Genomic DNA, 144179 nt, shown 5'->3' on the forward strand with positions numbered 1-144179 from the left:
TCACCAATTATCAATTTAATATCGGTAGCTTTAGAACATGAAATGTTCATCTTGTGATTTTGTCTACTTTTGAGATCCTCAGTCACCTATCATCATCTTTGGTTTTGATCCCCAACATAGTTCATTTTCATGACATACATGTTGTACATATGATTGCACCACTTGATTCTTACTATAGATCAATCACCACCACAATAGCCTTATACAGTAAGTCTTTTTGCTGACCAATCATTGAACTTAGTTATTTTCCCTTCTACCTATCTAGTTAACTACTTCTCAATCATCTTCTTGGATTACCAAGAACTCAATTCACTTTCTATGACTAGGTTTCCATCAATGACAACCAAATATTTCACTACAACTAACCACTTCACTATTTGATCATTGCTCATCTTCACAATGCCAACAAGTGGGCTATTTATAGTTAGCACTTCTAATTTTTAACCCCCAAAATGTTATAAGAGAAACATAAACACATTATCTCTCCTCATTTTTGAAACTACAAGCAAGTAATCCATCAAATGTTCAAGTTTAAGTTTTAAAGGAAAGTTTACCCAAGCATTCAAGATCTAGACTTTGTCTCAAGCATTTGAGGTGTTACTTTCCATGGATAAAGATTGTTTCCCTCATTTAAGGCCAATAAAAGTTGTTTCTATGAAGAAGGATATTGAAGAGTTTGAGCAATATAAATCCACAAAAGCCAAAGAACACCTACATGCAAGAAATTTTTACATAGAAGAAGAAAGAAAAAAAAAAGAGGCAAGGGTTTTGCTCTAAAAATATGTAAAATTATATCATCAGACTGAAAAGATGAGAGATACTTACAAAAGATCAATCCTTATAGAAAGAGATAGGAAAATTTAAGAGGGAAGCCCTAAGAGGTAAATGACATTTAATAATTACTATTTAATTATTAAAAGGAAATTCAAGTGCATAAAGGGAAATCTTAAGAAAGGATTAAAGATAATTTAATAAATGAAATTAATTTAACCTTTTACTTTAAAACTCTCCCTTAAAATGAGAAACAATGCAACTACAAACAATGTAGAAAAAAAAAAGGAAACTATAGTAGTCCAATAACTAGCTAGAAGAGTGTGGAGTAGTAGTTGCACATAGTACATGACCCTTTCCTATATCTTTACCTTCTAACTAAAATGACGATGAAGAAGAAGATCTATGAGAAGTAGAAGGAATATCAATGTTTCTCTTCTGAAAGAGAACTATCAATTATGAATTTTTTTTGGCATAGCCATCTTACTTCTTCTCATAGAAATGTGACTCATCATGATTGAGTTTATTAAAATAAGCACACTTCTATCTTTCTAGCTTTGGTTTATCTCCCTTAGGAGCAGGTGGCCTTGATGAACTATGAGGGCTAGAATCAATTTGAGACTTTGTAGGATGTGATTTATGTTTCTTCTCCTTCTTCCCAGAAGATGGTTGAGTTACCAATGCATATGCTTGTGAGCCTATGAGAGAATCCAATTGAGGGAGCTTAGCTTGCTTTCGAGTCAAACAATCATAAAAATCTGCAAAGGATGGCATGATAAATCTAGTATGCAGAGCATCCTTGGTGGAATAAAAAGTAGAAGCAAGAATCTAAAAGTTTTCATGAAGCTTAGAAAGAAGTAGGTAAATGCATTCAATGTTAATCTTGGTTTTCTCACAACCCTACAATAAAGATCTCTGTTGTTTGAACTTCATCGAAAATTCCTCAATGGAAGGAAAAGAATTTGGTACAAGAGAGGTAATCTTTGTCTCAATCTAAAGTTCCTTGAATTCATTCACTATACCAAACAATTCATCAAGCTTGGTCCACATAGCTAGAGGGGTATTACACCCATAAAGATGAAACTGTAGACTCTCGGGTACCTGTAAAGAAATCAACCCCATTGCCTCATCCATCTTGCTCCTTTGTTGCATGACCTCAAAAGGCCTCTGTAAAACTAGTTGCACTACATATAAACAAGACCAACAACCCTTTTGACTTGAGAAGCCGTGTTATAAGGGACTTCCATGTGTGATAGTTATGAGGGGTTAGAAGTTCTAGACAAGAAGAGATCTCGGCCATTATTTTAGAAGGTATTGAATTATTTTTTAAAATGTTTTGGTTTATTGATGTAAATAATAGAAATAATAATACAAAATACCCCAGGATGCAAAAATTGAACCCTAGCTGCTAGAAGGAATGTGCAAACAAGAAGATAGAAAAAAATTATGTTTCATAATCATATGTACCATTGAGAAATACTTATAAAAAATAATTGTAAATTTGGATAGGGCTCGAGAAGAGGTTTCTGCTACTTCTTTTGGATCAAAAAATAGAGGTAAAACTATTGAAACTATAGCCCAGAAATCAATGAAAATAACCAGCAAATAGAAAGAGAAAAATTGAAACAATGAACACCAAAAATATCCTGGGAAAACCCTTCTAGAATGAAGGGGAAAATCCAGCCACACAACAAAATATATCTTTATTGATAATAAAAGTTCAAGTGTACAATGCTTATTGCTTGATGTGAATATATAACAATAGAAGAGACTCTTCATATTCTAACCGAAGATCTCTTGAGTTTCTCATAACTCCTATAATTAAATATGACTCTTCAAATATTCATGCCTCAATGCATGTGAATGACACATGTCATTTACATTTATAATATTACAAATTAAACTTTAAATGTCCTTTTCAACTAAAGATGACAATAACAATAATAACATTCATATTTCCAAAGATAAAGATCTCTATCATAGCTACCAACTTCAACACTCCCTCTTAGCTAGAGAGAGATCTTTACTTGAACAATCACACAAGACTGCAACAAAAAGATAAAATTTCATCTCATATATCCTATGAAAACATGAAACAATCAATCATATGCATGGAATCACTCAACATGAAACTTGTAACAATTAATCACATTCATGGAATCACTCAACATGAAAATATTTGCAAGACTCATAGCTAAGCCTTTGTTCATAGATTCTCTCAATGTGAACTATCATGGAATCTTTCAATATGACATTCAAATCCATCATGGAATCTCTCAACATGATGACATCATAGACTCTCTCAACATGATGTTCAATATCGTGTGGTGAAAGAGTTATCATAGTTGATCTTACAATCTCATTTATTCACACAAGAATATAAATATGCATAAAACAAGACTTAGTTCCATTTAAGTCTCAAATTTTACAAATACCATAAGCATATATGAGAGTAAAGGGGATTTCATAAACACTCCCTCTTAACTAGGGAGCCTCCCTCTGAAGCACAAGCTCCATCTGATCTTTGTATCTGAATGCAATAATATATTTTTAACAATATCTCCATCTCATGATTCTTGTTGCATCTTGCAACCAATAGAGATTAAATCAATCTATCATAAAAAGCATATATAGAGATAAGATTTTGAAATAAACACTATTGAATACTTATCCTTCTCTCAAGCTCAACATCTTGTTAGAATTCTTTAGAATAACTGAGAGGGGGGGTGAATCAGTTATTCAACGTCCAAATGCCCTAATAATACTTTTTCACTACTTTTAATGAATCCATACACTTTTCATCCATCCAAACTTAAATCAACCATATTAGCAAGTTACAGTAAATCAACATGCAGAGATAAAACATGCAAGATCAACACATGACACAATGATTTACGTGGAAACCAAATTTAGGAAAAACCACCAGTAACATGCTACTTGATTCTCACTATTCTAAAGTGATGCCCTGTTAAAAGCATGCCCTCTTAAAGGCTTACAACACACTATTAAATGTGACCTTGTTAGAGGATTTCACCAAACTATTAGGAATGGGCCTAGTTAAAGGACTTTAGAACATTCACTTGGAATGTCACCCTATTAAAGGATTTACCTCATGGCTATTAATCCAACCTAAGTCCATAGGATTTAAACTAACTGTTACAATTTCTAGAGAGTAACGATAATAGCTTTTTGATCTGATATAAATTACAACATACTTTGCAGATTTTAGATCACACTTTCAGTTCAATCCTTTTGCTTGGCTTTAATCACTTCAGCTCTAACTGCTTGTCTTCCTCTCAAGCTTCATTTCCTTGAGTCTTCTTACTCATCATACCAATGCATCCATATCTGGGGTCTTCTTATTGAAATAGAGTAACTATGCTCTCTTTCTCCTTAGCACCTCCTTCAGCACTTTATGCTTTCATGCTTGACTGCCTCTCTCCTTTTTTTCATGAATTTATGACTCCTTAAATAGAAATCTAATTTTCCTTTTTTGCTCAATTCTCCCTCTCCAATTTTAGGGTTTTAAATGGATTAGGTAGGATACAATGTATCTACCGCATATCTTGCTCTTATCTAGAAACTTTGTCAGTTGTATCTTTAAAAACATTCTACATGGTGTTTTGTGCTACCAGCTCATCATTCTTATCTTCCATTTAATTCACAAACTTCTAGATAACAACCTTGTCAGCTTAGATCTGGCGAATCTTCAATTTTCAAAATAATGCACCAACTCGGCATTATTGGTTTACTGATGCTCAACACCTCTGTGTTACTCAGCACTATTGGTTTACTAGTGCTCAACACCTCTATGTTACTCGACACTTGAAGTTCACTCGGCATCTAAAGTTCACTCGGCATCTGAAGTTCACTTGGCATCTGAAGTTGAACTTTCTCGGCTTCAACTAGGAATCTGTTCAGAACCTACTAGCTTGCTTGACTCCCTCTCTCTAATGAAATTTACTTAGGCTTTACAGATGTCATAGCTAAAACCTTACATCTTTGATATGTTTCAGTGTGCCCATTCTCTATGTCTTATAGTATGTTATCAAATACACTTTTTCATCAATGGCTTAGCTGATCCTTGTACTTCATTACAACATCATAACTTCAACCTTTCTCTTGGTGTTCTAGTTACATATCATTGATTGCCTCCTCCTTGTCAATTAACTAATTGATAGTATTTAGATCACTAAAGCAATTGTCATTCCTGCAAGTAGAAAGTTTGACATTAATGACAAAACAATGATTGAGAACATTCTTATACCAGTTCCATATACAATTTCCCTCATGATCTTGTCAATCATTTCCAAAAATCTCTCTCTTTTTCATTGATGGAAAACCAAACTGATCAATTGATCAACTTAGTTACCACCAAAGATTGCATACGTTGTTTACTATTGATCTCATATATCTCCCTCTTTCTTTGTATTGATCAGGTTTTTGCATATTTCTCCCTCTTTGACATAAATGCCAAAGATGTAGCATCTTTATCATGCAAAATATAAGCTTTAGCTTATTGATGTCTTCTCCCTCTGTCATCATGCTTGTGACTGATTTGGAGTTTTTGCTCCTACTCTCATCCTCTGCATCATTCTTCTGATATTTTAATAATTTATTGTTGTTGATGTAGGGAAGCTTCCTTGTTATTTTATACTGCTTGAGTTAGGGGTATTACCCCCAACTTTCCTCTAAGATATTCATAAGCATCCTTGGGCAATGGTTTGATGAAGATATCTACAATTTTTTCCTTTGTGTGAATGTATTCCAACTTCACTTGTTTGTCTTCTACCAATTCTCTGACATAGTGATACTTGATTGTGATGTGCTTGGTTTTTGCATGCATTACTAGAATTTTGGATATGTTTATAGCACTTGTATTATCACAATACAATATCAAAGATTTTGTTACCTCTTCTTTCATTCCTTTCAATAGATGTGTGAGCCACACAATGTTTGTGCAATTGACTACTGCTGCCACATATTCTGATTCTGCAGTGGACTGGGATGTGCATGTTTGCTTCTTGCTAGTCCAGGTAGCTAGCCTTTTGCCTAAAAACAATGCACCTCCACTTGTGCTTTTTCTATCATCAATGTTGCCTCCCCAATCTGCATCTATATATGCATTGAGCTCAATCTTTCCATTCTTTTTGTAGTATAGACCAAAGTTATCAGTTCCTTTAAGATACCTCATTATTCTTTTTACTGCTATGAGATGATTTTTTTTAGGATTAGCAGAGAATCTAGCCACTATTCCAACTGCTAATGCTATGTCTGGTCTACTATGTATAACATATTTTAGTTTTCCAATCATAGATCTATACATTGTTTGATTGACTTCAGCTGATTCATCATTTTTGGATAGCTTATTTCCTATTTCCATTGGTGTGCTAACTGGTTTGGACTCCTCCAAGCCAAAAAATTTAAGAATCTTTTTGGTGTACTTTGAGTTATACCATGTTTGAGTTGATGTACTTGCAATCCAACAAAAAATTTGATCTCACCAAACATAGACATCTCAAATTCATGTTTCATTTTTTCATCAAAGCCTTTGCAAAGCACTTCCTTTCCTCCAAACACTATGTCATCCACAAAGATTTAAAATACAATAATATCCTTACCTTCTTCTACTTTGATGTACATGTTGTTGTTATCATCAGTTCTTTCAAATCCTATTTGCACTAGATACTTGTGAAGTCTCTCATAACATGCTCTAGGTGATTGTTTCAAACCATAGAGTGCTTTTTGTAGCTTAGAAACCATATCCCTATTGTTCTCATCAACAAATCCTTCTAGTTGTTCAATGTAGACTTCTTCTTCTAGTATACCATTTTAAAAAGTAGACTTTGCATCCATCTGATAGACTTTAAAAATTTTATATGCAGCATATGCAAGTAAAGTTCTTACTCCTTCCATTCTAGCAACAGGGGCAAATGTTTCCCCATAGTCTAGTCCTTCTTCTTGAGCATAACCCTTGCATACTAGTCTAGCTTTGTTTCTAGTAATCTCACCATTCTCATCTAGCTTGTTTCTGAATACCCACTTGGTGCCAATCAAATTCTTGTCAACTGGTCGAAGAACCAAACTCCAAGTTTTGTTTTTCTTTATTTGATCAATCTCTTATTCCATAGCTTTGTACCAGTCATCATCTTGTAATGCACCATATACTATCTTAGGTTCAAGTTTACTGATCAGACATGATTCATGTCTCAGTCTATTTCTTGTCATTGGTCTTGCATCTTTCTCACCAATTATCTATTTAGCAGGGTGATGTCTTTTTACATATTTAGATAATCTTGGCTTTGTCCTTATTTCCATGTTTGATCTTTCAAATTCAGGATCACTATGCACTTCATTGTCAGGATGTTCTTCATCTATTTCATGTGTACTGTCTTCAGAATCAGATTGTGCATTTTCTTCATTCTGTAACTCGGCTTCTGAATGTAACTCGGCATTCACTGGTTGTGACTCGGCTGAAGCTGAAATTTGCTGTTGAGTTTCAATTTGATTGACATTATCCTCGTCAACAGTCATTCCATCATAAGAATACACAAAGGTTCTATACTCTTCCATTTTCTTTGGTTCTTCAGCTTGGACTTCTGTGTGCTCATCAAAGTTTACATTTGCACTTTCTGCAATTTTGTTAGTGTTAGTATTCAAACACGTGTATGCCTTACTTCTAGTGGAGTAACCAAGAAATATGCCTTCATCACTTTTTGCATCAAATTTTTCATTTCTAGTATCTTTAAGGATAAAGCATTTGCAACCAAACACTTTGAAATGTTTTACATTGGGTGAGTGACCATACCATAATTCAAAAGGTGTTGTATTTGTACCTTTCTTGATTTGTACTCGGTTTAGTGTATGAATAGCTACACTTACAGCTTCTCTCCAGTATTTTAGAGCAACAATCTTTTCCATCATTAATGTTCTGGCACAATCAATCACAAATCTATTTCTTCTTTTAGCAATTCCATTCTATGGGGGAGTTCTAGGAGCTGACATTTTTCTTTTGATTCCTTTATCATTACAAAATATCTCGAATTCATTTGATGTGAATTCGCCACCTCTATCTGATCTTAGGCATTTCAAGCTCTTTTCTATTTCCTTTTCAACTCTAGCCATATACCACTTAAACATTTGAAAAGCATCAAATTTTTATTTTAAGAACATAACAGTCATCATCTTGGAATAGTCATCAACAAACAACATTATGTATTTGTTACATTATGGTGATTGATCTAGAAAGTACTGTACATACTTCATAAATAGTGGGGTTCAGGGCATCGCCCCGAAAAAAAATTCTTGGCCATGGCCGACATGGTAGCCGACATATTATGGCCAACATACATATGGCTGACATGTTGTAACCCTAAAAAAAATAAAATACTTGTATAAAAGGGTTTAGGTTTAGGTATTTTTCATTATGTTGTGATGCGAAATTGGTTCTTGCGGCAGTATTGAGTTGTAAGGGATTACGGATTGTAATAAGATCAAACTTGTTGTTTGGTGGACGTAGCCCAAGGATTGGGTGAACCCCATTAAATCTTGGTGCCTTGTGTTCATTTCTGTGTGATCTATTATTTTTTATTATCGGTTATATTTACATATAGTTTTATTTCTGTCTGTGGTTTATCCTAACAAGTGGTATCAGAGCGAGGTTGTCTTTCAGTTATCCTCTGTAGGAAAGTCTCATGATTAAGTGGGAGTCTCACGGTTGAGTGGGAGCAATGGAAGATGAGGGTAAGCTAAGGGTTGACAGGTTTAATGGGCAAAACTTCTAGTTATGGAAGATGCAAATGGAAGACTATCTTTATTAGAAGGATTTATGGAAGCCGTTAGATGGCAAAGCCAAGAATCAAGGAACTATGTCAAAGGCTGAATGGGATCTTTTGGACAGAAAAGCACTCAGAAGCATTCGGTTATACTTGGCACCATCGATGGCATTTAATATTACAAAAGCAAAGATGATAGAAGATTTGACAAAAACCCTAGCAACACTGTATGAAAAGCCCTTCGCTTCAAACAAGGTATTTCTCATGAAGCATTTATTTAATATGAAAATGGCAGAAGGTGGATCTATTGCAGATCATTTAAATGAGTTTAATACTATTACTAGTCAGTTATCTTCTGTGGGTATCAATTTTGATGAAGAAATTAGGGCTCTCTTGATTTTGTGTTCTTTTCTTGAAAGCTGGAATGGCTTGCTAATGGCGGTGAGTAATTCTGTTCCTGGATCTAGTACCCTAAAATATGATGATGTGATTAGTGTTGTTTTAAGTGAGGAAACTCATAGGAAATCCTCAGGTCGATCTACATCAAGAAGTGCTTTGAATTCACAAAGTAGGGGCAGAACAACTAAGAGAGGAAGTAACTCTGGAAATCATGAGAAATCAAGACGAAAGTCAAAGGGGAAGAGGTCTCAATTGAGAGGACCAAACAATTGTTGGTACTGTGGGAAACCAAGTCATAAAAAGAAAGATTGTTGGAATCGCAAGAAAAATGAAGGAGATAAATTAGATGGAGATAAAGAGGCAAATGTGGTAAGTAACAAATCCGAAGAGGATGCTTTGCTTCTGTCTTTAGAAAGTGTTGATGATTCATGAGTTTTAGATTTTGGTGCTTCATTTCATGCTACACCTCATAGAGGTTATTTCATTGATTATGTCCAAGGGGATTTTGGGCTTGCTTATTTGGGGGATAATGAACCCTATCAAATTGTTGGAAAAGGAGAAATTAAGATTAAGTTGCAGAACGAGAATCATTGGCTACTACATGAGGTAAGACATGTTCCAAAGGTGAGTAGGAATTTAATTTCAGCAGGGCAACCCGGTGACGAGGGTTGTGTAGCTACTTTTAATGATAAAAATTGGAAGGTTTCAAAAGGTTCCCTTGTAGTAGCAAAAGGTGTGAAAGTAGGCACCTTATATCTTTTTACAGGTCATATTGTTCCTTCTACTTTGATTGTTTCAAAGAAAAATGAATGTTCAAGAACAATTACTGCAGTTGAGCAGGGAGAACAAATAGCTGATGTAGATTATGATACAGCGCTGTGGCACAACAGACTTGGGCACATGAGTGAGAAAGGTATAAAAGTAATTCATTCAAAGAAAGTTTTACCAGGTCTAAAATGTGTGAATATGAATTTTTGTGAAAGTTGTGTGTATGGAAAACAAAAGAGAGTGAGTTTTGTAAAGGCTGGGAAGGGAAAAAAAAAAGGAGAAATTAGAGCTTGTGCATACAAATGTATGGGGACTAGCTCAGGTATCTTCCCTTGGTGGCTCTCATTATTATGCTACATTTATAGATGATGCAACTAGAAAAGTATGGGTTTATTTCCTTAGACAGAAATCTGATGTATTTCAAACTTTTAAGAAATGGAAATGCTTGGTTGAAAATGAGACTGGTAAGAAATTAAAATGTCTCAGATCTGATAATGGTGGTGAGTATTGCAGTCATGAATTTGAAGATTATTGCTCCACTAATGGTATTCGTAGACAAAAAATTTTTCCAAGGACTCCACAGGAAAATGGAGTGGCTGAACGCATGAACATGACTATAATGGAGTGCGCAAGGAGCATGAGGTTGCATGCTGGGTTGCCCTTACACATGTGGGTAGAGGCTATCAATATTGTAGTATATTTGATTAATAGAGGTCCTCTACTCCTTTGGTCTGTGGTATTCCAGAGGAGGCATGAACTGGTAAGAAGGTGAGTTATTCTTTTCTCAAGACCTTCGGTTGTGAAGCTTTTGCTCATATAGATGCTGAAAATAGAACCAAGCTGGAAGTTGAATCAAAGAAATGTGTCTTTGTTGGATATGGCATTAATGAATTTGGTTATAGGCTTTGGGATTTTGAAAATCATAAAATTATAAGAAGTTGGGATGTCATATTCAATGAGAAAGTGTTGTACAAAGATCTGTTGCAACAACATGAGAAGAAAGAAGATGATTATGTAGTGCTGGATGACACTTCAAAAGCTAATGTTCTAGCCATTCTTCATGATGTGCAACAATCGCAAAAACAAATACCACACACACCAGTGAATGTTAGATAGTTAATGAGGCAAATTAGACCTCCACAAAGATTCTCCCCCTCTTTGTATTCTATTTTACTTACTGATGCTGGTGAACCTGAAAGTTATAATGAAGCTGTGCAGGTGGATACTAAGATTCAGTGGGAGTCTGCAATGAACGATGAAATGGACTCTTTGCTGAAGAATAAGACATGGGATTTGTGCAAGTTGCCTGCAAGTAAAAAGGCTTTATAGAATAAGTGGTTTTATAGGTTGAAAGAAGAGGAAGGAGGTAAGAAAAGATTTAAGGCCAGGTTAGTTGTAAAAGGATTTGCACAAAAAAAGGGAATTGATTTTGATGACATATTTTTTCCTGTTGTTAAAATGACTTCTATTCATACTGTTTTAAGTCTTGTGGCTACGAAAGATTTGCATTTAGAGCAATTGGATGTTAAAACAGCCTTTCTTCATGGTGATTTGGATGAAGAAATATATATGGCTCAGCCATAGGGTTTTGAGGTCAAAGGTAAGGAGAACTTAGTGTACAAATTGAAGAAAAATTTATATGGCTTGAAGCAAGCACCTCGGCAATGGTATCTAAAATTTGACAATTTTATGCATGAGCATGGATATAAAAGGCATCATTTACATTATTGTGTTTATTTTAAAAGGTTGGATGATGATAGCTACATTATTTTATGTTTATATATTGATGATATGCTTGTAGCTGGGTCTAACATGGATCATATTAAGGGGCTAAAATGTCAGTTAGCACATGCATTTTCTATGAAGGATTTGGGGGCAGCAAAAAAAATCTTTGGTATGAATATTTACAGAGATGGGAAGAACAAAACCTTGACGCTATTCAGGCTAATTATGTTGAGAAGGTGTTGCAATGGTTCTCTATGGAGAATGCTAAAGCTATCAGCACACCTTTACCTGGTCATTTGAAATTGACTAAGGAGATGTGTCCTAAGACACAAGAAGAGGAGGATAAGATGTCCAAGGTACCCTATGCTTCAGCTGTAGGAAGCTTGATGTATGCTATGGTATACACTAGGCCAGATATTGCCCATGTAGTGGGAGTTGTTAGCAGGTATATGAGTCATCCAGGATTTGAGCATTGGAATGTTGTCAAGTGGATTCTCAGATATTTGAGAGGAACATCCAATAAGTGTTTACACTTTGGGGGCTCTACTACTGATTTACATGGCTATGTTGACTCAGATTTGGTAGGGTATATTGATACCAGGTGGAGTACTACAGGTTATGTCTTTACTATTGGTGGGGCAGCCGTGAGCTGGGTTTCTAGGTTACATAAGCTTAATGATTTATCCACTACAGAGGCAGAGTATTTTACTACTACCAAGGAAGCCAAGGAGATGATATGGATTTAGTTCTTCTTGGAAGAATTGGGACATCCTTAGAAAGATAATTATTTTTTCATAGATAGTCAGAGTGTCATTCATCTTGCAAAGAATTCAGCTCTGCATTCTAAGACCAAACACATACAATTGTGGTACCATTTCATTCAGTCAGTTTTGGAGGATGGACAATTAAAGCTGGAGAAGATACATACAAATGAAAATCCAGCAGATATGTTGACAAAGGTTGCAACAAGGGAGAAGCTGAACTCCTCTTCAGCTTCGGTTGGTCTTTTAGACTGAACATGAATAAAAGAAGAGCAGAGTCTAGGGTGGTTTGATCAAGTGGGAGCCCCATGTGGTAGTGGTATTGCTACAGGATCAGTCTCCAAGTGAGAGATTGTTGTTTAGTGTGAAGCCTGATCAGTCCCCAAGTGGGAGATTGTTAGATTATGGTGACTGATCAGGAAAGTACTGTACATGGTAGCCAACATATTATGGCCAACATACATATGGCCGATATGTTGTAACCCTAAAATAAATAAAATACTTGTATAAAAGGGTTTAGGGTTAGGTATTTTTCATTATGTTGTGATGTGAAATTGGTTCTTGCGGCAGTATTGAGCTATAAGGGATTACGAATTGTAATCAGGTTGTAATCACTGGATTGTAATAAGATCGAACTTGCTATTTGGTGGACGTAGCCCAAGGATTGGGTGAACCACGTTAAATCTTGGTGCCTTGTGTTCATTTCCGTGTGATCTATTATTTTCTATTATCGATTATATTTGCATATAGTTTTATTTATGTCTGTGGTTTATCGTAACTGTATTTATCTCCTCTATAGCTTTGTACTTCCATTGGACCACATTAGTCAGTATGAACTAACTCAAGTACTTTTTTAGATGTATAGTTTTTGCTTTTGAAACTTGACTTTATCATCTTTCCTAGCTGACATTGTTTGCACATGATATTATCAGGCTTCTTCAATTTTGGTAAACCTCTGACTTTCTTCATTTTACTGATATTGACCAAATTTTCAAAGTTGACATGACATAGCCTTCTATGCCATAACCATTCATCATCAAATTTTGCAATAAAACAAGAAACATCATGTATATCAAGGTAAAACAGATTACTTCTTGTTTGATCTCCTTTTCCTATCAATTTACCATCAGTATCATAGATTTTTGTAGTTTTGTTTCCAAATTCTACTTTGCACCCTACATTGCCTAACTGTGAGACACTCAAAAAATTGTAGTTTAATCCTTCAACATAGTATGCGTTATCACATGAAATTTTCTCTGTGAGCTTAATGGAACCTTTTCCTTTGATTTTACATGGAGCATCATTACCAAATCTAACACTATTTCCATCATACTAAGTAAAGTTAACAAACTTACTTTTGCCTCCTGTCATGTGATGTGAGCATCCACTGTCTATGATCCACCTATCATTATTGTTCATACATGTTACCAGTGTTGTAGGCTCTTCTTCATCATATTGGTCCTTCATGGCTACATAAACAACTTCATCATCATTATCATCAAAATTTTCTTCAACAATATAACACTTCTTGCCTTTTTCTTTGTAATCTCTCTTGTCATCATCTCTTCTGAATTTGTTTTTGTTGCCTTCCTTGTAATCCTTTTTCTATGTACACCTGGTAGCAATATGACCTACTTCATTGCAATTGAAGAAAATGATAGGCATCTTACATTTGAATTTTCATTTACCTCTGTGAAATCTTCTAGCAAACAATGCTTCCAATTGTTTCACATCTTCCTCATCAGTGCTACTGTCACTGGATACATATTTTATTTTTCTTCCTTTCTTTGATTTTACCTGTTTAGCATCTTTCAGTGATAGCTTGGCCTTGAAAGCAGATTCAACATTCTCAAGTCTATAGTTGTCAAAGTTAGATAACTCAAATGTAGTGAGTCTACCCACTATACCTTCAAAACTTAGATTGTTTCCTGGTACACATCTTAGCTCTTGTATTGCTGATACTCTAATAGCATAGATAGGGAACAAGGTTCTTAAGAACTTACTATTAACAGTATCTTCATTCAATTGACAATTCAAACATCTTATTGCACTCACCACTTCCTTTATTCTTGTGCGATATTGAGCAGCATTCTCATTTTCCTCCATTTTCATATCATCAAACTTTCCTCTGAGACTTTCTCTTTTTGCTCTTTGTACATTCTGATCTCCTCCATAGATGTCTGATAGGGCTTTCCACATTTTGAATGTAGTGTCACATCCTTTGATATCATCAAATTCAGCATAGTTGAGTGTAGAAGCAATTTCCAGCATTGTCTAATTGTGTTCCTGTTTGTTTTTCATATCTTCAGCAATAAGAGTACCAGTTGGATCAACATGTTCAGTAACAATTGAATTTTGGGGCATAATCTCCTATGGATCCAAGATGTAGCTTCATCAAAATTTTCCATGCAACAAAGTTGTCTTTTTTGAGCTCAAGAACTTCTCTCTTAGGCATTTTGATCTTTTCTGCTTATAGTCCCTTTAAACTGAATCAACAGTTTGGCTTTGATACCAATTGTTAGAATTCTTTAGAATAACTGAGAGGGGGGGGTGAATCAGTTATTCAAGGTCCAAATGCCCTAATAATACTTTTTCACTACTTTTAATGAATCCATACTCTTTTCATCCATCCAAACTTAAATCAACCATATTAGCAAGTTACAGTAAATCAACATGCAGAGATAAAACGTGCAAGATCAACACATGACACAATGATTTATGTGGGAAACCCAATTTGGGAAAAACTACCAGTAACATGCTACTTGATTCTCACTCTTCTAAAGTGATGCCCTATTAAAAGCCTGCCCTGTTAAAGGCTTACAACACACTGTTAAATGTGACCTTGTTAGAGGATTTCACCAAACTATTAGGAATGGGCCTAGTTAAAGGACTTTAGAACATTCACTTGGAATGTCACCTTGTTAAAGGATTTACCTCATGGCTATTAAGCCAACCTAAGTCCATAGGATTTAAACTAACTGTTACAATTGCTAAAAAGTAATGATAATGGCTTTTTGATTTGATATAACTTACAACATACTTTGCAGATTTCATATCACACTTTCAGTTCAATCCTTTTTCTTGGCTTTAATCACTTCAGCTCTAATTGTTTGTCTTCCTCTCAATCTTTGTTTCCTTGAGTCTTCTTACTCATCATACCAATGCATCCATATTTGGGGTCTTCTTATTGAAATAGAGTAACTATGCTCTCTTTCTCCTTAGCACCTCCTTCAGCACTTTATGCTTTCATGCTTGACCGCCTCTCTCCTTTTCTTCATGAACTTATGACTCCTTAAATAGAAATCTGATTTTCCTTTTCTGCTCAATTCTCCCTCTCCAATTTTAGGGTTTCAAATGGATTAGGTAGGATACAATGTATCTACCTCATATCTTGCTCTTATCTAGAAACTTTGTCAATTGTATCTTTAAAATTTTTCTAAATGGTGTTCTATGCCACCAGCTCATCATTCTTATCTTCCATTTAATTCAAAAACTTCTAGATAACAACCTTGTCAGCTTAGATCTAGCGAATCTTTGATTTTCAAAATAATGCAGTAACTTGGCATTATTGGTTTACTAATTCTCAGCACCTCTGGGTTACTCGACACTATTGGTTTACTGGTGTTCGGCACCTCTGTGTTACTTGGCACTATTGGTTTACTGGTGCTTGGCACCTCTGTGTTACTTGGCACTTGAAGTTCACTCGACATCTGAAGTTCACTTAGCACCTAAAGTTCACTCGGCATCTAAGTTCACTCGGCATCTAAAGTTCACTTGGCATCTGAAGTTCACTCAGCATCTAAAGTTCACTGGGCATCTGAAGTTGAACTTGCTCGACTTCAACTAGGAATCTTTTTGGCACCTACTAGCTTGCTCAACTCCCTCTCTCTAATGAACTTTAGTTACGCTTTAAAGATGTCTTAGCTAAAACTTTACATCTTTGATATGTTTCAGTGTGCCCATTCTCTGTGTCTTATAGTATGTCATCAAATACACCTTTTCATCAATGGCTTAGCTGATCCTTGTACTTCATTACAACATCATAACTTCATCCTTTCTCTTGGTGTTCTAGTTACATCTTAGTGATTGCCTCCTCCTTGTCAATCAACTAATTGATAGTATTTGAATCATTAAAGCAATTGTCATTCTTGCAAGTAGCAAGTTTGACATCAATGACAAAACAATGATTGAGAACATTCTTATACCAGTTCCATATACAATTTCCCTCATGATCTTGTCAATCATTTCCAACACATCTCCCTCTGGAGCTATATTTCTTATCTTGTTACATCCTGCAAGTAACCAAGAGAGATAAAAATCAATTTATCATAAAGAAATATATATATATATATATATATACATTATGACAACATAACATGGCAAGATATTATGTCACTACTCAATATTTCAACTTTGCATGCTCATGTATTTATCTCACGTGCAAACTATAAATTCTTCAAATAGCTCTACCCATGAAATATACCTGTATGCCTATGACTTGTTTATCTGCTCCATCCAAGCGCAACAAGCATGAGCACTGATGATATCATAAATCATGTACAGGTATATCATACCAAATAAGATTGAAATAATCAATGGCATCAATCTATTTCTCCATTGCAGCACATAACTTGATTGCTCCAGATTCTCTATGAATCTATTGCATCACTATCCCACAGTCATATTGAGGGTTGAGCATCAAGCATACTGGCCATGTACATTTTTCTTTTCACAAAAACCATGAAGGAGCCTTCAAAAATAAAAATAGGCGTACTCATCTTAAAAATACACGTGACTCAAATTTGATAGACCCAACTGTGTGCCTGAGCATGTCCTATAGACATCACCTTACACGAGAGCAATTAATAACCATTATAAACATGGAGAGATGAAAGACCACATCAAAACCAAAGTTTCCATGCCAGCACAAGGATTATGAAAAAGTTGACAACAATAGAACCAAAAATTCAAATGAATTTTATTTAACCTCTTAAACAATCGTATATGATAGGTACTGAAAATTTTAAAATGGTCAAGTGATACGAATAAACATATCTAGCCCTCCAATATACTAAGATACCCAAAATTTTTCCCTATCTATAAAATTCAATAGTATACAAAGAGAACCTAACCCCAAATTTATCCCTCTTTGTATAGTTTAGCATAAATTATTTTCAAAAAAGTCAATAGGGATTTCAACATTTCCCCACCAGATCAAATGAATTTGAAATAATAAAGACAAACATAAATGTGATAATACATACTGACATAAATGTAAACTTGAGGGTTTCAAGACGGAATTATCCAACCTGTGCCTCATTATTAATTCTACTACGATCACCCCACCCATGACCAAGACATCATCCTTTTCAACCTACAATGATGGTGGAATCCGGATAGAAAGTTCTTTTTGATGATTTTTTCAAGACATCATACATACGATGACCAGAATAGCAGAAATGCTTAAAGCTCCATATCAAAACCTCCTTGCTCTCACAACAACATGCATCTAGTGAATCCAAAGACTATATGAAGAAAGATAATACCACTAGGGACAGATAACCATAAAGAAAACATGATGTCAAATGAAAATGTAGCCATGCATGATATCTACACTAGGGCAAGACATGCTCCAAAAAAAATTCCAAACAATCGAGAGCTAAAAAAAAAATTTCACAAACGACTATGATAAGGCTTTGTAAGAATAAAATTATTATCATAAATCTCAACTGTAGTAATGCAAGTGCCATTACAGACATCGATGAAGATAAAAATGTAATCCATAACTAATAGAATGCTCTAGATCAAATAAATAACTTTTCTGAATCCCTTAGCAATGACAAAACCATGCAAGTTATCTGCATGAAGAGACTAGTATCCTCAACTCTGATACCATGTTGGAACTATAGCCCAAAAATCAATGAAAATAACCAGCAAATAGAAAGAGAAAAACTAAAACAAAGAACACTAGAAATATCCTGGAAAAACCCTTTGAGAATGAAGGGGAAAACCCAACCACACAACAAAATATATCTTTATTGATAATTAAAGGTTCAAGTGTACAATGCTCATCGCTTGATGCGAATATATAACAATAGAAGAGACTCTTCATATTATAACCGAAGATCTCTTGAGTTTCTCATAACTCCTATAATTAAATATGACTCTTCAAATATTCATGTCTCAATGCATGTGAATGACATTTGTCATTTACATTTATAATATTAAAAATTAAACTTTAAGTGTCCTTTTTAGCTGAAGATGACAATAACGATAATAGCATTCATATTTCTATGGATAAAGATCTCTATCGCAGCTACCATCTTCAACAAAAATGTGCAAGTTATACCCCTTAGAAGATAAAAAGGATCATCTGAATTCAAGACAAAAATAGGTACCAAATGCCTCGGGGATCTATGCCAAAATGCAATGATCTTATTTGTAAAATTATCTCAATTTGTGTACCACAAATCTCAATTTTCATGCCAAAAATCTAAATTTTTATACCAAAAAATCTTGATTTGTGTGCCAAAAATCTTGATTTTTGAACCAAAATATTTTGATATGTGTGTCAAAAAATCTCAATTTTTGTGTTAAAAAATCTTGATTTGTATGCCAAAATCTTGATTTTTGAGCCAAAAAATCTCAGTCTACATGCCAAAATATCAATTTTCTTATTGAAAATCTTAATTTGTGTGCTAGAAATCAAAAAATTATCACATTGAGAAATGTGCCCAATTTGGAAGCAATATTTTTTTTGCCTCAAATTTCAACTATGTCCAAATTTGACACAATTCAAGGCCAGAGAATCCCCAAAGGAGATGTCATGCAATGTGCTGGGTTGTAAGGTCTTCTCGATTACGCCCACATACAAAGAAAGTAATAGTTCTACAAGATCCCTCAAGAACCAATCCCAACACAAGCTAGTCCAGATCCACACTCTAGTAGAAATCTCCAACAAAGATCTAAGCTTGTGCTCACAAGCCCACCAAGCACTCAACCACTTCATCTTTCATGCTCTTCTCCAAGTTGGATCCCACACTCTCTATGACTCACTTCACTAAATGAATGTCTAAAAGACTCCACAAGATCCCCTACTTATTCCCAACTATGCCACAAGTCGGCCTAGTCCATTAAAAATTAAAATAAGCCCTTACATTAAATAAACCCTCAAGTCACAAGTTACATTTAATAATGCCACCTATTAAATGCCTTTTTTCCCCTCTTTTCTAGATTTTTTTTATTTTTTATTTTTTTCTTCTAGTTATTGTCACATTCTCTCTCCTCCACATTTTTTTAAATCTTTTTTTCTCTTTTTTTTCTCTTTTAAAATTATGTCCCCCTTATTTTTTGATGCAAAATTCTCCTGCTTCAAACTCCCCAAGTAGATTAAAAAAGTGTGTCCCACACTTTCACACCAAAAGAAATATTTGTCACCATATTTATCTTCACCAAAGGATTCTAATCCATTAAGGACAAGAGAAAAAAATATGTACATCAACCATCTATGCTTAATCCACTCAAACATCATAATCAAATGAATCTTAGCAACCTAATCAGCATGTTCACTCCTAGGAACAAATTGAATGTAGTGCTTCATAGGTAATTCCTCATCCATGTCAACCATCAACCAATCAAGAACATACAAATCTACAGTATCACATAGATTATCATCTACATTAGCAACCAGTGAATTTGCACCAGTAAAATCCAACTCCACATCCACAATAACCTAATTATCCATGACCAAGTGCTTTTTGATTTTCATGTCAGACACAACCAACTGATCATGAAATCAAGTCTCCGTCCTAGCATCAAAAAGGTTAGGAATATCCTTAACAAGAACCTCAAGTTTCTCTTTAGGCATCAGAGTCCTCAAACTCATCAACAAAACCAACCTCCACCTTGACCTTCCTATGTTATCTTCTCTCTCGAACAAATCTTTTAACTAGCCAAACAACTCTCATTCGAATTGGTAGACTCCAACTCCAGTAGCATACTACTTTCTTCTTTGGCTCTTCAACTCTTTTAGAAAAGGAAGCATCTATACTAATATCCACCTGAGAAATTGTCTCATTTATCCTCACCTTTACTATATTATGGATATCTGCAATCATCCCAAGGCCCAATTTTATTGAAAGCATCTTCCAAGATCTTCTCAAACTCTCTGCAAAAAAATTTTCCCATGCACTGTGTGACAAACTCAAATTGTCTACAAGTCAAATCACAACACACCACCTCACATGAATGACCAAGAACAAATCATAAGTCCAAGAACATGGATCTGCAACATCACAAAAAATCTCTACGATCATGCTCCATTAAGATCAACCTTCCATATTTGCATCAATCAATCCATTAGATTAAGATCTTCTCAGGTCACCTTCTCCCAACCCAAGGTCCTAGTGCAAACTGTTTCAACTTTGATAATCTATCTACATGCTCAGGAATAACCTAGCTATGATACCATCTAGCTATTGATCTTAGATTGGTTTTGACAATTAAGTTTCAATAAACTTAAGATATTTACTAAGTCCATGCCAAGCTAGTGATACATGCCGAGTATAATATGTATAGATGCCAAGTTGCAATGAGTGTCGAGTCACTCATGTGCTGAGTCACTCAAGTGTCGAGTACATAGACCATATTGATTGATTCAAGTTTTGAGCATATAGTTGATGGCGAGCAAGTTTAGGTGTCAAACCAAACAAAATTATAGTAAGTGTCGAGCATCAGTATTATCAAGTGTTGAGTAACACAGATTGGACCTAGTTGTTTGTGATGAAACAAACAACTATGTAAACCATTTTTATGCCAACTTATGGAAACATCTTGAAGCTTTAAAGATAAGGATGAATCTATTTAGATTCTCTATAAAATCAACATGCAACCAATCAAAAAATTGGAAAGGTTAAGTGGCAAAATGGATGAATCTCAGTCATAGATTCATACCTAACCCTAAGCCACTAAATTCTTTATAAGGAAGATGAAGCCCCATAATTCAAAAATGTAATGTAACATGTGTGAGTGAAGTGTAAGGGGTGAATTGATCAAAAATAATTCAAGGTGACTTAGAAGTGTGAAAGAATTGTAGAATCAGTTTATAGAATAGAGGATTGAAGATACAACATTTACATATCAGATTAGAAAGGATCAAGTAGGAGAGAAATGAGATATGAAATCAACAAGACAAAGTTGTAAGTTATCAGATCAAACATTCTGTTGTTACTTTTTAACAACTATATTAGCAAAGTGAAATCCTTTAGACTAAGGTTGACTTAACAGTCATTGCAAAATCCTTTAACAGGGTGACATTCCAAGTGAATGTTCTAAAAGTCCTTTAACTAGGCACACTTCTAATAGGATGTTAAAATACTTTAATAGGGTGGGACTTACTAGTCTCTTGTAAGCTTTTAATAGGATAGGCCTTTCGCAGGGTAGATCATGTTTCATGGTCAACACTTTGTAACCTTAATAGGTGACACTTTATTGTTGTAGTAGTGAAGAATTTTGGGTGTCATTCCCACCCCAGTTTTACCTTCTCATTGGAGGGTTTCTAGGTAATCATATCAAGTGTCAAGTGTGTGTGTGTGTGTGTGTGTGCGCGCGCGCGCGCGCACTTATATGTTTGATGCATTTTCTTTACATTTTGTTTCAGTTTATTTCATCCATCTAATGAATGGTGAAAATGTTTTAAGTGTTTAATTTTGAACTTCTAATCCTCCCCCCTCTTAGAAGTATATGTTTCCCATTTTTAATTAAATAATTGGTATAGGAGCCAAGTTCTCATTAGCAGAAGCCTTACAACTGAGAGAAAAGATCTTAAGATGGAGGTCTACAAACTAGGAAAGATTATAGAGAACCAAGGAATTGAGATCTAGGTCATTCTACATTCACTAGATGAAGCTAGAGAGGAGTTAAGGAAGTCCTTAAAGAGAAGGAAAGAGATCTCCATTGCAGAGGATGACACACAATACAAAGAGATTAACACCACCAAATTCTTTTCTAATGGACACTCAAATAAGTTTGATGCATCAATTGCAGATCTGATGGAAAAGAACAAAGCACAAGCAGAAGAGATTAGAAACCTCAAGATAGAGCAAGAATCACAAGCCATGATGCTATGTGAAGTGAATGAACAAAAGAAAAGAGCCATAGAAGACAAGGTCATGATTGAAGAAGACAAGAGAAACCTAGTAAACAGACTAGAAGAGAAATCAACAAAACTTGCCAGAATCTCCAACATGCAATTGGATACCCTAAGCCAAATGATGAATGCTCATCATGAGTTGAATGTCAAAGACATTGAGATCACTAAATTAAAGATGTAGAATGAAAAAATACAAAATGATTTGAGAAGAGAAAGAGAGATTGTTGAAAGCTTCAACAAGCCAAACAAAGCCATCAAGTACTTTGAAAAACTACTAAAATCCCCTAGATCCAGCAATGATACATTAGGAATAGGCTATACAAGCACTAAAGAAGGAGAATCATCCAAGACTACTGAAGAAAGGAATGGCAAAAGTAAGAACTCCAAACCCACTTGTCATTTTTGTGGTAAGAAGGGACATACTGCTAATGTGTGCATGAGCAAGAATGCAAATCAGCATGTCAAACCTAAGAACATGGGTCACTATCATAAGTGCAATAAGAAAGGTTAGTAGGCACATGAATGCAAAACTAGAACCATACATGCACCAAGATTTGAAGGTTACTGCTACAACTGTTAGAAATATGGACATAGAGCCTTTGAGTGTAGATCCAAATCCATGTGGCCACCAAATAAGTCAGCAAAAGAAAGAAGTCGTTGACACTTCTATAATTGAGATTACAATACTAGGAAAAGTTGTCACTACTATCAAGAGTATGGACACATCCCTAAGAATCATGTTAGAACACACTTCAATGGTAACTACAATAGATAGTTGAGTCCAACTACATGCTTTAGTTATTTGAAGACTAATCATATCAACAAGCATTGTCCAACAAGGTCAAAGGCACCTGATTATGAGTTCAACAAAGGAAAAGGCAAGGTAGATGTTGAACACATCAGAGGAGAGATGAACAAGACATGGAAGAAAAGAGATGGATGCAACACACCAAATGGAGGGATCACTTCACCTAATAGGTTAAGTGGTCACACCTCATCAAACTAAACAAAAAGAGGTATGTGGGACTGATATTTAAAATATTTTATCATACATCAGTTCCAAGATAAGTTAGTACTAAAAAGGATAGATTATCATGAATAAAGATGCAAGATTATTGAGGAAATCCCAAGGTCAAATCTTCAAGTTCTCATATTACTGTCGAGTGTTAGAAGTCCTCTTCACATGTTGAGTAAAATACTAGTAAGTGTTGAGTTGTCAACCAAAGTCATTTGGAGTTGAGTCAGTAGTAGTTGTCAAGTAAAATAAATACCAATAGTTGTTGACTGATGGTAAAATCAATGGATGCTAAGTGAAACAAAAAAAGTGTTAGTCTTGAGTTTACAGTTGTACAAGCACCATGCAATAAATGCTATTTTTTGAAGGGTATAAGGTCTATTTTCACCTATTTTTCATCATTACAAATTTAAAGAATGATCAAGCAGAGTGAAGAAGTGATTCACAAGCTAGTTTGAGGCATTTGTATAGATCATAGCAAAGATCAAGCACTAGTTCATTGATTTTAAAGGTATTCTTCATCTACTGAGCTATGCAGTTTTATATTTGTTAAATCCTAGCTTGCATAATGGTGTCTAGTTCAGAGAGTGCAAAGGATAAAGAGACTTTTGAAGTCCAATTAGTTAGCAATGAAGTTAAACAACCCAATTTTAAGGGTATACTAGACATTTCCTAAAAGCAAGACCTGTCAGGCATGTTATCTATGATTCTGCCTAAGGTTATAATGGAACAAGATGTAAGAAAGTGTTATAAATGCAAAGTAGGAGGCATTGGGGACATGGAGATAAGACAGGAATATGAAAAATTATGTATTAACAGTGTGTTGAAGGAGGAATTCAAGATAGCAAAAAGGAAGGGCTTAACCCGTGCCCTAGAATTAGCAATAGTTTTCAAAACTGAGTGGATCAAAATAGTTCTGAGTAGGATACATGATGGATGTCGATGGTTAAAGGGGTAGACCCATTAAAATTTCAAAGAGAATTTTCCATAGGGTTGCTAGTTATCCAACCCTAGATCATCCCAAGACACTGAGAAGTGACTCCAAAGAAGTAATTGAGAAAAATGCAAGTGCTAAGTGGAACAAGTGTGGAACGACTATTGACACTATTATAGATCTACTTCTTGATTTTGTAATAAGGGTCATATCACATAAGTTTTATTAGTCAAGAAGACTAAATTGCATTCCCTTCATAGTTGTTTTTGTAGGTTATAAAATTGTCAAGAAAGATCATACTTATGATTTTGCAGAACTCCAAATGTAGTAGATAATGGAGAATCTTGGAGCAATAAGAAAGTAAAAGAGTGCTCAATGCAAGTTTGGATCAATACTTGTATGTATGTTTTTCTATGTACAAAATGAGTTCCCATCTTTTGGAAAAGTAGGATGGAAGACCAATAGACCAGGTATTGTCCAAATTAATGAATATATTAAGCAAATGGGAGAGAATTTTGAATCAATTGACAAGCTATTTTGAAGACCTTAAGAAGTCTATGAAACAGAGGTTGAGGATTCTTGTCTCCCTAATTGAGCAATACCACAATGACATTTTTTTCCTTGTAGGATTACACTTACATACAGGTTTTTGTACATGGGTTAGATGGCTAAGGCCCCTAGGCTATGAAATTAATGTTGATGAAGCCTCAACTGCCATCACTACACTCCTTGTTGAGGAAATTGACAAAAGTGCCAAGATATTTTGCAATTATGATGTTGTAAAGTCAAAGGTTGAAATGGAACTGAAGACAGCCCTTACATTGAAAATGAAGGACAAAATAGTAAGGAAACTAAAGACCAAATTTAGAGAAGGTATAGGTGATGAGGAAGAAGATGATGATGATGAAGATGAAGATGAAGAAGAGGTACAAGGTCAAGAACCTTTAGCTTTAACCCAAGGCATGGGTGAAGACCAAGAAGAAGAAGGTGCCAAGGAGAAAGAAGCCAAGGAAGCACAAGTAAATATAGAGCTCAAGAAGAGGAAGGCTAAGGCACAGCTTGTAGCCAAACCAAAAGCAAAAAGGGTTACCAAGCCAAGCATAGCAAAGCCAACTACTCCAACAACAAGGGCTAGTACAACGGTCACTACACAAAAGGCCAAAGAGTAGGAAAAGGAGATAACAAAAGCAACTAAAGAGAAGGGTCCAATGCAAAATAAATAAAGGAGAAAATATATTGCACAACCCAAAATAGATGATGAAAAGACAAAATTTGAAGACACAAGTTAGTTTAGAGTGGTAAGTCATGCACCTAAATTTGATCTTGAGAATATCTATGATAATGTTAAGGTAATGCAGATATGACAGGTTAAAGAACATTGATTTTGGAAAGCTTAGTAGAGAAGAGAAAAACTAGGTAGAAGAGTTAGTGTATGCCGTGATGTCCAAGTTTAAGAGTACTCCACTTGAATTAGACAATACAATGCCAAAGGAGCTATACGCCATTATAGAAAATAAGTGGCATTATTACTTAAATGTTGAAAAAAAAATAAGGGAATCAAATCTAGCCCAAGTGATGTCTGAACTGACAAAAGGTTTTTCAAGGAAAATAAGAAATATGGTAACGTATTTTCATCAAAATATAGGGCATTCAGCATACTCCAAAACAACATTGAAGATGTTGTAAAGAAATCCACTCAAATGTAAAAATTGATATATGGCTTGAGGACTATCAAAGAAGGAGAAGAGGATCCCTTTGAGGGAAGAAATGATGGAGACAAAGAGGAAGATACCACTATGGAGGAGACACAAAGAAGACAGATGAAACAACTACAGCTGAAGCACAACAAGAAGAACAGAGTGTGTACGACACACAAATGCCAACCATGAGCCCTCCACATGATACAAGAACACCTATAGAAACCATAACAATAAAGGATGTTCATGATAGCTCATCTCAAAACATAAACCATTAACTGTAGAGGACTTGAAGAAGATACTTGAACACTCTACATTGCAAGCCAGATTGTGTGAGAACCCTATATTGGTTAGTGTTGAAGAGCTTTAGAAAGCAGTAGTTGATATAACAAGGGATAAGGTGAACACACAAGAACCACCTTTTTCCATCCCTTTAGCTACTAGTGCTCAACCTCTAGTGCAAACATTAGAAGACACATTTGCAAAGGTTGACACAACTGTCAAAGTTGTCATGGTTGAACGAACAAACTTAGATTGCTCAAGAAGAGAAGACTACAGAAACACAAACAAGATAGACGGAGGTATCTATACCTAATACACAAACTCAAGGAGTAGGTTAGATAATAGTAATTGACCAAGGTAGAACTAAAGAAAAGGACATACCAAAGGAAAGGAGCAAGAAGCCATACAAACACTGGTTAATCTACCAACATCTGGCTCTCCTACAAAAGTCCTTCAAAGACTGAGCACTGATGCAATATCAGTACAGATTTCAGCACCATGCTCCAGCTCATCCAAGGTTGCCAAGGTGTTTCACTATAGAGATGCAATTTTAGATGAAGAAATAGTGATACCTATATATGATTATGCAACCATGACACTAGAATAGATAGGTATAATGCAAGAAGCCTTGGAGAGAAAGAAAAATCAAGAAATACTGAGAAAGGAGTATAAAAAAAGGAAAGCATTAAAAGATATTAAAGACATCTTTTTAGATGCTTTTAGCTTGCAAACACCTAATGAATCAAAACCAATATTAGAACAATTATCAAAAATTGTGGAACAGGTGAATAATGAAGACCAGGAAACCAATGTCAAACTTATGGAATGGTATGAGAGAAAATTTCAAGGAAAAATCAATGAGAAAATATCTGGTGATATAGCTCTATCACAAGTTGAATTGGCTCCTAAAATTGAGAAAGTGAAGAAGGTACTTGAGAACATATTCTCATTGTAGACAAAATTGTGTGATCCCACACTCTTCACACAAGAAACTAGCCATAAAATTTTGAGTCTGGAGAATAACTTGAAACTCTCAGGTATGCAATTACCTAAGAACCCAGCTCAAAGTGAGAAGCATTTACATTCATTGCTTCAAACATAAAGTCAACTAGCTAAGTTAATAGTGGAAGAGAATAATGTAAGAACCAAGTTGATTAATATAAAGCCTTCATAACCCCTCACATGGAGATACTCCATAAGGAACTAGGATATGCAGAAATAGTGTTAAAGAAAGACCCTAATATTTCAACATTATATGGACTAGTTCACCTTGCAGTAGAGATAGCTATCTAAATAAAGTCATTAGATGTTGCATTAGACAACTAGGATGTTGCTCTAAAGATTATAATGGAAGTCCACAAGAACTTTTTGCACAAATACACAATCGGTGTCTAGACCCTTTGACATATGTGTCAAAAAGGGGGAGATAAAGATTAAGAGGGAGATAAAAGCATGCAAAGGGGGAGAGAAATAAAATAGGGGGAGATAACTCAAAAGGGGGAGAGCACACAAAAAGGGTGAGCAAAACAGCAAAAGAGAAAAACAGAGCATATTAGATAAAAAGTATTAGTATTTTAAAAAAAACACAGAATTATCAGCAAGAGACAAATCTATGGAGAAATTTTTTTGGATATAGAATAGGCACATTAACTCAGGGGGAGTTACAAAATTTTGAGGCATATAGTCTATTACAAAATTTTGAAAATTTTGAAGTTTTGTATATATGTTGAGCTATGAATGTACTATACTTGAGGATATTAGAATTGTTATGTATAGTTAAGTATTTTTGAGTGTCAACACACTTAAGATATTTACTAATTTCATGTTGAGCTAGTGATACATGCTGAGTATAATATGTATAGATGTCGAGTTGCAATGAGTGTTGAGTCACTCATGTGCCGAGTCACCCAAGTGTCGAGTAGATAGACCATGCCAAGTGATTCAAGTGTCGAGCATACAGTTGATGCTGAGAAAGTTTAAGTGTTGAGCTAGATAAAATTACAATAAGTGTCAAGCATTAGTATTATTAAGTGTCAAGTAACACAGATTGGACCTAGTTGTTTGTGATGGCACAAACAACTATGTAAACCATTTTTACGTCGACTTTTGGATAGATCTCAAAGCTTTAAAGATAAGGATGAATCTATTTGGATTCTCTATACAATCAACATGCAACCAATCAAAAAATTGGAAAGGTTAAGCAACAAAATGGATGAATCTTAGCCATAGATTCATACCTAACCCTATGCCACCAAAGTCTTTATAAGGAAGATGAAGCCCCGTGATTCAAAAATGTAATGTAACATGTGTGAGTGAAGTGTAAGGGGTGAATTGATTAGAAAGCACTCAAGGTGACTTAGAAGAGTGAAAGAATTGCAGAATAGGGGATTGAAGATACAACATTTACATATCATATCAGAAAGGATCAAGTAGGATAGAAATGAGATCTGAAATCAGCCAGACAAAGTTGTAAGTTATCAGATCAAACATTCTACTATTACTTTGTAACAACTGTATTAGCATAGTGAAATCCTTTGGACTAAGGTTGACTTAACAATCATTGAAAAATCCTTTAATAGGGTGACATGCCAAGTGAATGTTGCAAAAGTCCTTTAAATAGGCACACTTCTAACAGGGTGTTAAAATCCTTTAATAGGGTGACATGCCAAGTGAATGTTGCAAAAGTCCTTTAAATAGGAACACTTCTAACAGGGTGTTAAAATCCTTTAACAAGGTGGGACTCAACAGTCTCTTGTGTGCCTTTAATAGGGCAGGTCTTTCACAGGGAAAATCATGTTTCATGGTCAACACTTTGTAACCTTAACAGATGACACTTTATTGCTGCAGTAGTGAAGAATTGTGGGTGTCATCCCCACCCCAATTTTACCTTCTAATTAGAGGGTTTCTAGGTAATCATATCAAGTGTCAAGTGTGTGTGTGCTTATATGTTTGATGCATTTTCTTTACATTTTGTTTCAATTTATTTCATGCATCTAATGAATGGTAAAAAGGTTTTAAGTGTTTAAGTTTGAACTTATGATTCACTCCCCCCCATCTTACAAGTATATGTTTCCCATTTGTAATTCCAATACTGACATAGTGCAAGGCAGGAGAATCCCCAAAGGAGATGTCAGGTAATGTTTAGGGCTATGAGGCCTTTTCGGTTACAACCAAATACAAAGAAAGTAATAGTTATGCAAGATCCCTCAAGACACAATCCCAACACAAGCTAGTCCAGATCCACACTCTGGTAGAAACCTTCAACAAAGATCTAAGCTTGTGCTCGCAAGTCCACCATCTTCCATGATCTTCTCCAAGCTAGATCCCAAACTCTCTATGACTCACACCACTAAATGAATGTCTAAAAGACTCCAAAAGACCCCCTACTTATACCCAACTAAGCCACAAGTTAGCCTAGCCCATTACATATTAAAATAAATAGTTACATTAAATAAACCCTCAAGCCACAAGTTACATTTAATAATGCCACCTATTAAATGCCTTTTTCCCTCTTTTCTCCATTTTTGTCACTTTCTCTCTCCTCCACATTTTTTAATTTATTTTTAAATATATTTTTTCTCTCCTTTTTTTGTTTTTCTTCTCTTTTAAAATTATGTACCCCTTTATTTTCTGATGCAAAATGCTCCTGCATCAAAATTGGACAAATTTTATATGAAAATAAAGATTTTGACATCTTCTAAATCTAACTATGAGGTTTTTTTGGCCTCAAAGTGCTCCAAATTTTAGAGATCCTCCTACTTTAAAAAAAAAAAAACTAAAAAAAAGCTAGATTTGTTCTATCAAACTCTCATTCTTCTTTTCTCCAAATAAGAACAAGCTATAGCAGGTCAGGCACTAATACCATGAAGGAATTTAGTAATACAAATCTGAAAACCCGAACAAAACCTGCATGCAAGAAGTTGTCATAGAGAAGAAAAGACAAAGAAGAGGCAAGGGTTTTGCTTTGAAAATATGGAAAATTATATTATTAGACTGAAAAGATGAGAGTTATTTACAAAAGCTCAATCCTTATAGAAGGAGATCGAAAAACCTAAAAGGGAAACCCTAAGAGGTAAATGACATTTATTAATTATTATTTAATTATTAAATGGAAATGCAAGTGCATAAAGGGAAATCTATAGAAGGGAGTAAAGGTAATTTAATAAATTAAACTAAATTAACCTTTTGCTCTAGTAGATATATGCATGCATCTACACTCATCCAAGTCTTCTTTTATCTTCTTAATCAAGAAATGTGTTGGACTACATCTTTTGCACAATATTTTATCTTTCATGATTCCCTTTTAGGTTTTAGTGTTGATTCAAGATATTGCATCAAAATACTCGGTCTCATTCAAAGAAATGTTTACATTGCCAAGTTATGGAATATTTCATTTTTAGAATTCTTGTTCTATATGATAATACACACTCATTTAATTTATTTCATTTCAAGGTTGATTCCAAATAGGTTTTGACTAAAGAAAACCCCTCTATCCAACCCTTACTTTCTATTTTTAGCAATGTGTAGTTGAGTCCTCAAGTCTTAATTCAAAATGTGTGTGATCTAATGATAGCAATACAACTAGTTTTAGGAAATTTTGTTGGGTGTTCATTGTGCTAAGCTATTTGTACATACTAAATCAACTCAAAATTTGTATCGAAGGTCAATACAATTTTATGGTTTCTATTTTAATTCATTGCAAGTGTTTGTATATTTTCTAGAGTATTTATTTTTATAACTTGTGATTTTTCCTTATTTGGCCTTCTATATTGCACCATAATATCATTTCTACTAAAATTAAACTTACCCCAATTCATTAGTGTGAAGGATCGTGTCACCCACTTAGTCCTTAAGTCCTACTAAGGCCTAATGGGATATCCTCCTTTTGATCATGCATTATGGAAAGGAGGAGAAATTTACCTTTTCTTATTGTATATGTCTGATTCAATAATATAAATGATAGGATAAGAAGGTTCAATAAGGCACCTTGGAAATCATCTACCCTATGCCCAAAAGTAAATACAATTCTCTTCCTTGGCTTCATGTGGCCCTTTTCATGCATATGAGGTGGGATACCTAGTGTGAGCTCCTATCTTTATATCCCTCCATATATCCACACTTACCTTGCCCCCCTTAGTTGAATGTCCACTTACCATGATAGGGATTGTAAAAATTATTCACATAAGGCCTTTCATACTAATAATTTTATGGAGGCTTTGGCTATCTCGTACATTGTGGAGCAATTTTGTTTGCAAGGATAGCACAAGATTATTTGCGAGACTGGCTCTCAAGTAATTGTGAACTTGCTACTAAGAAGTCACTTGAGGATGTTAGTTGGCACTTGGCTTCAATTTTTAATTAGACTCTCCACTTCTATGGATCTCTTGAGTTTTTTAGTTTTACTTACATCCCTCACAAGTGGAATGGACTTGTTGATTTCTTGGCTAAATGGTCTTTAGCTCACGTGTAGAATTGAAATATTGTTGATAAGGGGAAATTTCCCCCTAATTTATCTCATGAGATTGGTGAACTTGTTGAGCTGGATAAGGCTCTCTAGAGCTCTATGCTTATCTTTCCCTTTTATTTCTCCTTTTTTAAATAAATTTTTAGTCCACTTTTAGTTACTGGTATAGTTTCATGATGTATGCACATCATCATTTTGAACAAGATCAACCAACTTAGCTATAGTTTGGTTGTTATAAAGATACAAAAAAACACTAAATTGTAACCTTTTATGATAGTAGTTAATAGTTGTTACTCATGAGACCTATGTCCAAACACTATAGTTTGGATATCTACCAATATACCACATCTCAATGAGAACACTTGGATCAGAAGGAAACCCTAGAATAATACTAGACCTACTACTACAACCAATCTGCAATTAAATGCTATGAATCCTCACCACCTAGAGGCCTAGCTTGCTATTATGATTCATGCCAAGAAAATGCCCTTAATTTCCCAACAAAATTGTAAATTGATCCTAAAATGCCATAATTTTACGAAATAACTCAATCAAGTAGATAACTGACTTAACTTACTATTTTCCACGCCTTTAATTTTTTTTAAAAATATCAACCTACTATTTTTTAGCATGCCACCTACTCAAACACTACTTACTGATTTAACACTCGTCCGAGGTGTCTCACTTCTAATATCTTGGGCAAGGAAATATATATCAACAAAGAAAATAATTTCCACACCTTAATATTGATCATCCAACTTATCACAAAGATACACTCATATCAACCAATAAATAAACGTTAATGCTCTATTATCTTTGTCTTTCAAATTCTTTTGTGTGTATATATATGTATATGTGTGTGTGTGTGTGTGTGTGTGTGTGTGTGTGTATATACATATATATATATATATATATATATATATATATATATATATATATATATATATATATATATATATATATGTATGTATATATATATGTATGTATATATATATGTATATATATATATATGTATATATATATATATGTATATATGTATATATGTATATACATATATATGTATATATGTATATATATATGTATTTATATATATATATATATATATATATATATGTGTGTGTGTGTGTGTGTGTGTGTGTGTGTGTGTGTTATATATTGCATAGTAACTAAGTCTTCACAAAATGAGTTAACCTTCAATTTTTTTTTGATATTCTTCATTAATATCTAAGTGTACATACATACATACATACATACATACATACATAAATACATACATATATTGCATAGTAACTTGTAAAACCTAACCTTCAATTTTTTTTTTATATTCTTCATTTATATTTAAGTTGTCTCTCTATTGACATAATTGTGATACTATGGTATTTCTACTTGGTCTAGGAGGTATTGCAATGTCCTTATTTGACTTGTACCAAAGTTTGAATATCCCATGTGGATTTTTAGTTGGACTGACTTGTGTTTGCTTGTATATTGGTATGGCAAGAATCTTTCAGTTAGAAGCTATTTGTGTAGAGAGAAAGTATATTTGTCATAGAATTTTTAATGTACTCATGCAGAGTGCCATGGGTTTATTAGCCATAACTTCAAATATTCTATAATAATGCATGGTGCAAGTGAGTTTGTGTAAAAAAACAATCATAAAAAAATTGAAGATGACTATAGCAATGATAATATCTATTAAAACCATTCCTTATTACCTATGTTGGCATTTCTATTCAAAATTGACAAGAATACATTATGAGAGCTATCGTGAGATGTATTTTAGTTTTTATATAAGATGGATGTGTGGGACAAAAATACAAAGTTTTTCTTGTAGGTCAATCTAGCAATCAAAAAATTGGCTAGAAAAGATTAAGGGGTTTTCATTTTTACAAGAATACAAGATAACATATGAGAGAAGATGCAAGGTGCATGTTCATAGTTTTTGTCTGGTATTAACAACGCTAGTCTACAAGTCTCATATTTTTCCTATTAAAATTTTTTTCTTCCAAAAGGATGTTGCTCTCACAAAGATGAAGGTAACAAACTAAAAGAAAAATATAGATGGAGTTGAGATTTTTTTTGGCATAAGACATCCATTCTATAAAAAAAATTGAGCAGTTAAAACTGCATAGATCTAGCTAAGAAAACTAAACCATAATTGCAAAATTAAAACTGAGAAAACAGAGTGTTACGAAATTCCTTATATTCCATGGATGAAAAAATCGCTTGAATACAAAAGCATTAAGCATGCTTTATAGAAACTAAACCACCCTAAAGAACACATGCAAAATAGCATGCATAGTAATCATAGATATGCACAATAATTGAGAGTTTTCTGCAAATTACAGATGTAAAAAATTGAGCAATTAGAATTAACTTCCCTTTCCCCCTTCCCCCTTTCCCCCTCTCACCCCCCTTAATTCTAATTGACAAGAATAGAAAACTAATGAAAGAAAGGAGATAAGAGGGAATACAACCCCCCATTTAAAATCTACAAAGAGAAATTCTTCTGTGACATGAAAAATATTGTGGATATCTGTCAAATCATAACCACCATAGTGTTGAATGAAGAACCTCCTTCAAAACCAAGATGAAGATTAGGATCAATCTACATGAGTGCCCCCAATGATACTACTCAAACAATGAACATATAGAAAACAAAGGCGAAACATCTATCAATCAAATCAAAGATATAGTCAACAATAATATGCATAGCTCCATCAAACAAAGTATAGATGGAAAACAAGGGAAAAACATCTATTATTTAAGGGTGCAGATGACACGAGTATGTATGAGTGACCCTAACAACACTACTCAACCATGCAAGAATAAAATGTTGATTGAAAATATAGGTGTCAATCATCTATAATTCTAACCAACTATGGAACCAAGAAAGTATTCACACAAGAGGCATGAAAGATCCACAAAAGGAGCGTGTTACAAGAGAGAAAAGAATTGCAAGATCCATGTGAGGGGAACATGATCTTGACCTGTCTCTAATGTAGAATCAGGTCCAACCTCTAATGTCATGACATTCTGATGCAATCATCTTCTTGTGGGCCTAAGTAGAATATGTGGCTTCCATTTAAGAAAACTAAATGGCATGATAAAGACAAAGGCTGAAAACTTTATTCTTGAAAGCTCTAATCTTCAATTCCTACAAAATAAAATGCTCTCTTTCCTAGCAACTCATGCTCTGATACTATGTAAACAAATTGTAGTTGTCAGTTGTAGAACAACTTGATTTAGTTAAGAAAGAAGCATTTTTTTTTTTTACAAAACTCCTCACATTCCATAAAAATTTCTTGACTACAAAAAGCATGAAGCATGTTTTATAGAAACTAAACTACCTTAAAGAAAACATGCAAAATAGCATGCACAAAAATCATCGTTAAAATCACTAAACATAAATTATAGTGAGATCATTATGATGAGATTTGCACAATAACTGAGAGCTTTTCACAAATTATGGACATAACAGATAGAGCAGTTAGAATTAATATTGCAGCAATAATAACTTTGTGAGAATATGTCAGTGCTAAGTAGTGATATCTATTTAGACAATGTAATAAACAACAACAAAAAGGCAAGGCAGATCAATTTTTCTCTATGGGTTCTATTATTGGAAGTAGCTTGTTTAAAGAAAAGGGTATCAATTATTATTCGACATGCATATGAGTGTTGAAGATATAGTTTTGGATGTGGATCATTCAAAAAAAAAGATAGAGCATATTTTGAATGGAGGTCTTTCCAGCTCATTCATTGTTTCATTGTTGGGATTTGCATTTCATTCAACCAAACAAGATATACACTAACAAGTATCATGTAGTGCTAGTTAGAAAGTGAAGTGTGAAGGTTTTTGATACTAGTTCCTCATATGGCAAATTCAAGGCCAAATTAGTTTAGTAGACAAATTACTTTTTCTTCATATGGGGCAGTGTTTTGGAAGCTTGTGTTGAGAATGCAATACAAAAACTAGTATAAAAGTGTGATGGAAGTTATTACTAAAGTTGATGTATGAATGTGGAAGGTTTCCATCACTATTCGTTTATTATTTTTACCATCTCTAGTAAACCAAGAGCTTAAGTTTTGTGTCAAATCATTGTTTTTATATTAGGTGTACTGGATAGGTGCCCTCTTGAGGTCTTAGCCTATGTATGTTCAATTTGGAACCTATATTGTAATTCTGAGTGTAGAAGAGTAGCAATTCTTCCTTGTACTAGGGAGCAACCCATTTTGGAGATTAGCAATACCATTATTTTTTTACCTTGTTGGGTTTTCCAAGAGAAAAAATTAGTGTTCATGTTTTGTTGAAGTGTAGATTCTATTATTATTTGGGTTACATTTGTTTTAATGTCTTAAAATATTGATTCACCCTCTCCCCCTCTCTATATTTCTTTTCCAATTGGTATTAGAGCCTACTTCTCTCTTCCAAAAGTTCGAAATTATGAGAGTAGGTATGTCCTATGCCAATATGATTTCTTTAGAAGGTCTTGCTACAAATCTTGCCCCTCTCTTTGATAGAACAAACTATGCCTTTTGGAGTGTTCGTATGAAAACCTACATTTTCTTGGATTTGTGGCATATATGAGTGTGGTCAATGGATATGCTATCCCATCTTAACTCCCCTACTGATGTTGATGTGAAATGGGTCTTTAAAAATAATGTCAAATTCATGAATGCACTTCTATGTGATCTCTTTGAATCTAAATGGGTCAATGTTATGCACTATAATTTAGCCAAAGAAGTTTGGGATAAGTTATTCAATTCTTGTCATGGTGACAATAAAGTGAAGAAGGAAAATTTTCAAATGAATAGAATTTTTTTTGAAAGTATTCACATGAAAGAAGATGAGAGTGTTGTTTATTTCCTAAGAGTTAATGAAGCAGTGAATACTATGAAAGGAGTTGGTGCCTCAATTGATGAAAAGGCCATTGTTCAAAAGATTTTTTGCACTCTCCCTTTAAAGAATAATACCAAAGTTTTTGTTGTTGGAGAGATGTTAGATTTGGATACTCTCATTGTGGATAAGTTGGATGGTATCTTGATTGCATCTGAAATGTGTACCAATGTTGAAGGATCATCACAAAGGGAAAAAAAAATTGAAGGCTGTGAAAAGTGCAAAAGAAACTTCGAGAAGTCAAGTGATAGTGTGAAAGGTGACTCAAATGATGAGATAGCCTATCTCATAAGGAAATTGAAGAAAGGACTCAGCAAGAGAAAATGCAAGTTTCCCCTAAAATGCTTCAACTATGGTAAACTTGGTCATTTGATTCAAAATGTCCTCCTGAGAAAGAAGAAGACAACACTAATGAAAGAAGTTCAAAGTTTAAAAGAACTAGGAAATTTGTAAGAAGAAATAGGAAATATAATAAATCTAAAAGAGTGTTATATTCTAAGGATGGAAGTGATAGTTCTTCCTATAGTGAAGATGATCTTCACAATGATGAAATGTTGTTCATGGCAATAGACGTCTTAAATTTGGACGAGCATGAAAAATGTGGGTTTCCTAATTTTAATGGCACAAACTTTACTATTTAGAATTTTAGAATGTTTATTTGCATTAAGGCTCTTGGTCTTGATGTATGGGAGTGTATTTTAACTCATTATGTTCCTCCCATAGAACTCGCAAATTCTAAAAATAAGATGTCAGCAAATACAAAAGAAATAAGTGGCATCCTAGGTTGTCTAATTGATTTTGAGTGTGACAAGTACTTGCATTTTAACACAATTAAAGAAATTTGGAAACATGTACTTGCTACATATGGAAATGATCTTCAAAAGGATATTAATTGTATGGCCAAGGATGATACTTAGTTTGATGACCAAAAGGGTAATGATGACAATGATATGGAAGATGGTGGACTTAGAACTTGAGTTATTAACAGCCTTGGCTGAAATTTAGAAACTCAAGAAGAGAAATTAGAATCTTGTAAACTTGTTACAAATGGAAAGTCAAGAGAAACTAAAGATTGTTATGGTTGTTATTGAGGTTGAAAAACATCTTATTGACTCAAAAAAAATGAATAAAGAGGCCAAAAAGATTCAAGACAGTTTAGAAAATCAAATTCAAATGAAAGAAGAAAAAAATTGTAGATCAGAGGTAGAATTTGTTTCTCTAAGAAACCTTGGCAAATCTACAACCTTGTCAAGTGAACAGGTTGTTAGCATGATTGTTGATGGTATTCCTTTGGGGAAGTATCCTAGGTATTGGAAAGATTGTTTATGATTGACATGTTGCATTCATGATTGTGTTTGTCATTGATGTCGACATAGCATTATTTCTGTGAAGACTAGTAGAGTAGCAAACAAAGAATGAGATCGTACGGACTGAGTATTGGTGATTAGGTCAAGCAAAGTTGAGAATATATTCTACACTATATCCTGATGATTTGGATAAGTATGCATAAAAAGTGTTGAAGACGTATATGCTTGATTTACAAAAGATAGTAAGTAGAAAGTACATGATAAGTGGTTTCTGATGATTGATTTGTATCTCCTAATTGAGATAGAAATGGGATACACGCAGTTAGACTATGATAGTAGACAACCTAATGATGACATCAGCCAGCGTACAAGGTCAGGGGTCGCACATGTGAGAAGTTGTGAAGACTGTGAGCCGACAATAACTTGTAATTGTGAAAAGATGTAATGTTTTGTAATATTTTAATGAGGTCCTATTATAATTAATTGGAAAAGCCTCAAGGCCGACTCAAGAAATTATTTTGAGAATATGATATAAAGGAAGTTTATTTTCCTTGTGGTGAAGTGTGTGATAGAAAAGTCAAATGTGATATGAGAAGTATTTGGTAAATGCAAACGATCCAAGGGATTATTGGATGCGAAGTTGGCGATATGGTATTGATATCAAAAGAGGTTTGGTCTAGTGAAGAGGACAGAGAAGGAGCTGAGGATATTCATTTCTATTATTCTACAAGGAATAATACAAAGATTAGTTGGATAGTGAGTTTGGTGGTCTTGCCCCTAAAGTTGTTTGCATAGTGGGTCCTTTTGCCTTCTATAACTCCTAACAGGGATTCAAAGTCTCCTAACAGGAACTGGTACGTACTAAATGTATTTCATTGGCTCTTAATAGAGTCCATCCTATAACAAGGAACTTTTATATTAGTACATCATTTTGTGGGTACCATCCCCACCAGGGTTTTCCCTTTGATCAAGGGTTTCCATAGTTAACATATATGGTGTTATTGTATATGTATATCTTTTATGGTTGTTGATTATATTGTTCACATGCTTAAGAATTAATAAGGTTGATAAGTGTTTTAATAGTTGGATAATTGATTCACGCCCCTCCCTCCCTCTCAATTATCTTGGTGGAATTACATTCTAGCAGAGGTGAATAGAAAAAACCTCATCATGTCATTAGATAATCTCATTGCTTCACAAAAACCATCATTCTAGATAAGAGAGGGATTGGAAATGAACAATAGACTTCAAGTGGTTTGTAGGGCGTTATTGTCCAATAAAATCATTTGAACAAGGTGAATAAATCTTTCTTCTATTGTTATTGCTTCTCATGTAATTATTTTGGACACTATACCAGAAATTGTAGGTCTTTCACTCAAAGAAAATCCTACTTCTTTGACAAAAACTTATTTGGTTCTTTTGGCAAATATATATAACTTGTTATAGTTGCAACAACTTTGGTCATGCAGCAAATTTTTGCAAGATTGATAGTGCAGGATCATCTTATCAAGCTGAAGAAAAAGGAAAACCAAAGATTACTAAAGTTTGGAGGAAGAAAGAATCAAGAGGTATCTCTTAAGGTTTTGGTTGCTCAAATTTCTCTTGTTGATAGATATGAAAAGGATAATGGTATGTAGATAGTGGTTTCTCTAGACATATGAGTTGTCATTTGAGTAAGTTTCATACTACTTAAAATATGAAAGAAGGAAAGGTCAAATTTGGAAGTAGTTCATATGCTGAAGTTGTTGGTATTGGAACCTTAATTTTAAATAATAATGCAACTAAAGTAGAGATTGTGTTTTACATTAAAGGTATGAAAAACAATTTGTTGAGTGCAAGTCAAATTTGTGACCAAGGTTGTAATCTTGTTTTTTATTTAAATGAGTGCATCATTAAGAAAGGTGAAGAGCTTATTGTAAATGCTAGTAGGACATTGAACAATCTTTATATTCTTGACGATACTAATGATGAAACCTATTGTTTATGTCAAGTAGAAGATGAATGGCTTTGGCATAGAAGACTTGGGCATATAAAGCAGGAATGAAGCACTTAGAGACGTGCCTATTTTAGAAAAGCCAATTAGCATCATATGTAAGACTTGTCAACAAGGGAAGCAACCAAGAGCTTCCTTCAAACCAAAAGAACTTCCCAACTGCAAGCTACTTACCTTATGCACATGGATCTTTGTGGGTCAACTACGACAAAAAGTCTACAAGGTGAGATATATTTTATGTTGTTAATAGATGAGTATTCATGCATAACTTGGGTAGCTTTTCTCAAAGAAGAATCAGAAGCTCTAGATAAGTTTAAAACATTTAAGGCTTTGGTTGAAAATGAAGTGCATTTAAAGATTAAATGTTTATATTCAAACAATAGTGGTAAATTTACCTCTAATGAGTTTGTGAGTTTTTGTGAAAACCATAGGATTAAGGGACAAATTTCAGCTCCTAGAACATCACAACAAAATGGTGTTTTAGAAAGGAAGAATTGAATAGTTGAAGAAATGGCTTGTTGCCTCATGAATGAAATAAAAGTAAGTGATATTATTTGGAGAGAAGTTGTCCATACAACTGTCTATATTTAAAATAGAACTTTGTTGATGACCAAGTATTGTAAGACACCTTGTGAGCTTTGGAAAGGTAAATCAGCTACTGTTAAATACTTTAAAAGTTTTGGTAACCCATGATATATTAGGATAGATGAAGACAACTTGGAAAAAGTTTACTCAAGAGCATATGAAAGTATATTTCTAAAAGTAAGGCTTTTAAATGTTACAACAAAAGGCTACATAAAAATTGTTGAAAGTGCAAATGTTAATTTTCATGAAGTTAGTAATGAAACTTGTGAGAATGTGAACAACAAGAATGAGCAAAATATTGAAACCAGCATTGTTGTACCTTCTTCTCCATCTCCTTGTCTTGGACCAGCAAGAAAAGACGAAGAAAAATGCAAAATAAAAGTCACAATCAAATAGTGATAATAGATTCTTTTCCATCAATGAAGCTGAACTGCACATGTGCCTTCCAGTTTTGATATACAGGTGAAATTGGTACATCCTCTTTTTAAACCCCCTTTAAGTTTGTATAAAGGAATCATCCTCTAGAGCAAGCAATGGTTGAAAGAAGAACAAGGGATGCTAGGAAGAATGTAAATTATTTTGTGAATGGTGATGTTTCACCAAGATGAGCATTGAATTGTAGCCATGAAAGAGGAATTAGAGCATATCCAAAAGAGTAATACATGGGAGCTTGTGCCTACACCTAAGGATAAAAACATCATAGGTACAAAATGGGTGCTTCATAAGAAGGTAAATGAAGATAGGAAAATAGTAAGAAATAAAGCCTATTTAGTTTGCAAAGGGCATTCTCAAGTTGAAAGAATTAATTTTGATCAAACTTTTGCACCCATAGTAAGGTTAGAAGCTGTTAGAATGTTTCTTGCTTTTGTCATTTTCAAATGTTTCAAAGTTTATCAAATGGTTGTTAAATCTACATATTTAAATGGTGACTTAAATGAAGAGTGTATGTGGAACAACCTAAAGCGTTTACTTTGTCTAACAATTTGGATGATGTGTGCAAGCTAAAAAGGGCATTGTATGGACTTAAACAAGCTTCAAGAGCTCAGTATGATAGACTGGACAAATATCTAGAGCAGCAAGGGTTAAAAAATGGTTATGTGGACAGCAACTTGTATGTAAAAGAGAAAGGTGACAATATTCGCATTGTTGTTGTATATGTAGATGACTTGATTTTTGGAAGTGGTAGCTCCAAAATGACTAAGAATTTGATGGTTGCATAAAAAATGAATCTAAAATGTCAGTGATAGGTAACTTATTTTCTTGGGTTGCAAATTCATCAATCAGATGATGGTATTTGTATTTCACAATCTAAATATGTTAGATGGCTACTTAAAAGGTTTAAAATGGAGGATTATAACCCAGTTAGCACTCCCATGAAAACTGGATCCAAGTTAAGCATAGAGGATGAGTCTCCTAGAGTTGATCGGACTTACTACAGGTCTATGGTAGGAAGTTTGTTATTTGTTACAGTTGTTAGACCTGATATCATGCAAGTTGTAGGTTATGTCGTATACTTCAAGTCGCACCTAAGAAAACGCATGTGATTGTTATTAGGAGAATTTTTTAGCATCTAAAAGGGACTGTTGGCTATTGTTTATTATTTCCAACATGTGATTTTTGTCTAACAATATACACAGATACAGACTGGGGACGTTTAGTGGATGACAAAAAGAGCACAAGTGGTTGTGCATTTTTCCTTGGCGGGTGTCTTGTTTCTCGACTCACCAAGAAACAAATTTGTACTTCTCTATCTACAGTTGAATTAGAATATATTGCAGTAGCGTCATGTTGTATGCAAGTAATTTCGATGAAGAATACCTCGCTAGTTTACAAGCTTCAATTTGTTGATCTCATTTTTATTTATTGTGACGACACTAGTGCGATTGATAATTCTAAAAATCTTGTTGTATACTCTCGCGCTAAGCATATTCCAATTAAATGTCATTACTGGAAACAACAAGCTGCTAATCAAGTTGTCAAGCTCGAATATGTTTACTCCAAGAAACGGGTGACTAACATCTTCACAAAAGCACTTCCCCGAGAATGATTTGCATATCTCAAGAGCAAACTCGATGTTTGTCTTTTTCACTAGATTACTTATCTTCCACAGGAGCACTTCATTGCAATATCACTGATGTCAAAGGGGGGAGTAATGCATTAGGAGGGTATTGTTCGTCAACAATTTTTTCCCAGTTGAGGTTTCCATCAATGAAAATAGGTTAAGATTGTTGATATTTTTCATTAATGTTTAAATTGTCTATTTATTGAGCCCATTGTGATACTGTGGTGATTCTACTTGATCTAGGTGGCCTTGCAATCTCCTAATCTTGACTTCTACCAAAGTTTGACTATCCCATGTGGATTGTTTGGGTGGATTGTTGTGTTTGCTTGTAGACCGGTCTGACAAGAACCGTTCAATTAGAAGCTATTTGTGTAGAGCAAATGCAAATTTGCACTAGGAGTTTATAGTGCGAGGAGAGTTCGTATAAAACAACATTCATAAACAAATTGTGGACAACTACTGCAACAATCATAATATCTGCTAAAATTGTTCAATGTTACATGTGTTGGCATTTCTCTTCGGGATTGACAAGAATACGTTATGAGAGCTACTGTGAGAAGCATTTTGTTTTTTATAGAAGCTAGATGTGTGGGAGAAAAGGACAAAGTTATGCTTGTAGGTTGATTTGTCATTCATAAAATCACAAGGTTGCATGGGGACGAGGGTAATAGGGGTACTTAGGGTACCCATACGGGTACAGGTATAGGTATGGCCATTTTTTATAATAGGAGAGGGAGGTACTTGGGTATGTCAAACTTTATTTAAAAATTATAGTTTTATATTTATAAAAAATCTGAAATTATAAGTCATGACAATGATTTTTCAAAACAAGAACATTGCTAAAGTTTGCAAATATAATGTATTGTTTTCAGTTTCAGATTTGCTATATGTTTGCAATAATAATATATGATAAATGATTAGATGTTGAATAAAGAAGACAGACTTTAAACATGAATGAGAAGATCATAAATCATATGACAATGACATATTGCAAATGATAAACTTCTGACTTGAACAGTGATAAAGTTCATTGTTAATGAGTATCAAAGTTTCAAACTGATTGGGTATTGAATTAAGCTTGATAAACAGCACGCTGATACAAAAACAAAAATCCGAAAAAATAAAAATCAGAATTAATCAAGGTCCTTAGCTATTATGCTCTCTACCGAGTATTGGCTACTTGGGATACGTGTATGAGTATTAGGGGTGTGGGTACGAGTACCATGCAACCTTGTAAAATTGACTAAATAAGATTAAGGGACTATCAATTTTATGAGAATGCAAGATGACATATGAGAGCAGATGAAGGGGTATGTTCTTCATAGTTTTTGTCCTATATTACCCACACTAGTCTACAGGTGTCATGTTTTTCCTATCAGGCACTTTTTGAGAATTTTTTCACGTAAGACATCCATTCTTCTTCTTTTATTGATAAAATGCCAGTTACAAAGAGTTGCGGCAAAAGACATCCATTCTTGGTAGAGCAACACACTTTTGTTTTTGGAAAATGCAGGGGACAGCAAATGAGACTTGTTTGTCATTTTTGGTGCGAAAAAGACATGGTTCGATTTTAGACTGAAAGATGATTGCAGTGATAATGACTTGGTGCGAATACGTCAGTGTTATGTAGTGTTACCTATTTCGACCAACTAGTAAACAACAAAAAAGGCGAGGCAGTTCAGTTTTTGTGTGTGGGTATTGTTGTTGAGGAAAGTAGCTGTTTAAAAGAAAAGCTACCAATTTTTTATCGGCATGCATATGAGTGTCAAATATATAGTTTTGGAAGTAGATCATTGAGAAAAAAAAGATAGAACATCTACTGAATAGAGGTTTTTGTAGCTCATTCACTGTTTTGCTACTGCATATTTTGCATCTCATTCAACCAAAGAAGATATATAGTAACGAGTATCATTAAATGCCAATTAGCAAGTAAAGTTTGAAGGTTATTGATGCTAGTTCCTCGTATGATAAAGTGAAGTCCAAATCGGTTCAGCAGACAAAGTACTTGTTCTTCATACAGGGCAGCATTTAGGAAGTCTGTGTTGAGAGTGCAATAGAGAAACTGTTATAAAAGCGAGATAGAAGTTGTTACTGAAGTTGATGCATGTTGAAGGTCTGCATTACTGTGTTCATTTATGGGTTTTACCCTCTTTGGTAAAACAAAATCTTATGTTTTATGTCAAATCCTTGGTTTCATATCAAATGTATTGAGTACGTGCCCTCTTGAAGTTGAAGCCTCTGTATGTTCAAGTTGGAGCCTGTGCTGTAATTGTGAGTGTGAAGGATTTGTAGCTCTCATCTTTGGTAGCAGCCCATTTTTGGAGATTAGTAATACCGCAGTTATTTTATCCTATCGGGTTTTCCACAAAACAACATTGGTGTCCCCGTTTTACTTAGTGTGAACTCTGTTGTTACTTGGGTTACATTTATTTTAATGTATTAAAATACTGATTCACCCTCTCGCTCTCAGTAGTTTTTTAATTTTACAAGCAACCCTGCAAACTCTAATAAATCAAACTGCACTCTTCAAGTAAAACTACAATCCTCTATGTTAAAGATAAAAGAAAAAATAAATTTTCCTGCATTAACCGAGGACCTTTCACCACCATGGCAAATCATCTTTCAAAGGGTTTTCATCTTCAAGAAGAAAAAAAAGATGAACCAAGTTCAATCTTCCCAAACCACTTTATATACATTTCCTGCCAAACATTTTGATAGACTTCATTTTTAGTATCTCTTTTCAATTAAGATGTTAGTTTGACTCCAAAATCTTTAATGAGAATAATGATATATTTGATTTGCAAGGTTCCAATATTGTGTCTATGCATTTTTATTTTTTTAAGTCTCTTTCAAATTACAAGCTTTAGTAAAATAATTGAAATAAAGAATAGCCCTAAATTGTAGAAATTATCAAAAAGCATCAGATTGAAATCTGACTGCACTAGACTAATACTAATGATGAATATGAGAATCAAGACCGATTACACAACTTACTATAATAAACACTTTTTCCAAAAAAATCTTCAAAAAACATCAAAAGCCAAATTCACTTTGAAAAGTGTCATAAGAGTCCTCCAAACCAGCTGGGCCCATTTCCAATATCAAACACTCCCTCTAGCAAGGCACCAAAAAGCCAAAGCACTAAAGTATTGGAGTGATAAAAAATAGTTAAGGACACTGCATAAGATGGCCCTAGGAAGTGAAACTTTCTTTTAAGTGTTGTATAATTAAATCAGAAAGTTCCCAATATGAACGTAATATTTCACTTTCACAAGCCACAAAAGAACCTTGCATTGCACTTAAGAAAAATTCTTAAATTGCCCATTATAATGCAATATGTATGTGAATGCAACAAGTACTAAATCCATCAATCTACATTGTAGTATTACCAAAATTTACAGTGCACTTATGTTTTTATAAATGATTTCCTATAGTTGAAAGAAGAGGAAAGTTTATAACATCAAAAATGAATTAACTTCAAAAAATATCTAGCATTTACGAATACCCAAATGCATGTCACATTGCAAGTGTTCTTTTAAAATGAATGCTACAAAACCATGAATAAATCTTGATCAAAATGCAAAAACATAATCAAATGCCAAAAATATACATTTCAATTCTGCACAAGGTCTGTGATTAAAGACTACTCTTGTCCACATATGCATTAACATGTCAAGAAAATATCTGCTCTTAGGATATTTTTGATGTGTCAAGAAAACTTTCCATTGTTAGGAAATGTTTGGGTCACGAGCCGCTTGCGACCCTTTGCGCGCCTTCTTTTCAGCACTTTTCTTCCGCCTGGAGATCGCATTCGAATTCGGAAGCCATAGGTTCGAGCTCTCGACTTGCGAGACCTAGACCTCTTGGTGCAACCCAGGGAAGGCTTAGCTGCTCTTACTTTCAGAAGGCTTCCCCTCTCCCCTACCAACCGAAGGCGATTCAAGTTGGGCCTAATTGATAGACCTGTTTGCAAGATTCAGATCCAAAAAATAAGTATTGTTATCCTAGAAAAAGATGAATAATCCGAGTATTTGCTTGTGTGTACATCTAAGTCTAGATATCATTTTTGGCATCAAGATATGCTCAACTAAAATCTATGAAGCCAAAGGGAACAATACGTATTTTCAAAACATTGAAGACTTGTTAAGAATACAACATATTAGTTCATCCAAAATTATTATGTGGTTCAGAGTTTAAAATGTCTACTTAATTGACTTCTAATGATATATCATACAACAAATTTTATTTATAAAACTGCTTTAGCTCAGATTCATAAAGATTAACTTTCCCATTAAATGTTTTTTGATCGAGAAGCTGTCATGAAAAGGAGCCCCTTAAACTTAAAAGGCTATTATAGTAATTACACTTCATTTTGCCTTACATATCAAGGCAAGAGGAGTAACTATTCCTTCAAAATTAGCATAAGACAGAAGATTCAGCCCCAACCCTTCTAAACATGTTCTTGGTGTCTGCCTAATGGAAACTAGTGGACTATATGGCCAAGACGACATTACCAGTGAACCAAAGCCTAATTAACATACATTCAGTCTAGTGTCCTGATTCAACCAGCCAAAATGTGGAGTTCAACAAATTCCATTGCAGCTCACTCTTGCTGCATTCATTACCCCCAAGTCATCCAAAATGGAAATTATTCTTTAACAAAGGAAAATTTGGTTATATGACAGCAGATGTGTGTTATCCATGGTGTAGGTGTGGAATTAATGGATGAGGCCTAAGTTACTGATTTGCACCATCCTGCCCTGGATTTCGAAGAGGATTCATTCTGATGCAGATGCGGATGCTGGTGCCCTATGGATGCGTGCAGGAAGCGCATCCTGGGCACCTGTATGCTCTGTGGATGCATGATTCCTGCACGCATCTACAGAGCACCCGGGAGCTTCCACAAGCTTTTGTTTGATAAAAACAACTTAGTAGTATTATGCAATGTACATTTCTTTCTTTGCAATGTAGAGTCTGATGACCTAAGCTGTTGAAACTTGTCAACTTCGATTACTCAATCTAGCAACTGCATCAATTCAGACTAGACTGATGTAAACCAGCTGCTCAATTTTTGAAGCTTGTCAATTTTATTGCTCAACTTGGCAACTGTTTATAAGTATACAAGGCTGATGTAAACAAGTACCAGAATGAGAATAATATGTCTTCAAATTAAGCTGTTCTAGATGATTAAAATGTGTTGTTTACTTAAGTTCTTCTAGGTAACACCATATTCTCGAAAACCAAAAACAAAAGCAAATGGTTTCCAGAAAATTCGAGTTTACCTTTTGCAATTGTATGCAGGAATTGCACTCCACAAAGCTAGATTTTGCAACATCCTTAGTAGCACATCATTCTTGTACTGTCTCCACAATGCATGAGCCATGGCTTTCAAATTCATCACTTTTGGCTAGACCATTTTAATTATGCAATTTGTCAATCTTACAAATATAACAACTTTTGCAGTGTAGAGTCTGATGACCTAAGTTGTTGAGACTTTTCAATTTTGATTACTCAATCTAAAAACTGCTTCTATGCAGACCAGCCTAATATAAAAAGCTGATGTTATTCAAGGTTGCCAATTTTTTTGCTCAACTTGGCAATTGTTTATCTGAAGACAAGACTGATGTAAACAACTGACGGATTGAGTGCGATATGCCTTCTACATAAGCTGTTCTAGACAACTAGAAATGTCGTGGAAATGTTCAAAACAGCTTGATTACAATATTGTACTTAAGCTGTTCTAGACAACTGGGTACAACTGTGAAGTCTTATACCATCAAATGATTTAATTTTGGATGTTTCTTGCATTTCTTTGCATATATATATATATATAAACGCATCCAAAACGCCCAAAAAAAATTCAGGCATCCATGCACTTGATTCTCACACATGCATTAGCATCCGCACCCGAATCAGCAACTTAGGGCAAGACTAGTTTTGCTTAAAATCCCTCCCATAAGTAAACATTGAACTGAGGTAGAAGACTGCATTAAATAATGAGGGGAAGTGGGCAAATAATTTCCAGGCCAAAGAAAATGCAGGGGGAACACCAGCAGCTTGATGTTGTGCGATCCACAATTTTCTACAAGAACATGCTGTGTAATTTAGAGACCAAAATAAATTAATCTCTGCTCTGCTAATTGGATTTCCTATCAAAAGATAGTGGAATTCTTTGCAATACTTTCAGAATGCAAGGATGATTCCACAAACATAAACAGAAATAAATCAGTCTATTCCTAAAACCTCAAAGCAAGAAAATTACTTGAAAATGGAAAATGCAATGATGATTTCACAAGCATAAACAGAAATTAATCAGATCATTGAGGGCGGATTTATCCTAGAAATATAATGGCAAGAAAACCCAGTTGAATATGCAAATGCATGTCTTCAGCTTCCTTGGAACATTAAAAATTTGAAACAATTACAACTGTCCAGCTTGCTCCACGCATTTCCTATCTTCCTAATGCTCTCCAGCATTGAATGTCTTCAGCCAAATGGCTGTCCTTTCTGCCTGGAATTTTTTTGTGCCTCTCTCTCTCTCTCTCACTCTTTCTTGCCTCCCTTGAAGACACACTCACGCTAGTATCAACATATAGATGATAGTAATATGTCTTATTGATCCATAGTACACAGCAGTTTATATATGTGTAGCGATTTTTACCAAATGAGGATTGATGTTAATAAAAGAATGAACCAATTCCTTGAATACAAAAGACGTAATTGTCATTGATGTAAAAGAGAAATCATTATGAGCATCAGTAATGAATTTTTGGAATTGATGATGGTCATACAATTTACAAGTTTTGAAAGCAGAACCTACAAGTCACACAGATCTCAAAGAAAGATTATATGTTATTAAAGATGCCAGCAACGTCTTGCTTACTGATGCCAGCAATCATGTAAGAGAACCGGTGATGGTAGCATAATGCAAAGAAAAGTGTACATATTTAAGAAGTTAATCTACGATAATCAGTGTTTAACAAGTCAATAAAATAAATAAAACAAATGAAACTGGACAGGTAACCAACACTCAGTACCATGGTTCAAAAAAAGGGCGAAATATTGCCAAACACGCAGTATTTCGCGGGTCACAGAGTTGAACGAAATAAACGCACCAATTCTCAGCGCCGTGATTTGTAAATAATTGCTGCGATTTTTTGTGATAAATATCGCCAAATTTCACGCATAAACATAGTTGAAAACGAAAATTTCGTTGAGCATTTAATTTATAAAATAATATCACTCGGTTTAACATTTTAGGTTTTTAACTTTTTGTCTTGAATGCCCGAGCAGCTATGTATAATACATAATCATATTATTGTTGACGGCGAGCGAAGGCATTAGTTTCTCGACTGGCAGAAAAGCAGAAAGGTTGGAATCGACTGGTTGCTGTTTCAGAACCGCCTAGCAAAATCTAGTAGTTTGAATTCATTGGTTGCCGTTGCTGAATCAATAGGCAGAATCGATAGGAGGTAAGTTACCATTTTTACTAAGTCATTCTTGTTTTCGTATGAAAAGTTTAGTGGCATTTATGTAATGAAATTCAAACACTGCATAATTAATATTAAAGTCAAAGTTTTATAATACTGTAAGTTATTTTTTTATTATATTGTTAAATAATATATGAACTAATTAACGGCATTATTAAATAGTAATAGTAATACTTTATAATTCATAATTTTATATAGTAAATTACTATATACTATTATACTGTATTGATTATTAAATCTTGTATGACAGTACATAATAAAATAAAATATATTATTAAATAATATGACTATGTTAAAAATTATATAATACTGTATGTGTATATGTATATATTTATAATATTCTAATTTATAATATATTTTGGTTGAGCAATTTAAAAATAGTATATATTTGATATGCATTTGATAATTTAATATTGATAATTGTAATTTCATTATATGCTTCTAACATCTAATTATAAAGTATTTTTTTTGCTCGGTTCTCAAACTTCACAAGATGGCCAGCGGCAGAGAGAAGGATGCATTATGGAAAGATGGGAACCTAGGAGAAGGCAGAGGACATGCCGAATATTTTGTCATAAGCATATGACTTCAGGCATTAACCGATTAAAAAACCATCTTGCAAAGATTCCGTGCAATGATATTACACCGTGTGATACATGTCTAGAAGAGGCTACAAGAGAGGCTTTGACAAGCCTTCAAAAATATGTGAAAAATAACGCAGCAAAAAAGAGGACATTCGAGGCCATGACAGCCCCAATGGGGACTTTTAGTTTTACAAGATCACAAACAGGAGGAGAGGCTTCTTCTTCTATTGGGCCTCAGATATGAGGATCAGGAAGTGGGGGTGGGTCTTTATCAGAAATTTGGGTTCCACGCAACATTCTTGGTGCTCAACCTGACTTGCTAGGCACTGCATGGAACAAAGAGATGCATTAGAAGACAAAGGTGGCAATTACAAGATTTTGGATCCACGATGATATTCCCTTTAATGCTTTATGTAGTCCGTATTGGGATCAAGTGGTAAGGGGTTCAAGGCCTCAACTCCTTATGAGGTTAGTGGGTCATTGTTGGACGGTGAGGTAAAAAACATTCACCAGCTTGTGGAAGAGCAAAGAAAAGTTTGGGAAATATGTTGCACTATTATATCGAATGGGTGAACGGATGGCAGGAATAGGACGCTCATCAACTTCATAGTTGCTTCAGGGGGGCAGTTAGTATTTCTAAAATCAGTTGATGCCTCTCATCAAGTAAAAAATGCAGAAAATTTGTGGAACATGTTGGATGAGGTGGTAATAGAAGTGGGAGTGGCTAATGTCATCCAAATTGTGACTGATAATGCAATTGCATATGTGACAGCTAGTACGCTTCTGATGGAGAGGCATCCCAGATAATTTTGGAGCCCTTGTGCTGCCCATTGTGTTGACTTGCTTCTTGAGGATCTAGGGAAACTAAGCTGGGTGGAGAAGGTGGTTGAAGATGGAAGGAATATTGCAGAGTACATCTACAATCATACATGGGTCTTGAGTCTTATGAGAGAGCACATTAGTGGTAAGGATCTTGTACGAGCAAGGGTCACACGCTTTGCTACTAATTTTCTAAATTTGCAAAAAGCATATCTGAGACATTGTTAGACCTCAGGTGTGAGACCTTATGCCAAGAAGCATGAAGCAAAGAAGATTGTGAAGATTGTGTAGATTGTGTTTGGTGCTAGCTTTGAAAAGCTAATGGAGGCGACCCTCAAAGTAAGTTGCATTTAATTTTTAAATATTTTCATTGGCTGATTTTTGTATGTTTTATTATGTCCAGGTGTCAGAACCGTTGGTGAAGAAGGTTCTACGAACTGTGGATAGGGATAAAAACCCCATGGGGTTTCTATATGAGGCCATGGATAGGGAAAAGGAGGTCATTAAGCACTTGTATAGGTTAAATGAGACCAAATATAGACCCATATGGAAAATTATTGATTGTAGGGGGAACCGACAAGTCCACCAACACATTCATGCAGCTTACCTACTTCTTGAACCCCAAGTACTATTTCTCCAACACTTTAAAAGCAGATGCAGAGGTTCAAATTGGCTTGGTCACATGTATTTGAAGATTGGTTGCTGATACAGACCTCCGAGATCTCATACTTGATGAGTTGCAAAGCTACAAGAGGGAAGAGGAGCCATTGTTTTCTTCTCCTGATTGCAAATGTAGGAGATACACCCTGTAGCCAGGTGAAAAAGAACATGTGTTTAGTTTTATCATACCATTTATTTCACTCATGAAGTTTATTGGAAGTTTTACCACATCATAAATGGTTTGTTTAATCCTTGCAGATCTATGGTGGCAAGATTATGGTACCACAATGCCTAATCTTCAATGGCTTGCCATCTGAATTTTATCACAGCCTTGTAGTGCTTCTGGCTGTGAGAGAAATTAGAGTACTTTTCAGAACATACACACAACGAAACGTAATAGTGTTTATGTGAAGTACAACCTTCTCTTATACGAAAAGAAGGTGAAAGGGCAAGCTTCATATGAAGCACTAGACTTGGATGATATTGATCCATATCCAGCAAATTGGATTGCTCCTCCTATGGTGAGGATGCAGATGGGGATGTGGGTGAATCTTTATTGACAGATGAGTAGCTAGTTGAGTTTAAGAGAGGAACAGATGACTGGGATGTAGATGTGGCAGCACATGAGGAGGAACATGAGCTTGGTCATCTAGCAGAGGCTTCTGTCGAGAGTGAGGCACCTATTAGAGCACCTGTTGAGGATGTTGCCATAGCAACTACTTCAACACCACCCACCTAGCAACAACAATCTCTCTTGAGTTTTACTCGTAGATGCAAATTATGATTGCTACTTTTAGTTTTCATTGATGTTGAAACTTGAACTTAATATGTATTCAGAAGTAGTAGTTTCATGGAGTTCGACTTCTATATGTATTGAACTTATTTATATTCAGATGTTGTACTTGTTTTTTGGTATATGATTCTAGCACTATGTTAATCTACTAAGTTCTACTTGCTATGAATTACTGTTTAACAAAAAACTTTGATTGATATACGGTGGAAATCTCAAATATTATATATATTCTACAAATTTGGTGTACATGTATGCATTTTTAAGAATTTTTAAGAAATTGTATATTTTCAAATGTTTGATAAAAGTGTCGATTTATTGCCGTATTTTTTGCCGAGCTTTTGCCGATTCCGAGTTTTTCAAAAATTTTGGGTCCGCTAAGATATTGTCGATACCAAATTTTAAACTATACTCAATAGTAATACTATATCAATTTAGACAATGTATAAGTGGAGATATGCTAATCAAGAACAACGATAGTCAAGAGATTTGATGAAGATTTGTGATATTAAGATGAACCACTTGCCAAGGATCGAATCTGAAGTTTGTGATAACCACAACCATTGTCATGAACAAAAATATAAGCCTAACGTGAAAAGTAACATTCTTGATCAGAGAGATTGGTGGAGACTTTTTTGTTTCGAGTGACTTTGCATTCCTCTCTTATGCGGTGAGACTCTTGTGATTCAATGACATGAATAGAGGAGCCAACAAAGTTAGCAAAATAAGAAGGTGCTATGTTCAGGTTTTACAACTCAGAGAAAGCAAGGATGAACTAAGACGGGAGATGTACAACAATGGATTTCCATGAAGAAGACAATTTTCAATGACTCCAATATACAGGGAGTTTTGTAACATACTAAAAATCTGAAGTCTAATTAACTGATTAACTTAAAGGAAAAGGTATCTATCTTAACCAAATGAAAAGATATACAATTAAATTAATTGTTCTATTCTTTCCCATGAAGGGAAAATATGAGATATTTGTAATTTACATTTTCAAATAATTAGAACTAACAACCATTGAACTACTAGATTCACATGACATTCAGTTAACAATTACATTTCACTTGCATTTCCTAAACAAATTTCTTTAGGAAATATTCAAATACATGAATGCATCATATTTATCAAATGAAATGCAAAATACATGAAAAAAGCTACCAAAGAATAAGCGATTTATGACCCTGAGTTGTGCAAGCCTTGGCATCTGGGAGAGAGGAGAAGCATTGCCGTGGGATTGACCTCCCAACGGCGAACTCTTAGTATCCCCACACAATCTCCATTGAGAAAGGCTCTCCCTACCCTGGGAGTTGGCTTGGGACACCCTTCTCTAGCCACGGAGCATCCTAGTGTTGACTAGTCATCTGACGAGGCTATGGACACTTTCCAATCAGTCTGTCTCACAACTGCCAGTACTCCAACCTCTAGTGATCATAGTGGCAAACATGCCATTAACTACCTTGGCCAAGGATCTTGGAAGGGCAACTTAGATGCCCGATCACCCACCACTCGACTTTGATAACAAGAAATTATACAAGGTTTCCCATGAGCTATCTTAGTTACTGATTTTGAATGCCATTAGTAATTATATTTTCTTTTCATTGCAGTATTATTCCCACTCTCTCTCCCTCCATCTCGACCTTGCTAGTCCTAATTACAAGGGAGGTTCATTCTATGATATCTTTTTAAAGAGTACTTATACATCTATCATCTTCATGCCACTTCTGACCTGTGGCATCATAAGTGAGTTGAGTCTTTATTCTAAAAGTAATTACATTTACATGTAGAGAAACACTCCCATCTCAGGAATATATATAGTTCATATCCTTGTGTGGATCGGTACTCATGACAGTAAAAAGAAAACTTTGTGTGCCTTTGTGATTTAGTACTATCACTAGTATAGCCTTTCGGCGATCAAATAACTATGCTTTTGTATCAATGTCATGATGATGGAATATATTACAATGACATAATTCCAATATAATCAAACAGGGTCTGGTCTAAAAGACAAGGTGGCCATTCAGTTGCACGATATAGAACATGATCAATAGTAAAAGAGTAATTCCAATAGTTGATTATGCAGATGCAATTTGAATAGCAAGGTTGGTATTATTACGATAATAGATAGTTTCTATTATCTCTGTTTAGTGTCTAATGGTTATCTATTGTATTCTCCTATATATATTAGAAAGTTTCTAATATTTAGTTTCCTATTTCTAGAATAGAATGTTTCTATTATTTACGATTGTTTCCTAAGGAAACATCGTTCAGTCTCTTGTATAAATTGATCTCTTGATCACTAATAATATCAAGCAAATATTTATTAGAGCCAATACTTCAAATTTTATCGAAAATCATAATTTTTTGTTGAAATTATCAAATCCTTATTTTCGAAATAATTTTTTCCTTCAAATAGCCTTGGTTCGTGTAGGGTTTTTCGTCCATCTACAATTCATGATTTTTTGTATTGGCCGTCACTTCTAATCTAGTTTTTTCAGCTCTATTCGTGGGTTTATTGACTTTGTTTGTGGGTTGTCTTGGCATCTTTTTTATGTGTCTTTGCCTGTTATTTCTCTACAAACCCGCATAACCATTTTTCTCTGCAAAATACAACTACATTTTGGTCATTTTTTCTACCCGCATTTTTGTACTTTTCGCTGCAAAATACAGCTCTTTTAGAAGCATTTCGATCCATTTGTTGCTATGAGAAGCGTCATCTGAGGTTTTTTAACTTCCAGTAACAAATCCACACCCAACAACTAGGGTTTTTCTGCACTTTTCTACCACATTTTGGGTTTTTTTTGCAGCAGGGCCATTTTTTTTAAACCCTAAATTTCTACACCAGATAAAAAAATTACAGATTCCTAATGGGTTTTTCAAGATCACAACTGGGTTGTCCATTTTTTCTAAATGTCTCAACTTTTGAGCGAGTAGATCCTAAATCCGATAACATGTTTTTTGAGCTCTTTCTAGAGACCCCTTCAATTTTTTTGGGTCTTCTATTTGTTTGCCTCAAAGTATGTGTCTTCACAAATTTTCACACTTTTCCACTGGAAAACATGCTATGGCATCTTTGACTAATATTTTGCTCGATGGCAATTCAAAATTCAATGGTCCGAATTATAGCACATGGAAGCAGCAGATACTAGCGATCCTTGAATATCGGAATACTAATCAGATTGTTCTGGGTGTTATGTAGGGTCCAAAAGTAGCTAGTATTGATCAGGATACATGGGATCTAAATAATCCAGAGGCGATGATGCTTCTCAAATTATCCGTAGCTGATGATCAACTACCTCAAATTCCATCTGGCAAAATAGCTGTTGAGATATGGGAGCATCTGAAGAAACTTCATGAGACTTTAGACAAAAGCAGAGCCTTGTTTCTCAAGAACACTTTGTTTTCTATTATCATGGATGAGCAGAAATCTCTCCGAGAACACTTGAATAGGATTCAAGAAAACCGTGATCAGTTGCTTGCCATTGGATGCAAGATGGACGAAGGGGACATTGTGGTCATAAACCTCAAAAGTTTGCACAAGTCTTACAAACATTTTATTGAGACTCTCAACATCACTTTTACTAGCGTTGATTTGAAGTTCACATATCTCTACACACTTCTGCTTCAGCAAAATCGATACCAGTTCCAGCTCCACCTCAACCGAGCAAGGCTTTGTTGTTGAATCCTTTCAGAAGGATAAGGGTAAGTCTCATTCATAGCAATCTTCTCAGCAAAGGTCTTCTGTTCCAACTTCAGAAGGCTATAGGTAAATGAACATTCAATGCAACTATTGCCACCAATATGGGCACATGAAGGTTGAATGTCGAAAGTGCTTAGCTGCCCTATCTAAACAATCGGGTAGTAGCCCACAGCAAACAATGCGGAGCACACTGAGCAGACAGAATCGCCTTTTACGCCTTTTGACAGCTTCGTGCCGTGGATATATTAACCGTTAAGGGAGGGTGTTATGATAATAGATAGTTTATATTATCTTTGTTTAGTATCTAATGGTATCTATTCTATTCTCCTATATATATTAGAAAGTTTCTAATATTTAGTTTCTTGTTTCTAGAATAGAATAGAATGTTTCTATTCTTTACGATTCTTTCCTAAAGAAACATCATTTAGTCTCCTGTATAAATTGATCTCTTGATCATTGTTAATATCAAGCAAAATATTTACCAATTACTTCATAATAGGTATCAGCGTTAAAAAGATGCCACCCACCTTAGAAATTAACTATCAAATTGATCAAAGCATAATAAGTTGAAATTCACCGTACTAAATATGAATCAAAAGCAATAAGGCATGAACAAGAAGAAATTTCTATAGAAGCAAATTCGATTGCCATAACCACTCGGAAGGGAATGAGAACAATTTAAATAAAATGCATTCCATGAAGAGGCGAGCAAGGAAACAAAGGACACCGCATGCATGCTCAATTACACAAGAAATGGTTGAGGTGGCAAGAATACTCGCATAGGCCTTGAATTTCATATTTTGAATAAAAGAACAACATAAGTCTGATGCCTTACAAGGAAACATGGAAAAAGGTGGTCGCTCCAACAATTAAATACATAAATAACCAAAGTCAAGGATCGGATATAAAAGAATAAGGATGGAAACATCAACTACGCTTATGTCTTAGTATATCAATATTGCCCCTTTATATTTATGCTTGTTGAGTAGCCTTAATATATCTATCTATATATACACATACATGTCAAGTTTGAGATTCGCGCACACACACACATACATACATATATATATTTTTTATATCCACACAAATATAAACTCAATATTACTATACTAAGACATGATAAAATTGCAAGGTACTAAGATCATCCATATTATGAAGGTAATATTTTCTTATTTGAGTTTTATAGTGTTTTAGTTTAACTGGATAGTTCATGGTCATCCTTGTACTTTCTTGCTTGTCTAGCTATTTCATCCTTGGTCCAGGTGGTTAAATTCATGCCTGATGACCTGACAATGGATCTGGTGTCCCTTTCCTAACTCCCATTTTGGCAACACTCCCCCACTTCATCATGCTCCTACAAGAATGGAAATGATTCCAAATAATAATATATTTCCATAATTTAAAATAATAACAATAAATCACATAATCATCTTCAATTTCTAAAATATTCATTTTTCAATTCCCATCATAACGTCTAACAAACATGTCACATGAAGTAATAACTAATAACCGAATTACCATTTCACAAGAATCAAAATATCTCAACAACCTTATCGATAGATCAATTTCACATGAACTATTATTTTCAACAAATTTACCAAACAATTAACTTCACAAGAATTTCCCAATGGCTAGATGATTATTTTTAAATGTAGTAAAATTTTGGGACGTAACAAGCTTCACAAGGTAATGCACGGCGGATAAACAATAGTGGCAACGATTATCGATTTCCAAGAGACAGACATGTCTAGAGACAATTTGTTTTAAAATCAAAAATATTTTTAGTTTGCGAAAAAGGATAATCTAAAAAGATTATGAAATGATGGGATCAACATCACAAAAATATTAGAGTTTGAATAAAAGGTTTTCATACAAAGGTGTGATCTATATTATTTGTGAAAGGTGTAATTTATGACTACATTTCAAAGAAAAAAGATAAAAATGTTGATAAATACTAAACCATAGTTGAAAATATTGCACATAGCATGATATACCACAATCCAATATGGCAAATATTATTGCACAAAAAAGTTGCAACAATATTTCCAAAATCGCAAGCCAAAATTATTTCAAAAAATACCAATAAATCGTGGTTTATTTGCCAAAGAATCAGTTAAAAAAACACATCAGCGGCGGTCTGACTTTTGAAGATATTTTTTGAACTTTTATGTGGTTGTCAGAAAAGTTATTTTGATCTTTTATGCAATCGAAGAAACGTTATTTGATGTCATTGTTTCTTGGCCATTTCATTCCAATCGCAATTGCCTCATTTGTTTTGGTGGGTGCCACCCCAGTCCACGGTTGACTCAGCTCAATAGGTAACGATTAGGAATCCCATGTTTGTCGTTATTTTGTTAAGTCGATGAGTGGGGACATGACTAAAATATCACATTGGAACGATAGAAAGCCATGATATCACACCATGTGATGGTGTAAGGAAGCAAAGGTATGCAGAAACGCTTCCTGCACTAATCTTGAGAAGACAATTATGCAAATCTCAAATTAAGTATCCCAAAGATCTCAAGAAATGCATAAAAGCACAATCAAAATAAAAAACAACAATGAACACAAACACGGTGATTTATCATGGAGAAATAATTCCAAGAGAAAAACCTCACCCTCCAAAACTCACATAATGTATTATCAAATCAAGAGGATTACAATACACTTGCAATGCAAGTTCTTTCAGGAGCATCACCAGAACTCGAACTCGGAGAGACTCCTTCTAGCACCAAGCCTTGCAAACAAAACTCAATGATGCAAACTCCTCCCCAAGCCCTCCTTATATAGTGATTTTACAACCTGGAAATCACTTGTGGTTTATACCATGGGCTAAACCACCATTCCAAGTGTTGCCCATTCTTGACATTTACATTTCCAAGATGGGAAGAAGCCAAGTTAAAATAGTATTCCCGTCCATAACTTTGTCCCCTAGTTCAGACCCTCATAAAAGACATAAAATGAGTCATCCATACTCTAAAAACAACCCTCCTATATTCTACTATGGACAGGGCACCTTTTTGACAACTCGCACCTTTTTCCACTGAAACATGTGGAAAACTACCAACAAAAAAATTGTAATTATCTAGAAAAAAATTGCAAGGTTGACACACATGTTTCTCAATAGATGGTTGTCCTAAAGAGGCTACCAAAGAGGCTACAGCAAGCCTTAATGCATATGAGCAAAAGAAGATAGTAAAAAAGAGGACAACAAATGCTATGGCTGCCCCAATGGGAGATTTTAGTTCTAGAGGGTCACAAACAAGTGCAGAGGCTTCTTCTTTCATTGAGCCAAGGATACAAGGTCATCCGAGAATGTGAGAGGATATTCCCTTCAATGCTATATGCAATCCATATAGGGATCAACTGATCACTTCGATTTCTATTTCTGGTAAGGGGTTCAAGGCCCCTACTCATTATGAGGTGAGTGGGTCATTAGACAATGAGGTAAAAACCGTTCATCAACTTGTAGAAGAGCAAAGAAAAATTTAGGAATATAGGAGCTGCACTATTATATCTGATGGGTATAGATGGCAAGATTATGACACTCATCAACTTTGTAGTTGCTTCAAGGGGACAGCTGGTATTTCTGAAAACAGTTGATGCCTCTAATCAGGTCAAGAATGCAGAAACTTTGTGCAACATGTTCGATAAGGTGGCAATGGCAGTGGGAGTGGCTAATGTCATTCAGATTGTGATTGATAATGCAGCTGCATATGTAGCAGCTAGTAGACTTTTGATGGAGAGGCATCCCACATTATTTTGAAGCCCTTGTGCTACCGATTGTCTTGACTTGCTCCTTGAGGACATAGGGAAACTAAGTTGGGTGGAGGTGGTCATTGAAGATGGAAGGAATAGTGCAAAGTGTTTGTGAAATAGGATTGATTAATCTGTTTTGTACCTTGTAATAGCACTAATGGATTTTTATGTGTTTTCCAAGTTACTATACGAATGAATATATATATGTGTGATATAGAGAGGCATGTCTCTTGAAGAGACATGTTTGTTTAATATATTAACTTACATTAGTTATAGTTATAACACAAGTAATATACCCTCAATATATTATAATGATTATATAACAAGATACACACACACACACACACTCTCTTAATATAAGTTAATTATTCCATATATAATATTTGTCATATATTATTTATATATCTCAAATATATAATATAATTTATTCGACAAAATTATAACATTAACACTTCCTCTTAATGAAGAAGGATAAAACACAGATATTATACCATAGGTAATATTTCAAAAAAAAATTAATACATATAGGAAATCTTTGATCAGAAGATTTCCAGTGTATGATATCATTTAAGTATTGACCTATTAGAATATCAAAACATGATATTCACCAATTGCTATTTGATATCGTATTAGATAACATGAGCATTGGCCTGTCAGAATAGCAATCAAATGATATTCACCAAGTACTCTGAGTAATGGCCTATCAGAACATCAACTAAATGATATTCACCAAGTACTCAATGCGGTAATGGCCTATCAGAATATCAAGGCAAGATATTCACCAAGTACCTAAAATATCTCTATACAAACAACTTGTAGATAGTCAAATTAATGACATCTAACACCTAGTTGTTGATTTATAAGATAAAGCCTTTCATGATTTATTTGAACATTTACACAAAATGTATATCATGATACAAGTTATTGTAAGGTCATCACTTTTCACTAACTTCTCCAAATACAAGTGACATCATTTGAAAGTCGTCACTTCCTCATGATGTACACAAGGGGTAGGCCCATTAAATCACACAGTCACAAGATATACTCATGAATTATAGTCCTCTTGACTGCTCCAATTTACTAATTCCTTGGAGAATCCATCTCATTATGGTTTACTCCCTCTGAATCAATATGATCAAGACCACCAAAGGTTGACTAAATCATATTCTCTATCTGGTCCCTCTCTTTGTCCAAGGTTGCCTCTAATAAACTGTTATGCTCCTTGGTTCAACAAGTATCCATCTATCTAGGATTTTTATGGTCTAGATATCCTTGGTTCACATGGAACTTCATTCCATGAATCATAGTCCCTTTCATTGTGATAATTTTCTGATTAGTAAAAATACCATCTCAGCATAGTCTACTCCTAAATCAATATGATTGAGATCATCAAAGGTTGACTTAAATATATTTTCAATCTCCCGCTCTTTCAAGGTTTTCTTTAATGAAATATCAGTCTCCCGAGCTTCTCATCCAATAATGCTTTTGATGGAGTTTTAAGCTCCCTCTAAACTTGATATTAATCCTCCTTTTCCTACAAGAACATTCTTGAAAGAAAAGCTCAAAGCAAATAGCTCTTATAATATCTAAAAATTAACTATAAAGAATAAACATAGTTAGTTCTCGAGATAATAATAACAAGAACTTCTCTCTCCTTTTCTTGAGTTCTGATTATTCATTATTTCTTCGTTATAAAGATCCAAAGTATCCTATATTCTACTTTAATAAATCTTTACATTTAAAATGTCTCATAATGAATCTAAAGTATTATTCTTATAGGCTTTCATATGCCTATATTTCAACTTTAAATAATTTATCAAGTATACTAACATATTAATTATGCTAAGAACTTAACACAATATATTATAATATAATACTTGCCTGTACATACACATCTTTGATGTAATCTTTAATACTTATTGATTCGTCCTCTTGATACTAATATCAATACTTCCTCTACTTTATATATCCAATCCTTCTAGCAGTCGAACCCTCTTCAAAATATATCAAGGTCTATCCATGGTTCATATCTTCATATAAAAAGATAAGTGAATTGGAAATTATTGCTACCAATAATATTATGTCACATGGAGATTTTCAATTTTTAATCTCAATCACAGTAGTTATTAGATACGTTAACACCTCAATATCCCATGATATGGATCCTCTTAATCTCCATGATGTTAATCCATAGGTTAACACAATATTATCAAAATTTCACTATTCCTCATATATGGACCATATTTCTTAATCATAAATAGATTCATTTAAAAATCAATATCCATCGTAGCCTTATATCTATAGACATGATACGTTACAATAAGAATAATCAACTATAAGTCATACCTCCGAGTAGAGTGGGGTCTACCCCCTTTGTCATTATGTACCTGTCAACCCGTCAACGTTGTTAGTTTTTGGTGTTTGCTCCTCCACGTTGTTAGAGTGGGGTTGCTATTGCACCAAAAGACCGATCTGTCAATACAACCACTCAACTTATAGTACATAGGAGGCGGTAAAGTCCTTGTCACAAATCCTAAGGGGAGCGCTGAATAAATTTCTAACAATCTCCCCCTCAGTGTTACCCAAGGGTCTAAGGATTCAAACCCGTGACCAAGCTCTGATACCACTTGTTAGAGTGGGGTTGTCGTTGCACCAAAAGACCAATCTGTCAATGCTCGATACAACCACTCAACTTATAGTACATAGGAGGCGGTTAAGTCCTTGTCACGAATCCTGAGGGGAGCGCTGAACAAATTTCTAACACACGTGACCTAAGACGTGGTCGATCTCAAATTCCAATTTATTGACCATCTTCAACCTGCAAATTGGTAAGAGAGGGAACCTCTGTCTCCTCCATCTTCGCTGCCAATAATAGATACATAATTGATGGTAACAGTGACAACCAACCTAAACCTTGTGGCAGTTGATAAAATGACAAGAAAGTATCCAAGTAGCTTACAAATAAGTATTTTGTAAGCAATCTAAAATAATGATGCGTTGAAATGTGCATCTTAATTTGGATACATCAGTCCCTCTATCAAGTTGTGTCTACAGAGAATGATGTTTCTTTAGTCTTGGAGGTTGCGTGCGTAAACTTGGAAGGTCCCTCTCTCATACACACCAGATGTTACGTTCTCAGCCCATAATTAGAGCAGCTTCTTCCAAACACGGCAGTAATAATAGATACATAATTGATGGTAACAATGACAAACAACCTAAACCTTGCGGTAGTTGATAGAATGACAGGAAAGTATCCAAGTAGCTTACAGATAAGTATTTTGTAAGCAATCTAAAATAATGATGCATTGAAATGTGCATCTTAATTTGGATACATTAGTCCCTCTATGAAGTTGTGTCTACAGAGAATGATGTTTCTTCAGTCTTGGAGGTTGCGTGCGTAAACTTGGAAGGTCCCTCTCTCATACACACCAAATGTTACATTCTCAGCCCATAGTTAGAGCAGCTTCTTCCAGACACGGTAGTAACAATAGAAATATAATTGAATCGCTCATGAACATATATATATATATATATATATATATATATATATATATATATATATATATATATATATATATATATATATATATATATATATATATATATATATATATTCAAGCACTCAAAGAATCACCGTGTCCGGTTTCATTTTACACTATAAAATGGCATGTACAAAATTGCTTTCAGGCCACCATGTGATATTTAGCATGGTAATAGTTTGAGCCTGCAGATTCAAATACACCAAATAAGCCATCACTTTGTCCATTACAATTTTGGAAATCAAGGTCAGCTAATAGATGTGAATAGTTGCTTTTCCCTTTGGAAGATTAATACAGCCTTATATTCTTCAACTATTGATACTTCATATAACAACAAACATCCACAAATACACTAATAAAAGTCCACGGCACAAAATAGGGAACTTAAATAATTCCACATTGATTCCTGATTATATTAGTCTCTCTTATTTGCGTATGAGATATGGTGTGTGGCATGATTATTTTCATTGTCAGACTGATTAAAATAATAACTTAATCTCCTCTACTTCTCCGTCATAATCAACCTATGCCTCCCAATATGACCATTCTTGAGAGTCCCATTGACCACCTATGCAATTCCATTTGTGTACAGTAAAACATTTACAATGAAAACAACCGAGTTGATGTTAGAATAGGTTCCTATAATAGTGACAGCCAACCTATACAAGTTATTGTATGTATTCTTGCATAATTGCCATCATGGTCGAATAGGTTCTTGTAGGTGTTGAACATGCTGAGCTATTGGCCAGTACCGTTGCCAATAGGTTGGGTGTCAAAGGGAGCCATGAAGAAATTGATTCCATCTCTACCCAAAAATGGTAGGACATAGGAATCGGGTTAGAATATGTGCCCCAATCGAAGTTTGATTTCAAGCTATAAGTGAAGAGATACGGAGAACCCTTAATAATCTTCGACCTATATTTCTACCACGCCTACAGATCAGAAAGAAAACTCTTAGTGCTCAACCGATTTCTCCTTGCCATTATTGTAGAAATATCTTTCTCCAGTGACTTCCCAACATTGATCATCATCCCCATTTCAATGTGACTCAATCACATCTCAATGTCTAACAAGTTTACATTCTTCAAAGTACGATAAACGATTGCATTTAACACAGAATCACCATCACAGTATTTTCCAACTCACCAAATGTGACAAAGCTCCCAAAGATTGAACGTGTTCTAATACTATGTTAGTGAAATAGGATCGATTAATCTGTTTTGTAAATTGTAATAGCACTTATGGATTTTTATGTGGTTTCCAAGTTACTATACGAATGAATATATATGTGATATAATGAGGCATGTCTCTTGCAGAGACATGTCTCTTTAATATATTAACTTACATTAGTTATAGTTATAACACAAGTAATATACCCTCAATATATAATAATGATTATATAACGATATATATATATACACACACTCTTAATATAAGTTAATTATTCCATATATAATATTTGTCATATATTATTTATATATCTCATATATATAATATATTTTATTCGACAGAATTATAACATTAACACAGTCTACAATCACACATGGGTCCTGAGCCTTATGAGAGAGCACAATGGTGGTAAGGATCTTGTGCAAGTAGAGTTCGCATACTTTGGTACTAATTTTCTCAACTTGCAAAGCATATTGAAAACATCAAATGACTTGAGGCATATGTTTGTGAGCGAGAAATGGTTAGAGAGCCCTTATACCAAGAAGACTAGAGCAAAGAAGATTATGAAGGTCGCGATTGATGTTAAATTTGGCAAGCTAATAGAGGAGATCATCAATATAAGTTTTCAAGTCTTGAGTGACATATTATAAAAAAAATTTAAATATTGCAATTACCCACGTTGGTTCCCAAAACCGCAAATTGGAAATCCAAGAGCTTGCCAGTTCCCCAACAAGATTCCACAATCAATTATGGCTAACAAACGGGAATGACTTCAATTCCCCTGCACTTTAGACTCCGCTACACCCAGGCGGGTAAACCTTCACCTCAAAAGCTGACTACTTGGTTCAAGGCTTTTTCTATAGTGAATTTAAGCTTTGGAGATCTCCGACTGGCAAGGTCTTTGAACACAATCAATATGGAGTTATGTTATAGTTTGAAATGAATTTTTTGTATAAGGTTTTTAACAATGGATTTGAGTTTTGTAAGAAGTTATAGATTTTTTGGCTTCAAATATAGATCCAATACTTCAATGATAAAAAGACTAGTGCTTTAGCTTATTCGGGCAACAAAGTTAACTATAATGAAGATTATAACGTACAACTTGATAATATTATATGCACAAACTATAAATAGTTTAATAATCAAGATGGGACAAATCAAATATATATACGCAATTCTAAACTAGTCCAAATTGTGCTTTAACTCCTAAGGTTGAGGACATAGACAGGACACAGATTCGGAAACAATTAAATATTTCACAATATTTGCGATGATCGAATTTAAAATGCCATAGATGACCTTGTCCACTTATCTAACATAAATTGTTTACAGAATTTTTTAAAATGATTATAAAAGACAAATCAACTGTAGTTTAAATCTCCATGCCTCTAATAAAAATAGACAAAGGGCCTTTTAATTTATTATTGAAATAAAATATTTGAATTCATATTACAAAGCCATATTAAAGCTCCTTATCCCTCCATACAAATGAATGTAAAATATTTTTTCTTATCTTTGGATGTCTCTTCTATTACCTTTTGCATTGATACTTATATAATACCCAATAGTCACCTGATTACATCCGATCAATATAACTCTTCAAAATAGAAAACTAATCACTTTATTATTGTTCCTGCACCATAATTGTTAGTATATTAAAACTTTAATTGCCGATGGTAGAAAAGGCATGACTAACATCAAATTGTAATACTTGGCAACCAAGAGGTGCTTAGTATCTTTCCTCGCCTAACATTTTCTACCATTTTCCGTGAAACCAGCTCTGACATGGAGTCTACTTCGGAATTGTAAAGATTAATTTCCTTCACGTATTTTGTTCCTTCCCTCTTGCTGACGAAAAAAATTATGAATTCGGCACCATCAGGAATGCTTTGTACATTCAATGCACTGATGGGAGAAAATGAAGAAATCATTTTGGTAATTTGCATCAATATTCATCACAGATTACATTCGGTGTTGGCACTCTACCAAATCCTCATTATTTATCATTGCTTTATTCCTTTGGTGGCTCGGGATAAAAATGATTGCAATCTTTGATCATGGGGAAAACCGCTGGGCCCTTTAGCCGTTGCATATCCTCAATCATATTTCAAATGTTTTATGATAATAGTTTGGTTGCAATCTCATTTTCTTACGCAGGGTCCTTCTCAACTTGATAACTTGTCCTTGTCGTCTTCTTCCTGCAGACTTCTTATTTGTTTCCGACTGCGTGTTTACTGTCAGTTGTCTCCTTGTGTACTTGTCTGTGATCTTTTCCATGAGAACTTCTGAGTGCAGTGATTCTGTGTATTTTAATCATTTTCAATTGTAATTGTATAGTGGTAATTGATATGTGTGTGTTCCATATCTAACAAGTAGATTTCCATATTTCAATGGTACCTCTATCTGACCTCTCCAACACCGTATCACTCTTGTGAAATATTAGACTTCCATCTTTCTGAAGCACAACCACCATGAATACCAAAAAGTGCCTTTGCCAAAAGGGAACCAATTGTTGTACGAGCATTTGGAAAGTCTGCACTTTTAACTTCCATTACTGGCTTTCCAGGTTTGAACATCAAAGACAGGATTGGGAGTTGGATGAGTTTGTATAAACAAGCTCCTTTATTGACTGATATTGCACTGCTCCACGTGTGAGAGAAGAGGGTCCTAATTAAAATAGTGAGCCAGTCATGCCATTAAATCTGTGTTGTTTTTTTCTATTTTATTACTAATGTTTCTGATATCTTATCATGTTTCCATATTATCATGACAATCTTAATAGTTACTGCACTTCTGTCAAGGCTGGGAGTTGTTTTTGTTTTTCATTCTTGTCAAACATGGCTTTCAGCACCTGCTGATTATGTGATGAGTCAATTTGTAATTCATTGTGATTCATAACAGATTCATTCTCACAGTGGCTACCTATTCTTGCAAAGTGAACTTGTTATTTTATGCATGTTGATTTGGTGAATGAAATCCAATCAGCAAACTTCTTGTGTTGGCATCCTTATCTTCATGTACTTGACTGTCATATGTACATGAAATTTGTTTATATATTCTCTTCTCTGATCAACTGTTGTTATGACTTACATCACTTTTACAATCCCTTCAATCTCATAGTGTCCTATGTCTATCATCCCTAGCGAGAATATACTATATCCATTCATTGTGAGGATGTAGAAATATCTTCAAATACTTGGTATTGATTTGTAGCAATTCTGCTAAAAAGTGGAGGCTAAAATTTAAGCTCCATCAGTAGCTCTTGCAGAGGGCATATGCTCCTTGTGGGCATAATGGGACTCCAGCTATCTCTGGAGAAGCATACCGAGCATCTTAACATGATGCACGGTGAAATTGGGTGGCCATAGGCCCCCCAAAAGTGAACACTTCTTCTTTCCTCTATCAAGCACCTGATTCTGATCATGTAACACTTTGAACCTTGATGAATTCGATACATCATTCTCATGGACAACATTTATTGCTTTATTAACACCGGATGACTTTTGTTCAGCCTTCAAGAAGTCATTAGATGCACCATTATTTTTGCTAGATGGAAGATCTTTATGGTCATGCATGTGATCAGCTATACAAACATCTAGATAAAGGTTTTGAAAATCTCCTTGCACACAATCTGCCACATTTCCATACTCCATATGCTTCTCTTTACGATATGGTTTCAAAGATAGCTCACACTCTCGAACTATTGTTTCTTTTTCATCAAGAGTTTGATTAGATAGTAGATTAGGAAAAAAATCAGAACTAATCTCCAATGCACTCTCCTCATTACACATATATGATTCTCTATATTCTTCACATGTTTGAAACAACTCTTGCTCATGGGATGAACTGAAAAACATCTCACCTTCTGAATGCATATCCTGAGTTTCATTAACCCCGTAATTAGGACTGCTATCTTCATCGTGATGCTGATGGACTTGACTGCATGGAATATCTTCTTCGAAAGAGAAATCAGACATATCTTCATCCACTTCCTCTTCGAACAACAGATTCAAGAACATAGAGAATTCAAGCATGCCTTCATGGGAACTTCCATATGAAACTTCCTCCTATTCATACATCGTATGCAATTCCATTTCAACTTCACTATTTGACTCTTTGGAATTCTCATCTCCTTTATCTATCCCTTGAATATGTGACGATCCATCAATTCTCTCACCATGGTTAATTGATAGAAAAATTGGACCATTTCTTTCAACATGTTTATGATATTCCAGATCTAACAAGGCTGAAATTTCTTCCACACTAAGAGAATCATCCTCATCATTTCTACATCTGCTGTCATCTGTCGTCATACAAATATCATCATAATCAGATTCTTCCTCAAACTATCCACAAATTTCTTCTCCATTCAAGTCTGGTACATCATTTGACTCATATGTTACTTCAGTCCTACATTCATTCTGCTTTGCAACTAGTTCATTATCCATAAGCTTGAGAAAGATAAGAAACTGGTTATCATATAAGAGACCTAGTTCTCACATTCTGTTGAGAAGATCAAAGGATGAAGGTCTGCATTCCGAAAGTATTTCTTGATAGGGATTAAACATCTTCATAAAGAATTGCACTGCAAATTCTTCGTCTTGTTTTTCCAAATTCAAAAATGTAACCAAAGGAGATATATAGCTTGGACCTCCATCATCTTCTTCTAATAATTGAAAGGGGAACTTCAAATCAAGGTCATGTGGCGAGATTCCCAACTCATAAAATTTTCTTATCAATTCCTAGCGTGGAGGCGCGATGTCTAAAGGTACCTACTGAAAAATATTCACCATCCTTCTAAACAAAGGTATTGCGGATTCGCCTTCATATCTTTCCAAATTGAAAAATGCATCTAAGGGGTGTATGTGTGCTTCCTCCACGGTGTAACATAGATCAGCTTCCTGATCATGGTACACATTCTCCGTGTTAGGTAATCAAATCATTTCCTTTTGAATCTTCTCCCTCGGCAGAGCTACCAACTAAAATCCTTTTTAATAGAGTTGCCACCTCTTTCAAGGAATGTGTTGATCTTTCGAGTTCTCACTTCTAGCAGAGCACGCTTCCAAACAAACTAATAGAACTACTTCCTAATTTTGGTCTACAGAATCTTAACTTCTAGGCAACTTCACAATATATATTATGAGCAACTCTCCCCAGCAGAGTCACCAATCTATTGGTTCCCAAAGCCGCAGATTGGAAATCCAACAGCTTGCCAATTCTCCAACAATATCCACAATCAACTATGGCCAACGAACGGGAATGACTTCGATTCCCTTGCACTTTAGGCTCCACTACACCCACGCAGATAAACCTTCACTTCAAACGTTGACTGCATGGTTCAAGGCTTTTTCTATAGTGAATTTAAGATTTGGAGTTCTCTGGCTAGCAAGGTCTTTGAACTCAATTAATATGTAGCTATATGATAGTTTAAATGAATTTTTTGTATAAGGTTTTTAACAATGGATTTGAGGTTTGTAAGAAGGAAGTTGCAGATTTTCTGGCTTCAAATATAAATCCAATACTTTAATGATAAAAAGACCAGTGCTTCAGCTTGTTCAGGCAACAGAGTCAACTATAATGAAGATTATAACGTACAACTTTATAATGTTCTATGCACATAAACTATAAACAGTTTAATAATCAAGATATGATGGATCAAATATATATACACAATTCTAAACTAGTCAAAATTGTGCTTTACCTCCTAAGGTCGGGGAGACAAACTGTACATAGATTCGAAAACATTTAAATATTTCACAATATCTGGGATGATCGAGTTTAAAATGCCATAGATGACCTCATCCACTTATCTAACATAAATTGCTTACAGAATTTTTAAAATGATTATAAAGGACAAATCAACTGCAGTTTAAATCTCCATGACTTTGATTAAAATAAACAAAGGGCCTTTTATTTTATTATTAAAACAAAATATTTGAATTCATATTACAAAGCCATATTAAAGCTCCTTATCCCTCCGTACAAATGAATGTAAAATACTTTTTCTTATCTTTAGATGTCTCTTCTATTACCTTTTGCATTCGATGCTTATATAATACCCAATAGTCACATGATTACATCTGATAAATATAACTCTCCAAAATAGAAAAACAAATCACTTTATTATTGTTCCTGTAGCAGAATTGTTAGTATACTACAACTTTCATTGCCAACGATAGAAAAAGCATGATTAACATCAAATTGTAATACTTGAAAATCGGGAGGTGCTTAGTATCTTTTCTCGCTTACAATTTTCTACCATTTTCCGTGAAACCAGCTCTAGCGTGGAGTCTACTTCAACATTGCAAAGATTAATTTCCTTGTCCTATTTTGTTCCTTCCTTCTTGCTGACAACAAAAAAATTTAATTCGGCACCATCAAGAATGCTTCTTACATTCAATGCACTGATGGGTGAAAATGTAGAAATCAATTTGGTAATTTTCATAGACTTCCATCACTGATTACATTTGGTGTTGGCACTATACCAAATTGTCATTATTTAGTATTGCTTTATTCCTTTGGTGGCTCACGATAAAAGTGATTGCAATCTTTGTTCATGGGGAAAACTGTTGGGGCCTTTAGCCATTGCATATCCTCAATCATATTCCTCGTGTGATAACAGTTTGGTTGGCGTCTCATTTTCTTATGCGGGGTCCTTCTCAGCTTGATAACTTCTCATCTTTTTACTACAAACTTCTTATTTGTTTCCAACTGGGTGTTTACTGTTAGTTGTCTCCTTGTGTACTTTTGTGTGATGTTTTCCATGAGAATTTCTGAGTGCGGTGATTTTGTGTATTTTAATCATTTTCAATTATAATTGTATAGTGGTAATTGTTATGTGTGTGTTCCATATCTAACAAGTAGATTTCCATATTTCAATGGTACCTCTATCTGACCTCTCCACGCCATATCACTCTTGTGAAATATTCGACTTTCATCTTCCTGAAGTGCAACCACCATTAATACCAAAAAGTGCCTTTGCCAAAGGGGAACCAATTCTGTATGAGCATTTGGAAAGTCTGCACTTTTAACTTCCATTACTGGCTTTCCAGGTTCAAGCATCAAAGACGGGGGATTGGGAGTTGGATGAGTTTGTATAAATGCACTCCTTTCTTGACTGAAGATAGTGTTGTTCCATACATGTGCGTGAGAAGAGGGTCCTGATGAAAATTCTTAGCCAGTCATGCCATTAAATCTGTGTTTTCTTTTCCTAATTTATTACCAATGTTTCTGATATCCTATCATGTTTCCAAATTATCATGACAATCTTAATAGTTTCTGTACTTCTGTCAAGGTTGGGAGTTGTTTTTGTTTTTCGTTTTTGTCAAACATGGCTTTCAGCACCTGCTGATTATGTGATGAGTCAATTTGTAATTCATTGTGATTCATAACAGATTCATTCTCACAGTGGCTACCTATTCTTGCAAAGTGAACTTATTATTTTATGCATGTTGATTTGGTGAATGAAATCCAATCAGCAAACTTCTCGTGTTGGCATTCTTATCTTCGTGTACTCTACTGTCATATGTATATGAAATTTTTTTAAATATTCTCTTCTCTAATCAACTGTTGTTATAACTTACATCACTTTTACAATCCCTCCAATCTCATAGTCTCCTAAGTGTATCATCCCTAGCGAGAATATACTATATCCATTCATTGTGAGAATGTAGAAATATCTTCAAATACTTGGTATTGATTTGTAGCAATTCTGCTAAAAAATGAAGGCTAAAACTTAGGCTCCATCAGTAGCTCTTGTAGGGGACATATGCTCCTTGTGGGCATAATGAGACTCCAACTATCTCTGAAGAAGCAAACTGAGCATCCATGCTTAACATGATGCATGGTGAAATTGGGTGGCCACTTCTTCTTTCCTCTATCAAACACCTGATTCCCATCATGTAACACGTTGAACCTTGCTGAATTAGATACATCATTCTTATGGACAACATTTATTGTTTTATTAACACAGGCCGACTTTTGTTCAGCCTTTGAGAATTCATCAGGTGCATCGTGATTTTTGCTAGAGGGAAGATCTTTATGGTCATGCATGTGATCAGCTATACAAACGTCTAGATAAAGGTTTTGAAAATCTCCTTGCACACTATCTGCTACATTTCCATACTCCAGATGCTTCTCTTTACAATATGGTTTGAAAGATAGCTCACACTCTGGATCTATTGTTTCTTTTTCATCAAGAGTTTGATTAGATAGTACATTAGGAAACCTTTCAGAACTAATCTCCAATGCACTCTTCTCATTACACATCTGATTCTGTATGTTTGAAACAACTCCTGCTCATAGGATGAACTGGAAAACATCTCACCTTCTGAATGCATATCATGAGTTTCATTCACCTCAAAATTAGGACTGCTATCTTCATCGTGATGCTGATGGACTTGATTGCATGGAAAATCTTCTTCAAATAATGGATTCAAGAATACAGAGAAATCAGACATATCATCATCCACTTCCTCTTTGAACAACGGATTCAAGAACATAGAGAATTCAGGCATGCCTTCATGGGAACTTTCACCTAAAACTTCCTCCTATTCCTAAATCATATGCAATTCTATTTCATCTTCACTATTTGATTCTTGGGAATCAACTCCTTTATCTATCCCTTAAATATGTGTTGATCCATCAATTTGCTCACCATGGTTAATTGAGACAAAAATTGGACCATTTCTTTCAACATGTTTATGATATTCCAGATCTAACAAGGCTGAAATTTCTTCCACACTGAGAGAATTTTCCTCTTCATTTCTACATCTGATGCCATCTGTTGTCATACAAATATCATAATAATCGGATTTTTCCTCAAACTGTCCACAAATTTCTTCTCCATTCAAATCTGGAACATCATTAGACTCATATTATTTCAGTCCTACATTCATTCTCCTTTGCAACCAATTCATTATCCATAAGCTTGAGAAAGATAAGAAATCGATGATCATAGAAGAGACCTAGTTCTCACATTCTGTTGAGAAGATCAAAGGATGAAGGTCTGCATTCCGAAGGTATTTCTTGATAGGCATTAAACATCCTCATAAAGAATTGCAATACAGATTCTTCTTGTTTTTCTAAATTCAAAAATGTATCCAAAGGAGATATATAGCTTGGACCTTCATCATCTTCTTCTAATAATTGAAAGAGAAACTTCAAATCAAGGTCCTATGGTGAGATTCCCAACTCACGAAATTTTCTTATGATTTCCTTGCGTGGAGGCATGATGTCTAAAGGTACCTCCCGAAAAATATTCACCATCCTTATAAACATATGTGCTGCGGATTCGCCTTCATATCTTTCCAAAATAAAAAATGCATCTAAGGGGTGTATGTGTGCTTCATCCATGGTGTAACATAGATCAGCTTCCTGATCATGGTACATATTCTCCATGTTAGGTAATCAAATCATTTCCTTTTGAGTCTTCTCCCTCAGCAGAGCTACCAACTAAAAATCTTCTAAAATAGGGTCGCCGCCTCTTTCGAAAAATGTGTTGATCTTCTGGGTTCTCATTTCCAACAGAGTAGGCTTCAAAACAAACTAATAGAACTACTTCCTAATTCTGGTCTAAGAAATCTGAATATGGGTAACTTCACAATATATATTGTGAGCAACTCTCCCCAATAGAGTTGCAAAATATGTTGGTTCCCAAAACCGCAAATTGGAAATCCAAGAGCTTGCCAATTCTCCGACAGGATTCCACATTCTATTCTGGCTAACGAATGGGAATGAATTCAATTCCCCTACACTTTAGGCTCCGCTACACCCAAGCGGATAAACCTTGACCGCAAACTCTAACTGCTTGATTCTAGGCTTTTTCTATAGCGAATTTAAGCTTTGTAGTTCTCGAGCTAGCAAGGTCTTTGAACTCAATTAATATGGAGTTATGTGATAGTTTGAAATGAATATTTTGTATAAGGTTTTTAACAATGGATTTGAGGTTTGTAAGAAAGAAGTTATAGATTTTCTAGCTTCAAATATAAATCCAATACTTCAATGATAAAAAGACCAGTCCTTAAGCTTATTCGGGCAACAAAGTCAACTACAATGAAGATTATAACGTACAACTTTATAATGTTCTATACAAATAAACTATAAACAGTTTAATAGTCAATATGCGATGGATCAAATATATATCCACAATTCTAAACTAGTCCAAATTGTGCTTTACCTCCTAAGGTCGGGGAGACAAATTGTACATAGATTCGGAAACATTTAAATATTTCACAATATCTACGATGATCGAGTCTAAAATGCCATAGATGACCTTATCCACTTATTTGACATAAATTGCTTATAGAATTTTTTTTAAATGATTATAAAGGACAAATCAACTGCAATTTAAATCTCCATGCCTTTAATAAAAATAAACAAAGGGCCTTTTATTTTATGATTAAAATAAAATAGTTGAATTCATATTACAGTCATATTAGAGCTCCGTATCCTTCCACAAATGAATGTAAAATACGTTTTCTTATCTTCAAATGTCTCTTCTATTACCTTTTGCATTTGATACTTATATAATACCCAATAGTCACCTGATTACATCTGATCAATATAACTCTTCAAAATAGAAAACTAATCACTTTATTATTGTTCCCGTAGCATAATTGTTAGTATATTAAAACTTTAATTGGCGATGGTAGAAGAGGCATGATTAATATCAAATTGTAATACTTCGCATTCGGGAGGTGCTTAGTATCTTTTCTTGCCTACCATTTTCTGTGAAACCAAAATGGTAGGCAAGAAAAGATACGAGGTGCTTAGTCTACTTCAGAATTGCAAATATTAATTTCCTTGTCATATTTTGTTCCTTCCCTCTTGCTGACGACAAAAATTATGAATTTGGCACCATCAGGAATGCTTCTTTCATTCAATGCACTGATGGGAGACAATGGAGAAATCAATTTGGAAATTTGCATCAACTTCCATTGCTGATTACATTCGATGTTGGCACTATACCAAATCATCATTATTTATCATTGTTTTACTCCTTTGGTGGCTCACGATAAAAATGATCATGGGGAAAACCGTTGGGCTGTAATGGGCACCCTTGGATGTCCCAAAAAACTAAACCAATTTGCTGAAAGGAATTTTGCCAAATAGTTTGCATGCAACCTCTTATTTCTCCCTTTAATGTTTTAAACCCCTTATAACTCCGGAAATCAAACGTTTATTTGTTTGTTGTGTTTTGTGCATGGAATTGGTATCATACAACATAAACAAGAAAGAAACTACAATAATATGCAAAGTGGAAATGAACTGCTGCTAATAAAATGTTATTTTCAGAATTCATAAAACCAAATACATGGCAGATTTAACAACTCACTAATTACTTCAGCAGTATTGACATAATACTCCAGCCCATGCTTTCAAACTTGCTGCTACAATACTTTGTCCTTCAATCAGTCCACTACCTTCGTAATACCATTCCCTCAAAGCGGCATAAGCGTCGGACAAGTAGTGAAGAAGATATGAGCAAAATACCAAATCTGCCTGTAGCCGGAAATGCAACTAAACTGCCTGATAATGAAGCCAATAACAAAGAATTCCAAAGGCCAAACCCCAAGGGAATGACGTCTAGAATGTTACAAGAGAGGATAGACGTCCTCAAATGCCAAGAACAGAGCTGCAACTCACACACCAATTTCTTCTCATATTCAACCTGTCTAATGAAGCCACAAATGCTTCCTTTTATTCTATTCCCAAGGGTCCGCTCAACTCATATGGGCAATGTGGGATAAAAGATGTGTAATATATAAAACATATATTAAAATACCCCTTATGTCTCCCTTGGGTACACATCACCATAAAATAAATATTAAAGTAACACTTTAATATTTTACAATTAAATTAGACGTTACTTTAATAAAACTTCAGGCATTAAAATGTATTAGCAATCGGACTCCGAATAATGCGAGTGATAGCTCATCGGAAAGCTCTCACCGAGGAGTATCGAATCCAATCACCAAAATTGACATGCACTGTGTCCTGCCGACTTACTAAAAATAGTAAGTATGCCTGAAACTGAGTAAATCAACTTCATTTTGGCCCTAATTTTTTTCTTATCCTCCACTTAGACTTTGGAGAACGTGAAGGCCAAAAGATGGGATCATTACAAATCCACCCTCCTTGAAATTGCTTGTCCTCAAGCAATTAAGTAACATAATGGACTCCAACCTCCACCTGGATCCCAATATGTGATATCCATATGGAAGTTAAACCAACTGCAAACCCGCATCATCAGGACCAACCCCTGTAGCCTAGCATTCAAAACTTGTGCTGATGAAGTCAGAATGTCACCATAAGGCAACTCCATAGAAGATCTATGAAAAGTCTTCTTCCCTTTATCCATCCTGTCATGTCCCCTTCTCCGCGCTAGTGTCGGCGCCGAGTTAATCTATCTTCGCATCCGGATAGATTAACGGCATCAATCAGGATGTTTTACCAGTCACATGGAGAACTTTAATTTAAAGGTTTATCTGATATTAATTTGGACATTCAGTTATAAAGTCACTTTATGTTTATTAAAGTTTTACTTTGTAAAGTGACTTAAGTCACTACAGGACGAAACAGTGGTTTTTATCCCACATATCTCATGCCAACTCTTTTCCCTCACTTCGAGGTTATAAAAGGGAGAGCCTACATTGGGATTGGGAGCATGAAGTTGATATTAAATGTTCAGATAAATATTCTGGTTGCTTGAATGTGACTGGGTAATTCTTAAGGACGAAATCCCTTAAGAGTATTGGTGGTTTTGGACGCAGCCCCATAAACTGCCACCTTAGCATTAAATAAGAATCACAATAGTGCAAGTTTGCGATTCAAGGACAGTCTATCACGCCGGTTAACAGCAGGCGTTAGAGGTAACAGGAACCCGAGTCTCAGTCTTCACTGGGGTTGGGTAAGCAGTAGTCATCTAATTCTCAGTAGCTGGGCGGTCGCGTGACAAGGAATGAGTGGCGTCTAAGGGGAATCCACGACCGGCGGAAGCAGTGTATAGAATGGAGAATACGTGGGTGATAAGCTTCTGAAACGGCGTCTATTCTGCCTCATATCGGGTCTGAACTTCCTCATTTATATTGTTTAAGACCACAGCACGCAGCAGCTTACCTGCGTTCATCACTGGAGGGACCTTCACCCCGAGTTTCGGGTTGCACATACGCCCACGAGTAACAGAATCCAGGTGATTGTATCGGCTCTCATAGCGTGGAGGGGCGTCCGCAATTCAGCGCCAAGTTGGAGTGGTTTACGCAATGTGAAGTCTCTCACATCGAAGGTCGGGTAATTCGATGCTCTGTGGCAACCGGAGCGCCCACGCAGTGTAGGGAACTACTCACAGGTTCTTATTTATCCCTGTTTGCTTAAATCATGAATATAAACGCATGACTGTAATGTGAACCTTAAGTCAGTATTTTGGTTACTGTGATTCTTGCTTTAAACACAGGATTCTAAACTGTCTCCTTAATATTCTGAGTGATTAATTATTTTCATGTAATCAATGAGAGAAGGTTGCCAACTGTTTGAATAAATACCCGCATAGCAGAGTATAGGGGGGGGGGGCTGGATCATTAACAGTCTGGAATTTTATATATCTTATCTTGTTTTGAAATAATGAAGAATGTTATACTGGCTCTGCCTAGTTAAGACAATCATTACAATATACCAGAACAGTCCCAGGTGTACGTGATCCGTTTTTTTTTATAGAATTTATCAGGGTCCTTTCAGCAGATTGGCTGTCCATATAAGGTTCAGCTTATTACACATCCACATAATATATATTGGACTGGAATGCATATTATCACCATCATGCATTGAAAAAGATGTAGTTGTAGGTGAACCATACATACTCATGCTAACTGTATCAACAATAGGTGTTGCCGCATCGAAATATATGGACATAGGAACAACATTAATTGCTGCAACAGAAAACTGAACTGAATTTGTAGTTGATGAAAACTCATAATCATTAACATGTGTGGCTTCATTAGAAAATACATCAACCACTGCATTTATACCAATTAACTCCTCATTGGATGCTTCAACTGACATAGAAGTGGCTGCTGATATGATAGTATCCTCACATTCTCCTAATTCCACTATTGCTACGTCATCATCCCCTGACAAGGCTTCATATGTGGTCTCCTGACTTTGCACGCATGTCTCTACTGACTCTGCCGAAATGCCCACATCACCAACATCATAGCTGGCTGGCTCTATACGTGTATCGATCCCACCTGAAAAATCGACTACCTTATGCTCTGGAGCAACATACAAATCATCAATGTTGATGCCCATCTGTTTAGCCATAAGCTGCAACATCATATCCATTCGCCTATTCTGCTCCTGTTGCATACATTGCCTCTTCTCTAATGTACCCAATAACTGTCTGAACATCACATCTTGATCTGGACTAATATACATCTTTATCCGACTATCAATATGATCTCCACAGGATGGCAGGACTTATAGCTCTGATACCACTGTAATGGGCACCTACTGGTTATAACTTCGTGAAACACTTTGCAAGCAAGCTTTGATACCACTATAATGGGCACCCTTGGATGTCCCAAAAAACTAAACCAATTTGCTGAAAGGAATTTTGCCAAATAGTTTGCATGCAACCTCTTATTTCTCCCTTTAATGTTTTAAACCCCTTATAACTCCGGAAATCAAACGTTTATTTGTTTGTTGTGTTTTGTGCATGGAATTGGTATCATACAACATAAACAAGAAAGAAACTACAATAATATGCAAAGTGGAAATGAACTGCTGCTAATAAAATGTTATTTTCAAAATTCATAAAACCAAATACATGGCAGATTTAACAACTCACTAATTACTTCAGCAGTATTGACATAATACTCCAGCCCATGCTTTCAAACTTGCTGCTACAATACTTTGTCCTTCAATCAGTCCACTACCGTCGTAATACCATTCCTTCAAAGCGGCATAAGCGTCGGACAAGTAGTGAAGAAGATATGAGCAAAATACCAAATCTGCCTGTAGCCGGAAATGCAACTAAACTGCCTGATAATGAAGCCAATAACAAAGAATTCCAAAGGCCAAACCCCAAGGGAATGACGTCTAGAATGTTACAAGAGAGGATAGACGTCCTCAAATGCCAAGAACAGAGCTGCAACTCACACACCAATTTCTTCTCATATTCAACCTGTCTAATGAAGCCACAAATGCTTCCTTTTATTCTATTCCCAAGGGTCCGCTCAACTCATATGGGCAATGTGGGATAAAAGATGTGTAATATATAAAACATATATTAAAATACCCCTTATGTCTCCCTTGGGTACACATCACCATAAAATAAATATTAAAGTAACACTTTAATATTTTACAATTAAATTAGACGTTACTTTTATAAAACTTCAGGCATTAAAATGTATTAGCAATCGGACTCCGAATAATGCGAGTGATAGCTCATCGGAAAGCTCTCACCGAGGAGTATCGAATCCAATCACCAAAATTGACCTGCACTGTGTCCTGCCGACTTACTAAAAATAGTATGTATGCCTGAAACTGAGTAAATCAACTTCATTTTGGCCCTAATTTTTTTTTTATCCTCCACTTAGACTTTGGAGAACGTGAAGGCCAAAAGATGGGATCATGACATGGGCCCTTTAGCCGTTGCATATCCTCGATCATATTCCTTGTGTTGTGTGACAATAGTTTGGTTGTCATCTCATTTTCTTACGCAGGGTCCTTCTCATCTTGGTAACTTGTCCTTGTCATCTTCTTCCTACATAGTTCTTATTTGTTTCCTTTCGGGTTTTTACTGTCAGTTGTCTCCTTGTGTACTTGTCTGTGATCATTTCCATGAGAACTTTTGAGTGCTGTGATCCTATGTATTTTTATCAGTTTCAATTGTAACTGTATAGTTGTAACTGATATGTGTGTGTTCCATATCTAACAAGTAGATTTCCATATTTCACTGGTACCTCTATATGACCTCTTCATGCCATATCACTCTTGTGAAATATTAGACTTTCATCTTCCTGAAGCGCAATCATCATTGATACCAAAAAGTGTCTTTGCCAAAGGGGAACCAATTGATGTACGAGCATTTGGAAAGTCTGCACTTTTAGCTTCCATTACTGGCCTTCCAGGTTTGAGCATCAATGACAAGGATTGGGAATTGGATGAGTTTGTATAAGCACGCTCCTTTCTTGACAGAATATTGTGCTGTTCCATACATGTGCGTGAGAAGAGGGTCCTGATGAAAATACTAAGCCAGGCATGCCATTAAATCTTCTTTTTTTTGTTCTATTTTATTACCAATGTTTCTGATATCTTATCATGTTTCCATATTATCATGACAATCTTAATAGTTTCAGCACTTCTGTCAAGGCTGGGAGTTGTTTTTGTTTTCTTCTCCTGATTGCAAATGTAGTAGATACACCCTGCAGCCAAGTAAAAAAGCACGTGTTTTGCTTTGTTATACCATTTATTTCGCTCATAAGTTTATTGGAAACTTGACCATATTACAAATGGCTTTTTTATCCTTGTAGATATGTGGTGGGAAGATTATGGTGCCACAACACCTAATCTTCAAAAGATTGCCACTCGAATATTATCACAACCCTGTACTACTTCTGGTTGCGAGTGAAATTGGAGTACTTTTGAGAACATACGCACAAAGAAGCGCTTGAATGACTTGGTTTATGTGCAGTACAACCTTCGATTGCACGAAACGAGGGAGTGAGTACAAGCTTCATATGACGCACTTGACTTGGATGACATTGATCCATCTACAGCAGATTTGACTGCTCCTCCTGATGGGGATGATGAGGATGTGCATGATGATCCTTTGTTGACCAATGAGCAGCTAGCTACGTTTGAGATGAAAGCAGATGATTGGGATGCAGAATGGCAGTACGTGATGAGGGGGAACATGAGCGAGTTCATTCATCAAAGACTCCTATTGAGGCACCTATTGAGGCAACCATTCAAGGACCTGTTCAGGATGTTGCAACTACTTCGGCAACACCCACTGAGCAGCAGCAACCCCTTTTGAGCTTTTTACTCATAGACACAATTTATGATCGATTTCATGGAGTTGATATGTATTGAACTTATGTTTATTTAGATATCCATGTTGCACTTTTCTTTGGAAAATGATATTCTTAGTTCTAATTATTTTGTATTTATGTCAAAACTTTGATTAATATATGGTGGATATCTCAAATCAGTATATGTTCCAAGAATTCGGTGTATGTGTATGTTTTTAATATTATTTTAGAAATTATATATTTTCAAATGTTCAATAAAATTGCCGATTTTTTCGCCAAGATTCTGGCAATTCTGAGATTTTTATTTTCTATTGGGTCGGCCAAGATATTGCCGAGACAGATTTTCAACTATGATTATTATATCTACTTAAAAGAAAGAGTGAGTTTGTGAAGGACTAGCCTATATTGAAGCAATATGTCTTCTGCAGAAAGTCACAATCATTGGACAAAAGAAAGATATACCTAAAGAGAGATTGAATTTGAAGAAGTTAAAAAAAGGAAGTGTAGTGTAAGTTTGTATCATCCCAATATGAAATACACACCAGATTCAAAGAAGTTTATATGAAAAGAATACGGGAGTTTAATGCCGGAAATATAAATCAGACACAAGAAAAGTTTTGAAGATCAATTGCATATTTATGACAAGACAATGATAATATTAAGTTCAAGAGATATGGATAGATTATGAGAAGATAATGATAACACCCATATAGCATATTTATTAGAAGACCTGTGGCAAAATAGTAGATCCATCATCAGTTGAGATCAAGATGGAACTTCGAAATGGATTAAAGTTGGGGCTTTTCTTTTAGGGGTCAGTGCCTAAAAATTGTGAGTTGGAGCTTCCAGTCATAAACTTATAGTTGGTGCCTACAAACATTGTAAAAGAAGAATTAAATAAAAGCATATTTGTCGTGGTTTTCTCCTGCATTGATTTTCCATGTAAAACATTGTGTCATTGTGCTCAAATGCGCATAATTGTTAAATTTAGCAACCGATGCTACTATGATGGATGAGTTTTAAATTGGTGAATATTGTTGTTATACTGATTCAACCCCCCTCCCCTACACTACCAATATATTGTATGCTCTTCACAAACATCATACAACTTTTTCGCACCATATTGTAATCATAGGCAGAAATATGTAATTTACTAGGAAGATCATTTAATAATTTACACGTGCGTTTAATAATATTTGCTACTACAAGAGAAGACTTTGTATCCAAATCATAGTACACTTCGTAAAGAAAAATCTATATACCTCTGCATGATATGTATTAAAAAGTGTTGAAGAGATGACTAATTAGTAACGCAGTTCTGTCATTTCATTGTGCTTAATATGTTAGCACAATTATTTACATATCATGTTTTCATGTTCATGGCATAATGAATATTATATAGAGAGAGAAGAACCTTTTGGCATGCTTCAGCTAAGAATGCATGTTGGAAGCCAGTACATGAAGGATTAAGAGTTTAGCTATAGGTCACACACACGTACCAGTACAGGTAGCTATCATTTTGGTATAGCTGTCAAAACCATCTTGAGGCTTGTGAGGTGTGATGATGGGATGCCTTGGCAGATCAAGCACACAAATGTCTACAGATGGTTCAATATGAAATTGAGTTCACTCCATTAGAAGCACCTATCAAGGAATGCCTATGGAAGTGTTGTCAAGTTGAGCTATTAGATGAAGTGTATGTGTAGTTTTGGGTGGAACTCCTAGATTGCTTGTTGAAGTTGGCATTGTGGATGTTTTAGAAAATTTGCCATTGATGGCAAAATGTTGAATTGCAGAGATGATACTGTATAGATGCTACTGTCACGAAAGATAACATACTCTAAGATCCGGCAATGAAGGTAGCCACCCAATATCTAGAGGAAATGGAAAGCATGATAACAAGAGAGAAATAAAATGATAAGAATGAACTGTATCCTCAGCAAGAATGCAAGAGAATAATAATATAATTAGAATGAAGTGGAATAACCCAACTAGAATCAACTTTAATATTGGATTGATCATTACATAGGAGATTCCTTGCTTATATGGCCAAGGTGAATATGAAGGAGTGAATGATGGATGAGAAATGTCGGTGTCTCATTACATGTTAATCAAAAGGCAAGCTCTCACTCACCCAAGATGGAATTATTAAGATAATATCTTATACTTTCTATAATAGTCAACTACTTGTCTGTAGTCCGTCTTTCAGTCTAGATAGGAATGTTTCCTATCTCGTCTCTTTTTTCTTCAGTCCAGATAGGAATGTTTCCTATCCTGTCTCTAGTTTTGTTTCTAATTTCGTCTTCAGTCTACGTTGTTTCTTTTAGAAACAACGTCCTTGTAATTCTTTATAAGGAACACATTTGTTCCTCTGTTAATCAATCAATCATCTGGAAATCCGTTAATTTGCCAACTCTTCTTGAATCTTGTAACAGGAATCACGTGCCCACCAAAGATGGACCATCCTCCAATCTGTAATTAAGTTTGTGCAATATGTGCAACAAAGGTGGAGAGAGATAAAGTGATATGACCACAAAACTAAGTTGGAAAAAGTCCATCACTATAAGTGGACATAATTAAAATAATAACATGATAATTCCACATTAGGTGGAAATGCTCCAACTACTCTACTCCTATGCAATTCCTTAAGTAAGCTTCAATAAAGTGTAACTAGAACCTAGGTGAGAATTAACAAAGGTAAAATGTCAAAATTACACCAACACCCCCACTTAATTGCAACTTAGGGAGAGTGTACTAAACCTAACAATGCAAGATGGGTCTTGACTTGTAGGCCATGTTAGGTACCCATGTAAAAAAGAAATGCAATCTCTCACAAACAGAGACAAGGAATAAACCTAGTGGAATAAAACTCCTCAAAAGAAAGATGGAAGTACAAAATAACTCTCAATAATGAGTGAGGAAGAATAGAGACCATGAAGCTCCCCCTCTATGTCAAATCTCTTGCAAAGATGGTCTAAGATGACAACCTATACTCCTCCATAGGAAGAAAATAGAGTCAATGTTGCACCAAGAATGTCAAAGGGTGAAAAAACCAAGTATCACTGTCGATGAGGAACAGATCATAAATCACCCATGCAATATAATTAAAAAATAGCGTCAGTGTTACACCAAGAATGTCACATTGAGACAAAACTAGGTACCAATGTCAATGAACTAATGATAAATTACCCATTGCAATATGATAGAAATTAAGAATCGAGACAACTACTCATTTATGAATTGGATACTCGCAAATAGCAGATTGGAAAAATCTAAGTCACCACCAGAGCTTTGCACCACCTATGGCAAATTGGTACATTATAAGTCTCCAATGAAGCAATATACTAAGTCTCAAAAGATACTTCTCAATCTATTAAGAACAGAAGGATTACAGCAAATCTATCATCAATGATAAAGTGCAAAGAAAGATGGCACTTTATATAGTGTGTACAGCATACTCATGCAAGACAATAGAACATGATATAATGTAAATCTGGAAATTGATGATGATGCCACCAAAGGATGTGTTGCACATTATCATTGATGATGCCCTCCTATTGGATCAATGTGCCAAGAAAATGTAGGAGCAACTCATCCCCTTGGTTGCTAGTTGGAAGGTAGATTGCTGCAACAAATATTAGATGGATCAAAAAAATTGTTCCCAATTATTTATTTATTTGAAATTTGTTTTTAAGAACTACTTTTGAACGAGTGGTAAATGCTTTGACCTAGAGCTATGAATTGGTGAGGCCACAAATGGGGAACCCCGTCCCCAATGGAACTTGAACTTGATGGCAAGACCAACACAACTTAACCATCACAACACTATTGGCAATTCTTAAGAGCTTATCATATATTTTTTGAAACATTTTATTACTAAAAAACTTTAAATAATAAAGATTTTTTTCCATTTTTTCTCTTTTTCTTTTTCTTTCTTGGACTTTCCATTTTAGTGACTACTATTGCCACAATTAGGCTATAAAAGAATCATGTCATTATACAAAAAACCAAAATCTTTACTTTAAAATTGCAAAACTAAGTCAAATCTTGAAAGTACAAACGTTGATCACAATGACTATAAACTGATAGCACCACTGTAAAACACAAAAAAAAATCATGCACATTGTAGAATGGTTACCAGGCATAAAGTATAGAACAATAAAACATAGACTCATATAATATACCAGAGACTCACTTATATGAATAGAGCATTCATTAATTGTACCAAAATACCAAAATGGCAAGAGAATATTATTCTTTATTGGTACCAAAAACATGAGTACATTCATAATTCACAGTTCTTATATGATGGTCGATTGGTTGGGAAAACCAACGGACGCATCCCCTCGCTTCTTAACTACCCAACCCAACAAAGCTTAACTAATGCTAAGTACAATATTACTTTATTACGTGCTACATTTATCCCCCCAAAAAAAAGAATTTGTCTTCCGGATGACTACCCAACAAAACAAAGAGAGACCATATTTCAAGAAGAAGGTTGGAAAGACATCCTTGTTTTGGGGGCTCCACGAAGTTGCTAAAGATCTCATTCAACTACCTTTTGTTCAACTCGAACTCCCTGTAGAAAAGGCAAAGCATCCATCTTTTTCACCTCTGCTATTGTGATTTTGTCTTCTAAGGCAGCCTTATCTATTTTCCAATCTTCCTCCAAGGTAGCCATTTCTGCCTTCCACTTGTCTAAGGTCTTCTAAAACAGCTCTTTTGATCTCCCACTCCCTAGCCAACCGTCCTACCGAGTTTTTTTCCTTGCTGGAGTTCTAAGAATGTCCTTCTAAATGCCACTTCAATGTCTACAAGTGTCTGTATGAGAGGTGGTTGCTCCTAGGCTAGAGGTATAGTGTATCGTTTTATCCACTCTGCAGCTATTTTCTCCTACTTATACCCACTCTACTGAAGCAAATCCCAGTCTATATGGCAGCCTTTGTGCATAAATACCAAGGATTCAGCTGCACTAAATATAACCCCCATATTCAAATTTTTAGCTTGCTTCATCACCTTCTCGGTAAAATGTTCCATAGCTTGTAACTCCCTTAGAAATGTTTCATCTTTGTCTCCAAAGGAGAATGTCTTGGATGGTCCCCCTCTCTCACTTTGTATTTTGTTGTGTCTACATCCCCTTCCTCCAAAGGAGTAGGTGAAGGTGCAATATCATCACTTCTTCCTCAAGCAATTTATCTGCCTCTTCCAATACTTTGTCCTCAATCAGCATGTCCTCCCCAACTCTAGTTTCTTCCACCTGTTTCACCTTTCGAATGCCCATTTTTCCTGTAGGCTGCACCACCGAAGTGATAAGGTGTCCTACTTCTATACCTTGTGTTGTATGCAATCTGACCTTGTGCCCACACTTTTTCTGACACCTACGATCTATAACCATAGTACAAGGTTGTTGAGTTGTAGGCACCAAATTTGCCATTTTTGGTAGTGAAAGTTTTGTCGCCCCCCATGGGAAATCTATTGTTGGCAACCGTCTTCCCCCTCTGTATTCTGATCATCCATGGTACCATCATTCCCTCCTTCCTCCGTACTAGACCTAGTACGAACGTCGTTCGTACTCATGGTGCATCCCTCCAGCATACTAGGCATAGTATTAACATTTCCAGCCATACACTGTACTCTAGCCTCTCTTGTCGTACTCTCCATGCCTGTTTGATGAATCTAGGCATACTCGGGTGCCCCATGTGACAGCAATCCTCCACTTGGTGGTAGGAAAGTGACATCCCACGGTGTGCCCTTTAGGTGACTCAAACGGATTTCTGCCTCCTGAGAGTTTGAGGAGGACGTGTCTGTGCTGCTCTCAGCGTCTTCTGAACTGCCTTCTGAACTCTCCACAAACTCAACAGATGCTTCTTGTCGTACCTGTGTGACTGTCTATTTTAGTTTCTTTTTTCGTGGTTGTCCTCCACCTGACCTAGCTCGCAAGGTGTCCATTTGAACCCAATATGTCATTGTTGGCTAGTAGGGTTCTTCCTTGTTTGTTGGAACCAGCGCCCCTCTATGCTCAGTGGCCACCTGACTATGAACTACTTCTAGAAACAAGGCTATTGCATGGTGTGACATGGAGACTGCCTTGTTTTTGAGTTCCGTGAATTCTTGTAGCCTCTCTGAGAGAAACTATGTCAGCCGACTGGATGGTTCTGGCGGTGTTTCTATAGCCGACGGATTGGCTGGCGTCAGTGTTTTGTATTCTGTAGCCGACGGATTGACTGTCGTCGGTGTTTTGTATTTTGTAGCCGACGGGTAAATAGTTTGTAGCAGACATAATGATTGTGGTCGACGGACTCCTTTGGGAAGGTTCGGCGGATAGTATTTATATCCCGTTTGGGATCATTGTAACTCATTGAATCATCTACTATTACTGATATTATGAAGCATAATGTATGTCTGGCATATGCGAATATAATTTTACTATTCTGTTCCATTGTCTGTATGTGTTGATTTCTTTACCAGTACGGTAAACATTTGGCGTCGTTGCCTTATGAATCTAGAAGGTGGGAAGAATGAAGATTAATGCCAAATCAGCTTAACAAGGATCGAAATAAGGCGAAGGGAAAAGATGAAATCCATACTGCACAAGAACATTTAATTCTGGCACAGCAAGCAAACCGCCGAAGGAGATTCTAGAAGCTTGCCGACGGAAACAGGAGTGCAGAGGAATTGTTGGAGGAGACTCGGCAACGAGTGGAATTGGTGGAAGAAGCACGGGAGGAGTTCTTGAATTTGTGTTTGCCGAGGGAAGAAAATTCAAACGGAAGAGCATCAACTCACACGGCTCGCAGTGCCGAGGGAGCACGAGCGTAGAGTGACCTCTTCGTCCGGGATAGACTTCCGCAGGAAACAACTTCAAAAGATCCTTCTTCTTCATTAAAGTTCGCAGCTGTCGACACCTCCAGTGTGGGAGAGAAGTCCGCCGGTGTGGGAGTGCAGACCGCCAGTGTGGAAGTGCAGACCTCCGGTGTGGGAGTTCAGACCTCCGATGTAGGAGTGCAGACCGCCGGTGCGGGAGTGCAGACCTCCGGTGTGACAGTGGAGACCTCTAGTGTTGTGATGGTGGGACCCAAAGAAAAGCTGCCGAAGTTTGAGGGCGATGGTACAACCGACCCCATCCGACATTGTAAGACATGTGAGACAATCTGGCGGGCAAATGGAATCACAGATGCCAACGAATGGGTCAGACAATTTCCGGCAACACTACGGGGTGTGGCGATTGATTCGTTTTTGGATACGGATCCACAAAAGCTGAATACTTGGGATAACATTAAAAAAGAGTTCCTAGCGGAATTTAAACTCTTGCGGGATGATAAAGATATCGTAGCAGAGATTTTCAATACCAAACAGGGGAAGCACGAAACTGTCTGCGTCTACACCAGGAGATTAAAAGACTTAATAAACAAAATGGAAAGCAAGCCGGCGGACGGATTGTAGAAAAGATGGTTCGTGGATGGCCAACGCTCGAAATTGCAGAGGAAAATGAAAATTGTGCCACCGTCGTCATATGTGGACGCGTATAATAGAGCACTGGAGCTTGAATGTGAGCAGAAGACAAAGAAGAAGAAAACTAGCTCCTCTAATTCTGATGACGACGAGCCTGCTAGAGATGATAGCAGTGACGACGAAGGCAACAGCAAGAAGGTTCGTGCCCTACAGAAGGATATGATCCGCATGATAAAGGAGTTTAAAAACATGCAGAAGGAGCCAAAAAGTAGTGAGCTATGGTGCACGGAGTGTAAGACTGACGGTCATACTAAAGGATCGTGTCCGAAGAACCACTTTTGTGACATTTGTCAGATCATAGGCCATTCCACAAAAGAGTGCCCCTTTAACATGAAGACAAGAGGATCTCCGCAAGTGTTTCTTACACAGGAGGCTTCCCCGTCGGATAGTAGCGGAAATACGAATAGCGCAGGTGCCACATCCGGAGGGTACAGGAATAATAACAAAGGGCAAAATAACAATACAAATAATAATAATAATAATGGGAGCTGAAGTCGAACTCAGGATGATGCAAACGAACGGTCGATCGTTCAATGCTGAGCATGTAATTTGTGGGATCATTTTGTGCAGGATTGTACAACGGCAAACACACCAAAATTATTATGCAGATGGTGCAGACCTGGCAATCACGAAGATTCCAAGTGTCCAAAGTCTGGAGTAAACTTGATCACTCTCGGCACGGATGTAGAGGAGGTTCTAGCAATTACACGGAGGCAAGCGGAGGAAAAGAGAAAATTGGGGGAAGCGCAGGCGGAAATTGCAAAGGCATCATCGGCGGAGACATCTCAGTTGAAGGACATCACCGGCACCTTGGCAAGGAACTTCGCAGAACAAAACATTGTAAGACAGATCTTACAAATGGAGATACCGGTCAAGATAAGTGATCTCCTTCTCACAATGCCCCAGTTACGAACGGCCATTTTGAATCATACACCATTTCTGAAAGCAACGGAGGACACAGGAAGGGACAATAGGGAAGTGATGACAACAGACCCAACGCTGCTGGCACTCACCTCCGGACGGCATCCGGCGATCGTCGACATGGGGATTTTGGAAAATGTTCTGACAGAGACAATTGTTGACAGAGGGTCCGGCGTGAATGTGTTGTCGGAGGATACTTGGAAAAAGTTGGGAAAGTCGACGCTGTGGCCACCTACATTCTAGTTGCTGACAGCAAACCAGCATGGAATCAAACCGTTGGGAATCTTGAAAGCGCAACCGGTAACCATTGGTACGCAACCATTTTTATTGGATTTCGTAGTCATTCCATTGAAAAGAAAAGGATATGATGCTATTCTCGGACGGACTTGGTTGGTGCAAGCAAAAGTAAAACATGATTGGAAACAAAATACCCTATCAATGGAGGTGTAATGTCCCCTCTTTAGTTCGACATGGCATTAATCATGGATTTGCCTATTCCAGACTCTCGTAGGCAAATGGTGTGGAAAGAGAGTCAATTCTGCGGATCAGATAGCCATATCTTGCTCTTGAAGAAGTGTTAAGAGGTTATATTTTATCATTATGTGATATTGGGGCCCACATGTTATAATTTTAATTTGAGTTGCACTTTTTATTTTATAAAATTACTTTATTATAAAAAGTGCATTATAATGAGAATTTATAAAGGATGTTTCTAGAAGTTCTAGCAACTTCTTAGAAAAGTGAATAAATAGAGGGCTGGGCCTCTCATTTGGACATGCTTGGATTGGAGAACTCTTCTACTTCTTCATTGTGAAGACATTTGTGGACTTTGGATCTGCAAATTATTCGATCTTTGGGAACGAATCACTCCCTTGGATTGGCGACTTTGAGGGTGTGAAATATCACCTGAATTGTTGCATAATTGGAGTTGGTATTCAGCCATCTCATTGGAGCTTATTGAAAATTCGTTGTTAGGGTTTGTTTTTGGTTGGAATAAGGATTTCAGATTTGCCCTATCATTGGAGAAGCATTTGACAAGAGTTTGAAGACAGGATAAGTGCATTTTCAGAATTGGCAAAGCAGGGTTCGGAACCACATAATTGCTCATATCTCCTCAACCCCTTGGAGTTATTTTTTACGGTTTTACAGGGTTACTACCTAACCCTAGGCGCCCATTTTCCTTGCATTTGGGGGTCCCAAAACCCTAATATTATTTTTATTCAGCAGCCGTACAGGTACGGCCTGGTACGGCTCTGCTAGTTTGGGCAGCAGCTGCAAATTAAGGACAGTTTGGGGGTGCGGTTGGAGGTCTTCATCAACGATTTGCAGCAAAACGTGGTGTTCTTCCATAGTTCTTCAAACCAGGTTCTTGCATTCTGAAATATATGTCAATTTTTGGGTAAATTTGCTGTCATACAGTCATTGTAATAATCAATCCAGAATTGGTAATAAAATAATTTCAGAATTTATTGCATTGTAATTGAAATATAGTTCAATGGCTTTATATATATTGTAATTCTGCGATTATATTCTGAAAGTATCAAATCTGAAATTGCCATATTCTGAATATTGTTACTGTTACACGCCAAGTGTTTGACAAAATTCCTAAGTTCAGTTTGAGGGTTTCTGTGGCCTTTATAGAGAGGGTCATTACAGTGGTATCAGAGCTATAAGTCCTGCCATCCTGTGGAGGTCTTATAGGGAATTTGGAACAGCTGGATAGGAGGGAAAGTGTTTGACGAAATGTCAAAACACTAAAATCAGAGCATGCGACAAAGGCCTTATAATTTCCGCAATACCAAAGCAAGACAAGATAGGATTTCAGACCTGCAGAGCGAACAGTCTAGCTCATCTATCCAGGTGGACATAGAATCCAGTCATACAGACACAGGGGAGGTATTTTTTGATCAAGACTACGACTACAATATGGATAGAGGCGGGAATGCCGGTCCAGATCCGCAAGAGGAAAGATTTTTACAGTTATTAGACACCCTGGCACAGGGATAGCGATTAGCCGAACAAAGAGCACAAGAACAGAATCAGAGAATGGAGCTTATGATGCAGATGATGGCTCGACAAATAGGGTTGAACGCTAACATAGGTGGAGGAAATAATCAGAATGGTCACAATCAAAATGGGAATAATCAAGATGAGAGACATAATGGAGGCGAACAAATTGGGAACAATTTCGGTCATGCCCCCCAGCAAGCTCGGACAGTAAGTTCGAGGCCTATGATTCCTACGTTCCTTCCTAGAGCTCCAGAGCAGCCGGTACCAGAACCCCAGATCACTGACATACAGGATCAGCTGAGGAGAGATTGGGAAGCAGGAGGACCAGATTTTACAGCTGCAATCACCTTTAGAGAGTATATGGATGTGCGGATGAAGCATATGCCCCGTGGACAAGACAGGACTCAAAACTATGAGCTACGAAAGAAAGTAGGAAAACTACAGTTACCATATTATGATGGCTCGGGGAAGTCTACAGCAAGAGCTTGGGTTCAAAAACTTGACACATACTTTCAATTGAATCCTATGTCTAAGGAAGAAGCTATTAAGTATGCAGAAATTCACCTGGATGGGTTAGCACACGAATGGTGGCATCATGGTATGATCACTATGGGTCATGCACACATTACCTCATATGTGGAGTTTACGGAGAGACTGATTGAACGTTTTGATAAGAAAGATCCAGAACTCCATTTCAAGGAATTAGCCCAGCTTAAACAGTGGGGATCATTGGAAACATACATTTCAGAGTTTCAGAAACTTGCAGTGTTAGTAACAGATGTATCTGAACGAAGGCTATTGGTTTTATTTATGGATGGGTTAGTTGATCCGTTGAGAGGGTGGATTAAAGCTCTCAACCCTCCCACTTTGCAGGAAGCCATTAAGAAAGCTCGTGACATGGATTCCTCTTCAGCTTCTAAAAATAAATTTCAGGCAAAGAGTTTCCCTTCAGGAAAAGATAAGGACAGGAAACCCTTTTATAGAGAGGCACAACTACCTAAGGAAGAAAGTAAGAGGCTGGACAAGGAGACACTTAATGACTTGCGTAGGAAGAAGCTATGCTTCTATTGCAAAGGCCCGTATGAGTACGGCCATGACTGTCCTATGAGGCCAAAAGGGAAGGCCAACTGGGCAATGTGGGCTTATTACGAAGGCTCAGATTCAGACGGTTCAGAACATCATGATGAGGATCCTGATGAAGCAGAGGGAGAGCAGGAGATAGACAGTGCAGGGCAAAGGCAGGAAACAGAGCTACATTTACAGGAAGCACGACTGTCTAGTATCCAGAGAGAGGGATCTTTCAGACTTCGGGGAGTCTTGGCTGGACAGAAGGTTATTACATTGTTGGACACAGGTGCCACGCATAATTTCATTGATGCACGATTCGTAGAGAAGCGTGGACTCATTACTGAGGAGTTCGAAGGACTAAGAGTCAAGGTAGCTAATGGATACACTCTTCGTTGTGACAGGATGGTACGAGACTTACCTTTGCGCTTGAACAACTATGAGTTTAAGGCGGACTATCATGTGGTCAACATGGGTGACATGGACATAGTACTTGGGATGCAGTGGCTACATTCATTGAAGGTGGTTACCCTGAGATTAGAAGATATGGAGATACAATTCGAAATGAATGGTAGGATTCATGTGCTAAAGGCTATCCGTAATGGAGACATCAGGACTATCTCATTTAGGCGGCTGGAGAGATTAACTAGGCATAATGATATAGAGTGGGCAGCAGTTTGTACTTTGATACCTACACAGGAGGAGCAACATAAGGCGGAATATCATCCTGATATTCAGAAGTTGAGGATTAAGTACGAAAAGGTATTCAGTGAGATTCCACCAGGCAGGCCACCGGACAGAGGCATTGAGCATATTATTGAGCTGGAGGAAGGTGCTAAACCTATCATGATCACACCATATCGACATCCAAAGCGACTCAAGGATGAGATCGAAAGGACCATTGAGGAGTTGCTAGCTATGGGGCACATCCGACCCAGTAAGTCACCTTTTGCATCTTCTGTTGTTTTCGTAAAAAAGAAGGATGGAACGCTTCGGATGTGTATTGATTACAGGGCATTAAATAAGAGAACCATTAAGAACAGGTATCCTATTCCTCGCATTGATGAGTTGATAGATGAATTGCATGGGGCCTGTTATTTCACGAAAATTGATTTGAGATCAGGATATCACCAGATCAGAGTCTGTGAACAGGATATTGAGAAAACTGCTTTCAGATGTCATTGTGGGCACTTTGAGTTTGTAGTCATGCCTTTCGGCCTGACCAATGCACCTGCCACTTTCCAGTCCACTATGAACAGAGTTTTCCACCATCAGTTGAGGAAATTCGTGCTGGTGTTTTTTGATGACATTTTGATCTATAGCCGATCATGGCAAGAGCATCTAGAGCATTTGGAGACGGTGTTGAGCATTCTACAGAAGGAGTCCTTGTATGCAAAGGAGTCCAAATGTGACTTAGGGATGACCGAGCTGTTATATTTAGGACACATCATTAGTGCAGAGGGAGTGCGGATGGATCCTGAAAAGATTCGCGCTATTGTTGATTGGCCTCCACCAGAGAACCTTACACAGTTGAGGGGGTTCTTTGGTTTATGTGGTTTTTATCGCAGGTTTGTCAGTGGCTACTCACGACATGCAGCTCCCATGACAGATTTACTGAAAAAAGGGGAATTTGTGTGGACTCAGAAGGCACAGGACTGTTTTATGAGATTTAAGGAGATAATGACTACGTGCCCAGTTCTAGCATTACCTGATTTCACGAAGCCATTTGAGCTTCAATGTGATGCATCTGGAGAGGGAGTAGGTGTTGTACTTATGCAGAATAAGCACCCCATAGCTTATGAGAGCAGGAAGCTCAGAGGCCCTGAGCGTTCATTCAGTATATATGATAAGGAGATGTTGGCCATCATGCATGCTTTGGCCAAATTCAGACAATATCTTGTGGGTAGCAAGTTTTGTATTAAAACTGATCATAACAGTCTGAGGCATTTCTTGGGACAGCAGGACCTAAATGATCGCCAACAAAAGTGGGTAAGTAAGTTGCAGGCATATGACTTTGACATCTCATATGTCAAGGGAACTCAGAATGTTGTTGCAGATGCTCTATCTCGAAGGCCACACCTCACTCTTATGGTTCAGATATTAGAGGATTGGCGACACTTGATTATAGCAGAGTATGCCAAGGATACATGGGCCTCCGATATAGTAGAGGGAACAGTGATTGATACCAGATACACACTTGTAGATGATTTGATCATTTACAAGAACAGGATTTACCTAGTCCCAGGATCGAAGGTTAAGCAACTGATTATGAGAGCACTTCACGACTCACCGACAGCAGGCCATCCCGGGTACTTCAAGACTTACAAGTCAGTTCGAGAGCGGTTCACTTGGAAGGGGCTGAAAGCTGATGTTTTGCAGTATGTTCGAGAGTGTCTTGTTTGCCAGCAAAACAAACAAGAACACAGCTATCCGGCAGGGCTCCTACAGCCACTTCCGATTCCCGACAGGAATTGGGAATGCATCTCCATGAATTTTATCACAGGTTTGCCCAAGGTACAAGGACGAGATTGTATTTATGTGGTGGTAGATAGATTAACGAAATATGCTCATTTCTTTCCTATCATCACTACACACTCAGCAACTCAAGTGGCAGAGGTTTTCTTTCGAGAGGTATTCAGATTGCACGGCTTGCCTCAGAACATTGTGAGTGATAGGGATAGCCGTTTCATGAGTCACTTTTGGCAGGAGGTATTCCGGTTATATGGCATGGAGCTTACACCCAGCACTAGCTATCACCCACAAACCGATGGTCAGACAGAAATTGTGAACAAATGGGTGGAAGGGTATTTAAGGAATTATGTGGCAGCTCAGCAACGAGCTTGGGTCAGATGGATATATCTCTGCGAGTATTGTTACAATACTACATATCATATGACTATACAGATGACACCCTTCATGGCACTTTACGGTTATGAAGCACCTAGTTTCTTGGATTTGTTGTTGAGCGACAGCAGGGTACCCAGTGCAGGTGAATTATTACAGGAGAGCAAGGATATAGTTGCTACCCTCAAAGACAATATTGCAAGAGCTCAGAACCAGCAGAAGCAGTATGCAGACCAGAAGAGAACTGAGCGTAGTTTTGAGGTAGATGATATGGTTTACCTCATGTTGCAGCCATACAGGCAATCTACTCTTAAGAAGAGTGGTGCAGAGAAACTTAAGCCACGCTATTATGGACCATTCAGGATTATCAGGCGAGTTGGTGAAGTGGCTTATGAGTTGGAGCTTCCCGCAGACAACAGAGTGCACAATGTGTTTCATGTGTCACGCCTCAAGAAGGCGTTGGGTCAGAATGTGGTGCCTTCTGCAGTATTACCTCCTTTAGATGTTGAGGGAAAATTGATTTTAGTACCAGAATCCATCCTGGAGAGCAGAGAAAAGCAGCTTCGTAGAAGGGTGATCAGAGAATACTTGGTTAAGTGGAAAGATTTACCTGTTGAGGATGCTACCTGGGAGGGGGAGGCTATTTTGCAGCACCCGGCGTTGAGATTGCTTGAGGCCAAGCAATTTCAGGAGGGGCGGACTGTAATGTCCCCTCTTTAGTTCGACATGGCATTAATCATGGATTTGCCTATTCCAGACTCTCGTAGGCAAATGGTGTGGAAAGAGAGTCAATTCTGCGGATCAGATAGCCATATCTTGCTCTTGAAGAAGTGTTAAGAGGTTATATTTTATCATTATGTGATATTGGGGCCCACATGTTATAATTTTAATTTGAGTTGCACTTTTTATTTTATAAAATTACTTTATTATAAAAAGTGCATTATAATGAGAATTTATAAAGGATGTTTCTAGAAGTTCTAGCAACTTCTTAGAAAAGTGAATAAATAGAGGGCTGGGCCTCTCATTTGGACATGCTTGGATTGGAGAACTCTTCTACTTCTTCATTGTGAAGACATTTGTGGACTTTGGATCTGCAAATTATTCGATCTTTGGGAACGAATCACTCCCTTGGATTGGCGACTTTGAGGGTGTGAAATATCACCTGAATTGTTGCATAATTGGAGTTGGTATTCAGCCATCTCATTGGAGCTTATTGAAAATTCGTTGTTAGGGTTTGTTTTTGGTTGGAATAAGGATTTCAGATTTGCCCTATCATTGGAGAAGCATTTGACAAGAGTTTGAAGACAGGATAAGTGCATTTTCAGAATTGGCAAAGTAGGGTTCGGAACCACATAATTGCTCATATCTCCTCAACCCCTTGGAGTTATTTTTTACGGTTTTACAGGGTTACTACCTAACCCTAGGCACCCATTTTCCTTGCATTTGGGGGTCCCAAAACCCTAATATTATTTTTATTCAGCAGCCGTACAGGTACGGCCTGGTACGGCCCTGCTAGTTTGGGCAGCAGCTGCAAATTAAGGACAGTTTGGGGGTGCGGTTGGAGGTCTTCATCAACGATTTGCAGCAAAACGTGGTGTTCTTCCATAGTTCTTCAAACCAGGTTCTTGCATTCTGAAATATATGTCAATTTTTGGGTAAATTTGCTGTCATACAGTCATTGTAATAATCAATCCAGAATTGGTAATAAAATAATTTCAGAATTTATTGCATTGTAATTGAAATATAGTTCAATGGCTTTATATATATTGTAATTCTGCGATTATATTCTGAAAGTATCAAATCTGAAATTGCCATATTCTGAATATTGTTACTGTTACACGCCAAGTGTTTGACAAAATTCCTAAGTTCAGTTTGACGGTTTCTGTGGCCTTTATAGAGAGGGTCATTACAGGAGGGTGGAGGCAAAAGATTCACAATTGACCTGCACACACAAATGGTCGGCGAGGAGGCAGCATCGTCAGATTCAGAAAGTGACGACAAAAGTGACGATGAAGGAAAGAAGAGAATGGAACCAGACGAAGGAGTATTGAGACTTGACGGAGGATCGAACGATGACGACTTGAACTCGGAGAATGGCCTTTACCACTGGCAAATATAAGACTACGAATTGTTTCTGAGTTGCAATATGCTAAGGGTCGATGAAGGTGAGAAAAAGGAGGAAAATGAGTGTCCGGAGGAATACAGAGAAGCAGATGATGCAAAGGAGGTTGCGGCTAAAGAAGGGAAGGACATATAATACAGACCTAGAAAAAAGAAAAATTCCATCGTCCAGTACACAGTGAACGGACTGCACAAGAAGAAAAGAATGCATCGCACCATAAAATTGGTTGAAGGGTGCCGACAGCAAGGAAATAAGTTAGATGTGCGACGACCGCAGGCACTGTGGGCAACGGAGGTGACACAGAACAAACGTAAGGCCTGGCATGACAAACATGACAAACTCAATAGGTTTCAGCCGAGGCAGTTGGTACTCAAGTACGACGGTCAGGATGAAATCAAACAAGAAAGGTTTAAGGCAAGATGGGTTGGACCATATCAGACCTGGGAGGTCGGCGACAATCGGGTGATAAAATTGGAGACATTGGACGAGCAAGAGGTGTCTCCGATAGTCAACGAATTTAAATTACAAATATATGGTGCGAGGAAGACTCCGTTGCTATCACAAAATGGCCAACTGACTTCGTCGTCGTTGCAGAATGGCGACGCCTGGAGGCAAAATTGAGGTACCTCTATATTTTTATTTTTGAGAAAAAAAAATTGGATTATAAAAAATAAATAAATAAAAAGAGAGATGACTGTGCCCACGGGCAACCCCCGTGGAGCTGGTTGTCCCGCGGACATCACACGGCCCTGCGGAAGGATGTTCCGCGGGCAGGTTGTCCTGCGGACATCACCCGCGGCCCTGCGGAAGGATGTCCTGCGGGCACCTGTCCGTGGCCCTTCCGCGGGCAGGTTGTCTCACGGGTACCTGTCCGTGGACATCATCCGCGGCCCTGCGGAAGGATGTCTCGCGGGCAGATTTTCTCGCAGGCACCTGTCCGCGGACATCATCCGCGGCCCTGCGGAAGGATGTCCCGCAAGCAGATTGTCCCGCGAACACATTCCGTGGCCCCGCGGGTAGATGTCCCCGCGGACTCTGCCTTCTCCGCAAACATTTTCCTTCTCTGGGGGACAGCCACAGACTCTGTTTTCTCTGCGTGATTTCCTCCGCAGACGGTCGTTCAAGTAATTTCCGTGGTGGTGCTCCTGTCTTCCGCGGAGTCTTTTGCTACTTTCTTCCTTCCGGCGAGACTGCTCAGTTGTCAAACTTTGCCGCCAAGGCTAGAATGATTGCAGTGCACATGACAAAGTTGAATCTCGAACTCGTGACCAGAATGTTAAGGCACGTTTGTCAAGCAGGCGTTCGGCGCTACAGTATTCGAGAGTCGGGGATGCCGCGGGAAAAGGATGATAAATCTTCTTCTCCCTCTTCTGCGGACGCTCCTGCGGTGCAAATTTCTTTCCAGGTGTTTTGGTTTTCCTCAGGAAAGGTGTGAATATACTTTGTGATCGGCTACGGCATGTAGGAAGCTATTCCATACGTTAGGAAGTGGAGTGGAAGAAGAAGATTGCAGGGTAGCAGGAGGGTTTCTCTATAAAAAAATTTAAAAAAAACGACGATAAATTCAAGTTGTTCGAAATGAGTAGCAGATGATGCCAAAGGGAAGGGGAAGCATCAGTGGTTGCCAGAAAGAGTGTAGAATCGGCAGAAAATGACAGAAATGGTGTGTTCCATGGAGTATTGTGTGGGTTTCGAAGTGCTAATTTGGTCTTGACGGCGAGGGGCGCTGCCCCTCGACCCCGCCGGGGGCATTGCCCCCTAGACCCCCAGTCGTGGCGGATATCAGTCGTGGGAGTCTGACCAGTTGAGAAGAGTTGAAGTTGCTGCAGGCATAGACTTTCTGTGTACCAGAGGCACTGGGAGTAGGTGTTGGCCGGGAGGCTGTCTTGGTGGATGCGTAGAGAGCTCGGGAGGAGCTAATCATCCAGTTGGAGGCAGTGCAGCGACACTTAGCTCAGTGGACCAAGTGTTGGAAGCAGAGAAAGCAACACGGGTGGCTATCAAGGTCATCTTAAGGAGACAGTATTGTGTTAGCAGAGGTTGCGGATGTAACGAGATGAATGTGGAAGTGATGTGATAGAAGCAGATTTTTTGTTGTAGTCACTCTGTTAATGTATTTTGTTTGTTAAATTGTTTCAGATATTTTGTAATAGTCGTCAAGAGACGACTTTTTTTTAGGGGGGATGGTGTCAACCGACTGGATGGTTCCGGCGGTGTTTCTGTAGCCGACGGATTGGCTGTCGTCGATGTTTTGTATTCTGTAGCCAACGAATTGACTGTCGTTAGTGTTTTGTATTTTGTAGCCAACGAGTAAATAGTTTGTAGCAGACATAATAATTGTGGCCGACGGACTCCTTCGGGAAGGTTCGGCGGGTAGTATTTATATCCCATCTGGGATCATTATAAATCATTGAATCATCTACTATTACTGATATTATGAAGCATAATGTATGTCTGGCATATGCGAATATAATTCTACTATTCTGTTCCATTGTCTGTATGTGTTGATTTCTTTACCAGTACGGTAAACAAACTATACCCAGTTACATACTATCCCCTATTCAATCCATCAACCACAGGTAACATCCATTGGGCAATATTTGAGGTGCGACTTTCGACTGTAAGCTTACTTTTAACCAAGTCCACAATGCATCGCCACTCTTCGTTGACTATGAAAACTTTCTTGACGCCCCTATTGTTCTTCAAAATTCCTTCCCGCTCATGCTTCATAAGATCATTCCTGCATAATAATCTTAGCCACTTTTTCTTCTCTTCCATTGTCATTAGGGTTTTTGTCAATTCTTGTCCTTGGTTGGAAATTCTGAAAACCTTGTTTATCTCCTTCGCCAAGTAGGAAATTGTAACTATTTGCAAGAAATATTGAACTACAAATTTATGGGCTTTGTATCATAGCCAACCACCATCTTTCACAAAATGGACTCAAACTCTTTTAAATAAAAAATGGGCATAAAAATTATTGGATCTACCTCTGCCATGCGCAGCACCTCTTTTAGAGGGTGATTGTCTTTTGTTTTCTCCCACTAGGCGCGACATTGGCTTCCCATTACACTTTCAAAGGTGACATTAGCCGTAGTAATCTTGTCTGCAATTTTGCCTTTGGTTCTTGCCATCTTCCTCACCACCTTCTTAGCCTACAACACTGGGTCTTTCCTCTTTGAATTGATAATTTTTCCTTTGCTCATATTCCCAATGCTTATCTTTACCATTTTGTGATAATGCACCAATACCTAGGTTGCTTCAATTGGTTGCATGCTCCAACAATTACCTAGATGGTTTCTTAATGCCACTTGTCCAATTTACCACTTTTTGAATACCTTGCACACATATTCCTATGCATATGCCTCCTTTTCTTCGGTATGTACGCACCCAATGTCCCCTTCGTCACTTCATACCCAACTTTCAAATTTGCACAATACTCGTACGGCAGGACCTACGATTGCTCGTACAGTAGAAATGTGTATGGAGGAGAGTGCTTGTACAGGAGGAGTTGGTGCTCATACGGAGGAGAGTGCTCGCACGAGAGGAATTTTTGGTACTCGTACGGAGGAGAGTGCGACCTTTTGCACGGAAGGAGTGATCTTATGAAGATTTCCAATCGGATAGGGAAATGATCACAGCCTACAAAGGGTAGAATAGCAGCATTCCAAGTAAAGCTTATTGTATTGATGTCTCCCTTGAAGATAAATTTGTCAAGTCGTTCCACGATATAGCAAAAATCTTTTCTTTTGTTATTCCAAGTGAAATGTCATTGGTAGTTATAATGTCTACTAGGGGATTTTCCATGAACCAATTTCTGAAGTCAATAGTTTGAGTTTCCTTTTGGATTCCTCCTTTTTCATTTAGATTTAACAGTGCATTAAAATCACCCCCTAGAAGGAATTTCGAATAGGGCTCTGAGTTCATATAACCACTGATTTCTTTCCATGTTGCCTTCTTATCTACTATAGGTGTGGGTCCATATACATTAACAATATTGAATTGAATATCACGCTTGCAACTTATTATTCTTCCTCCCATCCAATTATTCCTAGTTCTGTGACATATAAAGTCTACCTTACTTGGGTCCCAAATAATTCCCAATCCACTGGGGGCTCCTACAGCTACATTAAATTCACATTTCCACAGGCCAAGTTTCCTTTTGAGTTGTTCCCCTTCTTTGTTGAGTTTTGATTCTTGAATCTGAACAATTTATGAGTCAAAAAGGGTTAGGTTGGGCTTGAGTAAGCACTTCTTGTTAGGAGCATTTATGCCCCCTATGGCATAAAAGGCAAGATAGATTTAATACAAATACTGCAAGATACAAACTAACACCCTTTTCACAGCATCAACATTCAAATTGGCAGCATTGTCCTCCATGCTACACATCTTCTTTTCCTGAGGGCAGTTTCTTGATGAACAAAAACTCATACCAAACAATAAGACATAACTAATCACATCAATTAAACTGTTTCTTACTTTAAATGTTAAACCAAGTGCCCTGAATTGTTGTTAAAGACAATGGATAGGCTCATGAAGCTAAAGGTCCTATAATTTATGGATGTGAAGGGAAGTCATGTGGAGATAGAGCTCTAGAGACAAAGAAGAGAAGGCCATTAACATAGTACAACTAAAAGTTAGCGGCAAGGGGGATTTCAATCAAAGATGATGCACAGTTGGAAGAGATTTACATACGAAAGAATATACATTAAGGCACTCTTTCCATTAAATCATCAGAACTATTTGCAGCTGCAACTTACAAAATTTAGAGCCCCACAAAAAACTTTAATGCACAAAGACTTTTACAGATTTATGCACTTGCACATTAATGTAAATCAGCAATCCTCTTTCTGTATAACTTGCTCTGATACCATATTGAAAATAGTCAAGCATAGAAAATTGGAACTTTCAGATTATATTCTGGTTAGAAAGGAACCGTCATATCTTTAAGGATGAGGTTTTAGAGGTTCCTCACTTATGGTGGAAAATTCTCCATTCTTTGGGGGATATTGCTTCTGCAAAATGTGACACTTCTGAAACCATGGAACCAGGGGAGGATATTTTCAATAAGCATCTGAATATTTCCCCCTCACATGGAAAACTGCTAAGAAAGATGTGTAAACATCCCTTGCGAAAGATAAGTAGGGTGGGGAATTGGAGTGCCCCTCCGCAGGATATTCTTAAAATCAACACGGATGGGTCTTCCAAGGGAAATCCAAGCCCTGCTGGCATTGGTCGTGTTAGTAGAGATAGTAAGGGGGATGTCTAGTTTGTGTTTTCTATTTATAAAGGTCATCACACTAACAACTTGATGGAGGCCATAGCTATTTTGTATGCTGTGAAGAATGCTTGTGACTTTAGTTGGAGAAGGTTTCTCTTGAATCTAACTCACAAGTGGTGATACGTCTATTGAATCAGCAACATTTTGAAGTTGTTAGTTGGAAGTTAGCTTTGATTGCGGACCAGATTCATAATTTGTGTACTTCTTTGGAGTCTGCTACTTTCACTCATATTCCTTGGGAATGGAATAGTCTTGCTGATTGTTTGGCGAAGTGGGCTTCTAACCATATGTGTAATTGGAACATTGTTGATAAGGCTCAACTTCCGATGGGCTTGTCCCATCAACTTGATCGCTTGGTTGATCTTGACGAGGCTGTCTGATGCCCTTTCTCTGTTTGTTCTTGTTTCTCTTTCAGATTGAATAAATTTTCGCCCCTCCTTTATTTCAAAAAAAAAATGCATATACAATCAGCAACATCTAGTTGTGCTAATTTCATCCGAACTAATAGTTTACATTCATATGTTTTTTAATAAATACTATTCATATTACCTTCCCAAAACACAACCTCCTTCCATTTAATAGATAATCTAACATTGATCGCCAGACAAACATTTAATAAACATTAATAATGTGTTCGTCTATTTTTTTTAAACTAGACTATCTATACTAGGTATATATGTCATATAATATCCACCAATTTTCAAAATATTCAGGTTATGAATACAAATGCATTCTAGAAGCTCCCTAGCTCTCAGCTAACCATTCTTGCAAAACGGTTACGCCTAAATCCTTATATCTTCTATAGGTTACTGTGACCAATAGAAAAGCAAGTCGTTTGCTTGCATCTCTGTTTTCATTTTAAGGAAAAGCTATTTAGTGTTCGTGTAAATAACCTGAGAGCAATGCAATTGTACCCTAAGAGTAAAAATCAAGAAGAAAATGCAGCGTACCTGCAAATGAAGAATCTGAGAAGCTCAGACGAGCAGCAGCGCATCTTGAGGGAGAAAAAGTGGCAGAGACATTAAATTTGGTATTTGAAATCAAACTGACAGAGGAGCGTGGGAATCCATTGAAGGTTGCTAGGCACGCTAAACCCATCTCTTCGTAACGCCCGACACGGGGCCTCTGCTCTAAACGTATCCTTTATTGGTTTGTTTCTTACCTTATCCTATGAGCATAGTAGTATCAAACGGATAGAATTCACGGCTGAGATTTTGGAGTGTTTTTTATTTTTACTAGAAATATGAATGAATAAATGTTTTTTAATGACATCCACAAGACCAGAGGAGTCTAAGGGATTGAATATCAATTCCACTAGGTAATTTCCAAATTCCTTTCTATTTTTAATCTTGGTATGTATCTTAACCAAAAATCACTTTGGATGAGTGGAATTAAGGCTAATGTTGAAGAGCATATTTTTCAAAGTAGAGTTGTATGATGTAGTCATGAAAAATGTTAATTATATTAGGGAAACACTTTTTTATCAAAAGCTGTTAAAAGCAATATAAACAAGTGGCATATAATGGTTAGTACTTACCGTTAGTTTTAGTATAAAATTTAATTTTCATTTAATAAATTTATTATAGTATATAGAATATTTAAATTAATAAAAATATTATATAGTATTTTTATAATAATAATATATATAATAGTATTTCTTAAAAGATTATATAATATAAATATATATAATATTTGTAATTGAATGAAAACAATTAATTTGTAAAATATAATATTAAAAATCTTAAATAGTATCAAAGTATCATGTTTTAAATCCGAGTTAAAATAATATGAATCACTTTATTAAAAATATAACTCTTAAAAACTATCATATTTTACAATTCACGAAATCCGGTCCATATAAAAGTTAAAATGGTTCATCCAATCAAATCATAGAAAAGTATTTTATAGAAATTGGATTGTTTCAAAAAGTATTTATCGATAAGTATCGATAAGTTGGATTGTTGTTACCTATGGCAATAACTTCATCGATTGTCCATTTTTCATCAATCATCATTGTAATAAAGTTTCACTTCCTAGGCTTAGTGATAAGCCTGATCGCACTGACCTATGGCGATATTTCTTTCACATTGTAAATAGCTTCCTTGTCGTCATTGTAGGACACATCAAAGTAGCAACCTTCATCGTTGTAGCTATAGCAATAAGAAGAAAAAATTAAGGTCATGCATGATTGACCAATTTCCATGAGTCGCCAGGTATATTTGTAGCTTAGTGGACATTGCTTGATGTAGGAAACTATAATATGACAACTACTTGTGTACATGGCATTCATTCATTCATTGTTGACCTTTCAACTATTCCACAGTGTACATCTTCATGAAGAGAATCATCCGTCAATCTAAACTTAAGTGGATGCTTGAGATGAATTGTTAGACTAGGCCCATCCTTTGTAAGCTTGGGGAAATCTATGGCTTCTGTCACATAGTGAACACTATTTGATGAGCATCTTCCTTCGCGAGGATATGAGCATTGTTAGATCTGCAAGATCTTTAGCTTCACACTTAGGGCACTTTAAGTTGGATCTTTAAATCATGTCCATCGATCTTCATCTCATCTGATAGTTCGGACTTAATCTCCAAGAGAAATTGACTTTCCAACTTGTGACATGGACCTCCAGATGTATTTTGCATTGCTAATTTGATTTCAACCTTCATTCTTGCCACCTTTGACTAGGATATTCACCATTGTTAAACATATTGAACATTTCTAAAGGTTTACACTACTTCCTCTGTATTGATTAGATACTTCAACCTACTTCCATGGCCTCACGGCCGATTTCAATGAGCTTGGTTTTATTTCATTTAGTCTCAGAGATGAACTTGCTTGCTTAGACCGTGTCATTCTTGTTGCCATATCCTTTTGTGTTAATGTAATCTTTCCTTCAACTGAGCCTGTTAGGATGAGAGTCTTTGAACATACATTAGAGCTTTATCAAATAGATATTTTTCATCTCATCTTTGGGGTATGCTTGACACTTACCCACCCATCTAGACACACATAACAAACAAATAAGCATTGAATTCCTGCTTGATTAAGCTATGAATGGGAGGTGATGAGGTAAAAAGCCTTCCTAGTCATCACCTAGACATGAACATTGACTTGATTGGACCTGACTTGACAACTAATTGAAGCTCAAAACTAGGGAACTAAAAGTTGCTCTAACACAATGTTCATTTTGTACAATGTCTAAATGTCATTATATATTTTTATTTTTAGTATTGCAAAACTTATATATAATATAACTTTTAATTAATTTATATATTTTTCCAAAAGTAATTGGATAACAATGATAATGCAATCTATGTTCACTTTTCAATATAATATCTTTCTTCATTCACCTTTATTCATACAATTTATCTCAAGAACTTTTTATGGAGGATTTTTTTATCTACAAAATCATTTTAGCTTCTTGATATGAGAACATGAGCCTTAGGTTGAACCCTTCCAGCTAAGAGCCAAGGACTAAGTATCTATTCTACCAAATTTTCCCCAAGGCACAATCCTACTCTCATCTTATATGGTTTCAGATCATTTCACTCAACTAGACTTGATTCATGGTGGACTCATTAAGAATCTTTTAACTTCACCAACAAACAAAGGGTACATTGACTAATTGTTTTGTATTTTATTTATACATACATATTTTCATTATGGCATGTATGTTATAACTATATGTCTACCTATGCATTTATTCTCGGGATTGGCTAATCTCCAGACAATTTGTCCATGCCTAAGACCATGGTATGACCATGTCATCCATCCAGTGTCGGGGTGTTGAGTGATGGGCATGACTGAAATTTTGATGACCATCAGAACTGTGGTTGTTTCTCCTAGCCGTGTGTGGATACAATAAGTCATCAATTTACAGTAGCATTAAAAATGGGAGTTGTGGTTTCTTAACTATGCATTAGGGTTGATTGGTAGGTCTGATTTGAAAATGTTGGTAAACTGGTAGGTGTGAGTTTGACAAGTAGATTGGTAGGTGTTAACTTCACATGATTGTTTTTCCATGGTTGCAGTGACTAATAATTTTATCGATCATTTTATTTCCATTTTTCTTTGGCTTTGGCTTCTTGGTGTGGCATAGCGTAGTTCCTTCTACATAGACCTGTGAGAGAAAAGCTTATTTTTGTTACTTCATAGATCTAGTATTGGCTACTACAAATACCTTGATTTTGCAATTTCTGGGTAAGAAAAATGTTTTATATATTGTTGTATTTTATTTAACTCATCCATGTCGATTCAATTTGAAATGGGAAGCCACTGATCATTTTAATAAATATTTATTTATTCGTAGATCAGTGAGTTGATAGTTGCATCTTCATAGATCTGCTACGATACGGAGCATACTTTTGTTTACGGGGGCAAGTTAGTGAGAAAATCATTGCATCTTTTTTAAAAGGTAAGGTTTTCTTAATATATCACTCTCCATTTTTTCATGTCTATCGGGTTATCTTATTTATCTGTGATCATCTATGTTTTCAATATTGATAAGGGCATTTCTCTAATCCATCCTCCCCATTCATAGATAGGTGCTTCCTTAAATAATTATCAAAAATAATGATGCATTTGGGCATATGCCCCTCCATTTTATTTTATGAAGAATAATGATTATGATTAGATAATTGTAAGAAATCAAGTAAAATGAAAACTAATAAAACAATCCAAGAGAGCTTAATGTGAAGAATATTACCATAAACTAAATGAGCTTCACAATGGATCAACAAGAATGGAGTCAAGAGATTTTGAAAGGGGAAAGCAAAGAAAACCCCTTGTGTAATATTATAAATGGAAGACGAAAGCCCTAAGAAAGGAGAGAGAAAGAAGGTGGAGCAAATAGCTCATTACAATAACATCAAGATGATGTGTAGAAGAAGTGTGGAAGAATGAGAGAGGCATCTCTTTTATAGAGATGAGAAAAGAGTTGCATGTGTAACTCCCATTCCTATGAATGCCACCATTCATAATAAGTGTGTGCAAAGTGTCAATATCCTCTTAAGGAGGAATAACTATTTTCCTAAATAAAAGAATTACAAAAAATAAGTTGTCCTTACACATGGACAATAGGACAAGAAAATGACATGTCCTCCACATGTGGACTAGAGGACAAACAATATAAGGATACCTTGGTTTATCCCATATAATAAATAAATACAACCAAAGAAAGATTACTAATTCTAACATCCCCCTTTAATCTTTGCTTGGGGAGATATTATCAAAGGATGTCAAACCCAACTTGATTTTTTGAAATATTGTCATTGTGCAAGAGGTCTCTTATTAGCATGGGTACATTGTTGGAGAGCCAAGAGAAGTAGATAGTCCTTCAAGTGTGTTACATCGTCAAGTGGATTCATGTGGCATAGGATCTGTACAACAAATAATGATGTCTTGCATGTGCCTTGATGGATTACCTGAAACATAAAAACAAGAAACAAGACAACTATCCACAAGGATAATTTCATCTTATATTCAAGTTAGAAACTTTTTAAGCATAAGTAAACTCTCATAGAGTAAATTGAAATACAGTGATAAATATAAGTGTAGCTTGGTACCACAAAAAACAAGATAAATCATATTCTGCAAAGAACAAATATGTTATCAAAACTTTCAAGAAAAGACCATAGAAAAGGCTAGCTAATGAATCCAACATTAACAATGCATCAATCACGTGGATATAGACAGTCCACTAATAAGTCATTTTACTACAAGTTGATGGGTGATCAATCCATAACCTACATGACTCATGATTTAAGCAATGAAGTATACATAACATTTTCAAAGATAGCAAAGGGCAGTAATATGAGTATTAACAATCGATTGCCTTCAAATAAGAGTAAAATGCCTTCAAGATGGGTCATATTAACTGAATTTGGAGGGAAACTCCAAGAATAAATGGTATAAAGCATAAATTGCCAATATGGCAATAGAATGATGCTAGAAAAGCATAAATTGCACTTATGTGCTAATCAGTAGAACAAAATAAATGATGAAGGCAATAGTGTACAATAACTCATAATCTGAAGGAATAAGAAAGAGCTCAAAAAAAAATTTACAAATGTGAAATATATAAGAATGCACTAATAAGTGACAAGTCATAAAGACGCAATAATTTGTATATTTATCAAGATATATATGTGGGCCCCCATATATATACACACGAATAAATATACCTAAAATATCATGATATGAAATCATGCAAAGACAATTAAGATCATATATAGAACATAATTTCTAGGCAACATACTAAAGAGAAATGTCAAAGGTGATGAAAGAGAATCATTAACATCAATCAATATTTGCAGTAATTAATCCTCCTAGGTTGAAGTCCACCGATTCTGAAAATTGATCTCGTTTACTAAGTAATTTTTGAAACCATTTAGTTTTCCTCTTAATAGATTTATCACTGGAGGAAGAGTCATGATGTATGAATGTACCATTTGTTTCAACATTAGCTTGATTACCATTATCAACATTAACATTATTACCATGTTCTATAAATTCATAATTACCATTACCACTATAAGAAAGAATAAGAGTAATAAAGGTAGATATATGAGAAGTAGGGTTTGGAGAAGCAGGTTGGTCCTCCACTAACACAATTCTGCTTCCACTAAATTGTTCATTTTGAGCATTAGAAGAATCATGTACATCATTTTCTGCAAGACAAACATTTTGTGCTATGTGCACTTTATTAGTAATGGGATTATAAGCTTGATAACCTTTGGTAATTTGCATGTTTTCACTCATGCACCCAGTACATGCAATCTTAGGAGGTAAATTTTCAACTGTATTAGATGAGATATGATCAGTTTTCAAATGAGCAAGCCTTTCATGCTCCATATTAAAAGCAATATCTTTGTGCAAAGAGTGTCTGGAAGAAGTAAACTTAGAAAATTTAAATAAGTTATCATGACCTAACTTAGCATTAGCAATAACTTCATTAGTATTAGGATCAATAACAGTGCACATGTCCCTAGGCAATTCAACTTTGTAATCTTGACATAATTTAACAATAGAAAGAAGATTGTATTTCAACTTAGGAACATAAAGGACATCATGTAATTTTCCATTTGGAATACTAACATTACCAAATCTTTCAACTTTGCAACTATGATTATCAGCTAATTGAATTGAAATATTAGAAGGATCGAGTTTTAAAGAATCAAACACTTCTTTATGAAAAGTAACATGTTGAGATGCACCAGTATCAATAATCCATTCTAAATTTTTAGGAACATTGTAACTAACAATAAAAGCATGACGAGATGGATGAGAGTTTTGATTATTGTTATTGATAAGTTTCTTATCTTTTTATTTTTAAAAACAATTATTAGTTACATGACCATCTTTCCCACAATAAGTACAGTGTGGTTTTTTATTAGATTGATTAGGATGAGTATTATTACGATGTGTGTTTGGATTATTATTATTATTAAAATTATAATTATTGTGATTATTATTATTATGAGTATTGGGAGAATCATTATTAGAAGGTTTGAAATTCTGATTTTGACTTTTAGAGACAAAGACATATTCATTAGATCTAAGAATACCAAATTGTAACAACTTAGCTTCCTCTTGATGTAACAAATTTTGAAAAATACTATAAGTTAATTGAGTAGACAAAGTAAGAATAGCAAGTTGAGAATGAACATTAGTGATAAATTGTTGAAATTGTCTAGGAAGACATTTCTTTAAAATAATGGTAATTAATCTAATATTAGTGAGATTAATGCCTAATCCAATTAGTTGACTTTTAATGTAATCAAATTTAAGTAAAAATTCATCCATGGATTTGAAATCAATATACCTCAAGTCTTCCAAATTGTCTTGCAATTGAATCTTGTGTGATTCAGATGGCCTGTCATACATTTGCTTTAAAATATCCCAAGCTTCGTGGGCAGTAGTGCAATGAGCAATTAGAACATATAAATCAGGGTTAAGGGAGATACTAATGAGGCCAAGGGCTTCCTCATTTTTAGTATTCCATGCATTTTTTTCATCTTGTGTAGCCGAGGTATTGGGAACTACAGAAGGGTCAGTAGCAACATCTTAAATATGCTTAAATTGAAAAATAAAGGAGAGATGTGTTTTCCAAGCATGATAGTTAGAGTTATTCAACTTAATTTCTCGAATTAAAGTTGACATGATTACAAGATTAATGAATCTAAAAAAAACCTCCTTGATTTGAAAAAATCCCCTCTTTTACATATAAAAACATATAATTTTTTTTAAAAACAAATTCGAATATTTAAAGTACTTAATAAATTTTTTTAATTTTTTATGAAATTAAAAAAGAGCTTAAAAAGGTTAAGTGATATAAGAACTTTTTAATAATCCAAAAGTTTCTTTAAAAACAACTTCTAATATTTTAAAAGGTTTTCATAAAAAAATTATAGAGGAAACATTTCTTACCCTTAAGTCAAAGAAAAATCAAGATTTCTTTAAATATTTAATAATATATGATCTCCTTTATATGCTTAAAAGTCCCACGTGGTTTTCCTTCAGAATTAATTTATTAAAACAAATGTTTTAATGATTTGAAGGTTTCCAAAAAAACTTAAAGTTTTCCTTTTAATATTTTTTTAAAAAATGTTCTTTTTAAAACTTAAAGAGCATTACGTGGCTGAAATTTGAAGGGCAGTAATTTTTTATACTAAAAATAGCAAGAATCTTTCTCCTACAAAGAACTGCAAGTACTTATGAAATTGAACAAAAAAAAAGCAAGAATCTTTTTATTTTGAAAAGTGATTATCAACAGAGAAACCAAAATAGAATATTTAAAGAAAATCAATGGCATACGTTACAACTAAAAATCCAAAAAACTTTCAAACTAGATAAATGATAACAAACCTATAACTTTTAAATTATATTAAACAAAGGAGGTTTGGGTAGGAAAGGCAAGAAATGGCATCTCCAAACTGTATTCAGTCTTGTCTTGAGATCGTGGAAAATAACATTTCAAGCCTAAAATAATTTTTCAATTACAAAAGAAATGGTGTCTCTTCTTCAAACCTTTATGTCTCGGCTGCAACGACTCTATGAAGAAAAAAACACCGCCTATTGTTCTTCTTCTTTTTTTAGTTTGGTATTGTTACCATTGCTTTTTATGGGTTTCAAGTTTGGCTGCAATGACTCTGTAAAGAAAAAGAATTGGTCGTTTATGTTTTTTTATTGTTTTAATTCTGTGATTTATGCTTAAAGAGCGATTTGGTCATTTTGAAATAAACTGACATCAAAACCCACACTCGAATATAAAAAATAGATAAAATCTTGAGAATTTATTGAAGACTGAAAATTGCAAACACTAAATATTTCAAAGCCTAAATACAACTATTATACTTGTGAATCAAAAACAGTGTTCAAATGGCAAATGTGTACCATACATGAAGGCTCACGCAATGAGATGAGAAAGGTTTAGTACAAAAAAGCAAAATTCTAAACAAAATGAGAAAGATTTAGTACAAATTAGGAAACCACAAAGATGCTATAAGATATATAAAAAAAAAAAATTAAAATTTTTAAAAATAAAGAGATATAGATGACAATAAGATTAAATTTTCAACAAAGATTTGAATTAAAGATTAAATATTTAAGAAGGTTAAAGATGAGAGAAATTTAATTAAATTTTTAAAGATATATGAAATAGATTTAACTAATTAGAATAAGTAGAATAAAAATAATAATCACACTTAGGATTATTGAAGTGTTTCTTGCAATGAAAATATTAGGAAATTTTATTTAATTTTAAATATTTAATTAGAAAAAAATGCACAATTTAAATGCTATCAAAATAAGTGATTGATAAATGCTACTTGTTTTGGCAGCATGCCTTTCAAAACAAGATTTTAAAAAAATGATATATTTTGTTTAAATAGAAATACCCTTTGGCGGCAAGCCTTCCAAAAAGGGTTAGTAAAGAAATGATAATTTTTTTTATAAAACCTACACACACAAGCTATTAGAATGAGCAAAAAACCACAAAAAAAATTATTCTCTCAATAGTGTCTCCAAATAAGATTTGCTCCAATGAATGGCAACCTTCAACACTAAACTCAAAACAAGGATTAGTAACCAAGCTCTGATACCATGTAAGAAATCGAGCAAAATGAAAACTAATAAAACAATCCAAGAGAGCTTAATGTGAAGAATATTATCAAAAACCAAATGAGCTTCACAATGGATCAACAAGAATGGAGTCAAGAGATTTTGAAAGGGGAAAGCAAAGAGAACCCCTTGTGTAATATTATGAATGGAAGAAGAAAGCCCTAAGAAAGGAGAGAGAGAGAACGTGGAGCAAATAGCTCATTACAATAACATCAAGATGATGTGTAGAAGAAGTGCGGAAGAATGAGAGAGGCATCTCTTTTATAGAGATGGGAAAGGAGTTTCATGTGTAACTCCTATTTTTATGAATGCCACCATTCATAATAAGTGTGTGCAAAGTGTCAATATCCTCTTAAGGAGGAATAACTATTTTCCTAAATAAAAGAATTACAAAAAATGAGTTGTCCTTACACATGGACAATAGGACAAGAAAATGACATGTCCTCCATATGTGGACTAGAGGACAAACAATATAAGGATACCTTGGTTTATCCCATATAATGAATAAATACAACCAAGGAAAGATTACTAATTCTAACAATAATTGATTAGTTAAAACTTGAATAAAAATATGCTCCCTGGTGTGTGGATCTGTGCACTAGAGGGCTTTCCTTGGATCTTAAATTCGCCCCTTAAATTCAATATTTTCATTGAGTGGGTTTTTAAGTTTAATTGGTCTGGAGTGTATATTCAGTCTCATAAAGACCCTTTAGATGGAGGAAATAGGTGTCCTAGTGAAGGGAAAAGAAACTTGTTGATGTCTACCCCATTGTGGAGGCTTAGATATGAAACGAATTTCCTTTACTTATGAATTATCTAGGGAACTTACTCGATAGAGATACCTTGTAAGTTGGTTTATAAGGTCTACAATGCAAATGAAATTCTCAAATAATTTCTTCAGAATGATGTATGTAAAACCTATTTCGTATTCAAATTACCAAACCAATGAGTAGATCTAATAAAATAAATAAAAATCAAATTCACACAAGAAACAACAGATTAATTATAACTCTATATCATCTAATTCACATAGAAGTGAATGGTTCTAAGATATAAGTTGGTTTCAGATATTGGTCTAACTCACTATTTTGTTGTACAAGCAAAAATAACCTGCTCATATGAGTTGCGGTTGTAGTTGTAATGGTTGTGAGGTCGTTTGATTCCTTTACTCAAAAATAACACATACCAATGATATCTCTTTTGTACTATTACTTACATTCATATCAGATTGAAAACCATCAATTAGTAATCTAGTATAACTGATTGGCCATGCCTAAGTCCAATAACATAACAAATTGTCCATCCCTAAGTTCAAGAACAATGTAATCCATGTTCTCTTTTATGGCACAAAAGAATGGTATAATGCAAAAATAACTGGTAGAATGGTCTACCTCTTAAATTATGCCTATGAGTATAGATCATAATCAATATGTATAATCATACACAAGAAGGTGTAGTCTTACAGGCAAATAGTATGATTATAGTCATAAATTGAATAATCAAAAGAGGATTTATTCATATGTTGTGCTAAAATCTTGGTTCATGAATACTCTCTACAACCTAAATATATATATGTCATATTTTATGATCTGTCATCCACATGTTTGAAGGGTTTAAAGCCAATGACAATACACCATATACACACCAAGGTGTAGTCTTGGAGACAATCATTATAATTATACGATATGCAACAAAATTCCATCACAAATGTAGCCTATGATTTTCCTTATGAAACAAGTTTAAATATAGATAGATGAAAATATTGGATGAACTCCATAATTAATGTTTTAGATAATGAAGCAATAATTTGTAGTGTGTTATGTTCAAAACACAACATCATGAAAGTTTTAGTAAATTGAGGGTGTTGAATGTATCAAGAAGTTGTGTTCATAGTAATAGTCATGTTTTATTATTGCAGCCTCTATAGGATGTTAAATTTAAGTGATAAATTAAAAGCAATCAGCACTTCACTTGAGGCACCCTACATTAGGGAAAGAGTGGAGCCTTATGTGGATATGAAAGAGGTGTTTTACACTAGCGAAAGAGTGATGCCTCATGTGGATACAAAAAATATGTTGGTAAGATGTAGTGGTTTAAATACACACCAAAAAAATTATCATCTGAGTACAAAAAACAATGTTTAATTCTTTTTATTCTCCTTCTTAGGAGAGAAAGGTTGTTGTGTTGAGGACTTCTCCCAGGTTTTCTAGAGATGGTCATGTGAGTGTGACTATAAAATTCATTATCATTTACAGCCATTTTGACATCGTATAGTTTGAATGATAGTGTGTGGATAGTTCCCTTGATGTATAGTTAATCTTAGATAAAAAGCGACACACTTAGAGTGGTGGTTTTTCCATTGAGGGAAGTAGTGAGAGATGTTGCAATTGGTCTTGGATGTAGTGAGAGAATTACAATTGAGAGCAACAAAGATTTAGATATCATTGGCAAATTCGATAGTGATGTTGGTGGTGACAAGTCCTTGATTTGTACTAAGGTTTAAATTTTGTATTCATTATTGATAAATGATGTAATCCATACAAAGATGGCACTCGTTTGTTGTATAGTTACATGATATAAGTTTTGTTTGTATGGAAATGTTCAATTTTGTGTTATGGTCTAGTCTGTGTAGGGGGGTCAATACAAAATTGAAAATTTTGCCCAAAGGAGGATATATTACTACCTTGTTGAAAGTTGTTATGTTGATGGGGAAAGAATTTTTGGGACATTGAAAGGATGAACATGCATAGGATGCAAATTCATAACCTCCCATTTATTTAAACACCTGTCCCTAAGTGACATTTTGTAAGCAATAGCAAGCGATGTCGTTATGAGTCAAAATCAATAGGATAAATCTTTAAGAGGATGACAAGTGTTGATTACTAGATGAGGATCAGGTTTGAAGCCCAAAGAAGGCATTTACAATAGTGCATATACAAACTGCACAAGGTCTCCTTAGTTGAACTCCTTTAGGAAGAGGTTCTAGTCAAGATTGAAGAGGAAATGTGTTACTATGAGAGTGATGAGTTGAGGAATGAGAGACCAAAAAGGGTCCTAACATTGGTGAAGAGAAGAGATTACATGGTATGATCAGTCTGATATAATAGTTTATGCTTTATGCCAACAATCCACGCAAAAAAATCAACAACTTAAGAGCAATTTGCTAATATTCAGTAAATGTACCATTGATAGGGGTCTCCATCTTTAACTAATAAGGGTTGTGTGGACGGTATTGTTGAAAGTTTAATAGATGCACCACTATCTTCCTTAGTTTTAGGTGACAAGAGTTGCTTGCGATGATCTTGTGGATGATGGAATAAGTCTGGTAGAAGGAAAAAACCTCTATAAGATCGAATAATGTAATATTATTTTTCTGTCTCTGTAAGATCAAATAACTAGGAACAAAAAATATTATATTTATGTCTCTATAAGATTGAATAACATATTATTGTTATTTTTTATTTTCACTACTCATGTGTTTTGTGTGCAAAAAGAGGGGTAAAAATTTATTAAGACAGAAAGGAATACAACAAGGAGAGCTCAATAAGGAGCTCGATTATGAGCAACAAGATCATCAAATTCTTGCACCATCTCAAAGGACAGTTACCCCCTATCCCTAATATTCCAACCCGGATCATGACTAGAAGCCCATTTGGCTAAACAATCAGCAGTTCTATTCCATTCACGAGGAATATACATGAACCTAATGAATTGAAAAGAGGAAGAGAAGAAAAGAATCTGCTTAACAACAGTGGCTAGCTGCCAACTAACATCCTCAAGCTCTTGCGAAGAAAGCCTGTTCACCACCACCTGGGAATCCGACTCACAAATAATCTTACTCCATCCCCGCAAGCAACACTGTTCCACAGCATATAAAATAGCCTAAGCTTCCATGAGATTGTTAGTATAATCACCCTTATGAACTGAGAAGAAAAATTTAACATCCCCAGAACTACAATGAGCCACTCCACCAATACCAGCCGGACCAGGATTCCCATGGGAAGAACCATCAGTGTTAATTTTTAGAACTCCACGGGGAGGAGGAGTCCAGTGCCCATCCCGGTTAACTCGACCCTTCCTCTAATGGTGAAGCTGCCTGGACATAGAAGGAAACCTATGAGCTGCAACCCCATCCTGCAAATGAAAATTGAGGCGATTATAGATAGCAAGATCAACCGGATCCATACCCCCATCAAGCTCACACTTCACAAGAATAGTTTCCTGAAGAGAATGTGATATTTTCCACCAAAGATGCAAAACACCAAGCCAAACATCTTGGAATATGCAACAATTCCTCTCCAACCAGATATGCCAAAGCATGAAAGATGGGCCAGCAATCCAAGCAGCATGGAGAGAAGAAGACTTGGAGGGAGCACTACCCAAGCGGGCCCAGAACTCAGGCAAAGAGGAAGCATGCCGACAAGAGCAACCCCAAGCGCTCCACCAAAGGTGCCATATCTGAGTAGAATAGGAGCAATGGAAGAACAGATGGGAGACAGACTCCTCGCCATTACCACACAAAACACAATAAGAGGGGCCCTGAAATCCACGTTTACAAAGATTATCCCAAGTAAGACAATGGTTGTGAGCCACTAGCCACATGAAAAAATTGCACTTGGACCAAGAAACTTTATTCCAAACTTGCTTCCACCAAGGGACTTCAGCATCCCCAAATAATTGTCTAGTTATCTCCTGATACCCAGCAGAGACATGATATTTACCAGACAAGGTACTACCCCAAGCCAAAACATTTTGGTTTGATATCTACAAAATTGGAACAAATGTTTTATTCTATGTCAGTCATCCGCCAAGAAAGACATTATTGCAATAACAATTGACTATCAAGATGGGCATGTCCTTGCACTCTCGATGTTTACATGTTAGGGTGTTAAATTGACATCAGTGAAATTCAGGAGTGGCAATAAGTCAGTGTTAGGAAAGCATAGACAAGAAATGTTGGTTAATAAAAGTTGAGATTAAAGATAGGGTAAGTATTATTGGGTTGATGCAGATTATGCATTATTTGACACATATATTTTTAGTGTACCACATGGAGTGTTGTGAATTTCATTATAACCCACTCTTAATGGTAATGGTGGTGCTTGGGAGACTTTAGTTTAGTATACAGACCATTCATAGTGGTGCCCATAACATTTAATACTTATGATGTTTCGCTATATGTAATGCAAGTTAACAGTGCTAGGGTTTCCTTTAACACTCCATACATAATGGAGGCCTCAGATGGAGATGTACGTCATGTAGTTTTGATTAATGCAAATTGAAAGATTGGTTATGAGTTAATGTAATTTGAGAAAGTATTTTATAATTTTTTTGGGGGTAGGACATGGTGAAAAGACTAGTTGGAACTACAAGGTCCCTCCCAATAGAGAATCAACAATCTATACCACTTGATACTCCAAAAAATGTAATGCCCTCTTTGCATTATATGGAGCTCTATATATTTCAAAGTGTGACGAAAAACCCTTCAATTGGCATCTTTGTACAAGATTGTGGTGTAAGAGAAACAACATTTTCAAATATCAGTTTGGGTGTTGACATGAATGGTGAGGATGCACCCATGGAAATGAGAATGAAAAGTGAGAAAGATGGGCATGATGAGTCTGGCTCATTGGATATGTCATAGAGTCTTCCTGAATCAGTAAATGCCATAGTTGTGTCAATTTTTCATTTTGCAAGCAACTATATTATTATAGTTTGGATAGAGAACCTCAGTTTCCTCTAAGCATCTTTTATAATTGCAAGGAGCGGACAATGATGGACAATCCAAAGAGGAAACAGTTTGCTCTTATGGTATTGATAATAATGTACACCTACTATGTGAGGGTAAATTGGTAAGTAAAGGCATCATCGAAGGTGTGGGAAGGATGTGATGTGCCACAACAAACGACTATGTGCAGGGACTACCAAAGTGAAAATTGTCGAGGTTATTGACCCGAACGCTAGACTGCCCTACCCTTATTCTTTTTCTAAAGTTACAAGATACTCATTAAATAATTTTGTAGTGTGGAACATATATGACCTATCCTGTAATACATGTTTGATGTAGCATAATGTATTATTCTCTTTATCTTCTTTTTTTTGTGCCTACATTAATAGTTTATCAATGTCTTCATATATTGATGTCATTTATTTGGATGTTGTACTCATCCAACTTGTGTGCATAACTTTACGCTAAAGTGGTGGACACATCGAAGGTGGCTAAAGAATCCAACGATCCCCTTCCTATACTTAAAAGACATAGTCTCATAATTAAAATCTTAGGTATAACCCCTCCAACGGTGTACAAGAACCCCAAGAGGTGTCATAGATTTTATGAAAGCATTAACTCACTTGCCCAAAATAGAGGGTGGAGGAGGAAATGAGGGGGTCTCACTTGTCTAAGTAGTGTATACAAAATCGGTAGTAGGGTTACTACACTTTGTTCATGTTGTGGCTCAATATCTGCTCTTGTTCAATTACATTAGATATGATGCACATTCATATTGTGTAATCATTTCCTTAATATTTGTTTAATATGTTACTATTTTAAAACATTATTTCCAATTGAGTTCAATGGTTGAAACTATGCATTCTCATTTACGCATAAAATATGTGGTGCATTTTCTAGGCATGTTGATTTGTGGCACTTTCTTGATATTGTGCAACAAGTGAGGTCTTAATTTGGCTGCCATGATTGGTGAATGTTGTCTATTTCTATAGTGTTTTAGAATAGTAAGTGTTCATTTAATGATTCATAATGTATAATATATTAATTACATGTCTAATGGAGTCAAATTAATTTTGTTATAAACTTGTTGTCATTAAAGAACTTTTGATATAGTGGTTGTTGTATAGAGTGAATATAGTTTAGTTATAATTATTGTCTATTCATTATTGTTTATTGTATTGGTGATGACTAAATAGGATCACATTTTTGATAAGAGGTGCACTTCATTTGAAGGGCATGCCATATTTAATTCATATATACTTGCATTTTGCAATTATGTTTGTTAATTCAAACTTTAATTCAAGTTCAAAGGTGGACTCCCTTCATCCATATTTACTCCTATGCCTTCACTTGCCCACCACTCTTTTAAGGGTTTAGGTAATTGAAAAGGAATGTAGTTTATGTCTGATAAATTGTATGATTTGATGTATATATTGTATTATATGAATGTATCTTTATATTTAAGCATGTATGTGTGCATGCTTATTAATACATACATAAATATTTATTCTATTATATATGTAAAATCTAGATAGAAATGTGTATAAAAATCTAAAAACATCTATATGTATATTAAAATAGTCATCATATAGTGATCTTTAGGAGCTCCATTTATGGATGTCCATTTTATGTTTTTATTGGTTCAAATTTATTCAGATTCTTGTATAATATATTCCGTTTAACTTCAAATATGTTTAGTATAGTTTTGTTGGATTTCATATCTTGTGAACATTTTGATGCTTGGTTTCTAGTCAAAAAGTCCATAAGACCCTTCAAAATCCTTGGAAGATGCTATAGACAAATTGGACATTCCATGAAATACTTCTATTGTGCAAAAGGGAGAAATTGCACATGTTGGTGAGCTAGTATTGCCTTTACTCAATGTCCACCATAGTCTTTTACTTGTATATTATTTTCTAGATTTTTTTATCATTTTTGTATCTAATGCACATGTGGACACCTAATTTGTAGTAAGAAAGTCCATAATTCCCTTTCCATGATGAAAAATGCTTAGTCATCACCCTGGAGACCATGTTGATCATTTTCAAGGTAATATGCTTGTTGGTTGGGGTGTGATATTAAGGAATTATATGATTCCAAATTGCTTTACTTCAACGATGAATGTCCCAGTAGGAGTTGTGAAAGTTCATTTTAAGGAAGTCTTTATGACAAAAGCTCTACCTCCTTATGTTGATGGATTGAATTTTGAAGATATATTTCTAGAAGCTGATGAAGCCATTCAATTATGGAACATCTGCAATATAAAAATTCACTGGATCTAGCGTAATGCCCCACCAAGAGATCCTTGGAACAAGGATAAATAAAAGCCATTTTTATTATTATAAAAGAACAAGCATGGAATCCAACACATCAACATGCAATTGATCAAAAGATCAGAATGGAAGACTTAACCACACAATCTAGGTAGCCAAAAAATCTCCAAGCATCACTACTCTCTAACGCGTCCAAAACTAACTATGAAAGTTTATGCAAACAAGAAACTAAAGATATCTGACCTGTTCGGACCTAGGAAGGGGTGCATCCCAAGAGTGTACCCAAAACACCCTTTGACTCTTGACCAACAAGTTAGGAGGCCAACATGCTACATCTCGACTAAGCCATGCAGACAATGTATTTTCTTAATGTAGTTAATTACCCATAAATTTATTTATTTATCACTTATTAGAAACTTCATCATGTATACCTTATTAGGACAGTTGGGGTATATGAGAAAAGCCCCTCTACTGACCTTACCCTACATACCCATTCTCATCACATGATGAGTGCCTGTAGGCAATGTAGTTTCCCAACCCAACCCGAATGAACATAACTCAACTAACAAACAACTAGGAGATCAGGTCTCGTAAGAACTCGACAAGTGCATGCTCATGTGCTCATGTGTGGGCAAATCAACTTCGCAATGATCATAAATAACAAGGGCTAGATGAGAAACAAAAGGACACAAGTAACAAATCACTCAACTAACCTATATCCAGGATATGGATTTAGCATGAATCACAATGCGATTAAGAAAATACATCAAGGGTTAGAAAGATATCCCTATGGATAATCTAGATCCACAACCAACTACGGTGCTTAGAAAACCCAAGAAATCAGGGTGACATGCAAATCGAGGCAAAAACACAAAATGTCAAAAACTTCAAAATTAAAACCCATTTTGTCTTTGGGTACAAAAGCCATGAATATCAAATAAAATCTGGTTTCAGAGCCCATATACAAAAATGACCAGAATAATGGTACAAAACCCCAAACCCCCATCTTGAAAAATAGGGAAATGCTCATACTTGCCCAACCAAGTAGAGAAAGCAACCAAAAACGGAGGGGAACATTAGTTCTCAACCTCCTAATAAATAGCTACCAAAAGTAGAAGCAGATACAATAAGAAAGGAGAGCCTTACTTGATAGCCAAGAGGGCAAATATGGGAACCCGAGTAGTAAAATAAAACCCTCACAAAAATTCTTGATGCCATGACAATCCAAGGTCTTCCCGAGTTAGATCCAACGAGATCAACCTCATGACAATCTCATGCCCATAGCTCCTACAATGAACAAAAAAATATTTCCTCTTGAAGAGGATTTGGAATTAGCTCTCAAATTCCTATTTCAAAAGTCAAAAGGTGAGGAATGAAATTCCTTTTTGGATATATATTTTCTTTTAAAGTGAAAAAAAAAGGATTAGGGTAATTAACCAGATCACCTAGTTAAACCCTTAATCAACCCAAACAAAAATAAACTATTCCAAGTGATTGGAATCCAACTACATAAAAGCTATTGGGAATTAAATTAAATAAGATAGAGCCCAAAATTCCCTTTAACCAATAAATCACAATATTCCAAAATAACTTTTGCAACAATTATGAATGTCTAAATGCATAGACATGCTCACTAGTCTAATCACATAATGCAAATGAGTCTGGGTTTAATAAATCATCAAAAAGTTTATTTAATCAATTAAACAGGATACATCAACCATACAGGGATAACATTGGCTAGGTAAGAGTAGTTGAATCATTAGCTCCATGTGCCACTACCAGGGATATAAATCCTACACATTAAAGAAAATGATCAAGTAGCATCATAAGACATCTCAAAGAAAGAATGAAGTAAATAGTTGTAGCAAAAAATTGAAGTATCCAAAATCCAATAAGCCCATCATATAATCATAAACAAATTATATGTCTGAATACAAAATAACTAGATATCATCATAAAGCATCATGTCACATCAATAATCATCATCATGCAAATATGATCAAACTAAACAACATAGCATCTAACATCTATGATACTGGTAAATCAAAATAATGTATCTGACCATTAGGTCATCTTGAATGTCCTAGAAAATGAGTATCAAGTATCTCTCAAAACCAAAATAACAAGGTACGAAATGCAAACATGGGAGGCACTACATCCTCCCCCACTAGGCATAAGCTTACTCCTGGAATCTTTTAAAAAGGTAAGGGTAAAATTCTCTCAACTATGTAGCATCCTCCCAAGTCGCAAAAGTCTCATTGTTCAGGTCCCGCTGGACCCTTACCTACTCTATGTCCTAACCTCTAAGGGTCAGCCTCTAATGATGAAGGATATAGATGGGCTCCAAAGAAATTTGTCCATCCTCTACCTATAAATTATCCCAATCAAGTGCATGGGTCGTGTCGGGAATATATTGCCTCAAAATAGGAACATGGAAAACATCGTGGATGCACAATAGGCTAGGTGGAAAAACTAGTCGATAAGCAATAGGATCAATCCTCTTGAGGATCTCAAATGGTCCAACAAAATGTGGCACCAACTTAGAGCCTTTCCCAAAATAGATGGGGCTCTTCCTTAGATGCACTCTTAAAAATACCTTGTCACTAACTAAAAAGTAATGATCCAATCTATGGGAATTTGCAGATTCCTTATGCCCATCATAAGCAGTAACAAAATGCTCTCTAATACTAACCACCTATTGCTCCATATCCTAAAGCATCTTTGGACCTAACATCACTCGGTCCTCTAAATGATCTAGACTTAAAGGAGTATGACATGGTCTACCATACATGTCCTAAAAATGGACATGCCAAGAGAACTATGGTACCCATTGTTATAGAAAACTCAACAAGGTACATATAGTCCTCCCACTTCACCTGTGTGTCCATTACATACATGTGAAGCATGTCTTCAAGAACTTGGTTCACCCTCTCCATCTGACTATCGATCTTTGTGTGGTAAGCTGAACTAAAATTGAGCTACGTGCCCAAAGCATGTTAGAGAGATGTCCACAGTGATGAAGTAAACATTGGATCTCTATCCAATATAATCCCTTGAGGGATTCATGGAAAAAAAAATGTCTTCCAAGAAAACATGTGCTATAGAAGTTGTGTAGTATGCTCTCATGGGTGAAAAATGTGCTATCTCGGACAACTTGTCCATTATCACCATGATACAATCATGTCATCATGATGACATAGGCAACCCTATGATAAAATCAATTGATATAGTATCCCACTTCCACTCTAGAATAGCATGTGACTACAAAAGGTCTGTTAGGTGTTGATGCTTTGCCTTCACTCTCTAGCACTCAAGACATGGGGCAACAAAATTAGCAACATCGAGCCTCATCCCTCCCCAAAAGTACAATTGTCTAAGGTTACCATGCATCTTCTTGTTAGGAAAAAACCATGGACAGAAATAAAAACTACATGCAAATATAACCAATAACAGAACATAATAGAACACACAGAAATAAACACAAGGCACCAAGATTTAACGTGGTTCACCCAATCCCTGGGCTACGTCCACCAAACAGCAAGTCCGATCTTATTACAATCCAGTGATTACAACCTGATTACAATCCGTAATCCCTTACAGCTCAATACCGCCGCAAGAACCAATTTCGTATCACCACACAACAATCTCCCACTTGGAGACTGATCTTGTAGCAATACAACTACCGCATGGGGCTCCCACGGGATCAAACCACCCTGGACTCTGCTGTTCTTTTATTCACATTTAGTCTAAAAGACCAACTGAAGCTGAAGAGGAGTTCAGCTTCTCCCTTGTTACAACCTTTGTCAACATATCTGTTGGATTTTCATTGGTATGTATCTTCTCCAGCTTTAACTGTCCATCCTACAAAACTGACCGAATGAAATGGTACCGCAATTGTATGTGTTTGGTCTTAGAATGCAGAGCTGAATTCTTAGCAAGATGAATGGCACTCTGACTATCTGTGAACAAATAATTATCCTTCTGAGGATGTCCCAATTCTTCCAAGAAGAACTGAAGCCATATCATCTCTTTGGCTGCCTCTGTAGCAGCAACATACTCTGCCTCTGTAGTGGAGAGAGCATTAATCTTCTGTAGTCTAGAAACCCAGCTCATGGCTGCCCCACCAACAGTAAAGACATAACTTGTAGTACTCCGCCTGGTATCAATATCCCCAGCCAAATCTGAGTCAACATAGCCCTGTAAATCAGTAGTAGAGCCCCCAAAGTGTAAACACTTATTGGATGTTCCTCTCAAATATCTGAGAATCCACTTGACAGCATTCCATTGCTCAAAACCTGGATGACTCATATACCTGCTAACAACTCCCACTGCATGTGCAATATCTGGCCTAGTGCATACCATAGCATACATCAAACTTCCTACAACTGAAGCATAGGGTACCTTGGACATCTTATCCTCCTCTTCCTGTGTCTTGGGACACATCTCCTTAGTCAATTTCAAATGACCAGGTAAAGGTGTGCTGACAGCTTTAGCATTCTCCATAGAGAAACGTTGTAGCACCTTCTCAACATAATCAGCTTGAGATAGCGTCAATGTTCTGTTCTTCCTATCTCTGCAAATCTTCATACCAAGGATTTGTTTTGCTGCCCCCAAATCCTTCATAGCAAATGCATGTGCTAATTGGCGTTTCAGCCCCTTAATATGATCCATGTTAGACCCAGCTACAAGCATATCATCAACATATAAACATAAAATAATGTAGCTATCATCATCCAACCTCTTAAAATAAACACAGTAATCTGAATGACACCTATTATATCCATGCTCATGCATAAAACTGTCAAATTTCAGATACCATTGCCGAGGTGCTTGCTTCAAGCCATATAAACTTTTCTTCAATTTGCACACTAAGTTCTCCTTACCTTTGACCTCAAAACCCTGTGGCTGAGCCATATATATTTCTTCATCCAAATCACCATGAAGAAAGGCTGTTTTAACATCCATCTGCTCTAAATGCAAATCTTCAGTAGCCACAAGACTCAAAACAGTACGAATAGAAGTCATTTTAACAATAGGAGAAAATATCTCATCAAAATCAATTCCCTTTTTCTGTGCAAATCCTTTTACAACTAACCTAGCCTTAAATCTTTTCTTACCTCCTTCCTCTTCTTTCAACCTGTAAACCCATTTATTCTGTAAAGCCTTTTTACCTGCAGGCAACTTGCACAAATCCCATGTCTTATTTTTCAGCAAAGAGTCCATTTCATCTTTCATTGCAGACTCCCACTGAATCTTAGTATCCACCTGCACAGCTTCATCATAACTTTCAGGTTCACCAGCATCAGTAAGTAAAATAGAATACAAAGAGGGAGAAAACCTTTGTGGAGGTCTAATTGGCCTTGTTGACCGTCTAACATTCACTGGTGTATGTGGTATTTGTTGTTGCAGTTGTTGCACATCATGAGGAATGGCTGGAACATCAACTTTTGGAGTATCATCCAGCACTACATAATCATCTTCTTTCTTCTCATGCTGCTGCAACAGATCTTTGTACAACACTTTTTCATTGAATATGACATCCCAGCTTCTTATAATTTTATGATTTTCAAAATCCCAAAGCCTATAGCCAAATTCATTAATTCCATATCCAAAAAAGACACATTTCTTTGATTTAGCTTCTAGCTTGGTTCTATTTTCAGAGTCTATATGAGCAAAAGCTTCACAACCGAAGGTCTTGAGAAAAGAATAACTCACCTTCTTACCAGTCCATGCTTCCTCTAGAATACCATAGCCCAAAGGAGTAGAGGGACCTCTATTAATCAAATATACTGCAGTATTGACAGCCTCCGCCCACATGTGTAAGGGCAACCCAGCATGCAACCTCATGCTCCTTGCGCGCTCCATTATAGTCCTGTTCATGCGTTTAGCCACTCCATTTTCCTGTGGAGTCCTTGGAATAGTTTTTTTTCTACGAATACCATTAGTGGAGCAATAATCTTCAAATTCATGACTGCAATACTCACCACCATTATCAGATCTGAGACATTTTAATTTCTTACCAGTCTCATTTTCAACCAAGCATTTCCATTTCTTAAAAGTTTGAAATACATCAGATTTCTGTCTAAGGAAATAAACCCATACTTTTCTAGTTGCATCATCAATAAATGTAACATAATAATGAGAGCCACCAAGGGAAGATACCTAAGCCAGTCCCCATACATCTGTATGCACAAGCTCTAATTTCTCCTTTTTGTTTTCCTTCCTTGTCTTTACAAAACTCACTCTCTTTTGTTTTCCATACACACAACTTTTACAGAAATCCATATTCACACATTTTAGACCTGGTAAAGCTTTCCTTGAATGAAGTACTTTCATACCTTTCTCACTCATGTGCCCAAGTCTATTGTGCCATAGCGCTGTATCAGAATCTATAGCAACTATTTGTTCTCCCTGCTCAACTGCAGTAATTGTTCCTGAATATTCATTTTTCTCTGAAACAATCAAAGTAGAAGGAACAATATGACCTGTACAAAGATATAAGGTGCCTACTTTCACACCTCTTGCTACTACAAGGGAACCTTTTGAAACCTTCCAATTTTTATCATTAAAAGTAACTACACAACCCTCATCACCGAGTTGCCCTGCTGAAATTAAATTTCTACTTAGTTTTGGAACATGTCTTACCTCATGTAGTAGCCAATGATTCCCATTCTGCAACTTAATCTTAATTTTTCCCTTTCCAACAATCTGACAGGGTTCATTATCCCCCAAATAAACAAGCCCAAAATCCCCTTGGACATAATCAATGAAATAACCTCTATGAGGTGTAGCATGAAAAGAAGCACCAGAATCTAAAACCCATGAATCGTCAACATTCTCTAAAGACAGAAGCAAAGCATCCTCTTCGGATTTGTTACTTACCACATTTGCCTCTTTGTCTCCATCTAATTTATCTCCTTCATTTTTCTTTCGAGTCCAGCAATCTTTCTTTTTGTGCCCTGGTTTCCCACAGTACCAGCAATCATTTGGTCCTCTTGATTGAGACCTCCTCCCCTTTGACTTTCCTCTTGATTTCCCACGATTTCCAGAGTTACTTCCTCTTTCAGTCGTTCTGCCCCTGCTTTGTGCATTTAAAGCACTTCTTGATGTAGATCCACCTGAGGATTTTCTACGAGTTTCCTCACTTAAAATAACACCGATCACATCATCATATTTTAGGGTACTAGATCCAGGAACAAAATTACTCACCGCCATTACCAAGCCATTCCAGCTTTCAGGCAAAGAACACAAAATCAAGAGAGCCCTAATTTCTTCATCAAAATTGATACCCACAGAAGATAATTGACTAGTAATAGTATTAAACTCATTTAAATGATCTGCAACAGATCCACCTTCTGCCATTTTCATATTAAATAAACACTTCATGAGAAATACCTTATTTGAAGCGGAGGGCTTTTCATACAATGTCGCTAGGGTTTTCATCAAATCTTCTGTCATCTTTGCTTTTGTAATATTAAATGCCACCGATGGTGCCAAGCATAACCGAATGCTTTCGAGTGCCTTTCTGTCCAAAAGATCCCATTCAGCTTTCGACATAGTTCCCTGATTCTTGGCTTTTCCTTCCAATGGCTTCCATAAATCCTTTTGATATAAATAGTCTTCCATTTGCATCTTCCATAACTGGAAGTTCTGGCCATTAAACCTGTCAACCCTCAACTTACCCTCATCTGCCATCGCTCCCACTCAACTGTGAGACTCCCACTTAACCGTGAGACTTTCCTACAGAGGATAGCTGAAAGACAACCTTGCTCTGATACCACTTGTTAGGAAAAAACCATGGACAGAAATAAAAAACTACATGCAAATATAACCAATAACAAAAAATAATAGAACACACAGAAATAAACACAAGGCACCAAGATTTAACGTGGTTCACCCAATCCCTGGGCTACGTCCACCAAACAGCAATTCCGATCTTATTACAATCCAGTGATTACAACCTGATTACAATCCGTAATCCCTTATAGCTCAATACCGCCGCAAGAACCAATTTTGTATCACCACACATAAAAAATACCCAACCCTAAGCCCTTTTTATACAAGTATTAAACCGCTTTAGGGTTATAACATGTCGGCCACTATTTATGAAGTATGTACAGTACTTTCCTGATCAGTCACCACAATCTAACACTTCTTGATGCCAAGATGTACAAAATACATTGCATGATGTGCTTCCGATAAAATTAAGGTATGAAGATCATTAAATGATGGCACATAAATGCACCCCAAGTGTCACAATAGTCCATCAAACTCTAGCAAATAACTTGTAAACCTCCCCTCAAGAGTACATCTAGACTCAATCTCTACCCTCGCCTCCTAATACCATGTGTCACTAGGTAAGGCCTCTAAGATATGACCTCACAAATCCACTCTCAATGACAAAAATGATATTTCATATCGCCTCCTACTCAAGGCATCCACGATGAAATTTTCTTTCCCTTTGATATAGTGAACATAAAAAACATAGTCACACAGGAACTCCATCCAGTGATATTGTTGTGCATTCAAGTTTAGCTAAGTAAAGATATACTACAAGCTATGATGATTGCTATGTATCTCAAATCTATGTCACATAAGGAAATGTATCTAGCACATAAGTGCATGCACAATTGCCTCAAATTCCAAATCATGAGTGTAGTTAAGCTCATGGTCCTTGAGTTTTTATGCTATCACCCAACCATCCTGCATCAACACTAACCCCACACCCTCCAATGAAGCATCTGTGCAAACCATAAAATTGCCTACAGGATTAGGCACTACAAGGATTGGTGCACTGGTCAATCGCTCCTTTAGAGCCTCAAACACTGACTCACACTGGTCTGACCAAACATACTTCTTCCCTTTTCTTTGTAGAGAAGTGATATGATGAGCCACTCATAAGAAGTCCTTCACAAATCAACAATAGTAAGTTGCCAATCCCATGAAGCTATGCACCTCAAAAACATTAGTGGGCGTTGACCAATCCATGATAGCTCATATTTCTCTAGGTCCACTACAATACCATCACCTGTGATGATATGCCTCATACTTTGCTTCATACTAGAATAATCCACATTTTCCCAGGTTGCCATACAATTGATGGTCTCTTAAGCACTACAATACCTATCGTAAATGGACGTTGTTCTCCTCAACGATCTTAGAATAGATCAATATGTCATCAAAGAAAACAAGGACACACCGATTGAGGTACATGTGAAATAACCCATTCATCAAACTCATAAACACTGACGGTGCATTGGTTAACCCAAAGGATATAACTGTAAACTCATAATGCTCATAGTGCATACAAAAAGTTGTCTGATGAATGTCAGCCTCATGAACCCAAAGTTGATGGTATCCTGATTTTAGATCAATCTTTGAGAACACTCTTGTTCCCTTCATCTAATCAAACAATTCATCAATCCTTGACAAAGGATACCAATTTTTTACCATCATCTTATACAATTTCTGGTAGTCAATGCACAACCACAAAGATCCATCTTTCTTCTTCACAAAGATGACTAGTGCACCCCATAGGGATAAACTAGGATGAATATCACCCTTGACCAATAATTCCTCCAACTACAATCTGAGCTCACTCAACTCATGAGTAGTCATATGATAAGGAGCTTGTGAAATATCTACATGAAAATCAATGTCATGTTTTGGCAACATTCTTGGTATCTCATTGAAAAATGTGTCTGTGTACTCACGAAGGAATGGGTGATCATCTAGCATCACCTCATGGCTCTCAGCCTCCTCAAGGTCACTGACAGATACTGCAAACATCTAGCATCCATGTCACACATTTTTCTTTAGCTACTTAGCTGAAATCATCCGAAGTGAGATTGGCCTCTGGACCCCTACTAGTTTCACCTACCCACCTGTGTCATCCACACATTGTACCAACTTATATCGACAGACTATATTCGCCTAATGGGAAGCTAACCAATCCATAACCAACACAATGTCATGATACCTTAAGGATAGGATCTGAAGATTAACTATAGTGGTGAAGGTGCCCAAGTCCAATACACAACCACTAACTATAGAATCCATAGTCACCCCTGAACCTGTAGCTAACTCAACCTACCACCTATCAACCTGTTGTAAAGCCACTAGCCCACATCACTGAATAAGGGATGGTGAAATAAAAGAATCTGATGCACTAGAATCCATTAAAACAACAAAAAAATTACCATGCAATGTACTTGTAGCCTCAACTACGGTACCTTGGTGCTCAGCTTGATGGTTTTCAACCATCACAAATACCCTGTGGGATTTGCCTGCATCACCCATGGTAGGTTTAGACATGGTCATACCTCTATTAGGTCCTGAAGATGTTTTCATAGGACACTCTACTGATCTATGGCCAATCTAATTACAATAAAAGCATGTTCCTTCAAAGCTAGAACTAGATCCTCGCCCACCCTAGGGAGCACTAGAGTATGGGGCACTCCCTCTACTAGAGTTATGTTGATTACCCTAGGATGGATGACTCTACTAATACTGCTAACCTCTACTTTGGTCATGCCCCTTTCCCTCTATGGAACCTAAACTTTGTCTACCCTTCTGTGGATGTTAGCATCGTCATTCCTAACAACCACGACCACTGTGTGAGGGTGTTGAATGAGCTTGAACCTACCTTGTGACCTATATCTAAGGGGGTAGTACACTCTATCCTACGGATCATGTATTGTGGCCCTAAGAGCTTGATCTAACATTGACCACCCTAGCCACATTGCTCTTGGAAAATTTTTCCTTCTCAATGGCAAGTACAAGTGTCCTAGGCTAATTAAGATGGAAATCCTCAATGGTGGAGTCTTTAAGACCCCTATAAAAATGTTGTGTGAGGAGTACCTCATTGTAACGATAACATGAGTACTATCTCAACCCAAAGAATCACCTCTCAGATTGATCCACTATCATATTCCCCTATTTGAGATCATGTAACTCATCATCACGAGCCTCGCGGTACTATGGAGATAGGAATTTTTCCTTGAACATCTCCTCAAAGATGTCCTAGGTGAGATCTGTTATACTGATCTAGAGCTTCTCACTCATCCCACCACACAAACCCATATTCTCTCAACTGAGTAATGACACAACGGGCCTTCATGTTTCTTTTGTATAGATGCAAGGAAAAGAAACTCCCCATATCCAAAAACCATGTCTTAGCCTTGAGACCTCCTCCTAGGCCATTAAACAGTGATGGTTTAGACCTTTTAAGGTCTCTCATCATATCTATTTAGGTAGAATCTCCATCATCTTGACCACGACCTCTCCTATAGTTATCTCTACTACCAGGTGGTGTGTGAGAACACTCAAATTCATGTCCACACTCTTCTTCACCTCCATGCTCTGACAGGTGGGAGTCTCCATGGTGGGATCCCTCTACTTGGCCATGGTTGTGTTGGTTTTCCTCAACTCAAGGTCCCAAATGAGCTATAATCTCTTGTAACAAAAACAACGATGGCTTGACATCACCCCGATTGCTATCCCCTTGTCTTATTCTAACTTCCTAATGTTCTTCCTCATGGTGTTCATCTTTATTGATATTTCATCGGTTGTTACCCTGACCACTAGGTCTACGTGTAGGAGGCATCACTAAATGAGCAACAAGATAAGGGTCAGAGTCATATGTAACAACCATAAGTGTCACAAGCATCAGCCAAAATAAGATACCAATGTATGCATTAAAAACAATATCATAGTGGGAGCATAACATAGAGATCCCAATGTTGCAACATGGGCTCTAATACCAGATGTAATGCCCCACCCGGAGATTCTTGGAACAAGGATTAAAAAAATCCATTTTTTTTTAAAGAACAAGCATGGAATCAAACATGTCAACATGTAATCGATCAAAAGATCACAACTAAAGACTTAACCATGGAATCTAGGCTACCAACGAATCTCCAAGTGTCACTACTTACTAACACATACAAAGCCAACTATGAAAGGTTATGCAAACAAGAAATTGAAGATCTTTGACCTGTCAAGACCTAGGAAGGGACACATCCCAAGAGGGTACCCAAAAAACCCTTTGACTCTTGACCAACAAGTTTGAAGATACTTCATATTTTCCCAAGCAAGTTTTTGCAGAGGAATCAGGCAATATTTTCCAGTGTTGTATGACATTTCACAATACTAAAAGGCGATAGTTTTCCAGTATTACATGATAAACCTAACTACTACCAAGAAATACTTTCCAATATCATGTGATAAACCTTTCTACTACTGTGTGATAGTTTATTAGTGTCGCATGATAAAACTTACTACTACCATGCGATACTTTCCTGTATCACACAATATTTCTCTCTAAGGCATGAGATACTTTTCCATTATCACCTAATGCTAAAATTTTGTCTCCAAGGTTTGCAAAGAAACAACCTAACAAATAATTAGAAGGGGAAAATACTTTGAAACTCCACACTAGGGAGTACCAGATCCACAATAATCAAGGCTCAAACACTTGAATTATGCAAAACAACTAATCATGCTAGAAGGGATATATCAAACATCTAATCACCTAATCCTTCACTTCTAGTAACAATGTGGAAAATTAACATTTCAATAACATACATGATCATAAATCAACTATCTCTAAAAATTGAAATAACTTAAATCACATGGAAACATACTCTGGAAGAAATGGAGAACCATGTGAGCATCTAGCTCCAAAATTGAACATGGAGAAAGATCAAATCTATACATTTGTCCCCAACAGTGGTAAAGGTAGCTATGCCTCCCAACCATGTGGAACTCATAGGCCCACTCTTAGGGTGCTAATGGAGATGGTGATCTGACCTCAAACACACATAAGACAATCATCCATGCCTAACACTCATGCCAAATAGTACAGAGGATTGAAACCAAGATCATGAGACAATGCAATATCACAAGTCCTGGAAAGACACTCTATGGGTCTACTATGTAGGGACTCTTGTGGAGAGTAAGTTTCTTGGTACTCCCAAGCTCAACATTATTATAGACCATTCCCCTCGATACTCCCTCAGGAGGCCAACGTGTTGCGTCCCTAGTTGAGCCATGCAAATAATGTATTTTCTTCTCTTAGATAATTACTCATCAATTTATTTAGTTATCACTTATTAGAAACCTTGTCATGAATACCTTGTTAGGATAGCCATGGCATACAAGAGAAGCCCCTCCACCAACCTTACCCTATATACCCATGCTCACCACATAATGAGTGCCTGTAGGCGATGTTGTTTCCCAACCCAACCCTAATGAACATAACTCAATAGAAAAACAATTGGGAGCGTGGGTCTCACTTGGATCTTGCAAGAACCCAATAAGTGCACCCTCATGTGCTCGTGTGTGAGCACACCAACTTCACGATGATCATAAATAATAAGGGTTCAATGAGAAACAAAAGGACACAAGTAACAAATCACTCAACCAACCTATATCTAGGAGTACAAATTCAACATGAATCCCAAAGAAATTAAGAAAATACATCAAGGGTTAGAAAGATATCCCAATAGATAATTTGGATCCATAACCAACTACAGTGCCTAGAAAACTTAAGAAGTTAGGGTGACACACAAATCGAGGCAAAAACCCAAAATGTCAAAACTTTGAAATTAAAACCCAATTTGTCTTTAGGTACAAAAGCCATGAATATAAAATAAAATCTAGGTTTAGAGCCCATATGAAAAAAATGACCAGCATAACAGTGCAAAACCCCAAACCCCTATCCCAAAAAATAGGGAAATGCTCATACCTGCCCAACTAGGTAGAGCTAGCAACCAGAAATGGAACGAAACACTAGTTCTTAACCTCATAACAAAAAACTATAAAAAATAGAAGCTAAAACAAAGTTGAAACAGTAAAATAAGAGAGCCCTATCTAACATCCAAAAGGGCAAATACAAGTACTCGAGTAGTAAAATAAAAACCCCATAGAAATTGTTGAAAGTTTTGACAAGCTAAGATCTCCCCAAGCTGGATACAATGAGACCTACTTCACAATGATCCCAAACCCATAGCTCATACACCGAACCAAACAATATTTCCTCTTGAAGAGGATTTGGAATTTACTCTCAAATTCCTATTTCAAAAGTCAAAAGGTGAGGAATAAAATTCCTTTTTGGATATATATTCACTTTTCAAGTGAATAAGCGATTAGGGTAATTAACCATATCACCTAGTTAAACCCTTAATCAACCCAAACAAAAATAAGCTATTCCAAGTAATTGGAATTCAACTATGACAAAGTTGTCAGGAAATAAATTAAATAAGATAAAGCCTAAAATTCCCTTTAAACATTAGATCACAATATTCCAAAATAACTTTTGTGACAAATTTGAACCTCTAAATACACAAACATGCTCACTGGTCTAATCACATAATGAAAATGAGTCTAGATTTATTAAATCATCAGAGGGTTTAATTTATTAGTTAATAGGATATGTTGACCATACATGGACAAAATTGGCTAGGTAAGAACAATCGAATCACTAACTCCATGTGTTAGTGCCGAGGATATAAATCCTACACATTGAACAATATGATCAAGTGCAATTGCATATAGTAATATAGCCAAAGAGATAAATGCATTAAATCACATTAAATAACCATTTATTTAAATCACTCACTACATCATAAAAAATCTCAAAGCAAGAATGAAGTAAATAGCCATAGCAACAAATTGAAGTATCCATAATCCAATAAGTACATCATATAATCATAAACTAAGTATATGTTCAAATACATCATAATTAGATATCATCTTAAAGCATTAGGTCACATCAATATGCATCATCATGCATATATGATCAAACTGAAAAACATAGCATCTAACATCTATGATACTAGTAAATCAAAATAAGGTATCTCACCATCAGGTCATCTCGAATGTCCTTGAACATGAGTATCAAGTATCTCTTGAAACTAAAATAATAAGGTAAAAAATACAAACATGGGAGGCACTACATCTAGTGCAGTAATTGATTTAGGGTTTTAAACATACTATTTAATTGCATGGTTTTGGTGATTACTATATTGCTTATGTTGATGGCGGTCTTGCGCATTAACTTATCTGGTTTATGCATAGGTAAAAAATGTTAGACACTGCACAAAAGAAAAAGGTATATCATGAAAATCATCATTTTCTCCAAGGAGGATTGCACTTATGTGTGTGGCTTGTTTGTAGTCTTCGGGGATACAGATTGAACGGTGCAAAGTAAAAAATGCATATTTGGAGTTCATGTCGATGTAGGTCATAGCATGTTATAGCTAAATAGTGGTTGTCCTTCATGCATGTATAGTTGGAATTGTAGTCATGGTCTATAAAAAAAAGTTATTTTATTGTACACTAATAATGGGATTGAAGAATGTCAAAGGAACATCTCCACACACAGAGATTTTGTGGCCTTTTTTGTTTGTAATTAAGTTAGAGTCATGTTAAGTAACAAGTTCTAGTGATATGGTAATGAAAATATTCCATGAACAAACTTATATATATTAGAAATCTATATTTCTTTTATTAAATGTGTTATGTTGATGTTATTCATTGAGTCTCACATCCACAATGGTATTTAAATATGTTGTTATTGTTAAATCAAGACCATTGAAACTCGGTAGATAGTAATTGTTGTGGTGCTCATCTAATGTATGTTAGACATTTAGTTAATCAAGTAATTCAAAGGTGTTATTTTAGTGCTCTAGCTAACTAGTGGCATTAAAACACAAGAAAAAAGGAAATCCATGCAAATTAATGTGTTATGTCAATTTATAATATATGCATTTCTCATTTGAAATGCAGTAACATCTATCGTAAAATGTTCAATTGGATGGATATTTTAATGACTTTTATGATTTTATCTTATCAATGTATTAAGAGGATACTCCTACTTCCACTAATCAATATTGACCAGGTATTCCACAATTTTGTGGCACCTTGGTTTCTACTTGTTATGTTGGCCAAAATGCAAATTTTTATTAACCTTAATTATTGGAAGTATAAGCATAGTTGTCATGTGTTGATGCAGTCATGGGTAGTCACAAAGATGTTCACATAAAGGAAGCTCCCCATGAATCAATGTCTAATATCCCCATCACTAAAACTGTAGGATTGTCAAAGTCTACTACTTTTGGAAAGCATGGAAAGATTAATGAGGCATCCACCAAGAGGGAACACCAGAATTTAGATTAAGTACCTCTATTGGGTTTATCAAATTTTGGTGGTGTAGTTGTTGGAATATTCAAATGGGAAGAGTACTTTTGAGAGAGGGTGTGAATCAGAAGTAACACTCTTTAACCTTTTCAAATCCTTTAAAACAAATAACTAAAAGTAAACTACATGCATGTAAACATCAACAACACATAACACCAGAATCTGGTAACCCATAAACCCTCCATGAATAAGAAGGTAAAATTGGGGTGGGGATGATACCCACAAAATCACTGTAGCAATAATTATTTGACCACTCCTAATGTTTTGCCCTGTTAAAGGCTTTACACTGTGTCAATAGTGACCTGGTTAAAGGATTTAAAACACTTTACATGAAGTGTCACCCTGTTAAAGGATTTAGTCACTTCTTCAAGGGATCTACAAAATAGTTGTTAAGCTAACCTATCAACATAGGATTTTCCACTATCTAATACAATTGCTAGAGGGTATTAGAAATATTTTGACCTGATTGCTTACAATCTTCAATTGCTAATTTTAGGCACTGGTTCTGTTGATTCTAATCTTGATCCTCTGAGATCTGATATCTATTCGTATCCCTTTCTCTGTTCTAATCAATTGGATATGCAATTACTACTCTGTTCCTCTAAGTCTTTCACACTTCCTAGTAAATTTCACTATAGTTTTCCCATACACTACTCTCATCCACACATACAATGGGGTTTCATCCTCCTTTTAAAGATTTTGAAGACTTAGGGTTAGGTATGGATCTATGATCCATATTGAATCTTTAATTCCTGCTCATTCGTTGCTCTTTTCTCATTGGTTACATGCCCTTTCTATTTTTCTTATTGGTTGCATGTTGATTACATAGGAAATGAAAAAGATTCATTCTTATCCTTATTATCCTTTGAGATTCTTCTATGTCGACTCAAAAAATGGTTTACATCTGAGTTTGTGAAGGCACAAAATCATATGTTGATTTTGTGTTACTCAGCACATACTGGATTACTGGTGCTTGGCACATATATTGTCCTGGTTTGCTCAACACCTATTATATTCTGTCTTGCTCGACATATGTATGTTTCTGGTTTACTCGGCACATGTTACATTTTGACTTGCTCAGAATCAACTATGACTCGACACCTATATATCACTCGACACTTGTATTATGCTCAGCACCTAAAGTCACTCGACACCTATTGAAATTTTGGTTCGACACATATTGTAGCTCGACATATGTAGTGTACTCGGCTTCTATGTAGAAAGTGGTTAAGTGTGTTGACACTCAAATGTCAAAACCGGTCTAAGACTAACAATCTCCCCCTTTGACATGAGTGTCAAAAACACTTAAATAAACATTATTGATATGACCTTATGACTACATTAATGTGCAAAATTTCAAAATTTGTTCAAAATACCTTATAACTCCCCTTGAGTTGATTGTGCCTTGTCTATTCTTGTAACCAAAATTCTATGTTGAATACTCTTTGCCTTTGCCATATTTCTGTAATCTGTACCTGTGTGCTGAGTTGTTCTATCTTTTGGCTATCTACAATCTTTCCCCCTTTATTCTTCAAAAGAATGAATGAAAGAATGTAATCAAAATGCTTAATATTCTTTGGGCCTTAGTTATATCTTCCTTATTATTTATCCCCAAAACATTTTTATATATATCTATCTATCTTGTCTCCATTATTGTTATTTCTCCCCCTTTTTGACACTTATGTCAAAGCGTTCTAAGGAGTAATACCATATTTAGCCAAAAATGTATTATTTACCTCCATGATCATCTTGAGAGCTGCATCCCAATTCTCCAAAGTAATTTCAAGTGACTTATGTTGAATGGCAATCTCTACAACAAGATGTACAAGCCCATCAAGTGTAGAAATATTAAAATCTTTCTTTAGAACATTCTCTACATAGGCTTGCTCTTTGTGGAGGACCTCCAGATGTGGAGTAATGGAGGACTGTATTTGCATCAATTTGGCCTTTATATTGGCCTCTTCACTTGCTAGTGTAGCTAATTCTTTTTGAGTGTGAAGCGGCTGATCAAAATGCTTCTCACTGTGAGCTAGATCTTGTGAGTTGGATCTCTTGGTAGCTACATGATAGAAATCTTTAGATTTCTCTCCAAGCTCATTATCCTTTGGCCTATCTCTTGTGTGAAATTGAAAAAATCACACAACTTTTTGTACAATGAGAAGATATTCTCAAGTATAGTTTTGACCTTTTCAATTGTTTTCGCCAATTCAACTTGTTGAAGTGTTGTGCTACTAGATATTTTCTTGTTTACTTTTCCTTGAGACTTCCTTTTAGACCACTCCATAAGTTTGACATTGGTATCCTAGTCTTCACTTGTCACCTGGTCAACTATATCTGACAATTGTTCCATTATAGGCTTTGACTCATTTGGTGACTGCAAGCCGAAGGCATCCATAAAGATGTCCTTAATCTCATGTAGTGCTTGGTTATGTTTATACTCTTTTCTGAGTATTTCTTGTCTTATCCTTCTATTTAATGCATCCTGCATCTCTGTAATCTACTTAATGGTGATAGTCTTTGAATCATAAGAAGGTATTACTATCTCTTCATCTAGCTTAGGGTCTCCATAGTAAAGTACCCTGGTCACCTTTGTAGAACTCAAGCCTAGTGTGGAGATTTGCAAAGGTGTCATCTTAGTGCTCGACTTGTGAAGAGTTTTTGTAGGAGTGCCTATTTTTGGTAACTATACCAGTGTTTGTATTGTGGCTTGCTCCTCTTCTTTTGATTTATTCTCCTTTCCCTCATCAGACTTCCCTTGATCAATGACAATTACTTGGGGTATACTTTGGAGTTGTACTATAGGATCAAATGTATCAATCTATCCTATTGGCCCTATTATTGTGTCATTCCCTTCTTCTGCACTTGACTTCTGAATTGTGTCACCTACTCCTGATGTATCAATTGTTGCAATTGTTGGAGATGGTGGTGGAAGCATTAAAATTTGAGTACTAGTAGCTGTAGAGATAGAAGGTGGTTCTTGTGGATTCACCTTGTCTCTTGAGGAGTCAACTACTGCCTTTTGTAGCTCATTTAGACTGAGCAATACAGGATTTGTGCATAATCTTGCTTGCTATGTTGATTGTGTATATGAGAAATGTTAGTATGCTAATAGAAACCAAATTTAAATAAAGCTTCTACAAACTAAACAAAATTCATAAACTTCAAGATAGACTAAGATCAACTCTCAATTGAGAATATGAGCCATTAATGGACTCTCTCAATAAGAAGTTCTCTTGTTGAGTAGCTTTATCTAAATGGATAGGATGTATGCTCAATATGCTTCCAAAGGCTTCAATGGATGATTGTGGATTTTTGGTGTGGATAGATGGCTTTAGTATGGATTTGGCTCTCAAAATAGCATTATAACTTTACTTCATGGATTGTGTTATTTTGCAAAGGGGAAGGATCCAATTTATAGGCAAGAGGCTTGAGGGATTGAGGGCTAAGATGCAAGGATGGGAAAAAGCTTATGGAGGGCTCAGATTGCATGAGAGGAGAGCACATGGATTGTGCTTCCTTACAACCAATCAAGGAGTGACACATGTCACATGGTGAGAGGATGGAGGAAAGGGGAATGATGAGTCAAAAAAGGAGGCTCAAGGGATAAAATCTTCATAAAGACCCTCATAATGACTTGTAAGAGCAATAAAAGGGCTTGTAAGAGTCATTTATGACCTAGAGGACTTCATAAAGTTTTATGGTTGAGATATTTTGAGGGTGATGAGAGCAATTTCGACTTGGACTTGATTAGGAAGGTTTTAAGCTTGTTTAGGCTTGTGCAAATGATTAGAGGATGGATTAGGATGGTTTAGGATTAGCTTAGGGATAGGCAAGTGGATGGCATTTAATGAGGGTGGGTGAAGGATGAGATATTTGTTAACTTTGGCTTGGGTTAGTAATTCTTAACCCATGTTTAGGGAATGTGACAAGGTTAGGAGGGGATTAGGATTAGGTTTAAAGACATCTTCTAGAAGAGTCTAGACTTTGGATGAGGATAAAGACTTTCTAGAATAGTCTAGAATTTCCTAGGATGAGGATGAAGACTTTCTAGAAGAGTCTAGAACTTCTTAGGATGAGGATAAATTAGATTTTTAGGAAATAAATAAAGTTTTATTTATTTCAAAGGTTTGGGTAGAGGAGATATTTATTAAAACTTTTTTGATAAACATAGGATTAATATTTAATCTTAATTAAATATTTTGAGTTGGGATTAGGGGTAGGAAATGATGGGATTAGCCTTTAATTAAAATTAAAGAAGGATTAGAAGATTTTGGAAGAGGTTAGTGGTCTTAAGAAAATTGGCCAAGTTTTGGGCAAAAAATAAATTTTTTATTTATTTTGGGTTTTTTGGTCAATTTATTAATTAAATAATTAATAAATAAGGAAATAATGTTTAAATAAGATTTAAACATTTTTGGGAGGGATTCTTTTAATTAAATATTTTTAATTAAGATAAAGGGATTTAATGGCATAAAAATTAATTAATTAATTAATTAAATAATTAATTAATAAATGATGATGTCATCAGGACTTTTTCAGAAAATAAAAATACTTTATTTTCTAAAGGTTTTTTAGGTGTCTACAGATTGGTCAAGGATCTTGGAGAGATCCTCTATAGTTAGGGGATTGATGTTCTAAGCATAATTGTCAGGAACATCCTTCACAGTTTTAGTGTCTGTATATGTGATGGTTACATGAGGAGGGCTAAGAGGTGGCATTTATGTGTCTTGGACACTCTCTTCCTCTTGCTACTACTACTCAGTTGTTGCCACTACATCTCCCTTTTGTGTTTCCTCCTCTCCTTTTTCCTTATGCTCTTCCTCTTTCTTTTCTTCTTCTCCTTTCTCTTCTTCCTTCTTCTCTTCTTCTTCCACTTTCTTTTCCTCTATCTTCTCCTTGGCACTAGCCTCTACCTTATCTGCTTCTTCATCCTTGTCATCAGTCAACTTTTAGATTGTCTTCCACAATTTTGTGGACTTATTTACTACATCCTCAATCTTGTTTTGTAGGATACTGAAGGCTTTATATTTAGGTGCAAATTTGCCACCATGTTTCTTATTAGCCTTTGTTATTTGACCTCTTGTCAGGTTAGGCATCACTTGTGCTAAGGTAGATTCTCTGATCTCCTTTTCCATTTTTAGACAATAATGCCATTTGTTTTCAATTATCTCATATAATTCCCTAGGCATTGTATTGTCTAGCTCTAGAGGTGTGTTTTTGAATTCAGCCATCATGGCATTTACATATTCCTCTATTTTGTTTTTCTCTTCTCTACTTAGCTTATTGAAATCAAGGCTCTTCAAATCGGTCAAATCTACATTTTTAATATTTTCACAAATTTTATCTATGGTAGATTTGGGAGGATGGATTACCACTCTAAATTGGCTAATATCCTATGTCTTAGTCTTCTCCTCTTCATCAGAATTTGATTGTGCCACAAATTTTTTTTTTTTTGGCACTTCACCAGTATGTTTAATGGCCTTTTGTTTTTATTTTTTTCCTCCTTGGGCTTTTGTGAAGATGCTCTTGTGGTAGCCCTTGTTTCAAGTGTCTTTGGTTTGGCTTGTGTAGGCTTGGTTACCTTCTTGGGTTTGGGTTGAGCTGGAGGCTAGATTTTAGCCTTTCTCTTCTTTTGCTCAGCTTGTGTTGGTGCTTCCTCGGCTTCTACTTCCTCTGCACCTTCCTCCTTATCTTCACCTAAGCCTTGGGTTAACTCCATTGGGCCTTGTCCTTGGTCTTCTTCTTCACTCTCACCTTCTTCTTCTTCTTCCTCTCCAACACCTGTTGTCCCTTCAATTTCAGTACCAAATTTCTTGCTTATCTTTTTCACTAGTTTATCTTTCCTTTTAATTACAGAGGTTGTCTTCAACTTTGTTTCAACTTTAGACTTCACCACATCATATGTCCCAAAAGGTTTGGTAGTTTGGTCTACTTCTTTTGCAAGTAATGTAGTTATTGTTGTCGATCCTTGG

The 144179-nt window shown here is 36.0% G+C and overlaps 1 protein-coding gene across 1 annotated transcript; it reads right to left on the reverse strand.

Moving 5' to 3' along the window:
• Nucleotides 1-46115: 46115 nt before the first annotated feature.
• LOC149570863 (Ribosomal protein L34) lies at nucleotides 46116-105073 on the reverse strand. The gene is made up of 2 exons (XM_089812422.1): nucleotides 104832-105073; nucleotides 46116-46548 (listed from the first exon to the last, which is right to left on the reverse strand). Exons 1-2 carry the CDS (start codon nucleotides 104977-104979, stop codon nucleotides 46295-46297), a joined length of 402 nt encoding a protein of 133 aa, XP_089668548.1. The 5' UTR covers nucleotides 104980-105073; the 3' UTR covers nucleotides 46116-46294.
• Between the last annotated feature and the right edge of the window lie 39106 nt (nucleotides 105074-144179).

This window comes from Cupressus sempervirens, chromosome 2 (genome assembly GCF_028749045.1).
Source record: "Cupressus sempervirens isolate cs-2001-9-10 chromosome 2, ASM2874904v1, whole genome shotgun sequence".
In the NCBI taxonomy this organism is placed as follows: Eukaryota; Viridiplantae; Streptophyta; class Pinopsida; order Cupressales; family Cupressaceae; genus Cupressus; species Cupressus sempervirens.

Coding starts and splice junctions, on each gene's coding strand:
- LOC149570863 (XM_089812422.1), bottom strand. CDS start 104,979: ATGGGTTTAGCGTGCCTAGCAACCTTCAATGGATTCCCACGCTCCTCT. Junction 46,549..104,831: donor CTCAGATTCTTCATTTGCAG/GTACGCTGCATT, acceptor TCTTGCAAACAG/GTCTATCAATTAGGCCCAAC.